The sequence below is a fragment of the Pristiophorus japonicus genome, chromosome 4, assembly GCF_044704955.1.
Source record: "Pristiophorus japonicus isolate sPriJap1 chromosome 4, sPriJap1.hap1, whole genome shotgun sequence".
Taxonomy (NCBI): domain Eukaryota; kingdom Metazoa; phylum Chordata; class Chondrichthyes; family Pristiophoridae; genus Pristiophorus; species Pristiophorus japonicus.
In genome coordinates, this window is record NC_091980.1 from 251,950,408 (window position 1) to 252,094,586 (window position 144,179).

Below are 144,179 nucleotides of genomic sequence, written 5' to 3' on the forward strand. Positions count from 1 at the left end.
CATAACAACATTCCCCTTTTAAAATCTTAACAACAGACTTTTCACGAGTTGATCGTCTCAGTTCAACTTTGGCTCTGAGCGTTCTGAGTCCGTTGAGACTGAGGGCTGAGTAGCCGATCTGATGGGAGTAGTCACGACCACATCAGAGACTGAAGGTTCAGAGTCAGTAATGTCAGCAGAGTCCTCTGATGAGTGAACAATGGTTGGTTGGGCACTGACTGCATCTTCCTCACTCGGTTTCAGTTCATCCGTGTGCCGCAGTTTAACCTGGTCAAGGTGTTTCCTGCATGTTTGCCCATTCTTGAGCATGACAATAAACACTCTGTTACCCTCCTTGGCTGTAACAGTGCCGGTAATTCACTTTGGACCTTGACTATAGTTCAGTACGTAAACTGGATCGTTGACCGAGATGTCACATGACACGGGGCAACACGATCATGACTCCATTGCTGACTTTGATGTCTGTTTTCAACACCATCATTCAAATCAGGATGAACAAGAGAAAGCCTGGTCTTGAGATTTCTCTTCATCAGTAGTTCAGCAGGAGGAACCCCAGTAAGCGTATGAGGTCTTGACCTGTAACTGAACAATATACATGACAACCATCTCTGCTGTGAGCCCTGAGTTACACATTTCATACTTTGTTTGATCGTTTGAATGGCACGCTCTGCTGGACCATTAGAAGAATGGAGCTGATCTCACATGTCAGATGCCATTGAGTTTCATGAACTCCTGGAACTCAAGACTTGTGAAGCAAGATCCGTTGTTGCTCACAACAATGTCAGGCAAACCATGAGTAGCAAACATGATATGAAGGCTCTCAATGGTATCTGTAGACATGCAGGATGACATAATAACACATTCTATCCACTTAGAATATGCATCTACTACAACAAAAAACATCTTTCCTAGGAACGGGCCCGCAAAATCAATGTGGATCCTCAACCATGGTTTGGATGGCCACGACCAAAGACTCAGCGGAGATTCCGCTGGTACTTTACTTAGCTGCAAGTATTGCATTGATGCACGCAAGATTCCAGATCAGAGTCAATTCCTGGCCACCATACATGAGACCTAGCAATGGACTTCATCATGACAATACCAGGATGAGTGCTATGAAGTTCACGTACAAATTTTTCTCGACCTTTCTTAGGCATGATTAAACGATTACCCCACAGTAAACAGTCTGACTGAATGAATGGACAGCTCATCCTTGCGACGGTTGTAAAGTTTGGTCTCCTCACGCATCTCCATAGGTATGGCAGACCAATCACCACTGAGTACATACCGTTTCACAACCGATAAAATATGGTCATGGCTGGTCCAGATCCTAACTTGTTGAGCAGTGACAGGGGTTCCTTCACTCTCAACAGCATCCATTACTAACAGTAGATCTGCAGGTTGAGGCGTCTCCATCTCAGTTATGGGTAAGGGCAGATGACTCAGAGCATCGGCACAATTCTCAGTGCCAGGTCTATGACGAATGACGTAATCATAGGCAGACAACATCAGCGCCCACCTTTGAATGCGGGGCGATGCATTGGTATTAATACCTTTGTTTTCCGCAAACAATGAAATGAGTGGCTTGTGATCCGTTTCGAATTCCAAACGAAGACCAAACACAGACTGGTGCATTTTTTTTTTGCCCCATACACACAGGGCAAAGCTTCTTTCCATCTTCCACACTATTTTGCATTTGTATTGGGTTTCTCCTGTGTTGGTATGGAAGGTAAATTCCCTGGGCTGCTTTCTTCTATAATTGGGAATGGTACTTTTTATTTTGTTTTTCCTTCCTGTTTGAGTGATCCATCTTGGGGAGCAACTTCAGTATATTTTAAACACTTTTAGAAGACTCTGGTTGGTTGTATTATAATTATATTCCAGTCAGGCAACTTGTTTCCTGGGCTTCAATTTACAGTGTAAATCAGGAATGTAATCACCAATTCATTGCCAACGTTAATTAATCTGTTGAGGCTTTGTCTGGGAAGGTAAACCTATCCGAGTGTTACGCCTCCATATTACATTCATGACTTTGTTTAACCTTGAAAATCTGAGGCAAAGCAATACATACAGAGTTATTCAGCACAAAACATGACAGTTCTACTGCTTGCTATCAAGGTAATTATACATTTTGCACAACAATAAAAACTCTTTAAACCCCCTCAAAACAAGGTAAATGTTAAACACTGGTTGTCATTGACAATAAAGCCACTTTTACAGATTATGAGAAAGATTAAAAAATGTAAATGGCCTGTTGCTAAATATTGTGTTTACGTAACACTTAAAAATACACACAGCAATAGTTGCAGAAATAGGTTTCTAAAACTCACTGTTATGAAGCAGAACCAGCTGGGTGAAAATGTATGCAAATCTCAGAACAATAGCAATTCTGGGAAAATTGCCCTATTTTACCGTGGTGCTAATTAATGCAGCTCTAAACCGTTAGCTCAGTCAAGTTCTTCCATTCACTCTTTTAGAACAAAAATCAAAAAGTATTCTTCACATAAAATTCTAAAACTGTGATTGAATAAATTAGATAGAAACTCAACTTGAATTTATTTCCCTCATTTATAATTGTAATTTATACTTTATATGTTGTGTTTATAGAACCTCCTTGTACAGTTATAAGGTGCCTCTCCTGATTTAATATTTTTAATAAATATTGATTAAAATTGATTGTCACCAGTCCAGAGTAGCTTCTGACAAGTCAACTGTGTTGATTGTGTCCACTGGCCATTTCCTAGAACCTGCACAGAAGGAGGCCATTTGCCTCATCATGTCTGTCCTGGCACTTTGCCAGAGCAATCTATTGGCTTTCACTCTCCCCATAGCCCTGTGTCTTCCTCTGCTTCAAATAGTATCCCATCTAAGTTTTATATAGTCGTAGAGGATGTTTTAATGACCAGAACACTAATGTTATATCCACTTGTAAAAGTTTTCTGTGATATTTTCAAAAACCATAGGATGCTAATCCTGCATGTTTAAAATGGCTGTCAGGTGCTTCCTGTTATGTTCCCGACGCATTCACGGCCACCGCCATTTTAATTGCTGGGTTTCCAACGACATCTGGGCTGCCCATCACAAGCAGGCAGAGGTGGAGGGAGGGGGGCTCATAAATATTTTAAAAGTCAGGGTCCGGTGACATCATTTGGACGCTTATGTGATTTTAACTACCTATCACAACAGTTTATGCTCAGTGTCAGATCTGCCAGTGAAATCTGGCGGCAGGCAGGTTTCTAGCCAAACATGGGCGCAGACCTATGCTCTATTGCTTTCATTTTTTGAAAAAACCCCACAACAAGCCAACTATTTATATTGCACCATTAATGTAACAAAAGGTTTCAAGGCACTTTGCAGCTCAGATCCAAGCAGGAAAAGAGATGGGCGAAGGAATGGCCAGTTTAGGTTTTAAGGAGGCTTCTGAAAATGGGTAGAGGTGAAAAGTGGAGGCGCTTAGCCAGAAAAGTCAAATGACTGAAAGCTCTGCCACCAGTAATAGAATTAGCCTGGTTGGCCAAAGTTGGATTAACAGAGGTTGCAAGGACTGGAGGGTGTTTGCAGAGATCTGCTGCAACCATTTGCAAATGAAAATGATGATTTCATAGTTGAGATGCTGAAGAACAGGAAGCCAATCGAAGTTGGCAAGGACAGGGGTGATAGATAATAGATTTGGGCGGTAGAGTTCTGGATGAGTGAAACATACTGTTGGAAAGGGAAAGAGGTGAAAGGAGGAAAGTATAATGAAAAATGTGAGGGAGAGAGAAATATAAAAATGAGGAGAGAGACCACAGTGAGGGAGTAGAGATGAAAGTGAAGGAGGTGAGAAACAAAAACGAAGAGCAGACAAAAGTGAGGAATTGAGCGAGAAACAGGTGAAGGTGGAAACAGCAAAGCAATGAAAGAGAGAAAGTAAAATGAGGGGAAAAGATAAAGAAAGAAAAACAGAAGTGAAAGAAAGACTTGCATTTATAAAGCGCCTTTCACGACCACCAGGCATCCCAAAGCACTTTGCAGCCAATTAAATAATGTTTAAGTGTAGTCACTGTTGTAATGTGGCAGCCAATTTGCACTCAGCAAGCTCCCCCAAACAGTAATGTGATAATGACTAGATAATCTGTTTTTTGTTATGTTGATTGAGGGATAAATATTGGCCAGGACTTCCCTGCTCTTCTTCAATATAGTGCCATGGGATCTTTTATGTCCACCTGAGAGAGAGCAGATGGGGCCTCGGTTTAACATTTCATCTGAGAGACGGCATCTCCAACAGTGCAACACTCCCTCGGTACTGCACTGGAGTGTCAGCTTAGATTTTTGTGCTCAAGTCTCTGGAGTAGGACCTGAACCTACAACCTTCTGACTCAGAGACGAGAGTGCTACCCACTGAGCCACTAAAGCAAAACAGTGAAGGATGAGACAGAAACACGTGAAAGAGGATGGTAAGCGAGAAACAGAAGTGAAGGACAGTGGGAGAGAAACAAATGAAAGGAAGAGGGGAAAAGTGAAGGATGAGATAGCAAAACAAAAATGTAAAGGAGAGAAAGAGAAACACAGAAATGATAAGGAGAGTGGAAAACAGAAGTGGAAGAGGAGAGAAACTTTTTCTTCAGACTCCTTATTCAGAGGTGTAAGAAGCTGAAAGACTTTCAAATAAATGGTCTAGAATGACAATTAGCTGGAGCAGGCAGTAAACATGTGGGTAGGAAATGTGTGTGGGTTGGCATTATTTTGTCGATGGTTGCACCTAGGGGGGAAATCAGACTGAAGGGCTTAAGAAAACAAGCCACCTCGCACAATATTTTGTTCAAATGTGCAACTATTTCTATGTTTTTTTCTTTAAACTTTCTGCCCTTTGGCAATTCCCATGCAGTATTCTGTTTGAGAGGCAGCCTACAACTTTCTTAAATGTGTGATTAGCTGTTCAGAACACTTCAAGGTACTGAACCAAAAAGTTCTGATTATCCCTTGCCCAGAGAAAGTTGCTCATTTCAGCTCAGTACCATACTAGATGGCCCTATGCTGGGAACAAAGCGTCACTATAGAATCTGTATCGCATCACTAAGCACAGGTCACAATGGAATTGTGCTCTGAAATCTTATCCAGTTTAGACTGTAATGTAACTTGATACCAAACATCGAACATTTACAGTGCAGGAAGAGATTAATATATTGCAGATTTTATAGTTTTATAATGGTGGTGACGTCCAGAGTTCAGTTGTCAGCATTTTTATCAATGTTTGTTCTAATTGAGTAAGAAGCTTTTTTGTCATGTGACTTTAAAACAGATCTAGCTGATGAAAATTGTATTTGCAAAACTTGCAGGTCAATTTTAAATGCTTGCATAAAAATAAACGCTGCATTTAAAGTTCAGCATGGAAATGGTGAGGGAGACAGGCAAACATTGACAATATGTGGCCTGCCTTTCCAGGATAGCATGGACCTCTCCTTGCATGCTGAAGCATTATGATTCTCAAAATACATTTGTTATTTTATTTCTGAATTCAAGAGAACCTTGCTTTCTTCACCTCATTGACCTGAAATCTCAGTACCTGGCTCATCATTGTCACTGACATTTTATTACAAATATTTATGAGAAGATATAGTTTGTATTGTTCCCCTTATTTATTAAAATCTCAAAACATGTTTGGTAAAACCTAAGCTAGATATTAAAAATGGTATTTAAATTATAGCAAAACCTATTATGTAGAAGTAGAAATCTAGCACTTTACATTCAGCTGAATGTTATTTGTAGATACCAAGCCTTGAAGGTATTGTTTCCATTACCAAGTTCTTTTAAGTCTTCCTTGCAGTTAGAAACATAGAAACATAGAAAATAGGTGCAGGAGTAGGCCATTCAGCCCTTCGAGCCTGCACCGCCATTCAATGAGTTCATGGCTGAACATGTTAAAAAGTATTAAAGATAGTTTGGATCATTTATGCTGGGACCAAAATGTCTTAAATGCTAAATATAGCATTGTTGAGAATATTGCTTATGCAAACTGCAGGCTGGAGAGAACAAGAAGAAATATCATCAAGCAAACGCTTACTCGACTTTAACCTCCCAGCTGTCCCTGGCATAAAGAGCTACACCACCTCCTCACCTGTCTACTCCATCTTTCCTGAACACTATATATATCCTGTGTGTTGTATTGCTTCAAGTATTCCCCAAAGACTCACTCTCAAGGCTCAGTGCCACATTATAGTTGCCCTGTTGCCATAATGATCTCTAGTTCTGGTATATTATGTCTAATGTTTTACCTTTCATGTTTGTACATTTCATTGTAGATCTTATTGTACAACTGCTCCCTTTCTTGGACCCTAGTGTCTCCCTGTTTCTGTTATCTGGTCCTTGTTTTACTCTGAGTTTGTGTCTCTACCCGACTTGTTCACTAACTTTCACTCTGATCAGTCTAATCCATTTCCCTTCTGCCCATTCCCCCCACCATTCAGTTTTAATGTTTGGCGAAAGCTACCTCAAGAGTTCCTCGCAAGTTATATTGTTCCTGTTTATGCCAGTTCTTCAGGGTTTCCACTAACCTTCGGAAGTTAGTGGGAGATTGGGGAAGCCTTCATGGAAATTCTACACCGTGTTTAGTGGCATACTTGGATAGGTCAGTAGTCACAAAGAAAATCCTAGTGCTACGACACAGGTTACAGAACTTGTACTAACCAACATCCTAGTATTCTGATTGGTACAGCATTGTTACAATGTGCTATGCCACTACCATGCCCCTTTGTTTGATTGATTTTTAAATTGCTAGTAGAATCATAGAATAGTACAGCAAGGGAGGCCATGTGGCCCATCAAGTCTTTAAAAAAATTAATTCACAGGATGTGAACATCGCTGGCAAGGCCAGCATTTATTGCCCATCCCTAATTGCCCTTGAGAAGGTGGTGGTGAACCGCCTTCTTGTATACACTGGAGTGGCTTGCTAGTCCATTTCACATATTGTTACTCCAGACTTGACTATTTCAACGCACTCCTGGCTGGCCTCCCACATTCAAAACTAGGAGTGATCCAAAACTCGGTTACCCGTGTCCTAACTTGCACCAAGTCCCGCTCACCCATCACCCCTGTGCTCGCTGACCTACATTGGCTTCTGGTTAAGTAACACCTCGATTTCAAAATTCTCATCCTTATTTTCAAATCCCTCCATGAACTCGCTCTTCCCTATCTCTGTAATCTTCTTCTGCCCCACAACCCCCCCAAGATGTCTGCACTCCTCTAATTCTGCCCTCTTGAGCATCCCTGATTATAATCGCTCAACCATCGGTGGCTGTGCCTTCTGTTGCCTAAGCCCCAAGCTCTGGAACTCCCTGCCTAAACCTCTCTGCCTTTCTACCTCTCTTTCCTCCTTCAAGATGCTCCTTAAAACATACCTCTTTGACCAAGCTCTTGGTCACCTGTGCTAATTTCTACTTATGCAACTCGGTGTCAAATTTTTAGCACATAATACACCTGTGAAACGCTTTGGGACATTTTACTACATTAACAACGCTATATAAATACAAGTTGTTGTTGTAGTCCACCTCCCCCGCTCTTTCCCCATATCCCTGCATTTCTTTCTCCTTCAGTGTTTATCCAATTCCCTTTTGATGGCTACTATGACTTAGAGGAAACTTATTTTAATTGGTTGTCACCTTGTGGAATAATTTTGCACTCCCCTTAGGTGAGATAAAAAGCATCACAAGTTGCTGGCCATTTGTATAAATGCAAATATTATTTTAATTAACCTCAAGGTGACTTATTCCTCATTTATGCTAGCTGTTAACATACTGAAAAAAAATCTTAGATTAATTTGGAGCATGGATTTCAAAATAGTATGTCATAAAATATCAAAATTATAGTTTTTTATCAACAATGTGTAATTTCAAAGTTACTGAAAAACATCAAGTACTGTAATACTCTTACATTTTCACCTACCTTGATAGTTAGCTAGGATACTAGATTATTGAGGTTCTAGTGAACGTTTGCTTAGAAAAGAATAAAACATTAACCTTGCCAGGCAAGGTGAACTCCTGGCAATGACAATGCTATTGTAAACTAAGAAAAGTAGGCGTGAAAATTTGGTTACTATTTAAGGTAAGGAGGAGTCATGAGGCTACATATAGCAAAATCGAACAAAGGTGATATTAACTTTGCTTGAATTATAAAGTACACACAAGGTGTGTAACACCAAGATATAAAGAGCAAGCTACAAAAATGTTCTGCTCATATGTAAATAATCCAACTTTAATCTTTTTCATCTATAAACTAAGGTAAAAACAAATTACCATTTGGTTTCATAAGTAGCAGTAAACCATAGTTTATTTGAATGATAAAGACTTTTTTCATATTATTTATTTTGGTGATTGTGAACTTCAACAAATAACAGAACATTTGGACAATATCAAAATGTATTTTTTAAATGATCAATAAATTAGTGTAATTATCAATCTGCAACTTCTGGGCATTCAGCTTGGTTTAAAAGTAGAAGCATTATATGGTATTGGCCCTGAAATTGCGGGCACTGGCCTCTGGATAAAATCTGTACTTACCTGGTACAAAGCCCCAAATGAAAACTTGCTTTGAAATGCTGCAGAGTTGTGCACAGCGTAGTGGCCCACGGATCCCACGGAGGCACAGTTGTGCGTAAGTGTCCCAAGGATCACGTGGGGCAGCGCTTGTGTCACTTGTGCAGGATATAACTGACAAGAGTAGACCCCATTCTGCTATAATTTATAAGAAATTCTATATTAATGTCTTATTTTGTCTCATAATACTCCTGTAAAGTGCCTTGGGATGTTTCACTACGTTAAATGTGCTATATAAATACAAGTTGTTGTTATATTTAATTCATAACTTTGTCTCATATTGGAAGACTCCTTTCTGAAAGTGATCTTGCTGTTAGTTGGTTATTGTTCTGAATAAAAGGTCATCCACATTAGGTATATGCGCCTCAAGTTAGATGTTATGATGATCATTAACTTTGTCAACTCTTGAGCATAAAAGTAATACCAAAAGGAAGCTAATTTTATTAGTTCTGACATAGGTGGGTTCATTAAAAAAAACATTTAGGCGGTAATCAATTTAGATACAGAATGTAAGATTTATTTTCTTGGAAGGCTTATGTACCATGGAAACTACTGAAAACAAATGTTATTACAGAGTTCTCTACAGAGTCTGTTACTCTGGAGCAGCCAAAAAGACAAGCAAGATGGGATGAATACACTTTTCTGTAGAAATGATGGCCATAATTGTAAATAAGAAAATTCAGTTTTCCCAATGTATTTTGCCTCTCATCACTCAGACTTTGGATGAATCAGTGATTAGGGAATATGATAGATTTGTGTTCCATGTTGAAAAGAAACCAGAAAACATGTGCATTGGCATTTATGTCATAGTTGCAAATTTACCAAAACATTTATAACTACAAATGATGTACGAGTTGTTTAAGCAAAATATAAATCAATTTAAATTAAGATATATTTAAAGTTTATGATTCATCTAATCAAATCTAAGGAACAGCTATATGAAACCATTCAAGAGTGCTCTAGATTGTTGATCACGGACTCTGTTCCTAGCAAATGTTTCTACATTATGAATTCCTAACTGCATAAAACATTTTGCTGAATATTCTTGGAAAAATAAACCAGGATTTTAAAAAATTTTAAAATAAAATAATGTGTGTTTTAGTTTTTCCTGGATTTTCTAATAAACAGAATCCGCATTTGGTTCCTTGGCTGCTCAGCTGCCAGTGTGGCAACTGTTGCCAGTGTGGCAACTGTGATAAAACTAGACTATGCCACCATCTGTGGATCTATTCACCAAATAGGACTGTCAGCATCTTCTACTTTAAATAACAGAACTTATTTAAAATGGAGAAAAAGAACACATTGTCTACACAGGCCGCTGTGTTTATTCTATAATCTACGCAGAGCTGCTACATACAAGTTTAAATAAACAGTAAAATAGCAATATTCTAAATAAAGTAATTAAGTTCAAAGACACTCTTACAATCTCATCATCATAGGCAGTCCCTCGAAAACGAGGAAGACTTGCTGCCACTCTAAAAGTGAGTTCTCAGGTGACTGTACAGTCCAATACGGGAATTACAGTGTCTGTCACAGGTGGAACAGTGATTGAAGGAAAGGGTGGGTGGGGAGTCTGGTTTGCCGCACGCTCCTTCCGCTGTCTGTGCTTGGTTTCTGCATACTCTCGGTGACGAGACGAGAGGTGCTCAACGTCCTCCCGGATGCTCTTCCTCCACTTAGGGCGGCCTTGGGCCAGGGATTCCCAGGTGCCGGTGGTGATGTTATCAAGGAGGCTTTGAGGGTGTCCTTGCCCCCTCCAGTGTGCTAACGCAGTCCTCGGTCGCCTGAGGAAGAGTGTGTTTGAAGACCAGGCCCTCAAATCTGGCACAAAGCTTATGGTCTACAGGGCAGTAGTGACACCCACCCTCCAGTATGGCTCAGAGACGTGGACGATATACAGTAGACACCTCAAAGTGTTGGAGAAGTACCACCAGCGCTGCCTCCACAATATCCTGCAAATCCACTGGGAGGATAAGATGCACCAACGCTAGTGTTCTCGATCAGGCCAACATCCCCAGCATCGAAGCACTGACCACACTTGATCAGCTCCGTTGGGCGGGCCACATCGTCCGCATGCCTGACATGAGACTCCCAGTGCAAGCGCTCTACTCTTACAATCTAAACAGTCACTAATAACTAAGCTTATAGGAAGAGCCCCAGACCATAACTTGACTGCATAATGCAGGTGGATACTTCAGTGCAGTACTGAGGAAGAACTTCATTGTCAGAGATAACATCCTTCAGATGAGGTTATACTGAGGTCCTTTCTGCCTTCTCAGTTCAAGTGGGTACTGAACACCCAATTGCTCCTTGTTGCCACCTTATCGAGAACGTTTACTTATCCAAGATCCCATTTCTGAGAATAGGAAAGGCTACAATCTTGATTTTATTAGGGAAGCTAAAAATTTCAGAGGTCTTCATAGGTGTTGAGTAACTTTGCGCATGCTTGCAGAGAACAGATGGATAACTTTGCAAGTATCATTGCATTCCTCCTAGTCTGTCATCAATGCTCTGGAGCCTTAGGCCCAGTGAATCTTGTTCTGGAGACATGCTTGATTATCAGCTTTAGATTTGCCAGACATTTGTGCCAGGCATTGAGTGGCTTAACCAGCAATCCTTAAATGGAATGCTGAAGGCCGCTCAAAAAAAAAAGCCCAGCAAATTTTTATTTTTGTGGGCCCAATGAAGCTCTGACGGGGCCCACAAAAAAAAACATGCTGGCCCACTGTCTGTATTAGGTTCATTGCCTGCGGATCTGCCCCAAACTGCTAGCTGGATCAACACATGGAAACATAAAAAATAGGTGCAGGAGTAGGCCATTCGGCCCTTCGAGACTGCACCACTATTCAATAAGATCATGGCTGATCATTCCCTCAGTACCCCTTTCCTGCTTTCTCTCCATATCCCTTAATCCCTTTAGCCATAAGGGCCATATCTAACTCCCTCTTGAATATATCCAATGAACTGGCATCAACAACTCTCTACGGCAGGGAATTCCACAGGTTAACAACTCTCTGAGTGAAGAAGTTTCTCCTCATCTCAGTCCTAAATGGCCTATCCCTTATCCTAAGACTATGTCCCCTGGTTCTGGACTTCACCGACATCGGGAACATTCTTCCCGCATCTAACCTGTCCAGTCCCATCAAAATCTTATACGTTTCTATGAGATCCCCTCTCATCCTTCTAAACTCTAGTGAATAAAGGCCCAGTTGATCCAGTCTCTCCTCATATGACAGTCCAGCCATTCCTGGAATCAGTCTGGTGAACCTTCGCTGCACTCCCTCAATAGCAAGAACGTCCTTCCTCAGATTAGGAGACCAAAACTGAACACAATATTCCAGGTGAGGCCTTGTACAACTGCAGTAAGACCTCCCTGCTCCTATACTCAAATCCCATGGCTATGAAGGTCAACATATCATTTGCTTTCTTCACCGTCTGCTGTACCTGCATGCCAACTTTCAATGACTGATGAACCATGACACCCAGGTCTTGTTGCACCTCCAATTTTCCTAATCTGCCGCCATTTAGATAATATTCTGCCTTCGTGTTTTTGCCCCCAAAATGGATAACCTCACATTTATCCACATTATACTGCATCTGCCATGCATTTGCCCACTCACCTAACCTGTCCAAGTCACCCTGCAGCCTCTTGGCGTCCTCCTCACAGCTCACACCGCCACCCAGTTTAGTGTCATCTGCAAACTTGGAGCTATTACACTCAATTCCTTCATCTAAATCGTTAATGTATATTGTAAAGAGCTGGGGTCCCAGCACTGAGCCCTGCGGCACCCCACTAGTCACTGCCTGCCATTCTGAAAAGGACCCGTTTATCCCGACTCTCAGCTTCCTGTCTGCCAACAGTTCTCTATCCACGTCAGTACATTACCCCCAATAACATGCGCTTTGATTTTGCACATCAATCTCTTGTGTGGGACCTTGTCAAAAGCCTTTTGAAAGTCCAAATACACCACATCCACTGGTTCTCCCTTGTCCACTCTGCTAGTTACATCCTCAAAAAATTCCAGAAGATTCGTCAAGCATGATTTCCCTTTCATAAATCCATGCTGACTTGGACCGATCCTGTCACCGCTTTCCAAATGCGCTGTTATTTCATCTTTAATAATTGATTCCAACATTTTCCCCACTACTGATGCCAGACTAACCAATCTATAATTCCCTGTTTTCTCTCTCCCTCCCTTTATAAAAGTGGTGTTACTTTAGAAACATAGAAACATAGAAAATAGGTGCAGGAGCAGGCCATTCAGCCCTTCTAGCCTGCACCGCCATTCAATGAGTTCATGGCTGAACATGAAACTTCAGTACCCCCTTCCTGCTTTCTCGCCATAACCCTTGATCCCCCGAGTAGTAAGGACTTCATCTAACTCCCTTTTGAATATATTTAGTGAATTGGCCTCAACTACTTTCTGTGGTAGAGAATTCCACAAGTTCACCACTCTCTGGGTGAAGAAGTTTCTCCTCATCTCGGTCCTAAATGGCTTACCCCTTATCCTCAGACTGTGACCCCTGGTTCTGGACTTCCCCAACATTGGGAACATTCTTTCTGCATCTAACCTGTCTAAACCCGTCAGAATTTTAAACGTTTCTATGAGGTCCCCTCTCATTCTTCTGAACTCCAGTGAATACAAGCCCAGTTGATCCAATCTTTCTTGATAGGTCAGTCCCGCCATCCCGGGAATCAGTCTGGTGAACCTTCGCTGCACTCCCTCAATAGCAAGAATGTCCTTCCTCAAGTTAGGAGACCAAAACTGTACACAATACTCCAGGTGTGGCCTCACCAAGGCCCTGTACAACTGTAGCAACACCTCCCTGCCCCTGTATTCAAATCCCCTCGCTATGAAGGCCAACATGCCATTTGCTTTCTTAACCGCCTGCTGTACCTGCATGCTAACCTTCAATGACTGATGTACCATGACACCCAGGTCTCGTTGCACCTTCCCTTTTCCTAATCTGTCACCATTCAGATAATAGTCTGTCTCTCTGTTTTTACCACCAAAGTGGATAACCTCACATTTATCCACATTATACTTCATCTGCCATGCATTTGCCCACTCACCTAACCTATCCAAGTCACTCTGCAGCCTAATAGCATCCTCCTCGCAGCTCACACTGCCACCCAACTTAGTATCATCCGCAAATTTGGAGATACTGCATTTAATCCCCTCGTCTAAATCATTAATGTACAATGTAAACAGCTGGGGCCCCAGCACAGAACCTTGCGGCACTCCACTAGTCACTGCCTGCCATTCTGAAAAGTACCCGTTTACTCCTACTCTTTGCTTCCTGTCTGACAACCAGTTCTCAATCCACGTCAGCACACTACCCCCAATCCCATGTGCTTTAACTTTGCACATTAATCTCTTGTGTGGGACCTTGTCGAAAGCCTTCTGAAAGTCCAAATATACCACATCAACTGGTTCTCCTTTGTCCACTTTACTGGAAACATCCTCAAAAAATTCCAGAAGATTTGTCAAGCATGATTTCCCTTTCACAAATCCATGCTGTCTTGGACCTATCATGTCACCATTTTCCAGATGCACTGCTATGACATCCTTAATAATTGATTCCATCATTTTACCCACTACTGAGGTCAGGCTGACCGGTCTATAATTCCCTGTTTTCTCTCTCCCTCCTTTTTTAAAAAGTGGGGTTACATTGGCTACCCTCCACTCCATAGGAACTGATCCAGAGTCAATGGAATGTTGGAAAATGACTGTCAATGCATCCGCTATTTCCAAGGCCACCTCCTTAAGTACTCTAGGATGCAGTCCATCAGGCCCTGGGGATTTATCGGCCTTCAATCCCATCAATTTCCCCAACACAATTTCCCGACTAATAAAGATTTCCCTCAGTTCCCCCTCCTTACTAGACCCTCTGACCCCTTTTATATCCGGAAGGTTGTTTGTATCCTCCTTAGTGAATACCGAACCAAAGTACTTGTTCAATTGGTCTGCCATTTCTTTGTTCCCCGTTATGACTTCCCCTGATTCTGACTGCAGGGGACCTACGTTTGTCTTCACCAACCTTTTTCTCTTTACATACCTATAGAAACTTTTGCAATCCGCCTTAATGTTCCCTGCAAGCTTCTTCTCGTACTCCATTCTCCCTGCCCTAATCAAACCCTTTGTCCTCCTCTGCTGAGTTCTAAATTTCTCCCAGTCCCCAGGTTCGCTGCTATTTCTGGCCAATTTGTATGCCACTTCCTTGGCTTTAATACTATCCCTGATTTCCCTAGATAGCCACGGTTGAGCCACCTTCCCTTTTTTATTTTTACGCCAGACAGGAATGTACAATTGTTGTAATTCATCCATGCGGTCTCTAAATGTCTGCCATTGCCCATCCACAGTCAACCCCTTAAGTATCATTCGCCAATCTATCCTAGCCAATTCACGCCTCATACCTTCAAAGTTACCCTTCTTTAAGTTCTGGACCATGGTCTCTGAAATTACTGTTTCATTCTCCATCCTAATGCAGAATTCCACCATATTATGGTCACTCTTCCCCAAGGGGCCTCGCACAATGAGATTGCTAATTAATCCTCTCTCATTACACAACACCCAGTCTAAGATGGCCTTCCCCCCTAGTTGGTTCCTCAACATATTGGTCTAGAAAACCATCCCTTATGCACTCCAGGAAATCCTCCTCCACCGTATTGCTTCCAGTTTGGCTAGCCCAATCTATGTGCATATTAAAGTCACCCATTATAACTGCTACACCTTTATTGCATGCACCCCTAATTTCCTGTTTGATGCCCTCCCCAACATCCCTATTACTGTTTGGAGGTCTGTACACAACTCCTACTAACGTTTTTTGCCCCTTGGTGTTCTGCAGCTCTACCCATATAGATTCCACATCATCCAAGCTAATGTCTTTCCTAACTATTGCATTAATCTCCTCTTTAACCAGCAATGCTACCCCACCTCCTTTTCCTTTTATTCTATCCTTCCTGAATGTTGAATACCCCTGAATGTTGAGTTCCCAGCCCTGATCATCCTGGAGCCACGTCTCCGTAATCCCAATCACATCATATTTGTTAACATCTATTTGCACAATTAATTCATCCACCTTATTGCGGATACTCCTTGCATTAAGACACAAAGCCTTCAGGCTTGTTTTATTAACACCCTTTGTCCTTTTAGAATTTTGCTGTACAGTGGCCCTTTTTGTTCTTTGCCTTGGGTTTCTCTGCCCTCCACTTTTCCTCATCTCCTTTCTGTCTTTTGCTTTTGTCTCCTTTTTGTTTCCCTCTGTCTCCCTGCATTGGTTCCCATCCCCCTGCCATATTAGTTTAAATCCTCCCCAACAGCACTAGCAAACACTCCCCCTAGGACATTGGTTCCGGTCCTGCCCAGGTGCAGACTGTCCGGTTTGTACTGGTCCCACCTCCCCCAGAACCGGTCCCAATGCCCCAGGAATTTGAATCCCTCCCTGCTGCACCACTGCTCAAGCCACGTATTCATCTGCGCTATCCTGCGATTCCTACTCTGACTATCACGTGGCACTGGTAGCAATCCCGAGATTACTACTTTTGAGGTCCTACTTTTTAATTTAGCTCCTAGCTCCTTAAATTCGTTTCGTAGGACCTCATCCCTTTTTTTACCGATGTCGTTGGTACCAATGTGCACCACGACAACTGGCTGTTCTCCCTCCCATTTCAGAATGTCCTGCACCCGCTCCGAGACATCCTTGACCCTTGCACCAGGGAGGCAACATACCATCCTGGAGTCTCGGTTGCGGCTGCAGAAACGCCTATCTATTCCCCTCACAAGCTACCCTCCAATCCATAGGAACTGATCCAGAGAGGATAGACTGTTGGAAAATGACCACTAATGCATCCACTATTTCTAGGGCCACTTCCTTAAGTACTCTGGGATGTAGACTATCAGGCCCCGGGGATTTATCGGCCTTCAATCCCATCAATTTCCCGCCTAATAATGATATCCTTCAGTTCCTCCTTCTTACTAGATCCATTGACCCCTAGTACATTCGGAAGGTTATTTGTGTCTTTCTTTGTGAAGACAGAATCGAAGTATTTGTTCAATTGGTCTGCCATTTCTTTGTTCCCCACTATAAATTCACCTGAATCCGACTGCAAGGGACCTACGTTTGTCTTCACTAATCTTTTTCTCTTCACATATTTATAGAAGCTTTTGCAGTCAGTTTTTATGTTCCCTGCAAGCTTCCTCTCGTACTCTATTTCCTCCCTCTTAATTAAATCATTAGTCCTCCTCTGTTGAATTCTAAATTTCTCCCAGTCCTCAGGTTTGTTGCTTTTTTTAGCCAATTTATATGCCTCTTCCTTGGTTTTAACACTATCCTTAATTTCCCTTGTTAGCGACGGTTGAGCCACCTTCCCTGTTTTATTTTTACTCCAGACAGGGATGTACAATTGCTGAAGTTCATCCATATGATCTTTAAATGTTTGCCATTGCTTATCCACCGTCAACCCTTTAAGTGTCCTTTGCCAGTCTACTCTAGCCAATTCACACCTCATACTGTCGAAGTTATCTTTCCTTAAGTTCAGGACCCTAGTTTCTGAATTAACTGTGTCACTCTCCATCTGAATAAAGAATTCAACCATATTATGGTCACTCTTCCCCAAGAGGCCTCGCACAGCAAGATTGCTAATTAGTCCCTTCTCGTTACACATCACCCAGTCTAGGATGGCCAACTCTCTAGTTGGTTTCTCGACATATTTGTCTCAAAAACCATCCCTAATACACTCTAGGAAATCCTCTTACACCGCATTGCTACCAGTTTGGTTAGCCCCATCAATATGTAGAATAAAGTCGCCCATGATAACTGCTATACCTTTATTGCACACATCCCTTATTTCTTGTTTGATGCTGTCCCCAACCTCACTACTACTGTTTGGTGGTCTGTACACAACTCCCACTAGCGTTTTCTGCCCTTTGGTATTCCGTAGCTCCACCCATACCGATTCCACATCATCCAAGCTAATGTCCCTCCTTACTATTGCAATAATTTCCTCTTTAACCAGCAACGCCACCCCACCTCCTTTTCCTCTCTGTCTATCCTTCCTGAATATTGAATACCTCTGGATGTTGAGTTCCCAGCTTTGCTCACCCTGGAGCCATGTCTCCGTGATGCCAATTACATCATATCCATTAACTGCTGTCTGCGCAGTTAATTCATCCACCTTATTCCGAATACTCCTCGCATTGAGGCACAGAGCCTTCAGGCTTGTCTTTTTAACACACTTTGCCCCTTTAGAATTTTGCTGTAATGTGGCTCTTTTTGTTTTTTGTCTTGGGTTTCTCTGCCCTCCACTTTTACTATTCTCCTTTCTATTTTTTGCTCCTGCCTCCATTTTATTTCCCTCTGTCTCCCTGCATAGGTTCCCATCCCCCTGCCATGTTAGTTTAACTCCTCCCCAACAGCACGAGCAAACACTCCCCCTAGGACATTGGTTCCGGTCCTGCCCAGGTGCAGACCGTCTGGTTTGTACTGGTCCCACCTCCCCCAGAACCGGTTCCAATGTCCCAGGAATTTGAATCCCTCCCTTCTGCACCACTCCTCAAGCCACGTATTCATCTGAACTATCCTGCGATTCCTACTCTGACGAGCACGTGGCACTGGTAGCAATCCTGAGATTATTACTTTTGAGGTCCTACTTTTTAATTTAGCTCCTATCACAAGAGCAGGCCAATTTCCTGCTCTTCCCAATAGGTGCCTGCAGCTCTCCAGCAGCATTTAAATGAAGCCCAAAAACAGAATTTGGCTCAGGCCTTAGGCCGATGCAGAGCAGTCACTCCACTGATCTTATGCCTGTTTTGGCAAATCGAATTTCTCGGCAAATATGTCAAACTTCAGGGATTATTTACAACAGCACCTGTTCAGCTAATAAATACTTTGACTGGAATTTCAATCTGTATATCTAGCTGTTTCAAGACTTGCTCCATAATCATGTGGGGAGATAAAATTAATAGTGCAGGGTTCAATTCCTCTCCCTGACTAGATACATTTCTGATCTGGCAGGTGCGTATTCAATACCTCCTTCACAGTATACGACCAGGAACACAAAATTTCTCAACCAGGACAAATGTACCCTCCATGTTGACCTGATGATCAGCCGATGGAAATTAACCAAGAATAACTATCGAGGTGTAGGGCTAGATTTTTTGGTTTTAGCGATTTCACCCGTTTTCGGATGATAATGGCGGCAACATTTTTTTTAATCGCTGGTTTACCGTTACCACCAGAGCTTGCAAATTTTGGCAAACAGTGAAGATTGTTAGTGATAGCTTCGGCGTTGCACAACAGAATTTGTGTGCAGGAGTCAAGATTTGCGACCCCCCCAAAAAAATCGAATCTTCTGTGCATGCGCAAATGTTTTTTCTGCAATTTTTTTTCTGCTCGCGCTTCTGGTCAGCTGGCAGGAACGCCCACACATGTGCAGTATACCCAGGGCTGAATCAGCCATTTTAAAATTTGATTCACGATGGAAGGGGAAGGTAGTAGGCAGAGAGCCAGAAAGTTCAGCAGTGAGGTAAACAAGACACTTGTAAGTGCTGTTGAAAGAAGATGGGCAGAATTGAACAGGAGGGGTGCAAGTATGACCCTCCAAGCAGTTTTTTTGAAAAATTTGGGCCAGCATAGTTGAGGTCGCCTATGTCAACAGCATCCGAAGGACCCACACACAGTGCTGCAAAAGGTTTAATGATCATTGCAGGGTCATTAAAGTAATATTTTTATTGATACACTCCTTCATTATATAAATTATAAATCTGACACACTGTTTGTTCTTGTGCTGTTGGTATAGGTAGGCTTAGTGTTGCACCCTATTTGCCATGAATGATCTTTACACATTATTAAGATTGCTTTCTGAGATCTTAAACAATGTTTCTGCATTTCGATGTGTTCCTCATGAACCACGTGCAACTTCCAGGGCCATTAAACAGAGGACTGTATTAAATGCTCACAGCATGGTATAAGTGCTTTGGTGGATATCTGTGTGCGCCACAAGAGCAGATAGGCCCTATGGTAACCATTCCCATTGTCATCTTTGCAGGCAAAGACGTCCCACAACTGCTGGGAAAGCATGCCTCTGAAAGGCTTCGAGGAGAGACCGGTCTGATCGGTGCCTCAGGGAGGGCAACTGCCCATGGGGATGCTGACCCCCCCCAGTTCGATAGTAAGGGTATATCCTGCACACTCCCTGGGCTGGGTTGGGGCAATGTGATGTTGTGTCTGTGGATTAGGGTTGGGACAATGTGATTATCTCTGGACTACATATAATGGAGTAGCAGCGGTCCTTCAAATGAGCCTGTGCTATGTGACCTTACTCATGTCATCCTGCCCCCTCCCTTGCTGCTAACCACTCGACTGTTGTTTTCTATTTCCAGATGAGGAGTCACATGCGCCAAATCCTTCAATGGAAGCCTCCACCTCCGGCCGTCATGTGGGGGGGCGGGGGGAAGCAAGAGGAGGAACTTGGAGAGGAGCGGATGGAGCAGCCTACACTGGGGCGGGGAGTGGGGGCCGATGCACTCGACACCTCTTATACCACTGGTCAACACGTCGTCCGAGGAAAAAACATTGCAGGGCTTTGAGCCATCCGAGGCCCAGAGTACTAGTGGCGTGCAGCAATGCACTCCCGGGGTTGAATCCCGTATGCTCTCCAGAGGAGGATGAATTGGTAATGCCGGTCTGCTGACAGACTGGCGGATGCACAACTGAACATGGTGGGACTGTCCAGGGAGAGCATCCAGCTCACCCGACAGCTCCTTGAGGTATTGGGTAAGATTCCCGCAAGCACCGCGGCACTATCTGCGACCATGATCTAGTCGGGTTGCAGATTGTCCATCCAAGCCGTGAAACCTGCGAGGCTGTCAATGCCCGCGCACAATTGATGGCCTCCCTCTGTAACACTGCAGTCCCCAGTGCCACACCTAGACCCACATCACTGGTAAGTGGCGACGCTGAGCAAGAAGCTCGTTACTCAGAAGCTGGGCCTTCCATATCCTGAGTTTGTCCAATAGATCCACACATGGCGTCGCCATTGTCTCTCCATCCAATACAGCAGGACTCTCGCCGCCTTGCTGCACGAACTCTTGGTGCCAACTTGGATATGGTCATGACGCGAGGGTGGGAGGGAGGAGGAAAGAGCCGGAGGTAAAAGACATTCAGTGCAAGGGTTGTTGTTTTGCTATTTTATAAATGTTTTAAGTTTAAAAATTCTGTTCAAGTTCAATAAATTTTATTTAAGTTTGAAAATAATTTTTAACAAGTTTACAATGTTTATTCAATTCTTTTATTCACCTTAACCATTCCTGTCTAGTGCCTCATTTGCAGAATAAGAGTGGGAATTGTCAACATGATGGATAGAGAGGCCAGGCAATGGTCAAACGTGTCATTCACTCTTCAAAGCGTTGAATTATGAGCTGCTGACGTAAGGCTTTTGCAGTGCTGAAAGCTCCACATGGCCTCCCCTGTGGTGGTGGCATGGCTTCCTCACCAGGCTCCTCTTCCTCCTCCTCCCCACCCACCCTCTCTCCTGAGGTGGTCCTGCAGTCCCCATTGGCAAATCCTGTTCCGTCATGATGGCCAAGTTATGTAGCATGCAGCACACCACAATGAACTCAGAGATGCGCTATGGGGTGTATTGCAGGCAGCCTCCAGAGTGGTCTAGGCATCGGAAGCGCTGCTTGAGCACTCCAATTGTCTGTTCGACGATGTGGCATGTGGCTACATGGGTCTCATTACAGCGATGCTCGGCTTTTGTCTGAAGGTTCTGGAAGGGGGTCATGAGCCAGGTGGCGAGGCCGTAACCTTTGTCCCCCAGCTTCCAGCTCTGGTCTTGTGGTTGACACTCGAACAGGCATGAGACGATGCTCTCACGCAAGATGAAAGCATCATGGATGCTCCTTGGATATTGGGCATTGACTTCCATGATATGCTGAGTATGGTCGCAGACAATCTGTACATTCATGGAGTGGAATCTCTTGCGGTTTTGGTGAATCTCTGGATTGTGTAAAGGTGCTCGCAGGGCGATGTGCGTAGTCAATGGCACCCTGAACCTTGGGGAAGCCAGAAATTTGTCCAAAACCTACAGCCCTCTCATTCTATGCCTTCTTAATCATTGGGAAGTTTATGAAGTCCATCCTGCATGTGTACAGTGCAGTAGTCACCTGGCGAATGTTGCGATGTATCGCGTGCTGCGAGATGGAACATATGTACCCTGCTGATGCCTGAATGGAGCCGGAGGCATAGAAGGCAAGTGCTGCAGTCACCTTCACCTCAACGGGCAGTGCAGTCAGTCCTGTTGCCACTGGTAGGCTGTACATCTGCCTTTATGAGTTGGCATATCTCTGTGGCCACCTCTTTTCAGAAGCACAGCCTTCTAATGCACTGTGCCTCAGAGAGCTGCAGGTATGAGCGCTGTTCCCTGTAAACTCGTGGGGAGTCCAAGGCCTCCTCCCCATACATCTGCGACCTATTTGATTACGCTCAAAATGCTCAGCATTAAGGCTTCTTGCAGCTCGACGCTGTATAGAAAAAGCAGCCAGAAATAATGGCTGACATAGTACAGCACAAAATGTTGAATGATTGGTTTAGCGCCAAAAAAGTAGTTATTGCAATTCGCCCAGGCGAAAACCTGGTCGCAAAACTGCCGAGAATCTAGTCCGTAGCCTTTTATAATCTCTGGTCTCCTAGGGAAAATTGTTTGGGATCGTGGAAGATTCAGGCAAAGGGAGTAATATTAATTCTGATAATTCTTTATTTAGCAGAGATGAACTTGGTTCTCAAATCCTCAACAGCTGTGTTGATCAATCTGCAGATGTTTTTTCCTTGGCTGGCTCTGCTGTTTTAGATCTGGTAATCAAACATGGTCTGTCCCAAAGACACTAAGTAATGGCTTGATTGGTGGGATAGATTATTAGGCGAGAGTACAGGGTAGTTCTAAGCATCCAGAAAATCATCCAACCAAATAATGTATTTCTTGAAAGGTCATCAAATACTTTGAAAAGTTATTAAATGCTGATATTCCAGCAATGTTTGTCTGCCGTCTCTATTTCCAATCTTTAAAAAAAAAACATGTTGACCTGTTTTCCTCTATGGATCAATGTTTCCTGGTGTCTCAGTTCATGTAAGTCCTTGAAACAAACCCTTAATTTCACACATGACACCAACATGACATCTTTTATTCTTTTAGTGACAGCTGTGGCTCAGTGGGTAGCACTCTCATCTCTGAGTCAGAAGGCTATGGGTTCAAGTCCCACTTCAGAGACTTGAGCACAAAAATCTAGGCTGTCACTCCAGTGCAGTATGCGGGAGTGGTGCGCTGTCGGAGTGCCGTGTTTCCGATGAGACGTTAAACTGAAGCCCAGTCTGCTCTCTCAGGTGGACATAAAAGATCTCATGGCACTATATTGAGGAACAGCAGGAGAGTTATCCTCAGTGTCCTGGCCAATATTTATCCCTCAAGCAACATCACAAAAACAGATTATCTTATCACATTGCTGTTTGCGTGCACAAATTGGCTGCCATGTTTCCTACATTACAACAGTGACTATGCCTCAAAAGTACTTCATTGGATGTAAAGCGCTTTGGGGCGTCCTGAGATTGTGAAAGATGCTATATAAATGCAAGTCTTTCTTTCTCACAACATATTACACGTTTCCTTTCAATACTGCCACAGTAAGAACATAAGAAATTGGAGGTGGTGTAGGCCATACGACCTCTCGAGCCTGCTCCGCTATTTAATACGATCTTGGCTGATCCTATCATGGACTCAGGTCCACTTTCCTGCCCGCTCCCCATGACCCCTTATCGGTTAAGAATATGATACTAAAGGTCAGGTTTCCAGTCGTTTGTCTAAATTGGATTTAGACTTAGTTTTTTCACCTTCAAAATGCTTACACTAAAATTTCAGCACATCAAGTACATCAGCTTCAGGTTAATCCACAATGTTTTATGCTATTTGGATTGTGCTAATCTTAGCATCCATCATCAACATGTGCATCAGCCTTGGCTCAGTGATTGCACTCTCACCTCTCGGAGCCAGAGACTCGAGTACAGGATCTAGACTGGCATTTCAGTGCACCACTGAGGAAGTGTTTGACTGTTGGAGGTGCCATCTTTCAGATGAGACTTTAAACCAAGGCCCTGTCAACTCTCTCAGGTGGATGTAAAAGATCCTATGACACTATGAAGAGAAGAGAGTTGTCAAGGTATCTTGTCCAACTCAATCAACACCTAAAAGCAGATGATCTGCTCATTTAGTTCATTGTTGTTGGTGGGATCTTGCGCACAAATTAGCTGGCACGTTTCCTACATTACAACAGTGCTACGCCGCAAAAGGACTTCATTGGCTTTAGAATTTGGGACATCTTGAATGCAGCAGAGCTGATGGACCAGCTTGTCGCTTTCTAGCCATCTTTTCTATATGTTTCTATGCAAGTTCAGGCTGATGTCAGGAAACAATTCTTCAGAGTGAATTATTACCTGGAAGGTCTTCTGGGTAGGCTAGGAGACAAAAACTAAATTTATTCAAGTACTGATGATTGGTGGAAGGTTGAGCTAAATGGGTCAATTGGCTCTCCTCATCTGGTTCTCGGTGAACTTAAGGCTTTTTGAGCGTCACATTGAAATATGAAATACAATTGGATATTTTCTACAGAAAGACCAGACACAGAACTTTACTCAAATATAGACAAAAGCAATGTGTAACCTTAAATGAATTGTCCAGCTTGTCAATCTCATCTGCCAACACTGACGGTGTGGTCTTTCAACACAAGTGGAAAGTTTGAATGGTTTCACAAAGCTATTTCACTAATGCACATTGTGTATAGGCAAGTACAAACATCACCAAATAAGTCTGCCATCAAAATCACTCTCCAATTGAATTTCACGCTTACGTGCTGATTATACATGTCCCATTACCAGATCGTTCCAGTATTTTCCAAACTTTACTGTAAACAAAAGTCACTTAATATTCTTTTGTATATACATTTATTAGAAAATCAATTGAAATAAAAAAAACTTCTAAAGAAACAAAGGACAGATGAAAGAGGGCCAGTACAACATGCCCACATGGAATTTATAAGTGGTTTAGAGCCCACTGGTTCATTCCATTTACAGCCCATGTACTGATTTTGCATTCAATTCTATGCCGTTTCTCTGACAGAAGGTTATAGTTTTTGTGAAAAGAGAGTAAAATGTTAAGCATTTGCCATCATTCCTGGCATGCATGTACAGAACTAGCTCCATATAAATGCAACTATCTGTGGAATTTGATTCTAGATTACAGCTTTATTTGCAAGAAAAAAAAGATTGTTCAAAATAACATTTCTTAGTGTCTATGAGAGATATTTTGTAGCAAAGGTCAAATATCCAGTATGACCTGCCATCTCTCTTAGAGGTGCACCACTTTTAAACTGGGTGGTTCCCTGTTGTGAATCAGTACAGCTGCTTCCTTTTGATTGGTTCTTCGTGTCAGCTGGTGTGTCCTGGTTATTTTTGTCTCCTGCACCAAGGTCAGGGAGCTGCAGACTCACAGTCCTCACATCATACACACGGAGAAGAATTTCAAATGTATTGATATCCATAAAGCCTTGCTCAGTCATAGCAAGGCAGGTGCGTTGCACTTGTTCAATACAAGGAGAGAAAGAACAGATCCTTCCACCTGCATAAAAAAATAAAAGATTAAAAATAGTTAAAACACAGCACATGTCCCATTTTACTCATTGCAGACAAAATTTACTCACTTTTCCCTATCAACCTTTGTTTTAAAGCTATCACACACACACACACATTTGATTTCTGTTCTTCAGCCTTTTTTCCATTCATTTCTAATTTGTTCTTTTCCTTTATTCCTCAATGTTTCTCTTCCCCATCCCCTTTCAACACTGTATCTTTAAATCATATTGACTGATTGCAATTATTTTATTCAACATGACCATGGTCAGTTGAGATTCTTCCCGTCCACACCCTCCTCCTGTGGTCTGAGGCGACAACCTGATATGATGGGAATGAATTGGAAATGCCTGAGTGCAACAGAAATCAAAGCAGTTTGTAAATTAGATGGTGACCTAGCATCTGGTTTGAACATGTGATTGGATTGAACAGAAATGGTGCAAAAAGGCCAGGAGTGACAATAAAATTAACTCACTATCTCATAGGGTTACATGGCAGACTTCACCATATTAAAAAAAATCCCAGATGTATTGGCATGTTAAAGCCTCCATGGTTGATAATTGTTTTCACAATGTCAGTCTCAAAAAGTGCTTTGGAAAAGGAACACGAGACAACTCCCCCCCCCCCCCCCCCCCCCCCAACACAAACACAGAAATTTGACCAAGAGCAGTTTTACTCATTAGGAACTTCAAGAATGTAGGACACAAATGGAAATTTACACAAAACTGAACGCGGTACTCCAGATGGGGTTGAACCAAGGCTCTGTACAACAGAAGCATCACTTTTATATTCCTACCGCTTTAAGACAAAGGCCAACATTCAATTAGCCTTTTTGATTACTTTTTGTACCTGTGCACATGGACACCCAAATCCATTTGCTTCTCCACAGCTCCTAGTCTCCCCCCACAGTGAAAATATTCAGATTTGTCTTTCAGATAACCTCACACTTCCCCACATTGAACTCCATTTGCCATAGTTTTTCCATGTCCCTTTGTAAATGCCTGCTCCCATGTACATAGCTTTGTGCCTCCTTCAGTGTCATCTGTAAACTTGGATAGACAACTCTCTATTCCTTCATCTAAGTCATTAATGTACATGGTGAAATATTGATTAAAGGTATTGCCAATAATAAATCTTTCCAGCCTACTTGTTGGAGCATTTCTATGTGGTCTGCTTTATCCTCGTTGTTTTTCCTATTTGCTTTACACAGTCCTGTGCAACAATCCAACATGTACCATTGTCACAACAGCATCTCATCTTTCATTTCGGCACTTTACAGCCTTCTGGACTCAACATCGAGTTCAACAATTTCAGACCATAACCTTTGCCCATATTTGTTCCCCTTTCCTCCCTTGTCTTTTTTTTACAAACCACCCCCCTTTTTTTCTCTTTCCCACGCAGCAGGTGATGATTCTGCCATTCACACCCCATCTAGACTTTTGTTTCCTAATTTGTGCCATTACCATCTCAATTTTTGCCCATCACCCCTTTTGGCTCTTAAATCACTCCTGCCTTCCCTATCACAGGCCTTCCCGTTTGTCCTTTCTTCTCCTCCCCCTTTCAGTGCCCCTGCACTTCCATAAGAATCTATTACATCCCGAACTTTTCCAGTTCTGAGGACGGGTCACAGACCCAAAACGTTAACTGTTTCTCTCCACAGATGCTGCCTGACCTGCTGAGATTTCTAGCATTTTCTGTTTTTATTATGTGCTATAGTCAATATGATTAAAAGAACATTATTTTCCCCCCAGGCTGCTAACATTTTATGTGAAATAAATATTCAGTTTAATGTTTCCTACTAAATAAATGTAATTTCTATATATGCTCCAGTTTTACATAAAAACATAAGAAATAGGAACAGGAGTAGGCCATACGGTCCCTCGAGCCTGCTCCGGCATTCAATAAGATCATGGCTGATCAGGTCATGGACTCAGCTCCACTTCCCCACCCGCTCCCCATAACCCCTTATCGATTAAGAAACTGTCTATTTCTGTCTTAAATTTATTCAATGTCCCAGCTTCCACAGCTCTTTGAGGCAGCGATTCCAGAGATTTACAACCCTCAGAAGAAATTTCGCCTCATCTCTGTTTTAAATGGGTGACCCCTTATTCTAAGATCATGCCCTCTAGTTCTAGTCTCCCCCATCAGTGGAAACATCTTCTCTGCATCCACCTTGTCAAGCACCCTCATAATCTTATACGTTTCGATAAGATCACCTCTCATTCTTCTGAATTCCAATGAGTAGAGGTACGACCTACTCAACCTTTCCTCATAAGTCAACCCCTCATCCCCGGAATCAACCAAGTGAACCTTCTCTGAACTGCCTCCAAAGTATATCCTTTCGTAAATATGGAAACCAAAACTGCACGCAGTATTCCAGGTGTGGCCTCACCAATACCTTATATAGCTGTAGCAAGACCTCCCTGATTTTATACTCCAACCCCTTTGCAATAAAGGCCAAGATACAATTTGCCTTCCTGATCACTTGCTGTACCTGCATACTATTCTTTTGCATTCATGCACAAGTACCCTCAGGTCCCATTGTACTACAGCACTTGGCAATCTTTCTCTATTTAAATAATAACTTGCTCTTTGATTTTTTCTGCCAAAGTGCATGACCTCACACTTTCTAACATTATACTCCATCTGCCAAATTTTTGCCCACTCACTTAGCCTGTCTATGTCCTTTTGCAGATTTTGTGTGTCCTCCTCACACATTGCTTTTCCTCCCATCTTTGTTTCATCAGCAAACTTGTCTACGTTACACTCAGTCCCTTCTTCCAAGTTGTTTATATGGATTGTAAATAGTTGGGTTCCCAGCACTGATCCCTGCGGCACCCCACTAGTTACTGGTTGCCAACCCAAGAATGAACCATTTATCCCCGACTCTCTGTTTTCTGTTAGTTAACCAATCCTCTATCCATGCTAATATATTACCCCCAACACCGTGAACTTTTATCTTGTGCATTAACCTTTTATGCAGCACCATGTCAAATGCCTCCTGGAAATCCAAATACACCACATCCACTGGTTCCCCTTTATCAACCCTGTTCCCCTTCATCCTCGAAGAACTCCAGCAAATTGGTCAAACATGACTTCCCCTTCATGTTGACTCTGCCTGACTGAATTTTGCTTTTTCAAATGTTCTGCTACTGCTTCTTTAATAATGGACTCCAACATTTTCCCAACCACAGATGTTAGGCTAACTGGTCTTTAGTTTTCTGCTTTTTGTCTGCCTCCTTTTTTTTAAAAATAGGGGCGTTACATTTGCAGTTTTCCAATCTGCTGGGACCTCCCCAGAATCCAGGGAATTTTGGTAAATAACAACCAATTTTTAAGGCAGCAATAGTTCGTTAAGCAGGAAGAGTGCTAATCCCGCCTATAAGCCTCAAGATTCAATGTCTCTTAATGAACACAGGTTTAAATTTTTGCCTGCATTGGTGCAAAGTCACCCTTTCAAGATGACTGATAGTAGGAGATTACTCTCATTCATCCAAATCAGATCAAGGATTAATGCTAAGGACAGAACAAGAAGCAAATCCTAGTCTTGTGACTCAAATTTCCTTTGGATTGTTTATTCAAAAATAAATTTAATTTTACTAAACGTCAGTACCAGTCAGCAGGCAAATTGCAGCAGAAGGTTAATTAAGCAAAAGTTAAAATATTTATTATATTTGTAACCTTACAGAATTGCTCCAGGTTATTGTTTTAAAACCCATATTTTGGCCAGCCCAATAGAATTCAACAGCAACTGTAGAAAATACCTCCCTGTCGTCAGCTGCAATGCAGTCTTTACTCAAGCAATCACTTTAAATTACATCCAAAAATAGCCAGTATACTTCAGCCCACCGACCCGAATTAAAGAATCTGTTCTGGGAATTCCAAAGGATCTTAGTAATTTATTTTGACACAATTTATCAAGTGTCAGCTATTTACAACTATTGTATAATTCTGTTTGCTTAGATAATAGCAGTCACAATAACTATTCCCTTGTAAAAGCAATTAAGCACCAGATTCAAGTGACTTTTTCACTACCTCTGATTACAAAATATATAGCAAAAGGCAGCCAAATGGCATTCAGTGTAAATTCATACTTTAAATTCAGCCTCCAAAAATCATATCCTTCAAATCTGAAGTAATGCACAATTAAGGACTCTGGCAAACCACCTCCGGGAACTACCTCATCACCATCATAGGCAGTCCCTTGAAACGAGGATAACTTACTTCCACGCCAAAAAAGGAAGAGTTCACAGGTGTTTCAATTAAGGACCTAATATTCCAGATCCTGAACTACATCCTGAAGGGTGGAAGATGCCTGTGCATGGATTTTTTTGACTTGCGGTGGCCGTTGCACACCAGCCACCACATGGGCTTGACAGAGCTAGGTCTTGGTCCGGTGGCAAGGGTTATCCAAGACGACTGGACACCTACCCTCCCTACCAACTTGGACTCATGACCTGGATATTATACCCATTTATAGTTAATGGGTGGAAAACATAGCCCTGCAATCACTAAGTCTCTCTGAATTACTTATCTGGACACGCCATGAAAACCCACCAAATATCTTTCCCACAAATACAAGAAAAATGTCTGTTTGACTCTCCCCACCTCCAAAGAGGGATTCAAGGATGGCTACAATTCAAAGAAAAATAAATCCAACAATTAAAGAAAAAAGATACAAGTGCATTCAAATCAGAACCTGCTCAAACAAATGAGTGTTCAGACTTTCTCTTTCCATTCATTGGTTAATAACCAAAGTGTCCAATGGTGGTTCTTTAAATTTTAGCATTAAGGTTCAAAAGTAAACCGGAGATGAGTTTCAAAATGCAAAATCATCAGCCTTGCTTACAAATGCCTCTATGGTCTTGCTCCAACTTAGCACTGCCAACACCTCCATCCTTACATGCCAACTAATGCACCATCTCTACCCTCTTATCCATAACCCCTTTTTGGCATTCCTTACTTAGCAGCACAGCTTTCAGCCATCTGGGTCCTACCCTCTGGACCACACTCCTTAAAATTAAGAGCCTCTTCAATCTTTTTAACTGTGCTTGATGGACCAACTGGCCTTTTCTCAGTCTATGCTCTTCCTTCCTCATGCACCTCTCTGATTTTCTCTGGCAATTTTCAGCCCTTCTGAAGACATTGGTTCTTTGCTGTGATACAGTTCCATGGGTATCAGTAACCTTCCAGTACCTCTCCCAAGTGGTCATTATTCACATTGGAGTCTTGACAGGCAGATTGTGCTGGCAGGCAATTCAACAATAATGGGCATCACAAGAGCTCTATTTTGCCCTCACCCACTGCCCACACACATGCACTTCCAGTGAGGGTCACTGGCTAGAAATTAGGAGCAAGAATCCTGGGCAATTTCCCTCCCTAACCCAAGGGCAAAGAGCAATTGTAGGAACCTTATCACCATTCCAATCGAGATCATCCAACATATCTGGCTGAGACCAGTACTCCTCTAGCTCAAAGCAACACTATTGAAAATTGATAACTTGGTGATGGCTAGTTACATCACAACAAAAACTTGCATTTATATAGTGCCTTTAATGTAGCAAAATGTCCCAATGTGCCTCAAGAGCATTATCAAAATTTGACACCTAGCCACAGGAGATATCAGGACACTTAGTCAAAGAGGTAGGTTTTAAGGATCATCTTAAAAGGAGAGCAAGATAGAGAGGAGGAGAGGTTTAGGGAGGGAATTTCAAATCTTAGGAGCAAGGCAGCTGAAGGTACAGTCATCAATGGTGGAGTGATTAAAATTGGGGATATGCAAAATGCCAGAATTGGAGCAATGCAGAGATCTTGAAGACTTGTGGGACTGGAAGAGGTTACAGAGGTAGAGAGGGGGGAGGCCATGTAGGGATTTGAAAACTAGGATGAGAGTTTTAAAAGGTGAGGCGTTGCCGGACCAGGAGACAATGTAGGTCAGCAAACACAAGGGTAATGAATGAACAGGACTTGGTGAGAGTTAAGATATGGGCAGCAGAGCTTTGGATGAGCACAACTTTATGGAGGGTGGAAAATGGCAGGCTGACCAGGAGAGCATTGGAATCTCAATAGAAAATGTACATATCTTACTTATTTGGTTTCATCCACCTTGGAAAGCCAATGTTTTAAAGTTTGCAATAGTGGCACACACTTTCATTGCTAGCTTCTCATTTGTTTCCTGTACCTACCTTATGCAAGTCATTTTTTGTGTCAAATAAATATAGCAATTTCTATGTATATAAAACATTGGTTTCTTTACTCTCCCAACAGCCATAAATTGCCTGATGAGAAACCCATCAGCTCAGCCTCAATCATCCAGTTCTCATCGCACGTCAGTTTACACCAATAAAAATGTTTTTCACATTTGATACCAATGATAACTAATCATAAGTGGCATCGCAACACTTTTTCTTAAAAATTAGTTTTTGGTTCAACATTATGCGCATATTTATTCTGATCTGGCAAATTTTACAACTTCACCATCTTTGTATATTTTTGTGTAAAAGGTATTTTTGATGATAAAGCTTATAAATTGACAAGATTATTTCCTGTGACCCAAGAGACCAATCTCAGTATTCCAACACTATTTTGAATTTAGCTCTTCTAAAGAATCACAGTAATTTTTCAGAAATTGAAACAAACTCAGAAAAATAACTAAGCAGAACCTATTTTACAGCTCAAGATAAATAACAGTGAACACTGATCGAAGAATCTGGTTGCGAGTCTAACAGCTGTATCCAGTGCATTCAGCTGCTTCTTAATACCATGTGGAGTGAACTAAATTGGCTGGACACTTGCCGCCATGGGGACCTTGGGAGGAGGCAGAGTAGGATCGCCCACTCGTCACTTTTGGCTGAAGAATTTTTCAAACATTTTTAGCTTTGACTCTTGCACTCATGTACTGGACCCCACGATATTTGAGGATGGATATGTTCATGGAACCACCTTCTCCCATTGGCTACCTGACTATCCACCACTATTTTCAACTGATGTGTTAGGGCAACAGATCTTTGCTCGGATTTGCGGGACTGCTGAACTCTCTCTCTAGCCTGCTGCTTTTGGTGTTTGATATGTAGGTATCCTTGTGTAGTAACTTCACAAAGTTGGTGCCTCATTCTATGTTATGCTAGTACGGCTCCTGGCATACATAAGAACATAAGAAATAGGAACAGGTAGGCCATATGACCCCTTTAGCCTGCTCCGCCATTCACTAAGATCATGGCTGATCTGATCATGGACTCAGCTCCACTTCTCTGCCTGCTCCCCATAACCTCTTATCGATTAAGAAACTGTCTATTTCTGTCTTACATTTATTCAATGTCCCAGCTTCCACAGCTCTCTTAGGCGGCAAATTCCACAGATTCACAACCCTCAGAAGAAATTTCTTCTCATCTCTGTTTAAATGGGCGGCCCCTTAGTCTAAGATCGTACCCTCTAGTTCAAGTCTCCTCCATCAGTGGAAACATCCTCTCTGCATCCACCCTGTCAAGTCCCCTCATAATCTTACATGTCTCAATAAGATCATCTCTCATTCTTCTGAATTCCAATGTGTAGAGGCCCAACCTACTCAACCTTTCGTCATAAGTGAACCCCCTCATCCCTGGAATCAACCTAGTGAACCTTCTCTGAACTGCCTCCAAAGCAAGTATATCCTTTCGTAAATATGGAAACCAAAACTGCACGCAGTATTCCAGATGTGGCCTCACCAATACCTTATATAGCTGTAGTAAGATTTCCCTGCTTTTATACTCCATCCCCTTTGCAATAAAGGCCAAGATACCATTGGCTTCCTGATCACTTGCTGTACTTGCATACTATCCTTTTGTGTTTCATGCCCCCAGGTCCCACTGTACTGTGGCACTTTGGAATCTTTCTCCATTTAAATAATAACTTGCTCTTTGATTTTTTTTCTGCCAAAGTGCATGAACTCACACTTTCCAACATTATACTCCATCTGCCAAATTTTTGCCCACTCACTTAGCCTGTCTATGTCCTTTTGCAGATTTTTTATGTCCTCCTCACTCATTGCATTTCCTCCTATCTTTGTATTGTCAGCAAACTTGGCTACATTACATTCAGTCCCTTCTTCCAAGTCGTTATTATAGATTGTAAATAGTTGGGGTCCCAGCACTGATCCCTGCGGCACCCCACTAGTTACTGGTTGCCAACCCGAGAATGAACCATTTATCCTGACTCTCTGTTAGTTAGCCAATCCTCTCTCCATGCTAATATATTACTCCCAACCCCGTGAACTTTTATCTTGTGCAGTAACCTTTTATGTGGCACCTTGTCAAATGTCTCCTGGAAGTCCAAATACACCACATCCACTGGTTCCCCTTTATCCACCCTGTTCGTTACATCCTCAAAGAACTCCAGAAAATTTGTCAAACATGACTTCCCCTTCATAAATCCATGCTGGCTCTGCCTGACCGAATTTTGCTTTTCCAAATGTCCTGCTACTGCTTCTTTAATAATGGGCACCCAACATTTTCTCAACCACAGATTGTTATGTATTGAATAAAGAGTCTGACCAGATACTGTGAGCTCAAAGTATGGTGTGACCACAGTCCTTTATTACCGGTCTCCAGAGTGCCTCTCCAGCCTGTGAGGCCTCCTAATGTACAGGTGCTCCCAAGGAATTGTGGGATCCCTTGGGACTCCAGGGGATGAGCCCTCTGGTGGTTAAACAAGATATTTACAGGTTTACATATATAACAAACTAAAAGTCAATAGTGTAACTATTTACAATGTGAGTCGATCTGGGGGCTTTCCTTGCCCTTGTTGATCGTCTTGGTACAAATGCTGGTTTTGGTGAGTCATTTGTTGGGCTCTCGCTGGGCTACTGTGCAGCTGGCCTTGCTGGGCTGTCTGGCGTGATGAGTCCTGCTGGGCTGCTGCGGGTGATGCGTTCTGCTTCGTGGTCAACCGCTGGGTCGGTTGCCACTGGTGTTTGTGTGTTGGAGGGTCAAAAAAGGTAGAGTCTATTGTGGTTTGCTCTGGATAGTCCATGAATCTGAATTTGGTTTGGTCCAAGTGTTTACTGTAGGCGAGTCCATTTGAAAGTTTGACCAGAAACACCCTACTCCCCTCTTTGGCCATGACAGTGCCGGGAAGCCACTTGGGATCTTGTCCATAGTTCAATAAAAATACAGGATCATTAATCTCGATTTCGCGTGACACATTTGCGCGATCATGCAGCAGCAAAGACTGGCATTCGTGAGTTTGGTAAGTGGGTGAGTTCGGGCAAGTGGGGGTGGCAGGTGCTGTTTTGTCCTGTTTTCCTACCAGTGCTGACACTAGAACAGCTGATAAGGAGTGCGAGAGTAGGAGACTGAGGCCCAGAGACCAGCCGCAGACAAAGATAGAGGGGTGCGAAATCGAGAGGTGACGTCACAGCCAAGCTGGTAAGTGGTTGGCTGTTCGACTGGTAAGTATAACTCTCTTTTAGACTGACTTTTAGATTGGTTTAATTGGCAGCAAACTACTAAGTAGCTGTTTGGTGTTTAAGTAAATTTTAGTAAGTAAATTAATTTAAGGGTTAAGTCATGGCAGGAGAGCTTGGACCCGTGTCATGCTCCTCCTGTGCTATGTGGGAAGTCAGGGACACTGAAGTCCCTGACTACTATGTGCGGGAAGTGTGTCCAGCTGCAGCTCCTGACAGAACGCATGACGGCACTGGAGCTGCGGATGGACTCACCCTGGAGCAGGCGCGATGCTGAGAAAGTTGTGGATAGCACAGTTAGTGAGTTGGTCATACTGCAGGTAAAGGTTAGGACAGATAGTGAATGGGTGACCAAGAGACGAGGCAAGAGCAGGAAGGTAGTGCAGGAGTCCCCTGCAGTCATCTCCCTCCAAAACAGATATACCGTTTTGGATACTGTTGGGGGAGATGACTTACCAGGGGAAGACACCAGCAGCCAGGTTCATGGTACCATGGATGGCTCTGCTGCACAGAAAGGCGGGAAAAAGAGTGGGAGAGCTATAGTGCTAGGGGACTCTATTGTAAGGGGAATAGATAAGAGTTTCTGCGGCCGCAACCGAGACTCCAGGATGGTATGTTGCCTCCCTGGTGCAAGGGTCAAGGATGACTCGGAGCGGCTGCAGAGCATTCTGGAGAGGGAGGGTGAACAGCCAGTTGTTGTGGTACCTGTAGGTACCAACGATACAAGTAAGAAGCGGGAAGAGGTCCTACAAGCTGAATTTAGGGAGCTAGGAGTTAAATTAAAAAGTAGAACCTCAAAGATAGCAATCTTTGGATTGCTACCAGTGCCACATGCTAATCAGAGTAGAGGGAGCAGGTTAGTAAGAATAAATATGTGGCTTGAGCAGTGGTGCAAGAGGGAGGGATTCAAATTCCTGGGACATTGGAACCAGTTCTGGGGGAAGTGGGACCTGTACAAAAGGGACGGTCTGCACTTGGCAGGACTGGAACTGATGTCCTGGGGGTAACATTTGCTAATGCAGTTCGGGAGTGTTAATTTAAACTAATATGGCAGGGGGATGGGAACCTATGCAGCGAGACAGGGCGAAGTAATATGGAGTCAGAAACAGATGGTAGAAAGGTAAAAAGCAATAGTGGAAGGCCGAGTAAACAAAGGCAAGAAACAAAAAGGGCCACACTACATCATAATTCTAAAAGTACAAAGGGTGTTAAAAAAACAAGCCTGAAGACTTTTGTGTCTTAATGCAAGGAGTATCTGTAATAAGGTGGATGAATTAACTGTGTAAATAGATATGATGTGATTGGGATTACAGAGACGTGGCTCCAGGATGATCAGGGCTGGGAACTCAACATCCAAGGGTATTCAACATTCAGGAAGGATAGAATAAAAGGAAAAGGAGGTGGGGTAGCATTGCTGGTTAAAGAGGAGATTAATGCAATAGTTGGGAAGGACATTAGCTTGGATGATGTGGAATCTATATGGGTAGAGCTGCAGAACACCAAAGGGCAAAAAACATTAGTGGGAGTTGTGTACAGACCTCCAAACAATAGTAGTGATGTTGGGGAGGGCATCAAACAGGAAATTAGGGGTGCATGCAATAAAGGTGCAGCAGTTATCATGGATGACTTTAATATGCACGTAGATTGGGCTAACCAAACTGGAAGCAATACGGTGGAGGAGGATTTCCTGGAGTGCATAAGGAATTACAACATGCTGCGGTGCAGAGGGACCTGGGGGTCCTTGTGCATGAAACTCTTTTAGAGTCTACCTGCAAAAACATAAAACATTAAATCGTGCCACCCGACCTGGGTGACACACCAGACATTTACAAGGCCCAAATTCGTAGCCAATCGTTCCAATTCTTTGTCAAATCACAAACGCCAGAGGTCACCTTGCACACATCAAGGATCACTCTGCGCCAATGCTCTTAGCCAAAAGGCCTAGAGCCACTGCACCGTTCTGGAAGTACTGCAATTCCAGGTTCGTGCCATGGAGGTGGATGGGTCAGGTCCCCCACACACCACCGTGGAGGTGGATGGGTCAAGCCACCCCACCCACAGCCCAAAAAGTTAGTTTGCAGGTGCAGCAGGTAATCAGGAAGGCGAATGGAATGTTGGCCTTCACTGCGAGAGGGATGGAGTACAAAAGCAGGGAGGTCCTGCTGCAACTGTACAGGGTATTGGTGAGGCCGCACCTGGAGTACTGCGTGCAGTTTTGGTCACCTTACTTAAGGAAGGATATACCAGCTTTGGAAGGGGTACAGAGACGATTCACTAGGCTGATTCCGGAGATGAGGGGGTTACCTTATGATGATAGATTGAGTAGACTGGGTCTTTACTTGTTGGAGTTCAGAAGGATGAGGGGTGATCTTATAGAAACATTTAAAATAATGAAAGGGATAGACAAGATAGAGGCAGAGAGGTTGTTTTCACTGGTCGGGGAGACTAGAACTAGGGGGCGCAGCCTCAAAATACGGGGGAGCCAATTTAAAACCGAGTTGAGAAGTAATTTCTTCTCCCAGAGGGTTGTGAATCTGCGGAATTCTCTGCCCAAGGCAGCAGTTGAGGCTAGCTCATTGAATGTATTCAAATCACAGATAGATAGATTTTTAACCAATAAGGGAATTAAGGGTTATGGGGCGCGGGCGGGTAAGTGGAGCTGAGTCCATGGCCAGATCAGCCATGATCTTGTTGAATGGCGGAGCAGGCTCGAGGGGCTAGATGGCCTACTCCTGTTCCTAATTCTTATGTTCTTATGGTTTTCTAGACCAATATGTCGAGGAACCAACTAGGGGGGAGGCCATCTTAGACTGGGTGTTATGTAATGAGAGGGGATTAATTAGCAATCTCGTTGTGCGAGGCCCCTTGGGGAAGAGTGACCATAATATGGTGGAATTCTACATTAGGATGGAGAATGAAACAGTTAATTCAGAGACCATGGTCCAGAACTTAAAGAAGGGTAACTTTGAAGGTATGAGGCGCGAATTGTCTAGGATAGATTGGCGAATGATACTTAAGGGGTTGACAGTGGATGGGCAATGGCAGACATTTAGAGACCGCATGGATGAGCTACAACAATTGTACATCCCTGTCTGACATAAAAATAAAAAAGGGAAGGTGGCTCAACCGTGGCTTTCAAGGGAAATCAGGGATAGTATTAAAGCTAAGGAAGTGGCATACAAATTGGCCAGAAATAGCAGCGAACCCGGGGACTGGGAGAAATTTAGAACTCAGCAGAGGAGAACAAAGGGTTTGATTAGGGCAGGGAAAATAGAGTACGAGAGGAAGCTTGCAGGGAACATTAAAACGGACTGTAAAAGCTTCTATAGATATGTAAAGAGAAAAAGGTTAGTAAAGACAAATGTCGGCCCCCTGCAGTCAGAATCAAGGGAAGTCATAATGGGGAACAAAGAAATGGCAGACCAATTGAACAAGTACTTTGGTTCGGTATTCACTAAGGAGGACACAGACAACCTTCCGGATATAAAAGGGGTTAGAGGGTCTAGTAAGAAGGAGGAACTGAGGGAAATCCTTATTAGTTGGGAAATTGTGTTGGGGAAATTGATGGGATTGAAGGCCGATAAATCCCCAGGGCCTGATGGACTGCATCCCAGAGTACTTAAAGAGGTGGCCTTGGAAACAGCGAATGCATTGACAGTCATTTTCCAACATTCCATAGACTCTGGATCAGTTCCTGTGGAGTGGAGGGTAGCCAATGTAGCCCCACTTTTTAAAAAAGGAGGGAGAGAGAAAACAAGGAATTATAGACCGGTTAGCCTGACATCAGTAGTGGGTAAAAGGATGTCATAGCAGCGCATTTGGAAAGAGGTGACATGATAGGTCCAAGTCAGCATGGATTTGTGAAAGAGAAATCATGCTTGACAAATCTTCTGGAATTTTTTGAGGATGTTTCCAGCAGAGTGGACAAGGGAGAACCAGTTGATGTGGTGTATTTGGACTTTCAGAAGGCTTTCGACAAAGTCCCACACAAGAGATTAATGTGCAAAGTTAAAGCACATGGGGATTGGGGGTAGTGTGCTGACGTGGATTGAGAGGTTGGCAGACAGGAAGCAAAGAGTAGGACTAAATGGGTACTTTTCAGAATGGCAGGCAGTGACTAGTGGGGTACTGCAAGGTTCTGTGCTGGGGCCCCAGCTGTTTACATTAATGATTTAGACGAGGGGATTAAATGTAGTATCTCCAAATTTGCGGATGACACTAAATGGGGTGGCAGTGTGAGCTGTGAGGAGGATGCTGTGAGGCTGCAGAGTGACTTGGATAGGTTAGGTGAGAGGGCAAATGCATGGCTGATGAAGTATAATGTGGATAAATGTGAGGTTATCCACTTTGGTTGTAAAAACTGAGACACAGACTATTATCTGAATGGTGACAGATTAGGAAAAGGGAAGGTGCAACGAGACCTGGGTGTCATGGTACATCAGTCATTGAAGGTTGGCATGCAGGTACAGCAGGCGGTTAAGAAAGCAAATGGCATGTTGGCGTTCATGGAGAGAGGATTTGAGTACAGGGGCAGGGAGGTGTTACTACAGTTGTACAGGGTCTTGGTGAGGCCACACCTGGAGTATTGTGTACAGTTTTGGTCTCCTAACTTGAGGAAGGACATTCTTGCTATTGAGGGAGTGCAGCGAAGGTTCACCAGACTGATTCCCGGGATGGCGGGACTGACCTATCAAGAAAGACTGGATCAACTGGGCTTGTAGTCACTGGAGTTCAGAAGAATGCGAGGGGATCTCATAGAAACGTTTAAAATTCTAAAGCGTTTAGACAGGTTAGATGCAGGAAGAATGTTCCCAATGTTGAGGAAGTCCAGAACCAAGGGTCACAGTCTAAGGATAAGGGGTAAGCCATTTAGGACTGAGATGAGGAGAAACTTCTTCACCCAGAGTGGTGAACTTGTGGAATTCTCTACCACAGAAAGTTGTTGAGGCCAATTCACTAAATACATTCAAGAAGGAGTTAGATGTAGTCCTTATACTAGGGGGATCAAGGGGTATGGCGAGAAAGCAGGAATGGGGTACTGAAGTTGCATGTTCAGCCATGAACTCATTGAATGGCGGTGCAGGCTCGAAGGGCCGAATGGCCTACTCCTGCACCTATTTTCTATGTTATGTATTCTGTTGAAGCCGCCTGCTCTCTACCTGTTCATGTAATTCAGGGTAGACTAACGAGAGCCTTGTCTTAAGTGCCTTTTTCATGAGCAGTTCAGTGGGGGGAACCCCAGTGAGCGAGTGGGGTCTTGTGTGGTAACTAAGCAGGACTCGGGATAGGTGAATCTGCAGTGAGCCTTCAGTTACCTTCTTCAAGCTCTGCTTGATTGTTTGCACTGCTCTCTTTGCCTGACCATTGGACGCTGGTTTAAACGGGGCAGATGTGACATGTTTGATCCCATTACGGGTCATGAACTCTTTGAACTCGGCACTGATGAAGCACGGCCCATTGTCACTCACAAGGACATTAGGCAGGCCGTGCGTGGCAAACATGGCCCACAGGCTTTCAATGGTAGCAGCGGACGTGCTTGCCGACATTATCTCACATTCAATGCATTTGGAGTATGCATCTACAACCACTAGGAACATTTTTCCCAGGAACGGGCCTGCATAGTCGACATGGACCCTAGACCACGGTTTGGAGGGCCAAGGCCATAAACTTAGTGGCACCTCCCTGGGTGCATTGTTTAACTGTGAACATGTTGTGCACGCAGGACTCTAAGTCTGCAACGATACCGGGCCACCACACATGGGATCTGGCTATCGGTTTCATCATTACTGGGTGGGCACTGTGGAGATCATGAATGAAAGTGTCCCTGCCCTTTTTTGGTACCACTACCTGATTACCCCACAGAAGGCAGTCTGCCTGTATAGACATTTCATCTTTGCGCTACTGGTACGGCTTTATTTCTTCCTGCATTTCTAACGGGACATTAGACCAACTCCCGTGGAGCACACAGCTTTTTACTAAGGACAGTAAGGGGTCCTGGCTCGTCCAGGTTCTAAACTGTCGGGCGGTGTCAGGTGATTATTCACTTTCGAATGCTTCCATTACCATAACTAAATCTGCGGGTTGTGAGCGTTTTAACCTGAGCCCCACGCGATTAAGCCGACTAAGAACCTCCTCCAGGTTCTGCAGATGCTCGACAGTGTTCTGACCTGTAACCAAGATGTCTTCCTGGAAGACCACCAACTTTCCATGTAAGCTTTCCATGTTCCTCTGGAATATCGCCGCAGCTGATCGAATCCCAAATGGGCATCTGTTGTAAATAAAGAGACCTTTGTGCGTGTTGATGCAGGTGAGGCCCTTCGATGATTCCTCCAGCTCCTGTGTCATGAAGGCCGAGGTCAAGTCCAGCTTCATAAACGTTTTTCCTCCCACCAGCGTCGCAAATAGGTCGTCTGCTTTTGGTAGTGGGTATTGATCCTGCAGGGAGAAACGATTGATTGTAATCACCACAGATTCTAAGTAACTGACGGTGCCATCTTCCTTGAGGACTGGAACAAATGGACTGGCCTATTCGTTGAATTCGATCAGCGAAATGAAGCCCTCTCGTTGCAGCTGGTCCAGCTCGATTCCCACCCTCTCTCTATCATGTACGGTACTGCTCTCGCCTTGTGATGGATGGGTTGCGCCCCCGGAATCAGGTGGATCTGCACTTTTGCTCCTTGGAACTTCCCGATGCCTGGTTCGAACAGCGAGGGGAACTTGTTTAGGACCTGGGCACATGAAGTGTCATCGACGGACGAGCGCGTCCCAGTTCCAGCGTATCTTCCCCAGCCAGCTCCTGCCAAGCAGCGTGGGGCCATCGCCCGGTACCACCCAGAGTGGTAACTTGTGCACCGTTCCATCGTAGGAGACCTTTACAGTAGTGCTGCCGATTACGGGAATCTGTTCCTTTGTGTACATTCTCAGTTTAGTACGATTGGGAGTCAGGACTGGCCTTGAGGCCTTGCTGCACCACAATTTGTCAAAAGTCTTTTTGCTCATTATGGACTGGCTCACGTCCGTGTCCAGCTCCGTTGACACCAGGAGTCCATTTAATTCAACCTTCAGCATTATCGGGGGACACTTTGTGGTAAATCTGTGTGCCCCACATACCTCTGCCTCCTCGGTCTGAGGCTCTGGTTCATCGTGATCCGCTGTGGATCTGTCCTCCTCTGCAACATGGCGATTTGCAGCTCACCTGCACATACGTTGGAAGTGTCCCATTGTTCCATAGCCCTTGCAAACGTATCCTTTGAAGCAGCATGAATGGAAACGATGATCACCCCTGCAGCGCCAACGTGTTAATGACCTTGCATTCACCGCCCTTGATGGTGTACTCTGAGTCATCTGTGGACGTGCAACTGCAGGCATGTGAGGCCTGGCCTGTACATTACGATTCGAAAACAACAGTACTTTGTTCACAGTACTTGCAGCAGCACTCGTGTGCTGAGAGATTTGTTTAGTATTGTCACTGGTGGCGATGAACGCCTGGGATATCGCTATGGCTTTACTCAAGGTTGGGGTCTCTACAATTAAAAGTTTGCGAGGTATTACTTCATGGCCAATGCCAAGTACAAAGAAGTCCCTGAGCATGTGCTCCAAGTGTCCTTCAAATTTGCAATGTCCTGCAAGGCGTCTTAGCTCGCCGATATAGCTCGCCACTTCCTGGCCTTCAGACCTCTTGTACATGTAGAACCGGTACCTCGCCATCAGAACGCTTTCCTTCGGGTTTAGATGCTCCCGGACCAGTGTGCACAAATCATCATATGACTTGTGTGTGGGTTTCGCTGGAGCAAGCAGATTTTTCATGAGGCCATACGTTGGTGCCCCGCAAACGGAGGAGGAGGATCGCCCTTCGTTTGGCAGCGTTCACTTCTCCTTTCAGCTCGTTGGCCACGAAGTATTGGTCGAGTCGCTCCACGAAGGTTTCCCAATCATCTCCCTCCGAAAATTTCTCCAGGATGCCCACTGTTCTCTGCATCGTTGCGGTGGGGTTCGTCATCTGTATCTCGTCACCAGTTGTTATGTATTGAATAAAGAGTCTGACCAGATACTGAGAGCTCAAAGTACGGTGTGACTGAAGTCCTTTTTACAGATCTCCAGAGTGCCTCTCTAGCCTGTGAGACCTCCTTATGTACAGGTGCTCCCAAGGGATTGTGGGATCTCTTGGGATTCCAGGGGATGAGCACTCTGGTCGTTAAACAAGGTTCTTACAGGTTTACATATATAACACAGATGTTACCTTTCTACACTCTCCACTGAACCAGGGTTAGTCTTCTGGCTTGATAATGATGGAGGAATGTGCATGTGCCAGGCCATGTGGTTACAGACAATTCTGCTGTTGCTAATGGCCTGCAGCATTTCATGGATGCCCAGTTTTGGACTGCTACATCTATCCTTAGTTCATCCCACTTAGCAAGGCAATACTACACGATAGAGGGTGCCCTCACTGTCGAGACGAGACGCTGGCCCGGATTTTGTGGCGCTGATGACCGCTCCGCAAATTCCGTGTTTCTGCATGTGCCGAGCGGGCATAAAAAGCCAGAACTTGTGATCTGTCAAAGTTTGCATTGGCAGATCGTCCGTATGTGCCGCAAAAACACATTCGCTGACACAGAGCTGGGCTATTTGCACAACTACTGCCCAAGAAATGCCCACAAAACCCTTACACCTGGTAAGAGCATAGGCCCTGCTTTTACCAGCACAAGGGTTAAATTAAATTAAAACATACAAAAACATTGAAAATAAATTTTTGTAAATTTTAGTCTGCATTAAAATGTTTAAACTTATTTTTCAATGAATTAAAATTTTATTTTAAATCTTTAATTAAAGAGACTTTTAATTAATTTTGAACATGGGAACATTTTTTATTTCAGTTGTGTTAATTACTTATTTGGGGATTTCTCATAAGCGTATAGGAATCCCCCCTTTCTAATTGGTTGATCTGGCCCACATGATCTCAGGGAGGCTTCCGAACCACCTTCGTCCCTGGGATCCGTGGGCCTTTACACATGTGTACGTCTGCAGGCCCAGGACCCGAAGACTCCGAAGCCCGGGAGCCAGCAGGTACTTTCGTTTTTTTTCCGGTTCTAAGGCGTACTCTGGAAGTACGCCACCAACCATAAGTTTCGGCCCATTGTTTTCATAAAGGACTGTGCAGTGGTCCATTCTACCAATGTTATCATGGACATCGTGAAGGGGCTGGGGAGGAGGGGGATACATCCTGAACTGGAACCGAGTATAAAGAAGGCAACTAAGTTGATCAATGGATTTAGGCATCTGAGATCTGAGGAAAGACTAAAAGGTACTAGGCATGTTTATGTTGGGAAAGAGGCATCTTAGGGGTGATCTTATTAGGGATTAGAGATCTCAGGAATAGGTAAACTGGAATAATGTTTGGCATTAACACAAGCTCTATGACAAGGGGAGACAGATTCTAACAGACAAGTAAAAGTTGAAACTCAGTTAAGATACAATTTTCTTATGCGAAGGATGGTAAAACTATGGAATAGCCTATCCAGGAGTGTGAGAGCAGTATGTCTGCAGGACAGTAAAATCATGAGACAAGCTTGCAAAGTTTACATTCCAGTCAACTCAAACTTAAAATGATTTAAACCAACTCTCCTACTTTTGTTTATGGAAAACGTCTTTGTACCAATTTACCAACATTTAAGGAATCACAGCTGCATGAGAATCCATTTATGTAATAGCATTAGACACAAACAAGCTGCTTGGAACTAGCGAGTTCATATACAGTAATAAGAATATTTACAACAGCCCTGATTATATCAAGAACTGGGGGAGGGGAAGAAGAGGGAGTAAAGGGGGGGGGGGGTGAGTATCAGAAGGAGAAAGAAAGAATCAAAGAAAGACTTGCATTTATATAGCGTCTTTCATGATCTCAGAATGTCCAAAAGCACTTTACAACCACTGAAGTACTTTTGGTGTAGTCACTATTGTAATGCAGGAAATGGGAGGGGGGGGGTGCAAAAGAGAGGGGCAATGCACTAGAGACACAGATAGTCAGACAGAGAGCACAAACGAAAAGCGAGAGCATGTGGAAGAGGGAGAAAAAAATAATCTGGAGCTGGTTTTTAAACCTGACTTCTGATCCATCACTAAGACACCTCCATTTCTGGAGCACTGTTCATTTCTACCAGTAATCTACCCTCTGATCACCTCAACAAATTTCTTAATTGCTCTCCAGAAATTCCTGATATGAAATATTGGTAACTTCAGCTAATCCAGATCTCTGTAACCCAGGCCCTGTCTCACACACTCATTATCCCCATTCGAGCCAAACTCCACTGGACCCCTCATCAGTGAATCAATCACACCACTCCATGCGAGAAATAATCTCCAGCTCCATGGATCAATGTATGTCCTTTGTTCCTCCAATTCTGAATGGCTTGCTGCCTCTTGTTCTGCTTCCTAAAAAAACTTAGGCCTCAACTGTGCCTTTGGTTTCTACCCCAAAATGTCTTCACTTCCTGCTCAGTGTCTGCATCGTCACAGACATAGTCCATGTGACAAGCGCAATGCTAGTTATTAATGCAAAGATTCTTTAGTAAGGTGATCACAGGCGAGCATTAAGCTTCTCAGATCTTTATAACATACACACTTTATAATATTGCCGAGAGAGTGAACAACAGCGAACACAAAACAATGGGAGGAAACAGCATAATATTGTCAATGTGAAGAAACTTAATGGCACCAAATTACCAATAAAAAGCCAATAGAAACCTGTAGAACATCAATACCATACTAAATTTCTGGATCATTTTTGACAGCCACAAGGAACATCGTGGACAAATATATTTTAAGCATTAAATTACTGTGTTAAAACAGCTTACCAATAAGAATAATGGAATTCATGCGAAATATTTATAACTTAGCCATGGTACTAAATATTAAATGCCTGGTTGTCCTGTTGATATGATCAAGACATTTATTTAAAAAGCATGGTACATGTAAAATTGAGGAGAAACGAAAATAGGGAAAGGGGTGAAAGAACACAACTACAACAGGGATTAGATAATAAAACAATTGGCCATTGTATTTTTGAAGTTAGTATCACTGTATTGTAATTGTTAAATAGTAATCATTTTGAAAGATAATCATTCTATCTTTGATTCTCTAACCTTCCATCTTCAGAGCGGTTTTTGCATATCTTACAGCCTCCCAAGGTGATGGTATGTCCAGAAATACAGCATTTGCAACATTGACAACTCCAAAACCTTCCTTACAAACATCTTGGTTTTTCACTGTGACCAAATGATCTATCTTATGATCACAAAACTCCTCTTCAGCTTTCTCTGCTCGTTGTTTATGAAACTCCACGGTGTACAGCCGTCCCGTTGGTGCAATGGTCCGAATGATAGCATGAGAAAGAGAACCACTTCCTGTACCTACAATATAAAGAAAAAGATGGTTTTGTTTTTAATCTAAAAATAGTTTATTTCACGTAATGAAAAATACTTTTCAGGGTGGAATAATGGACACCTTACAGCACGTAGGGGACGAAAGGCAGAGTCAATGGGCATGTCTTGAGGTTTTTGTAGATGGGGAGAGGATTGGCAAGGTGAAGAGGTTCAGGAAGAGAATTCAAGATATGGTAAGGATACAATGGCTTATGGTTCTGCCTTTGTCTATTCCATTTTAATAAAAATATTTGAATGTCAAACCTGCATAGGATGATGAAAATTATACAAAAAATATTTCTCAGTGCACAAGTTGCAGCTGTATCAATAAAAGGAATTTGGGTTGCTTAGTTCAATCATGCTGAGGTGAGCACACTTGTACCACCACCTTCTCAGATCAACTCTGGATGGGCAACAAATGCAGTGGCGACCCTCATCTGTTCGGGTTAAACTCAAAAGAAAACTTCAAGAATAGTATCTCATCTTTTTATGGGCACTCTGGACTGAACAGTGACCCTAATAACTATTTCTTGACAGCAAAGGGTGCTGGTAAGGGGGTTTGTGAACCCAGTGACTGGGATGGGGAGAGAGGCAAGGTTAACATTTTAGGTGTAGATTTCTAGAACAGAGTTTTGACTGGGAAGGGTGAGGGGTACTTTGTGCAATGATATTGGCCTGTCTTTTTCTCCTTGTGAAACTGACATTCACACTGTGCTTCCAACATTTCAGTTTTAATTTTAGACCTGCGACTATAGGCTTTTATGTTTCCCCATCCCACAATTTCTTCCATTCTCTCACCATTTTCCTTGGTCAGGCCTCTCACTGTCTTAGCTATTTATGAGTTAATTCCTATTTTTTTAGATGATCACCAAGATGATCTTTTATTATGTAAATTACGTGCTTTTCATTTAAGCAGGGTGCAGGTCATTGAGCTCATTAACTTCTGCTCATGGTTGGAGTATCTGTTTTCCTTCTGCTCCTCCACCGCCCCCCCCCCCCCCGATTCTACTAAAATGTTTATTTATCTTTCAGTTCTGAAGAAGATTTTACCTGAAATTTTAGTCTTTTTTCTCTAAAGATGCAACCTGCTGGATATTTTCACCCATTTCTCTATTCCTTGAATCTCATGTGGCCATTATTTTTGGGATAAAATTAATTACTTTTAAGTGTGATAATATTCGATAGGCAAACTGGTAAATACCGTAACCATACGGGGGAGGGAGACCTTGTAGCAACAGGATGTGCTGAAATTTGGTAAAAGTGGGCCTTTGCGGCTGCCTGCCGACCTTAGTATATCTGCCAAGTTTACTTTGGAATTGTCACTGGCGGTGTTTCAGAAGCCAGCAGCAGCCTGAGCTCCCCACGAAATACAATTTAAAACAAAATGCAGACTGAACACGGCGGGGTGAGGGGGGGAGGAGAGGGGGCTTTGCTCAAGCTATTAAAGCTGAGACACTAATCATGAAGTAGTAGCAGCAGGTGCAGAATACACTTTTTCCCACTAATGTTACAGCTCTCAGAAATCCCATTTGTGCTCAGTTGTGTCCAGTGGACCTCAAGTTAAGACTCTTTGTTCTCCCTATTGCCAAGAATACAATGTTGATTCGCAGCCTACTATTGAAATGTAAATCAGTGCATGAATGAAGTTCAAGACTATTGCAGATGTTTGAAGTTTCAGCAAAAATAGTCCATTCAGACGCAAATTGGAAATGTACCACAGGAACTGTGCAACTATTCTTGTAGTTAAACTGAGCATTATACTGTCACAAATCCAGATGCATACTTTGATAGTGCATTTGAATAATTATTCATAAACAATCTAATTAGCACTCCAGTGGGTCTGAAGCACTTGTGCAATTTTTACAATTAACTAAAAAACACTTAGTTTGTACAAATATACATAATGTTTCAGCAAAATGCACATCTGTGCAATACAGCAAACTGCTGGCATTCTAGATATGTATAAATTATCATTGATTCCAAATTTACTCCTTGCAGTCATAAATGATCCAGTTATATGCGTTGTTTTTCATATGCACCACGACATAACAGGATTAAGCAAGGCACATCAAAATAAAACTTGCAGTTAAACATTAAGTAGCTCCTACAAATTCAAAATTAAAAAAAAGTCATACTCAACCTCACAAAAATTCAGTTTATATTAATCCATAACAAATTTCAAAATCAACTCTAAATCTCATCCCAATGCTCATCCTTGTTTATATTCATTTACTAAGTCAGCTGCTCCTGAAAGCACCATCTGGGAGCACCACTTGAGCATCGCTCCAGCAGGATCACATGATCAAGCTAAAAAAAACCTCTGACATCATGCCTGCTTGCATATGCTCACATAATCAACCAACCTTAAGCACAAGACTTTTTCTCCCTAATCCTGTTACCAAAGGCCATGAAACAAAAGCAATTCTACAGACAGATACAGTTATACAATTGCCACTTGGAGATTTTAATGGTCTTGCATTTAGACCTGTAAATTCTGTACTGGAATAGACTGTCACTTGATGAAAGGACAAAGCTGAATGCTTTAACTTCATCTCTGCACCTATTCAGAACAATGTGTGGTGAAATTCACCAAGAGCCATGATGATTGAGATATTTTTGAATATCTGCTGTGTGTAGTTTTGAATTTAAAATAGAATCCATTTGCCAATGCCATTAGAATTATTTTTAAATAGTTATTTTCTAATTAAATCTAGTTAGCAAATTAGACCGCCAGATTCTAATGTTTCTTAAATGTTATACACAAATTTAATTTGAGTTACATTGTTGACAAATTAAAAGGTTATTTCTCTTTTGTTCATAATCTATCCTCGTTTATAAAAAACAAGTGAACACAGAACCACCCTCGAGTCAGCTGCTCACAGAACCATGAATGTTGCCTCCTCCAAATTCTCTCCAAGAAAATGCTTTCCCTTCCACTCAGTGTCTCATCCCGATCATCTGGTTGCGATCCTAAACTCAGCATGTGATAAATATTTGATGACTGAACGATCATCCCATGGTTTTAAGAGGAAAGTGGATTAATTGTTAATGACGGTGATAATTATTGCAATGCTTTGGGGGGCGGGGGGGTGGCGGCGGCGGGGAGAAAGAGTGGAGCAGTGGTATTAGTTATGAATTCCTCTAGTAGAGGGTAGGCTTGGACACAATGGACTGAATTGAATGGCCTCCTATTGTGCTATAAACCTCCATGGTTTTAAAGGCATAATGCACTGGCCTACCAACACACTATCTCACTGGTCCACTATATCTTTTCACTGGGGAAGAAGAGGGCGAAAGAAGTGTTTTGTATTTTTGCTTTACTTAAAACGGTTTAAAAATAGATGTCTCCCTGCAACATAAAATATGTAGAACTTCTGCATTTCCAAACAATAAAACCAGAAGTAAACTGTGGTTCATTCTCCAGCAACAGAAGTCAGCTAACAATCTCTCCAACTAGTAACTAGCTGCTTTTAGGCACGTAGAAAACAACTATTTTTAAACTGTTTTAAGTGAAGTAATGAAAGTAAACTAGTCCAACAAACTACAAAAGTATGAGCATTCTTCTGTTATTCCACTTTAATACTGCAAAGGATTCTATTTGCAAAGTGGGGAAAACATCACAGCAATCCAAGTAGATACGAAAATCAAAGATTTATGCATGCATATTCAAAATTAACACGTGGAGTGTAGCTCATCAGCCTTGGACTGCCTGTGTCTTTAATACAAAATTTAAGGAGCTGACAAGTCCCCTGGACCCGAAGGCTTACATCCTAGGATCTTAAGAGTAGCTGCAGAGATAGTGGATGCATTGGTTGTAATCTACCAAAATTCCCTGGATTCTGGGGCAGTCCCAGCGGATTGGAAAACCGCAAATGTAACGCCCCTATCTTAAAAAAGGAGGCAGACAAAAATAAGGAAACTATGGACCAGTTAGCCTCACATCTGTCGTTGGGAAAATGCTGGAGTCCTTTATTAAGGAAGCAGTAGCGGTACATTTGGAAAAGCATAATTCAATCAGAGTCAGCATGGTTTTATAAAAGGGAAATCATGTTTGACAAATTTGCTAGAGTTCTTTGAGGATGTAACGAGCAGGGTGGATAAGGGGGAACCAATGGATGTGCTCTATTTGGATTTCCAGAAGGCATTCGATAAGGTGCAACATAAAAGGTTACTGCACAAGATAAAAGTTCACGGGGTTGGGGGTAATATGGATTGAGGATTGGCGAAGTAACAGAAAACAGAGTCCGGCTGGCAAACAGTGACTAGTGGGGTGCCGCAAGGATCGGTGCTGGGTCCTCAACTATTTACAAACTATATTAATGACTTGGATGAAGGGATCAAGTATAATGAAGTCAAACTTGCTGAAGATACAAAGATGGGTGGGAAAGCAAATTGTGAGGAGGACACAAAAAATCTGCAAAGGGATATAGCCAGGCTAAATGAGTGGGCAAAAATTTGGCAGATGGAGTATAATGTGGGAAAATGTGAGGTTATCCACTTTGGCAGAAAAAATAGAAAAGCAAATTATAATTGAAATGGAGAAAAATTGCAAAGTGCTGCAGTACAGAGGGACCTGGGAGGGTACAGCAAGTAATCAGGAAGGAAAATGGAATGTTGGTCTTTATTGCAAGGGGGATAGAGTATAAAAGCAGAGAAGTCCTGCTACTATTGTACAGAGTATTGGTGAAGCCACACCTAGAGTACTGCGTACAGTTTTGGTCTCCATAAATAAGGAAGGATATACTTGCATTGGGGGCTGTTCAGAGAAGGTTCACTAGGTTGATTCCGGAGATGAGGGGGTTGACTTATGAAGATAGGTTGAGGAGGTTGGGCCTATACACATTGGAGTTCAGAAGAATGAGAGGTGATCTTGTTGAAACATATAAGATAATGATGGGGCTCGATAAGGTAGATGCAGGGAGGATATTTCCACTCATAGGGGAAACTAAAACTAGGGGAAACTAAAACTAGGGGACCATCAGCTCAGAATAAGAGGCCGCCCAATTAAGGCTGAGTTGAGGAGGAATTTCTTCTCTGAGGGTTGTAAATCTATGGAATTCTCTGCCCCAGAGAGCTGTGGCGGCTGGGTCATTGAATATATTTAAGGCAGAGATAAACAGATTTTTGAGTGATAAGGGAATAAAGGGTTCTGGGGAGCGGGCAGGGAGCGTGCATGAATCCCAAAAAGTTAGTTTGCAGGTGCAGCAGGTAATCAGGAAGGCGAATGGAATGTTGGCCTTCATTGCGAGAGGGATGGAGTACAAAAGCAGGGAGGTCCTTCTGCGACTGTATGGGGTATTGGTGAGGCCGCAGCTGGAGTACTGCATGCAGTTTTGGTCACCTTACTTAAGGAAGGAAATACTAGCTTTGGAGGGGGTACAGAGACGATTCACGAGGCTGATTCCGGAGATGAGGGGGTTACCTTATGATGATAGATTGAGTAGACTGGGTCTTTACTCGTTGGAATTCAGAAGGATGAGGGGTGATCTTATAGAAACATTTAAAATAATGAAAGGGATAGACAAGATAGAGGCAGAGAGGTTGTTTCCACTGGTCGGGGAGACTAGAACTAGGGGGCACAGCCTCAAAATACGGGGGAGCCAATTTAAAACCGAGTTGAGAAGGAATTTCTTCTCCCAGAGGGTTGTGAATCTGTGGAATTCTCTGCCCAAGGAAGAGGCTAGCTCATTGAATGTATTCAAGTCACAGATAGATAGATTTTTAACCAATAAGGGAATTAAGGGTTATGGGAAGCGGGCGGGTAAGTGGAGCTGAGTCCACGACCAGATCAGCCATAATCTTAAATGGCGGAGCAGGCTCGAGGGGCTAGATGGCCTACTCCTGTTCCTAATTCTTATGTTCTTATAAGTGGAGCTGAGTCCATGATCAGATCAGCCATGATCTTATTAGATGGTGGAGCAGGCTCGAGGGGCTAGGTGGCCTACTTCTGCTCCATTTCTTATATTCTTATGACAGGAAAATGGTGCAACTGAAAGCACAGCAGGTTACCAGATCTAGCTTTCAAAGTTAAAGAAAAATATTTTTTATTTTTAAAACTGATCTTTGGGTCTTTGAACCAGCTATTTCTAGACAATAGTTAAGGCTCCAAATGCTACCCAATCTGCATTTGACCATTTTATAATTTAGTTTTGGCATCAGGTTGTGTTTATGGGGACACTCCATCGATGTTAAAAGCCGAATCCAGTACAGGTTATTTGGAGTGTGGTTCAAGCTGGTGGACCACCACCACCACCTTCGAGGGGGACTCAGGATGCACAATAAATGCAGCCTTGTCAGCATTGCTCACAACATTGCCATATACTAAAAGCACCAAAGTCAGGAAAACCAGTTTTGAATGTTATATATTTTTCTTATTGAGGATGAATTGCTCACTGTACAAAGCTATCTACCTATGCAATTACTCCAGATGTAGAAAGCTAGATGAGTCTGTCAAACAGACAGAGACCAGTGTCGGCTTCATAGAGCAGATCAGGGAGGCTTTGATCAATATTGATCAGGTCCGTGGGTCAATTTACAACATCACTATAGAACTGCAGGAGCCATGTAAAGTGAAGACAATTACTAACTTGATGTCTGCCATTAATAAAATGGTTATGTAAGTACTGTTGTTGTTTAACAGGTGGTGGAACTTTGCCTATAGGGAAACATTCAGTAGAATATAACAAATAATCCCAATGGTGTTCTGATGAATAGCACTAGTTCAGCACCTAGGGGATGAACAGTACAATCATTAAGCATCAAGCTCTGCAGAAGAGAAACCAAACCCAATTGGGTATAATTGTAAGCAAGCCTGAGACTTGGATAAGCCATGACAGAAGAGAAAACACAAATCCACAACGCACAAATTTAACTGCAAAACTAGAGGGCTGTTCAGTTTTGGTGGATCAGGAATGAAAACCATTACATTTTCATCACCATTCCTAAGCAACGACCACTACATAATTAGGTTCAGTGTAAGAATTAAAAAGGAAAAAGAAAAGTAGAAGAAAAGGTCACTTTACTGGGGGGAAAAAGCAAGACAAGAGCCCATGCCCAGATTAAAATGGAAGGGAAAATTGGCAAACAGACCATTGGTCGACAATGGAATTGATTAAACAGATCAAGCAAGTATCTTCCAGTAGGATAAAAATTGAATGTAAGGGCTGGGATAAAATTTGAAACGTAAACAAAAAAGCAGTTAGCACATATCAGGAAAATAATACAAATGAAAGCCAGGAGACATGTGTGAAAGATACAAATTGGGAGATTAGAGAAGGTAAAGGAAGTCAGCAAAAACAATGAGCAATAAAAGGCTTTCTATATGTACATTAGTTATAAGACAATAGACAAGATAGAGATAATGGGCCCAAGTTTCCGTCCTCTGGAAAAACGACGCATCTCGATAAGGTGCGCCGACTTTCTGGAAGAAAAAGGGCGCCGAAAACTTACCTTGTGATTCTCCGGTCTCCTTGAGACGTCTTCGTGCTTGGCGTGGTGCAGCACAAGGGGTCGGGGGTAGAGCCAGGTCCCGGTGCTGAAAACAGTGCCGGGACCTCTGCAGATGCGCGCTAGAGTGTGCGCGCATGTGTAGTAGCTCCAGGCCACCGAGGCTGCGTGGGAGGGGCCCGACCCTAGCCCTGGCCGAATGGGATCACAGGGCGAAGATCAGGACTTGGACCTCCCTCCCATTCAGTTGCCTCCCCTCCTTTCCGTGCAGCCTTACCCCCGCCGTTGGCAGGGCCCGCCCGGCATCTCGCTGGGGGCATGCCCCGCCTGAAATGTTGGCGGCAGCAGCCCGGCCCGTTCACGCCTCTCCCCCAACCCCCCTCCCGTTCAGCCTCTTCCCCCCCACCCCCACCTTCTTCCCCCCATTCTCTCCCCTCCCTCCCTCCATGTCGTCGGCAGGGCCCGACCTGCATCTCGCTGGGGACGGGCTCCGCCCGAAGTGGCGGCGGCGGCGGTAATCTGGCCTGTTCAGCCTCTCCCTCCCTCCTTTCCCTCCCACCTCCTCTCCCCCCCCTCCCCTCCCCTCCCCCCTACCCTCCCCTCCCCCCTACCCCTCGCTATCAGAAACAGAGACACTGACAGAGACAGACACAGCACGCTGTTGGAGGGCTCCTGGTGCTGCAGGTGAGTAGAAATAATTAATTTATTTATTGATTGATTTTTTATTTTTAAAATTTTTGATTGATTTATCATTTATTATTGATGATGATGGCTCTTTATTTGTAAAAGTGAAGTGTTTAATGTTTGTAAACTTTCCTCCCTCCTCTCCCCCATCCCCTCATCTTTCGTTCCCTACGCCTGATTCATAAGCGTAGGCAAGGTTTTTCTAAGCGTACAAAAATCTACACTTACTCCATTCTAAGTTAGTTTGGAGTAAGTTTTCGCTGCCTAAACTTGCAAAACAGGCGTAAGTGGCTGGACACGTCCCCTCTTGAAAAAAAAAATCGGCTCTAAAATGAAACTATTCTAACTGAGTACAACTGGAGCAAACTAAATGCTGAGAATTGCAATTTCTTAAGATGCTCCATTCTAAACTAGTTGCTCCAAAAAGATAGGTGCAACTCAGGCCGAAACTTGAGCCCATTGGAGGCAAGCTTGGAGTGAAGGAATAAGCAGATTTACAAAATAAGTAGTTTGCCTCAGTTCGAACAGATGAGGGGTATATTGGGATTATATGATCACCAGAAAAGTATACAATAGTAGGCGCTACTATTCAAAGAGAAATAATACAAAAGAAGTCACCGAAACTGAAGGTAAACAAATCACTGGGACCTGATGATTTACATCTGTTGATCCTAAGGGGATGGGAGGGGGGGTGGTAAGAAATAGTGGAGGCTGACTATAATTTTCCCAAATTCTGTGGAAAGACACACTATGCCAAGGCAGTGACAAATTTTCAAAGGAAGGAGAGAGGAGTAAACCAAACAATTGGAGGCCAGTTACTCTTACTTCAGTTCATGGTAAATTACTCCAGTCTAAAATATGGGTTGAAATTACAAAATACTTGGAAAAATAAATTTGAAATGTACTTGACCTAAATGCAGGCAGCCCTGAACAGATCCATTTGTTGAAATGTCAAGTGAGGCAAATGTACTGGAATGACACGTGGCAAATATTTACATGAAATAGTCCTGCAAAGAGATTTTTTTCTAAACTATAGAATTATGGGGCCCAAGTTTGCCCCTTCGGTTAAAACGGCGCACGAAAAACGGCGCCGAAAACTTACCTCGGTATTCTCTCCGCTCCTTGGAACGTCGCAGGCCTTGGCGTGGCGCAGCACAAGCAGTGGGGGGTGGAGCCAGGTCCCGACGCAGAAAACAGTGCCGGGACCTCTACCCATGCTAATGTGTGCGCTCATGTGCAGTAGCTCCTCGCCCCCACAATCTCTGCATGTGCTCTGCAGGCTGTGTGGGAGGGCCCGAAGCATGCCGCCCCTAGCCCTGGCTGAAGGGGCTCCCTCATCAGCAGCCACACCAGTAAAAGGTCTGAGAGAACCAGAACCCCAGCAGGTTGTCAGTGAAACCCTACAGCTGGTTAGTATGCTGATGTTTTCCACAAGGGAATCAGTTTAGAAGAAGTAGATTGGGTTAGGTTAGGTGTCCAATGTCTAAAACAAATGGAAAGCATTGAGACAAATCATGCTGGCAATGTTCACAAGGCCACATAATGGATGAAGTGCACTGCACTTGGTCTATACATTGTGCTGAGTATTTATATGCCATTGGTTAGAATAAAGTAGGAGCCAGCAAAAGAATGCTATTGAAGATACTGAAAGGGACTGTGTAGGAGTAGTTTGGACAAGATTACTTTGTTTTTATTTGTTATTGATTGCTTATTACTTTGGTCTTGGTGTTTTAGGTGTAGGGTTCCTTCTATTTTTTATTTGTTAATTAATTGCTTATTGCTTTGTAAGTCTTGGTGCTAGGTGCAGGCCCTCTCAGCTTCCTTATATTTTTTATTTGTTACTGAATGCTTATTTTTGTGCTTTGTTTAGTGCTTGGTCCTTTAAATGTACTGCTTTGTTTATTGTTTGGTGCTTTAAAATGTACTAATGCTTCTTTAATGTTGTTGTGAAGGTGTTTAGTGCTTTGCCTCCCCTCTCCCCCCCACCCCCCCCCCACCCCCAATCTCTGGCTACCTGCGCTGATTTCTTAACTCACCGCTAGGTTTTTCTGTGCGGCCACATATGCTGGCCTAAGTTAGTTTGGAGTAACTTTTAGCTGTCTAAACTTGCTTAAATGGCCAAAACAGGTGTAAGTGGCTGGTAACGCCCCCTTTTGAAAAAAAAACTAAGCTAAATAAAACATAACTAACTTACTTACACTGGAGCAAATTAAATGGGCAGAATTGCGATTTTTAAGGTACTCCAAAAAAATCTAGTTGTTCCAAAAAAAACGGAGCAACTCCTGGGCAAACTTGGGCCCATGCTCCCTAGAACTAAAACAAATGATAAACCCAATCTTTAACTATTTATCAGACCCTGACCATTTAAAAAAAAACACTAACTTAGTTATCAAAAAATTATTTTATCACCACCCCAATATTACTAGACCAGCCATTTTGAAAAATCAAAACTTCAAAATGCCTGGGATAAATGCTCCAGTGATTCACTCTTAAAAAGGCCCTAGTTAAGTCATGTTTATGCCATACATCACTTGAGTATGTAATACGAATAATATTGTAACATGTTTTAAAGTGCAGTTTTGAAGTCCATGTCATGGTTGCAAATATTTAATGAAAATATAGGCAAGAAGTTAAAAAAGGAAAAAGCACCAAAGAAAAAAGGCAAACCAATTAAGATTTTCAAAATAGGTTTAGATTATCTCCGCGCTACCATTTTGTGTTCTTCACTAACCAGAGTATTTAGTCCTGGAAATAATATTTGTAACATAATTGAATTAAGAATTAAAACATTTACAAGAAAATGGCTAACTATCTATACAATAGCATTTTCTAGGTTTGAAATACCTATTAAAATATTTTCTGTCTCGAGGCCCTAAGAAGCTTCAATCTGCTGTTTGTGAGCATTCCCAGAGCCATCACTTCCAGCTGGAGACTTGTCAAATTGCAGCCTTCAGCACTCAGCAACCACCTGAGCCTACAACTTACAGGATTTAAAAAATTAAAAACAAAGATCGAGAGCAAAACTAACCATTTACAGTGTACCAGGACATCTGCTTGCGTGCTTCACCTCCCTCCTGCATTCCCATGTATTGATGGAAAATTACTGCAAACGAACACTATCGGAGAAACCATTTTTAGGAGGATGTGAAAGTAACCAGAATTTGTTCTTTATTGTGTAAGATATCAAAAACAGGGTGATGCATGAATTCAACTTTTTCTGAAATAACAAAGCCAAAATGGTGTATACTCGGTGATATCCCATAATAGTCAGAGAGCCTGCAGAAAACAAGCGCAGGCAGCGGAAGGAGCACGCGGCAAACCACCCACCCTTTCCTCTAATGATGGTCACAGATGGGACAGACAGAGACTGTAATTCCCGTATTGGACTGTTCAGTCACCTGAGAACTCACTTTTGGAGTGGAAGCAAGTTTTCCTCGATTTCGAGGGACTGCCTATGATGATGATGAACAGATACAGCACAGGAAAAAAAACGGAGTGGGAAGGGCTTGGATGGGAACAAATTAGGATTAGGTCTTTTTAGTTCGCAATGCATTCTAAATGATTGCAGTAGCTGCATTTCTTCTTTTATGCTTACTCATCTCAGAATTAAAAAACAATCAGGAATCATATAAACAATAGCAGGTCCTGGAAGGACTGTACCATGAGTTAGAACCTCCTTTCAAACTTCAATAAAAATGTCAAATTTAAATAAATTTATTTAAGCAGAATAATTGCAGAACATTGGGTAAAGAAAGATGTTTTCTGAAGTGTTCTTGACCTTCACTATAAAAACCTAAGCAGATGAACAGAAAAGATAAAGAGCTGCTGACCCATATTACATCCAACGATTTACATTTTTATATACCTGTGGTATTTACTTATCTACTTGCAGCAGCTAAGAAAAACACTTTTATTTTCCAGGAGCTAATCATAAACATTTATTACATCGTCTTAGAAGAGATTTCTTACAAATTTCTTAAATTCTTTCAGTTGCTATGTGCACCCTCTTTCATTTCCACACCCCTTGCAATCTCTGACAAAAACTCTGCTAGTGTAATATAATGTTTTCTTTAAAACAATAACTACTTACATTTATATAGCATCTTTAATGTAGTAAAACGTCCCAAGACGCTTCACAGGAGTGTTATCAAAACAAAATTTGAAACCAGACCATAAGGAGATATTAGGGCAGATGATCAAAAGCTTAAAGGAAGAAAGAGGTAGAGGGGTGGAGCGGTTTAGGGCAGAGATTAAAATCAGGAGGGAGCGAAGATAGCTGATTTACTGGCAAAGTCCAAAGGATTAAAGCCGGGAGAGAATGGAAGGAGGTTGCCAAGGTGAGTCCGCAGCAGGTGCGTAGGGTGGGGAGAGAATAGGATGGAGCAATTGGGGTTGCTACTCGCTAGAAAGCAACGATGAGTGTCTCAGTGGGCCTTTTGAAGGATGCCAAGGGAGGCACAGAAGGAAGCGAACAAAAAGATACATCATTGTAAATATATAAAAGGTATCTATCCTTATAGTTTTAAGCCCAAAACACAAGAGCTCCTTCCCAGGTGGCAAAGTAAATTGGAGAATCAATACAAGTCACAAGTTTTCAGTGCTAATTCGACACAGGCGAATTAACAATGTAAGCCTTTAGGTGGGAGGGGATACTTATTGGAGACCAAGTCTCAATGTCAACCTCCAAGCGGAACTGCAGAGAGAAAGGGAGGCACGAAAATAAGAAGCAATAAAATATATCAGAACAGCATTGCTGGACCCTGGATCTTTCAATTAAAGATCATTTGTGTTACAGCAAGAAAAAAAAAAGCACCTTAAATATAAGTCTCCCAATCCCATTGTATCCAGAGCATCTCCAGCAATAGCTTCTCTTCTCGCCTTGCACTGTTACCTCCAGAGTCCCCCAAGGAGTTATCCTTGGCCCCTCCTCTTTCTTGTGTACATGCTGCCCTTTGGCCACATCATCCACAGACATGGGGTCAGCTTCAACATGTATGCTGAGGATACCCAGTTCTATCACTCCACCAACCCCCCTCAACAATTCCACTTTTTCGGTGTAGTCAGACTGCTTGACCAATATCCAGCCATGGATGAGCTGCAATTTCCTCCAGTTTAAGCAATCACTTTCAGCTTCCCCAGGTTGGCACTTAATTTTTTTTTTAGGTACGCCTGGTGCTGCTCCTGGCATGCTCTTCTGCACTCATGAAACAGGGTTGGTCTCCTGACTTGATGGTAATGGTAGCGTGAAGAATATGACAGGCCAGGAGGTTACAGATTGTGGTGGAATACAATTCTGCTGATGCTGATGGCCCACAGTGCCTCATAGATGCTCAGTTTTGAGCTGGTAGACCTGTCCTGAATCTATCCCATTTAGCATGGTGGTAGTGCCTCACAACACGATAGAGGGTGTCCTCAGTATGAAGACGGGATTCGTCTCCACAAGGACTGTGCTGTGGTCACTGCTACCAATGCTGTCATGGACAGATGCATCTGCGACAGGTAGATTGGTGAGGCCGAGGTCGATTGGTGAAGATGAGGTCAAGTAGGTTTTTCTATCGTGTTGGTTCTCTCACCACCTGCTGCAGGTCAGTTTGGAAGTTATGTCCTTTAGAACTCAGCCAGCTTGGACAGTAGTGGTGCTACCGAGCCACTCTTAGTCATGGACAATGAAGTCCCCCACCCAGAGTACATTCTGTGCCCTTGCTATCCTCAGTGCTTCTTCCAAGTGATGTTCAACATGAAGGAGTACTTATTCATCAGCTGAAGGAGGGCGGCAGGTTGTAATTAGCAGGACGTTTCCTTGCCCATGCTTGATCTGAAGCCATGAGACTTCATGGAGTTCGGAATCAGTGTTGAGGACTCCCAGGGCCACTCCATCCTGACTGTATACCACTGTGCCGCCACCTCTGGTGGGTCTGTCCTGCCGGTGGGACAGGACATACCCAGATATGGTGATGGAGGAGTCTGGGACATTGGCTGAAAGTATGATTTTGTGAGTATGACTATGTCAGGCTGTTGCTTGACTAGTCTGTGGGTCACCTCTCACAATTTTGGCACAAGTCACCAGATGTTAGTGAGGAGGACTGGGCTGGGTATGCCATTGACGTGTCCGAGGCCGGTGCCAAGGTCAATCCTGGGTGGTCCGTCGGGTTTTTATTCTCATTATTGTTTTTCTTGGTGGTTTTGTTACAACTGAGTAGCCATTTCAGACGGAAGTTAAGAGTCAACCACATTGTTGTGGGTCTGGAGTCACATATAGACTAAACCAGGTAAGGATGGCAGATTTAATTCCCTAAAAGGACATTAGTGAATCAGAAGGGTTTTTATGACAATCCAATAGTTTCATGGTCATCATTATTGATCCTTGCTTTTAATTCCAGATTTATTTAATTAACAGAGATAAACTCAACGGTTAACTGACATGCAGAGAAGTTCCCTTTTATATTTAAAAGTTCCCATCAAACAAGTCGATTTCCCCAAATTTTACTAGGTTATATGGGGTAGAGTAAAAACTGACCGGGTTGAAACATTGTAGGTGCAAATTTCTAGGTTTTATGATTGCGGCTCGAGTGGAGCATAAACGCTGGCATGGACTGGTTTGGACGAATGACCTGTTTCTGTGCCATATATCCTATGTAATCCTACGTAAAACAATATTACTATAAAAATGTATTTTTACATATTTGATGAAATGTATTAATGCAAGATGCAGTATGTTCCAAAGGTACAAGGGAGCAAAGTACAATTTGGCCTTGCTTTAAGGTCATATATCAGACAATATTAATATCACAACAGGCGCTTTTACCTCATGAAATTTTAATGCATATGTAGATTATAACTGCCAGGAAAGATTAGAAACAGGAGAAAAACATTACATTAAGGCCAATGTACATCACACCATATCACAAATCTTGATTTTATTCTAGTATCAATCAGGGAGACCGAATATCATTAACTAACATTCCTGCGGTGCTGCAGAGTCTCAGCGGTTTGATATTTTTTATCTCGCCATGTTCACTGAATAGCACACAAAGCTTTATCTCAATATATATACATATCAGAGTAGCCACTTACATTTTTACTATCACATAGGTAACTAAAAACCTTTACCACATTTGGATATTTGGCACCGATTACAATGACTGTAGATTTACTTTTACCCTTTGTAAAGGAGCATCGTTGCAGCCAATCTGACTGTAGCAAATACTAGTTTTAAATGGGAATCTAGTATTTGCATTTGGCTAAGGTACTAATAGATTGTTACATGCATATAAAGATGGATTGACTACTGAATTTTCAAATCAGAGGAATTCTGATGTGTTATTAAATAAATGCAGCTTTAATATTTTATAAACTCGAGAAACCGTTTAAAAAAATTGTATGTGTAAATATGATTGCAGTAAAAATAAAACAAGTCTAGTAGATATGGCTATCCATCCAGCCTGGTTATCAATTTTCAATGAGATGAATGAACACAGTTGCTCTAGAAAAGTCATTGCATCTCTTTGTTCGTCAGAGCACAACAGTCACATGGGCTTCCTTCTGCAGTAGTTGTGCAGCACTCGAGTGTTCGGTTTCATGCTGCATTCATTATTTTTTAAAGAACTAGTCTACCTACTGAAAATTCTGACCATTACACCTAATATCTGACTCTCAATGCAACTCGATGTTTATTTTAAAGCTCTTTTTGTCACGGTACCAGGTATCTGGGAGCACAAACCGATTATTGTTGGTTGAAGTAAAACTTCCTGTACATTCTTGTCCTATATACGTCCAGGAGAAATGGTTCAACTCCCATTTTTGGTACCTATGATTCCTTTCTTTCGAATTCAACTCTGAACTATTCAGTGGAATTCTATCCAAGCCACTGCAGGCAGGTTACACCATGATCATATTTCCCAAATTTTGATTAAGTGTGTCAATGTGCAGCAGGATACATGATCATCAGGATTTGAGAACAGATTAGATTTAAAAAAAGCATAAAATCTATTATTGTACTTCTGGTGATGGTACAAGATCTTTTTATAAGCACTGGATATTGTAGATATTATATTCTTTTTATAAGCACTGGATATTCTGTTATCTCTTTGGAGAGCTACATTACTTTAAACAAGTCACTGAGGAATGTGTGAAAAAAATTATTTCTTTAAGGGATTAATGTTCATATTTACTTTTGTACAGTATTAATACACTATTCACATCTGATTTACTATTTTCCTTGGTGTTTTGCCTTTTTTGAGCTTCTACCCCTGAATAAATAAAATGCAACAGAAAATTTATTGCAGAGTTCATTCTGATTGGGTTGAATTTTGCTGTGAGTGGTGAATGAACGGTACCAGCCATTCATTCAATTTGCATTTACCCATAGACTTTCCACAGGCTTTTGCACGGCAAGTTGCTGTCAGCCAAACATCGCAGCACCCTCTACAGGGGATCTGGGACCATTGCGTGAACAGGGCAAGCAACTACATCTCCTTAACCAATCAGATCGAAGAATAGTTAATGAGCAGTGCAGAGTCTGAAACTGGAAGTACAAGTTAGAATAATGAATTCAATGTCAAATCCAGTACAGAAAGTGAAATAGAGAGAAAGAAAGATTAATTGAGAGAGAGATAAAAGTGTCAAAGAAAAAGTTAAAAGATTTTTTTTTGAATCTCGAACAACAATTAAAAGCTGAAGGAATGAGACTCCACACTTGCAAAATTTTCAGTGCCAGAGAGGATGTTTGGCAGTAATTATGACTTATCACGCCATTAAAAAAGGTACTTACACTTTTTGTAGTGAGTTTAGTTCGTATATATGACATCAGTACAGGAACTTCACGCCGTTCAATACATTTGAATGGGGAGCTGGGCGGCAATATGTTGTTTTCGCGCAGATTGTATATTGCAAGTACAGGATAAAGGCAATTTGAACACACTGGTGATTAAAGAGTCTCTTATTTTCATGCGTATTTACCTGCAAGGGTTGTGGCTATTTATCTCCTACTGCCATTTCCATAATTGCTTCACATGTACCTTAAACAATATTTTTCCACTTGGTTCCACTGTTGTAGAAGTTAGTTTTACTATTCTTTCTGTGCCACCCAAAACAACAACCAGACAACTTATTCCAGACCTTCAACAATACTGCTCAAATTCAAGCCGCTCTTGAAAGATTGCTAGTTGACATTTCCTTCAATGTTCTTTTCAGTTTTGCAGTGAATTGTCCATCTCCACTTCAGATCACCATGAAACTCGAAACTCAGGAAGAGTTCTCAATTATCCATCTCAATGGTGCTCAGCACCTCAGGCTGTCTCAAAATTAATGACATATTTCCACACGAATCATTCAACTAGGCTAGACAAGCATGAGGGAGAATGGAATAGAAGATTATGCTGTTAGATTTAGATGAGGAAAGACGGGAAGAGGCTCAAGTGGAGCATAAAGGCTGGCATGGACTGGTTGGGCCGAATGGCCTGTTTGTGTCGTATTTCCTATGTAATCCTATGTAATATTTAAACCAGATCCTCAATAAAGCAAAGCATAATATTTCCCTGCCCCCCCCCCCCATTGTCAATCTCTCCATATCAACATTTCTAAAGTAGCAGCCAAAAACCTCTGATGACAGCCTCCATTAATGTTAACATTTAAAGTTAACAAGCAAACCGAATACTCTGATGCAATGTAAGATGTGTTACAGATTCCACAAGACAAGGTCCAATAAAACACTTGCATTTATATAGCTCCTTGTTTTATCAAAACATCTCAAAGCATTTCACATAACGAATTACTTTTGGAGGGCAGTAACTATTCTGTAGACAAATAGAACAACTGTTCTGCAACAGGAAAATCCCACAGTATAAATCACCACTTAAATGAGGTTTTAAAAAATATATACAGGAAGAGCGTCTGAAACCTGGAAACCTCAGGACCGAGGCCATTCCGGATTTCGAGTATTTCCGGATTTCGGAACCTCTTTCCGACGTCCCAAATCCGGAAACACCTGGGCCGAGCTAAGCAGGGTGGGGGGGTTCGGCGGCGGAGTGGAGAGTTGGAACCAGGGGGTCGGCGGAGTGGAAGGTTGGTGGCAGAGGGTCGGCGGCCAGGAAAAACCTGCGTTGAAGACCTGCAAAAAAGGCAAGTTAAAGTTTTTATTTTTTAATTCTTTTTCAGTGATTTAGTAGGTAAGGGTTTTGTGAATTTTTATTTTTTGGAATTTTTGAGCAGTAATCTTTTTTAAAAAATGCCTACATTTCGGAATACTTTACGATGACCCTGCCACGGATCAGCCAGGTGTCCGGATTCCAGAACATTCTGAATTTCGGAACTCTGGATTTGACGCTCAACCTGTAAATGGTAATGGTTTGAGAGAGAAATATTCCCCACAATGCTGGGAGAATTCTTTGCTCTTCTTTGACTAATGCCATGGGATTTTAAATATCCACCTGACCATGTAGAAGTGAACTCTAACATTTCAGCCCAAGGTGCAGAGTCTGATGTATAATAATATAATTACATCTCCAAAGCCAGTGAATGTGCTATACAAGATGCAGAAATAATACAGGTTGAACCTCCCTTATCCGGAACCCTCGGGACCTGGCCTGTTCTGGATAAAGGACGAGTGGTGGTCACGTTCAATTGGATGGTACAGATACTGAGCAAGGAGATATCGGGGCTGACTGGCTTGGGGCTGGGAGTGCGGCAGAGATATCATGGTGTGGGGGGGGGGGGGCGGTGGAGGGGAGGGGGAAGTGGATTGCGGGGTCAGGCCAGCGATTGCAGGAATCAGCAGCGAGGAAGGACATCAATTTATTCAAGTTGGAGTTCTGCGCATGCGCCACATGGTGGCCAAGAATGGTTCTGGACGAGGGGTGATTCCGGATAAGGGAGGTCTGGATAAGTGAGGTTCAACCTGTACCTTGTTATTCAAGATTTTTCATATTCCTAAACACCAAGAATTACTCACGTTCTACCATTATATGCCTAGAAGATCAGAAAAACTGTTTCTTCAACAATTGTGGAGATGGTCATGCTTGAAAATTAAATACAGCAGTTGAGCAAGTAAATTGGGGCACCTCATCATCCAGAGAAAATCGGTCATGATTTGAAGAATTTGAATATTTATTCTTTGCTACAAATTAGTCAAGCTCCAGTACAAGTAACAATCTGAGTGCTTAGATTCCATGTTATTCAAATAACCTACCTGACTCACAGACAACCGATCCTGGCTTCAACTCTAACATCATAATGATCATAGAGATATCAGTGGAATAGAGGATCTGGGTCCGGTGAGGAAGAGTCACAGTCCAGAGTTCTGGAGTTGGGTGAAGTATATACACCCAACCTCCTTTGCTGCATGTAATCTTTGACCCATACTTTTTCCCAATTAGGTCTGCTGAATGCTTGATAGCCCCATATTTCGTCTGTGTTGCACCACCTTGCTGAACTTTTATCGCAAACATTGAGTCATGGCCTAGGAAGACGATGGCGGTGTCACCATTCTGAATAACATCTCCATACTCCACAAAACTCATTTCTCAGAATAGAATGCAATGATTGTGACAATCTAGGGAAGAACAACAAAGTAGAATATCAGATTTACATTTTTACATCATCACTTTAAGTTCAGCATTTATTCTTACTACTCCACCATAGCAAGACAGATATAAATCTGCATCTAAAGTTTTTGAATGGATCCAGTAGAATGGGCACCCTTTACAACAACATAGTTCACTTTTCCGATAGCTTAATTGATAAATGCAATACTCATTGTGACCATATACTCTAGGAATGTCCACTGGTTGATTCTTGATCTGTACTGTACCTCATTCAAGGCAACAAGGGAGGCTTTATAACTGGCCTTACCATTAGAAGGCTGGGCGGGGCGGATGAGGAAAACAGGTGGAAAGGGGAGTTTGGTGTTCTCCAAGTGCTTTGGTCAACATTTTCCCCTCAACTAATATCACCCAAAAATGTGTTTTTAATTATCTAGGTCATTCATCTCATTGCTGTGTGTAGGAATGGAGTAGGCAGGAGGATCAGGCAAATATTAAAGATGAGTAAAAGCAGGTCAAAAAACAAAAGCTAAGAAGAACATACATATGAACAATGACAAGCAGGTAAAGACCTTCTGGTCCATCAAGCCTGTCCCACACAATTACGATACCTCGTGTATCATAATATATACACTCCACCCTACCAAAACCATCTGATCTCCTGGGAGAGACAAAAAAACAAATAAAAACCCGTCAATTTGGGGAAAAGAATCTGGGAAATTCCTCTCCGACCCATCTATGCGATCGAAACTAGTCCAGGAGATCCCTCTGGCCTGCAATTCCCTGCAGTAGAAACATAGAAACATAGAAAATAGGTGCAGGAGCAGGCCATTCAGCCCTTCTAGCCTGCACCGCCATTCAATGAGTTCATGGCTGAACATTCAACTTCAGTACCCACTTCCTGCTTTCACGCCATACCCCTTGATCCCCCGAGTAGTAAGGACTTCATCTAACTCCCTTTTGAATATATTTAGTGAATTGGCCTCAACTAATTTCACAGGTTCACCACTCTCTGGGTGAAGAAGTTTCTCCTTATCTCGGTCCTAAATGGCTTACCCCTTATCCTTAGACTGTGACCCCTGGTTCTGGACTTCCCCAACATTGGGAACATTCTTCCTGCATCCAACCTGTCCAAACCCGTCAGAATTTTAAACGCTTCTATGAGGTCCCCTCTCACTCTTCTGAACTCCAGTGAATACAAGCCCAGTTGATCCAGTCTTTCTTGATAGGTCAGTCCCACCATCCCGGGAATCAGTCTGGTGAATCTTCGCTGCACTCCCTCAATAGCAAGAATGTCCTTCCTCAAGTTAGGAGACCAAACTGTACACAATACTCCAGGTGTGGCCTCACCAAGGCCCTGTAAAACTGTAGCAACACCTCCCTGCCCCTGTACTCAAATCCCCTCGCTATGAAGGCCAACATGCCATTTGCTTTCTTAACCGCCTGCTGTACCTGCATGCCAACCTTCAATGACTGATGTACCATGACACCCAGGTCTCGTTGCACCTTCCCTTTTCCTAATCTGTCACCATTCAGATAATAGTCTGTCTCTCTGTTTTTACCACCAAAGTGGATAACCTCACATTTATCCACATTATACTTCATCTGCCACGCATTTGCCCACTCACCTAACCTATCCAAGTCACTCTGTAGCCTCATAGCATCCTCCTCGCAGCTCACACTGCCACCCAACTTAGTGTCATCCGCAAATTTGGAGATACTACATTTAATCCCCTCGTCTAAATCATTAATGTACAATGTAAACAGCTGGAGCCCCAGCACAGAACCCTGCGGTACCCCACTAGTCACTGCCTGCCATTCCGAAAAGTACCCATTTACTCCTACTCTTTGCTTCCTGTCTGACAACCAGTTCTCAATCCACGTCAGCACACTACCCCCAATCCCATGTACTTTAACGTTGCACATTAATCTCCTGTGTGGGACCTTGTCGAAAGCCTTCTGAAAGTCCAAATATACCACATCAACTGGTACTCCTTTGTCCACTTTATTGGAAACATCCTCAAAAAATTCCAGAAGATTTGTCAAGCATGATCTCCCTTTCACAAATCCATGCTGACTTGGACCTATCATGTCACCATTTTCCAAATGCGCTGCTATGACATCCTTAATAATTGATTCCATCATTTTACCCACTACTGAGGTCAGGCTGACCGGTCTATAATTCCCTGCTTTCTCTCTCCCTCCTTTTTTAAAAAGTGGGGTTACATTGGCTACCCTCCACTCGATAGGAACTGATCCAGAGTCAATGGAATGTTGGAAAATGACTGTCAATGCATCCGCTATTTCCAAGGCCACCTCCTTAAGTACTCTGGGATGCAGTCCATCAGGCCCTGGGGATTTATCGGCCTTCAATCCCATCAATTTCCCCAACACAATTTCCCGACTAATAAAGATTTCCCTCAGTTCCTCCTCCTTAATAGACCCTCTGACCACTTTTATATCCGGAAGGTTGTTTGTGTCCTCCTTAGTGAATACTGAACCAAAGTACTTGTTCAATTGGTCTGCCATTTCTTTGTTCCCCGTTATGACTTCCCCTGATTCTGACTGCAGGGGACCTACGTTTGTCTTTACTAACCTTTTTCTCTTTACATACCTATAGAAACTTTTGCAATCCGCCTTAATGTTCCCTGCAAGCTTCTTCTCGTACTCCATTTTCCCTGCCCTAATCAAACCCTTTGTCCTCCTCTGCTGAGTTCTAAATTTCTCCCAGTCCCCAGGTTCGCTGCTATTTCTGGCCAATTTGTATGCCATTTCCTTGGCTTTAATACTATCCCTGATTTCCCTAGATAGCCACGGTTGAGCCACCTTCCCTTTTTTATTTTTACGCCAGACAGGAATGTACAATTGTTGTAATTCATCCATGCGGTCTCTAAATGTCTGCCATTGCCCATCCACAGTCAACCCCTTAAGTATCATTAGCCAATCTATCTTAGCCAATTCATGCCTCATACCTTCAAAGTTACCCTTCTTTAAGTTCTGGACCATGGTCTCTGAATTAACTGTTTCATTCTCCATCCTAATGCAGAATTCCACCATATTATGGTCACTCTTCCCCAAGGGGCCTCGCACAATGAGATTGCTAATTAATCCTCTCTCATTACACAACACCCAGTCTAAGATGGCCTCCCCCCTAGTTGGTTCCTCGACATATTGGTCTAGAAAACCATCCCTTATGCATTCCAGGAAATCCTCCTCCACCGTATTGCTTCCAGTTTGGCTAGCCCAATCTATGTGCATATTAAAGTCACCCATTATAACTGCTGCACCTTTATTGCATGCACTCCTAATTTCCTGTTTGATGCCCTCCCCAACATCACTACTACTGTTTGGAGGTCTGTACACAACTCCCACTAACGATTTTTGCCCTTTAGTGTTCTGCAGCTCTACCCATATAGATTCCACATCATCCAAGCTAATGTCTTTCCTAACTATTGCATTAATCTCCTCTTTAACCAGCAATGCTACCCCACCTCCTTTTCCTTTTATTCTATCCTTCCTGAATGTTGAATACCCCTGGATGTTGAGTTCCCAGCCCTGATCATCCTGGAGCCACGTCTCCGTAATCCCAATCACATCATATTTGTTAACATCTATTTGCACAGTTAATTCATCCACCTTATTGCGGATACTCCTTGCATTAAGACACAAAGCCTTCAGGCTTGCTTTTTTAACACCCTTTGTCCTTTTAGAATTTTGCTGTACAGTGGCCCTTTTTGTTCTTTTCCTTGGGTTTATAGTACATACTTTCTGTAAGAGGTGATGTCCGCCCCAGCCAGAAACAGGTTCAGCTCTCGCCTGAAGGAATTTAGTGAATCAGCATCCACCGCTTGAGACGACAGCCTGCTCCAGAGGCCCACTATTCTCTGGGAAAAGACATCTAACCAAGATCTGGCTTTCTACAACATAAATTTGTGACCCCTCAATGACAACTATGAACATCTGAAGCAACATTTTTTAGTTTTTCCAAATGCATTCGCAATAAACAGAGAGTGAAAGAAAGTATTGATCCATTTAACGATGATATTAGGAAGCTGGTATCCAGGGACAAAGAAAGGGATTTATTAAATAGTCTACTGCATATCTATCTTTATCAGAAAGAGGAAGGAAAGTTTACCATGTCAGATTTTCAGGAACAGCAGAGGAAAATCTACACAAATAAGAGCGTAACTACATAGGTTAGGTGCTCTAAGCCTAACCTCCCCCCTCCCAGTTGATTATCCCGCCAATACGGGATGTCAAGGCTCACACATGAATACTGGTCATTTGGGTTTGATACCAAATGGTGCTAAGCACCCATGGAACCAGCAATTAGCCAACACTTCCCAGAGAGGAGCAAAAGAGAAACGTTGGCAAGAAAAAAAGTAATTGGATGCTTAGTTTTTCTAAATGCTTTTTAAAAAGTTGCACATCAATGATTAACAGATGAAGTAGAGTGGAAGTTCTAGATTTAAAATTGGCTTTAAAACAGGAAACAGATAGCCATTTGTGGGAACTTTCAGACTGGAGAGAGGTCAGTATTTGGATCTTTGTTATTTTTAAATATACTGACTTGAACAAGGAAATGATAAACTAACAAAATCTTTCAGTTTGCAAAAGAGACACTACAAACAGATTCTGAAGGATTTGGATTTTTTTTAGGTGTCAGATAATTCAATGTGAATAATTGTTAAAAAATTAGAATGGAAGCACAGAACCAAAAACAAATGGAGCATGAATCTAGGGATTGTAATGGTCTGATACTTTATTTCACTCAGTTCATTACAAATACATTTGGAAAAACTATTTATCCTTGCTCGAGTTGTTCAGAGTGGAAATCTGGAGTGTTTACCTGCAGTTAAAAAAGACAAATGAGGGACTGGCTGCATCAGCGGAGACGGAATAGAATTCTGAAGATGATGCTGTTTAAGCCATTGATCAGATTCCATTTGGAGTACTGGTCACCTTATAATTGAAAGATACCAAGAGGGTAGAGGGGAGCATCAAAAGTGTTTTTTCTCAAAAAAAAGAACAACTTTGAAGTGATTAGTTAAGTGTTCAAGATAATGAAGGTATTGATTGAGGAAACTGTTCACTATGGTGAAAGGTTTAAATACAGTGCGACATCAATTAAAATTAAGTTAAGAACAAGGAAAGTTAGTAGAACTTTTTCACCCAAGGGGTGATACAGTTTCAGAGCAAGTTACCATGCAAGATTAGAGGTTTTCCAAACTGGGGTGGGGTAATGTCTGTCCATCTGGGCCCCACACTGTGTGCAGTGTCTGAAAATGTTGTATTCTTTATTATTTTCTCTTTTCTGGTGTTTGTTGGTTTACTAGCGCATTATTTCTGCTGTTAAATAAGTTTTTCTGCAATGATAGTACTGTTTTCTTATGCTTTATCTTTTGGAAATTAGGAAGGGGATGTCTCCTGGGATTGCATCAATAATTGCAGCGGAATCTTCCACACAGTAAAGTTTGAAAAGCAGTGGGTAAGGCCATTGAAACACAGTATACATGGGGAAAGAAACAACTGATTGTGTTTTTGGATGGAGAAGGGATTGGGTAGGTCATTGGTAGGTTTCCATGAAAAAGGGACAGACCTTTTTGGGTCCCAGAAAATTAATGATTCTTATGATGAAAACAGCTCAATAGCTGGAACTGTTGAATAAAGAATAGGCAGCATCAGCTTAGTAGATGGATGGAATCCTATATCTATTATCTGGGACTCAGACAGCTTAAGGATGAAGGCAAATGGACAATAGCTGCAACAATGTGTTGACAGCATCAGGTCAAGCTACAGAATTTTAATTCACAATTTTAATGCTATTCTCCAGCATCTTTGACACCCAGCACTGATCAGACACTAATGAGAAAAGACTATTTGAAAAGGAGTTAAAAACAGGAGGTAAAGAAAATTAATTAAATCCGTTTGTAATATATACAATGGTTTTAGATGAACGCTCAGCTGGGATGCAAGTTTCAGAAAATAAATGTGAGCAAATATATAAATTAAATAATCCAAAGACTAAAGTGGATAACTAACTGCATAACTAAACAGCATACAAGCACTGTGTACGTCATAAAAATACACGTTGGGGACTTAACTTTAGAATTTGCATACAAAATATTCTTGCTTTTGTTTTCCCAATCTTGCTGTGTAACAGCTGATTTAATATTTTCCTCCATCAAATATTGATGCGTTCTCTTAAATCCCTTCTCCAACACCAAATAAATGGTGCTGAAGACACAGTAATGAGCAAAGTTAGCATGCAGTAGGTCCATGCTTCAACAAGAGCAAAGGAGATAGATAAATGACTCGGTTGGTAGCAAAGTTGGCAAGCAGGCGGTGAAGGCGGCAAATGGCATGTTGGCCTTCATAGCTAGAGGATTTGAGTATAGGAGCAGGGAGGTCTTACTGCAGTTGTACAGGGCCTTGGTGAGGCCACACCTGGAATATTGTGTTCAGTTTTTGTCTCCTAATCTGAGGAAGGACGTTCTTGCTATTGAGGGAGTGCAGCGAAAGTTCACCAGACTGATTCCCGGGATGGCAGGACTGACATATGAGGAGAGACTGAATCGATTGGACTTGTATTCACTGGAGTTTAGAAGAATGAGAGGGGAACTCATAGAAACATATAAAATTCTGACGGGATTGGACAGGTTAGAGGCAGGACGAATGTTCCCGTTGCTGGGAAGTCCAGAACCAGGGGTCACAGTCTTAAGGATAAGGGGTAAGCCATTTAGGACCGAGATGAGGAAAAATTTCTTCACTCAGAGTTGTTAATCTATGGAATTCCCTACCGCAGAAAGTTGTTGAGGCCAGTTCGATAGATATATTCAAAAGGGAGTTAGATATGGCCCTTACGGCTAAACATAGAAAATAGGTGCAGGAGTAGGCCATTCGGCCCTTTGAGCCTGCACCACCATTCAATAAGATCAAGGCTGATCATTCACCTCACTACCCCTTTCCTGCTTTCTCTCCATACCCCTTGATCTCTTTAGCCGTAAGGGCCATATCTAACTCCCCCTTGAATATATCCAATGAACTGGCATCAACTCTCTGCGGTAGGGAATTCCACAGGTTCACAACTCTGAGTGAAGAAGTTTCTCTTCATCTCAGTCCTAAATGGCTTACCCCTTATCCTTAGACCATGTCCCCTGGTTCTGGACTTCCCCAACATCGGGAACGCTCTTCCGGCATCTAACCTGTCCAGTCCTGTCAGAATTTTATATGTTTCTATGAGATCCCCTCTCATCCTTCTAAACTCCAGTGAATACAGGCCCAGTTGATCCAGTCTCTCCTCATATGTCAGTCCTGCCATCCCAGGAATCAGTCTGGTGAATCTTCGCTGCACTTCCTCAATAGCAAGAACGTCCTTCCTCAGATTAGGAGACCAAAACTGAAGACAATATTCCAGGTGAGGCCTCACTAAGGCCCTGTACAACTGCAGTAAGAGCTCCCTGCTCCAATACTCAAATCCCCTAGCTATGAAGGCCAACATACCATTTGCCTTCTTCACCGCCTGCTGTACCTGCATGCGAACTTTCAATGACTGATGTACCATGACACCCAGGTCTCGCTGCACCTCCCCTTTTCCTAATCTGCCGCCATTCTGCCTTCAAAGGGATCAAGGGGTGTGGAGAGAAAGCAGGAAAGGGGTACTGAGGTTGAATGATCAGCCATGATCTTATTGAATGGTGGTGCAGGCTCGAAGGGCCAAATGGCCTACTCCTGCACCTAATTTCTATATTTCTAGGTTTCTATTCTCACTCGAGTCAAAAAAGAACGAACTTGCATTCATATAGTGCTTTTTATGACCTCAAGACATTCCAAAATACTCCATAGCCAAAGTAATTTTGAAGTGCAGTGTTGTAACATAAGCAAAGTCTACATTTGCACATAGCAAGGTCCAATAAACAGCAGTAAGATAAATGATCAGATATTTTTTTTTAAATAAGTGGTGTTGGTTGAGAGATAAATGTTAGAAGAACTCTCCTTCGTCAAATAATGCCGCGGGATCTCTTGTATCCACCTCAGCAGGCGGGCAGGAACTTGATTTAATGTCTCATCTTAAAGACGACACCTCCAACAAGTACTCCTTCAGTACTGTACTGAAGTGTCAGCCTATATTATGTGCTCAAGTCTTTGGAATGGACTTGGGCCCATGACCTTCTGACTCAGAGGTGAGAGTGCTACCACTGAGACCTAGGCTGTGTGCTCAGGAACCATTCCATAACTTGCGCACATAATCTAGGCTGACATTCTACTGCGGCATTAAGGGAATACTGCATTGTCGGAGGTATTGTATCAGATTAGTTAAACTGAGGCCCCATCTGCCACCTTAGATGGATGAAAAAGATCCCATGGCATTATTCACAAAGTGCAGGAAATTCCCCCAGTGTGCTGACCAACATTCCTCCCTCAACTAAAACCAACAAAAATAATAATTTATTTAATTTATTGGATCTTGCTTTGTGTAATTTGCCGACACGTTTGCCTCCATAACAGTGACTACACTTCAAAAGTTATTCACTGGATGTGAAGTGCTATCGACATGATAAGGTGCTGCATAAATGCAACTTCTACTTTTCTTTTCCTTCTAATGTGTCAAAAAAGTGACAGATCACAAATCCATTTAAACCAGTGGTTAACAAAGTGGGTTCCAGTGACCTTTTGGGAGACTGCAAATGGTTGAGTGGTTCACAAGCTTTCCGGTGCTAAGATGACCAACAACTACTTCTAGTAATAGCAATAATAAGCCAGGTAAGACTCAAGCTAGGAGTATTCAGCAATGATTGGTAGCTTCAGGAGCAGAAGCATGACAGAGCAAAGGAGCCAGTAAGTGTGTGAGATGTCCATGCTGTAATTTCGCAGCCCACTCATTATTGTCACATTGACTTATGCTTGAAATGACCAAAGAGTCAGGGAGCCAAGTTTAGTGCACTCAGCATATAGTTCATGCAGGCAGACAACTAGTTGTGACTCTGTCCTACATTTTGAACATATTCTAAATGTTGCTTAATGAACATAACATAAGTGACCTCACAAAACCTGCACACCCTCATGCAGCCCCCCTCTCCTAACCCTCCCCCCTCCCAAAACAAGAACCCGAGCTTGAAAATCCATTTCTATAATTACTGCACACATTCAGAGGTCAGGCCTGGCATCGGAAACATAAAAAGGATCTATATTAATTTTTTTTTTTTTAAATGAGAGCCAAAATATATAATTTAATCTACATGTCTATCCGGAGGTCTGGAAAAACACTTTTGAACTTCCATAATTACTCAACACAGCCACTGCCCTAAATCTAGTCCAGTCAAAGTGCCAATCTGCCAATACTGCAGAAATTCTAAATATTAAGAGTACAGATACCAGCAGATACACTGAATTATGCAGCTCAATATAATTACTGGAGATATCGGGTAACCTTGACCTAGTTAAGGTTGTTGATAATTAACCTGCTGCTCTCTCCTTGCTGTGGTGCGGCTACAGAGATGCTCGGCACCTCCAGTGCTTTGCCCACGTCAGTCTTAAAATCAGATATCAGCAGGCAGGGAGATGAAAGAGAAGAATCACTACAACATCGACATACCCATTCTTCCAGTAAGAGGTCACTGGATAGCAATCACAAGTGATTACCAATTTCCACTCACTAATCCAGAGCGCAATGAAACAAACTGTAACACACCTTGTCCTCTACGGAGATCAAATAACTCAGTACAGATTAGGGACTGAATTTGTGACCTTCCTAATCTATAGGACTCAGCTACTTAATGTTTAAACTAGCTCAGCCATCAGGAAAGCTTGATGAACATTTTAATGGCAGATAATTCATTCTGAGAACCCTCAGCACATCGATTGGACTTCTCTTTAGTTAGATGAGATCAGTGGATCTTTCAGAGGGAATTTAAATAATCAGACATTTATTCTCCACTGAAATCATCCCAGGCACATCCAATGGGCAATAGCTATGTGGATAGCCATGTGGTCAAAAAGAAAATCTGGAAAAACTCCACATTGCAGGCGGAAGTTGGTGTCCTATTTTTCAGACAGGCACCCATTTTGCTCAAAGATAAATGTCATTATTCTACATACATTTATCGTAATGTACACACATTTATCATAATGTACACTCTTGCTACAATGGTGGCTGCTGTAGTGAACATGTTAACAATGAACTTTCTACTTCATTTTGTGCTGGAATAGGAAACAAGAGCTGATTGAAGTATTTTAATCAGCTTGAGAAGCTCTATTCCAGCATTAGACGCACTGAAACATTCATTAAGACCATTAGTAGATAGACTCTGATGTAACTGACGAATTATGGCAGTTGTGCTTGTCTCTGGAATGAAAGGTTTTCCATGCATATGTACTATCTCAACCAATAGGATTTCCAGGACTAAATATCAGTGTCCCACACTGCATTGCAAGGCTAAATGGAGCATGAGAAATAGCTGGGTTCTATGGTCCAGTGAGCTTATTACCAAGAAAGACAGAACTTTAATTGAAAAGCTTACAATGAAGACAGGATGCCGAGCCATGGTAGCGGTTCTCTGGAGTTATTCTTAGGTGGTACAGAAATAGTCAAGCACATCTTCAGACAAGATTTCTTTTCCAAACATTGGCTTTGAAAATTTCCCTAAACAACAACTGTGTTATATTACAGTACACTTTAAACAATTATCCTTGATAAATTATAAATAGCCTCTGCTCTAGTTTCCCAGATTGTTCATCTAAATTCAACATATTGCCACCTCATCTAAACCGTTATTCATCCAATTATCAAGGCTAGATATCAAAGCTGAAGTGGCATTCATGTATGCATCATCATCATAGACAGTCCTTCGGAATCAAGGAAGACTTGCTTCCACTCTTAGCATGAGTTCTTAGGGTGGCTGTACAGTCCAATACGAGAACCACAGTCTCTGTCACAGGTGGGACAGATAGTCATTGAGGGAAAGGGTGGGCAGGGAGCCTGGTTTGCCGCATGCTCCTTCCGCTGCATGCGCTTGATTTCTGCATGCTCTCGGCGATGATACTCAAGGAGCTCAGCGCCCTCCCGAATGCACTTCCTCCACTTAAAGCTGTCTATGGCCAAGGACTCCTAGGTGTCAGTGGGGATGTCGCACTTTATCAGGGAGGCTTTGAGGTTGTCCTTGTAACGTTTCCTCTGCCCACCTTTGGCTCATTTGCCGTGGTCGAGTTCCGAGTAGAGCGCTTGCTTTGGAAGTCTCGTGTCTGGCATGCAAACTATGTGGCCTGCCCAGCGGAGCTGATCAAGTGTGGTCAGTGCTTCAATGCTGGGGATGTTGGCCTGGACGAGGACGCTAATGTTTGTGCGTCTGTCCTCCCAGGGGATTTGCTGGATCTTGTGGAGACATCGCTGGTGGTATTTCTCCAACGATTTGACTCATGTATGCAGCACCTATAGAAACAGCAGGTTTTTTGATATGCTATGCAGAATACTAACAGAGGTTATATTAAACAGTGTTTGGCTTACATATGTTGAAGTATAGATTTTGGCAGAATGCTGACCCTATCATATTATACAATGCCTACCTTCCGCTAAAGCTCAGCATTGTTGATTCAATTGGATTTTTTTGAACACCTGCTCAAGGTAAGGAAGAAACAAGTCCAAGTCATATTCTAAAGTCGCCTTATCAAATACTCCTTAAAATTACAAACTCAACCAGTACACACACACACAAAGCAGCTAATGACAAGCTGGTAAATAAACTACCACACATAAAGCCAACTGATTCAAACTGATTTCATGTAGATTGTACAAAGAAGGCCTTTTCACCTATTTGATCTCATCTTCCAGAATATTAACCCTACCATCCAGCATTTTTTTAAAAAAATAGGTTGTGTTTTGCCCTAAATACTGTAATTGCAGATTCTGAAAAATTATTTTTAAAGCAATAATGAACTTGGAAGGCAATGTCAAGAGGCATGCATAACTGCAAAGGGGTATCTGGTATTAATGCAGAATAAGTATATTGCAATTAATTTCTTAGTCCACTTAACTAGTTGCGTGAGATACATTTCGGAAAGAAGAACACTTGCTGCTTGCGACGATACACTGTTGAAACTGTTGTGTGTTTAACTGAATTGGCACCTGATAACTACAATAACTAAGGTTATACTCTGTGTGATGCTACCTATTTTTAAACACTAAATCCTCAGTGTTTTTACTGTCGGGAACAGTCCCATAAGGTTTTGTGCCAGAAAGGAAATAATCGTGTTTGGATCAATATTCGACACACATATTATACACCGTAATGTTTGCATGTTGGAGGAATTTCTTTGGAAGCTAGATCTGTAGTGCTACTCTCTTTCACTGGGAAGGTAATCAGAAATACCTTCATTATTAGATGCACAACTTGCAGCGATTACAAGGAGACATTCCTTACATCAGTTCAACAATTCAATTTCACATGCAACTCAGTTTCAAAATGAATCCATATTCTGATCAATGTTATGAAGCTACATTTCTACTGTGCCATGTTAGAAGACCAGACACAAATTACCACTCACTTTTACCAACAGCCCCACCTTTAATACAGCTGTGTGTGCCAATCGCACTAATTATCTATTATCTCTTTCACCTTGACAAACTTTAACACTCCATGGGCTAACTTTGCGACCGGGTTTTTGCCAATATTTCACCGTATTTGGCGAAAAAATGGTTGACGGGAATTTCGGGCACCTTTTTTGCAGCGGCGTTTTCCACGTTCCGCTGGGGAGAGGAGCGCCGCCGTGCAAGACCCGAAATAGTGTTTTCGCCCAAAATTTTGCTCTCTCTGCACCCAGAACACCGACAGGGAAAAACCTGTCGTGCCAGCAGCGTAAGTATGAAGTCCTGCAAAAAAGGTAAGCTAACATTTTTATTTTTTTACTCTTTTTCAGCAATTTGATAGATAAGTGTCTTGTAAATGTTGTGAGAATTTTTTTTTGTTTTTCCCAATTTTTGGGGGAAGGGGGTTGTTTCTCCCTCCTCCCAAGGTCTCGGACTAAAGTTGCCGAAAGTTGCGGTTTGCGCCGCAAATATCCGTCCTACCAATGGTAGCGAAGCGAAAACGGTAATTTTGGCAGAAAAATACCTTTTCCGAATTTCTAACCCCTAGATTCTCCTCTGACTTAGCCAAGTCACATAAATCTTTTTAAGAATAATTGTATTTATTTCAAGTGCTACAAAATAAGCAAGTTCCTAGTCCTCATTGCTTAATCTTCATTTAATAACTAACTGCTGATGGCATACACCAATTAGAGAGTAATCCAATTTGTGATCGGTAACCGGTTTGTCCACTAAAACTCTAATTTTAAATCCCTGAAACTCATGAAACAATTGGTTATCTACCCTCAATCAATATTCTCAACATTTAATGTATCTATACAACATCAATTATCAATTGAAGTTCAATTCTAATCTCAACACTGGGAACTGTCAGAGGCTGGATAGTCTGCGGTGAGTGGCTCACCTCATGATTTCCCAAAGCCTCTCCACCACCGACAAAGCACAAGTAAGAAATATGATGCAATACTCTCCACCTGCCTGAATTGTTGCAGCTCAACACTATCCAGGACAATACAGTCTGCTTGATCAGCACCCCATCCACTAGCTTAAACATCCACTTCCTCCACTATCAGCATACCATAGTTGCAGTGTGTATTATCTACAGGATGCACTACACACAACTCACCAAGGCCTGCTCAGCAGCATCTTCCAAATCTGTGACCTCCACCACCTAGAAGGGCAGCAGGTGCATGGGAACACCATCAAGTTACACACCATCCTGACTTAGACATATATCATCGTTACTTCATTATCGCTGGGTCAAAATCCAGGAACTTCCTACCCAACAGCATTGAGAGCATCTTCACCACACAGAATGCAGCAGTTCAAGAAGGTGGCCCACCTCCATCTTATCAAGCAACTAGGGATGGGCAATAAATGCTGGCCTTGCCAGTGATGCCTACATCCCGAGAATTATTTTTGTAGAAATCTCATCCCGAGTTACATATGGCATCCTAGACCCCAGATAAAGGCATCAAATTGTAAACATTTTGTTAAAGTTAGAGTGGCAAAGTATCCGATTTTAAAATGATTGGGTGTAATACAGCTTATATTGATGAAAGAGGTAGTACCAGAACCAATTTTTTTCTGTTTTCATGTGAATCTTAAAAAGTACTCAATGATGCAAGTTAGCATAATACCCCTCTTAACTTTGTGTAATCCTCCAACTCACATCAAGTGTGTAAATGAGGTTAGAGTACAATGAAGAGACATTTACTGTAGAACAGCTCATTACATTGAGAAACATCTTACTGTGGAATGCAAGCCTTTGTCACATGCCATTAGAATTTTTTGAGTCTACATAACATCCTCAGGTGCATAGCATATGGAGGAATCAACATATACATCTGGGAAGTCGCATTAAACGAAGAGTGAGCAGGGCACTTGATGAAAGTGTAGATTTAAACTTCAAAAGTGGCTACAAATGGAACTTAGTTGAGGAAGAGGGACAGAAGCAACAGCCATGGTCTAACAGAGAATGCCAAGAGCTGGAAGTCAGTGACATGCTTAATTCTAAAGTTAGATTTAGCCACGTGGTTACAAAAAGGAAAGATTCAAGGCATGTGAGCAAATAAATAGCATAGCTAAAAAGCTAAAACTAAATAAAAACAATACAGAGAACACATACAGGAGAAGTGATCTCAAATCAGAAAATTTGAAACAAGTAGAGCAAGGATTAGACTGCAGAGCTGATAAAGGGTGTGGAGATTTAGCAACAAGCACCAGGAATGCACTTTCAACTTCAAATTCAGCATGAGAAGAGCGATGCTTTTCACTGATTTATAGACAGCTAAGCAAAGACTCTGATTAAGTTTTGATATTTGTAATGTTAAACATACTGCAGCTATAGCCATCTAAAACTTTGAAGTATATGATGGTTATTAAGGTTTTAAAATTTCAGCACTATCATGAGATCAAAAGATCTCAGTTTCCAACATGTGTGCATAATTGTACAGAATAATTGTTGTGAAGACATTGTCCCTGGTAGGCAGCAGCCAAAACACTATGCTGCCATAAACTCATGAAAAGTTTATTTTCTCTTTTAAATCTCTTGTAAAATGACCTACAGTTGGGAACTGAGTGGTAAACCTCCTTGATTGTACTGACCCATTCAACTCTGGCATCTACTCCAATCCAAGTTGAATGGACAAATATTTCCACACTCTGTTTGGCTGTAAGGTTCTTAGGTGAACTGAGCTTAAGCAGTCTCATTCCAATTTCTCTTGACAAAACTGCCTTAATTTGCCAAAGAAAACAATTCTCTTACTCAAAGGAGGGCTAGTGTGGCCAATGGAAAAACTCACACTGCTACAGCAGGGAATAGTGAGGTTGTGGTTAAGGCACCAAAGTAAAAGGAACATTAAGAACATAAGAAATAGGAGCAGGAGTAGGCCACCTGGCCCCTCGAGCCTGCTCTGCCATTCAATAAGATCATGGCTGATCTGATCATGTACTAAGCTCCACTTCCCTGCCCGCTCTCCATAACCCTTTATTCTCTTATTGCTTAAAAATCTATCTCCACCTTAAATATATTCAATGGCCCAGCCTCCACAGCTCTCTGAGGTAGAGAATTCCATAGATTTATAACCTTCAGAGAAGAAATTCCTCCTCGTCTCAGTTTTAAATGGGCGGCTCCTTATTCTGAGACTATGTCTCCTCGTTCTAGTTTCCCCTATGAGTGGAAATATCTTTTCTGCATCCACCTTGTCAAGCCCCCTCATTATCTTATATGTTTCAATAAGATCACCTCTCATTCTTCTGAACTCCAATGTGTATAGGCTCAACCTATCTTCTAAGTCAATCCTCTCATCTCCTGAATCAATCCAGTGAACCTTCTCTGAACAGCCTCCAATGTTCTGCTTTTGGCCATGTTATATCTGACTTAGGACTTCTTGACACCAAACCAAAAAGAGAATTACATTCTATAACCCTTTCTTTGAACAGCACATAAATTTACAACAATATTAAGTGGGAACATTTTTGAATGCAGCTTACCAATAATCTCTAAATTGGTGATGTCTGGTTCGAATGTAGTTAAAAAGAAATACACTTGCATTTATATAGTGCCTTTAATGACCTCATGACATCCCAAAGTGCTTTACAGCCATTAAAGTACTTTAAAAGTGTAGTCACTGTGGCAATGTAGGAAACACAGCAGCTAATTTGCACACAGCAAGGTCCCACAAACAACAATATGACAGTGACCAGATAATTTATTTTAGTGATGTTGATCGAGGGATAAATATTGGCCAGGATACTGGGGTAACTCCTCTGTTCTTCTTCAAAATAGTGCCATGGGATCTTTTAAGTCCATCCGAGAGGCAGACCGGGCCTCGGTTTAACATCTCATCTGAAAGACGGCATCTCTGAGAGTGCAGCACTGCACTGGAGCGACAGCCTAGATTTTTGTGCTTAAATCTCTGGGGTGGAACTTGAACCCACATCCTTCTGACTCAGAAGCGCGGGTTCTACCCACAGTGCATTAAATGTTAATAACATGGAATCCCTGGCCAAAGAGCGCCCTAAGTGGAGGAAGAGCATCCGGGAGGGCGCTGAGCACCTCGAGTCTCGTCGCCAAGAGCATGCAGAAATCAAGCGCAGACAGCTGAAAGAGTGTGCAGCAAACCAGGCTTCCCACCCACCCCTTCCTTCAACAACTGTCTGTCCCACCTGTGACAGACTGTAATTCCCGTATTGGACTGTTCAGTCACCCGGGAACTCACTTTGAGTGGAAGCAAGTCTTCCTCGATTTCGAGGACTGCCTAAGATGATGATTCAAGAAAAGGCTCTGTACACTTCTCTAACTTCCCTTGCAATTTATTTTTAAAAGATCGTATTGAATCCAAATATAGTGCCTCAGAAACAAATCAAAACAGGGGCAAACTTAGTGTAGGCAACTCCACTGGCTTTAACCAGGTCCTCCTACACACAAACACCTCCAACATTGAGGCCGGACGATCTGTAACCTAACGAATGCCTCGATAACGCTATACGGTTTCAGTAACGGTCTCCAAAAGCCATTTCTAACGCACATGACAATAGCAATCAGAGACTCACCGGCTGCGGCCCTCACACATGGACAACCAGCCTCGGCCGCGCGCTGGTGACGTCACCCCACCTGTCGTTGGACGGCGCGCGATGGTGACGTCACGCCCTCCCTCCTCCGAGCCGCGCGGACTCTTTGATTGACAGATCCTGGCGTGAATGGGATTAAATTTACCAGCCAATGGGAGCTCGGCCCAGATGCGCTATATAATCCAATGGGTACGCGCGGACACTAATCAGGGTAGCGCGGAGATCAGGCTGAGGTGGGAAGCGCAGGCTGAGAATTGCATTTCTTTCTTATTTCCCAGTTCATCCAGGTAAGATTACTTTGAAAATAAAACATAACGGCAAATATTGTAATTGCTTTATTTATTTTGGAGGGAATTTATATTTCAAAGCTTATATTTAAATTAATGTTGGGTGAAAAGTCCAGCAAAAAAAACGAATGCAAATTAATTAAATGTTTATGGTTTTACTTTATATTAAAATATGTGAAGATGAAATAAGATTTTAAAACCAAAGATTCAGCTACGGTTGCGCGTTTAGTTTAATGCAGAAATATGCATCATTCCCGACCTAGAAGAAGAATCCATCTGGATGCATGTAGCTGTGCGAGAATTCTCCTGAGTATTGACTGATTGGTAAAGCGACTTATGCATTCTAATACAGTATTGCAGGAAAAGGGAGAGGAAAATTCCTAATGCCAATTCTCTGGTTCCGTCAATCGAATCCTTTTTTTTAATCTTTAAAACAACATTCAGATGTAATTTTGTGCATTTTAAACAAATACTCCTCCAGCAACCTATTTGTACTGAACGGCTCCAAATTGATATTTGTGCTCATCCATTGAGAGAAAGCACCTTGTGGTGGCTCTAATGTGAAATCTGGACCTTGTATCTGCTGTACTTGGATTGTCCTTCATAAATTGTGCATGGAATACAACGCGAAAGGGTCACGAAGGACGGCGAATTTACGTAATCGTAAGGCTGTTTAAGAATCCAAAGAGGTCTTCAGCAACACGGAAGAATTATAAAGTTATTCAGGATTATCATTAATCGATAATGTTTTCCTTCCAGATGTGGGAAAGGACAATATCGAGAATCAATTTATTATAATACATTGTTTTTAGTCACGAGTATTTCGGCAACCATTATCTAGAAATGTAAGGGGATTAAAGTGTCTGAAAGCTGCAAGAGGCTTTACCATAATCACCCAGAAGTTTATTTAGACCATTCGCTTCAAGCATTTTTGTAATTTTCGAATAACTCCGTAGTTCCCAGAGTCACCCTGAAAACTCGCATTCTTGCTGAATGGCATGTTTTTTTTAAATTTGCAAATGGGGCCCCTTTACATTCTTAAAATAAAATATATACGATGCTTTCTCCACAACCTGGATTAAAGCTACTTACTCCAAGTCTCGTCACGGGGAGCCCTGTTAATTCCGATTTATTAAAAACTCTTGTTTGTGTTGCAGTAAAACGGTTACCATGCCATTCAGCAACAGTCACAACCTTCTGAAGATGAAATATTCTCCTGAAGAAGAATTTCCGGATTTGAGCCAACATAACAACCACATGGCTAAAATCCTGAGCCTGGACCTGTATAGCAGGCTGAGAGATAAACAGACCCCCAGCGGATTTACCCTTGACGATGCCATTCAGACTGGGATTGACAACCCAGGTAAAATCGCACTTTGATGAGCCATCTGCTTTCCTCAGTACAGAAGTATTGCTTTCCAAAGGTCCCCAATAGTAAGACGTCAATTGGAAAATGTAAACTAACCCACCCCCGACACTTGGTTATCAAGTGCTTATAGCCCTGCCTATCTACAACCAATTGCATAATGAATGGGTTCATTAATTTAAAACGGATGCACTACGGAAAATCTTTTATAAATCGCAGGTATTCGTTTCAGCCTCCTGGATTACATTACACCTGTGTAGCCAATGACCTTCTGTACAGGGGATAGTAGGTGGTATATGTGATAAGATTCATCTCATTTATGTTTGATTTAATTCAATGTAGTTGTGACCCCCGCACCACGAAATGGCCACGCTAAAGATAAAGAGGCTGTCAGCGGAAGAGGAGTTCCCCGATCTGAGCAAACACAATAACCATATGGCGAAAGTGCTCACTCTGGATCTCTACAAGAAACTCCAAGACGAATCAACCCCCAGTGGCTTCACCTTGGATGATGTGATTCAGACTGGGATTGATAATCCCGGTAAAACGCTTAAATTGGCCAGGAATAGTCTAAAGTCTCCTCGTTTGTCTCACGATTTACTGATCTTACAATGCAGTGTGATAAATGTGTTCGTACGATTTGCGTCTGCCATACATTCCCGTACGACCATCACCACGAAATAAAACTAGTTTCTTTTAACCGCATGACCATTTTTGTACCAACATTAACTTTGAATATTTCTTTCATTTTAAGTGAATATTTCCGAAGATCTCATGGTATTACTGTAATGCTAAAGTTGTTTCCACCCCCCTCCCCCCCCCCCAAAAAAAAAACGTTAAAGACTGAATATTCCTCGTGAAGCAAAACAACTATGACCCCTTCAGCATTCCTTCCCTTCTCTTTAAAATGAATACTGCTTGCTGCTCCTTGCAGTGATCAGCGGATTTAATCTTTAATCGGCTGGAAATCTCTCCGGTTAAGGAAACGCTATATATGCATTTATTTCTCCTTTTTTCTCTATAGGGCACCCATTTATTATGACAGTAGGTTGTGTCGCTGGTGATGAAGAATCCTATGAGGTTTTCAAGGACCTCTTTGATCCAATAATTCGGGACCGTCATGGTGGTTACAAACCTACTGACCAGCACAAAACTGACCTTCACCATGAGAATCTCAAGGTCAGAGAATGGGGGATCAGTTCCTGCTAAATATGAAATGCAATAGAATATATAACTTGCCTTTTGAAGAGTAAATTACATGTGAAACTGTGACTATGCACATTGAATGGAAAGTACAGAAACACCCAGTAACACAATTTTTGTGGTACTTCTGCTGTGCTGATTTCAGCCAGGGTGCTTATTATCACTTAATAATGTTCTGTTATAAAATGGGATCAGCAGATATATATATATTTTTTGAATAGCCTCAAGATTTGATGTATTGAGTTTCCATTCATGGGAGACATTTTTATAGCTTCCCAATGATGAGACTGGCAAAATTTCCATTTGGCCTATTTGCATAAACCTTGTTTGTAGTTTAATAAATACAAAAAGTGATCACTGTGTAAAATAAGACACATCCTTCAATGCATTATAGGCAATTATCAAATTAGATAGGCAAACTACTGTGGATGCTGAAAATCTGAAATAAAAACAGAAAATGCTGGAAATACTCAGGCCAGGCAGCATCTGCGGAGAGAGAGAAACCGTTAACATTTCAGATCGATAAAGATCATCGATCTGAACTATTAACTCTGTTTCTCTCTCCAGATGCTGCCTGACCTGCTGAGTATTTCTAGCATTTTCTGTTAAAAGGATTGGTCTTGTGCACAATTATTTTAAAAGCCCTTTTACTGCCTCTCCCCAATGTTTTACATAGAACTTAAAACTTGAACCACATTGCTGGATTTATATCTTCACTTTTCAGCTTTTTATTCAGCTGAAAGGGTAAGCAGAGGACTTGCTTCAAGCTGTCTGGTGTCACTATTGCACCAACTGCCTCTGTCACCAACCACTGAAAAGCACATCTGATTACCTGAAGCAATTTGGCTTGCATTTGTTGACCTGTAGCTGTGGAGACATAGTTATTGGCACCTTTGTCCAGTGGTACAGCTGGAAACTGGAACTTGCTGTGTGCAAGTGAGTTTGCATTCTGCCATTCAGCAGTACTACTGTTTCTGGGAATACTTGAGCTCATTCTTGTGTGTTTTTTTTTTGGCCAACTTTAATGCTGGCTGTGAGATCACATCAATGCTGCAATTGCCTGTATACTGTTGCCTAATAAGGTTGTGAAAGAACAAGCCAAGTGGGGGAAATTTTCCTGTCTGGTCTAAAATTTATAATTAAAATGTTCCAGACAATTGGATGCCATCTGATGTCAAAGCATATTTGCATAAAGCTGTCCTGTTAACATGGCAAAGTGTTTTTTAAAAAAAAAAAAACAACCTGAATGTATATATTTGTCTTTAGGGTGGTGACGATCTAGATTCCAACTATGTACTGAGTAGTCGAGTCCGCACTGGACGCAGTATATGTGGCTTTTGCCTTCCCCCACATTGCAGTCGAGGGGAGCGTCGTGCCATTGAGAAACTTTCAGAGGAAGGTAAAATCAAATGAGCATGATGTGTTTTATCCCTTAATTGTATTTTTAAAATCTAATCTGAATAATTAATCAGACTTTTGAAAAACCAGTATTTAAAAAAAAAAAACACTTTTTCTCCAAATATTCAGATACAATCTTCTGGAAAAACTAACAGAGCATTCAGAAGAGTTATCACACACATTGCAGTTCTGTAATTTAACCACTTCCTTTTTAATTGGTCAGCATTTTCATCTAATGCTCACTTCCCCCTCCCCCAGTGTCCTTCAATTGCTCTTCATTTCTCTGCTCTGAAGAAGGCATTATCCTTTCCTTTTGTGTAGAATAGGGTCCATTTCCCCTTTACAAGCTGATTAATGGCTATTTTTCTTCTTGCACTACCCCACACACACACACACACACACTGCTATTTCTGAACAAAAAACTAAAACTCCCACTAGTTGAATCAAGTTAGAACATAAGACGGGGCTTGCCTGAAACAAAAACTGGAATCATTATATTTCTTGTATACTTCCTTAAACAAAATTTATTTAAGGGCAGCTTCTAACTAATCTAATGTTTCAGTTAACTGTAAACGCTACATCCAGTTATCTGTGAAAAGTGTAACCCACATACTCTAACCATTTATGGAAATGAATGTCTGTACTGAGTTTGTGACCTCTTGCTAAACTCTGGTGTTTGAAACACATCTGCTAGCTGTTCCAATTTTGCTGTATCCAGAATCAATGTATGTGCACATGTTAATAGTGGTATGCCTTATTTTTTTAATACCGAAGGAGGAAGAGTACATTCCTGTTTTTTTTGTACAGAAACCACTTTGAGTGTGACTAACTAACTGAAATGTTTCCCCTTCTTGCATTGCTTGAAAACCTTAAGATTTGGACTCTCTCCAGATAATGTTTCCACCTGTCCAGCAAAAGAGCCAAAAACCTAAAGGTCTTGCACTCTGTGTAAACTGAAGTGCAACATCTCTGGTAATGTAGCATGAATAGGGTGAACAATACATCCATCATACTGCTGATCAACTCACTAAGTAATAATCTCTGGATTGCTGACACACAATTCTGATGGACCATATATTTCAGGTTATAAACTATATGAAAGGGGCTTTATTAAACAAAATGACTTGAGAAAACACTTTCATTAGATTATAATACTTCACATTCTCCATGTCTTTCAAAATGAAAGTGAAGACTATTAGCAGTTTTCTGCAGTCCTTTAAACAACTTGCATTCTTGATGATATAATTTTACACTATCAAACTTACAAAAAACCTCATTTAGCCTCTGCCTGAGGATAGTACAATAAAAAAAATAGAATGGTGGGGAGGGGGGAGGAGTGAGTGAGAAGGAAGAAAGAGACATATGCCTCACTTTTCTTTTTTCCTTACCCAGAAGAGGCACTATTTGACTACAGACCAAAGTTGTGTTTCCAGCTGTTCCAGTTAGGAGGGGTAGAGAGTATGTCAATGAGTGATCAGAGTCCTTCCAATACTGGGCAGCCAGACATGGATTTCATCAGAAAACACATTCTATCATAAAATGTTAATAGTATTAACAGTTGAGATATCTTGTGGCAGTAACCAATTTAAATTAGTTACAATAACTCCATTTAAAAAAAATAAATAAATAAATAAATAAATAAAACACTAACTTCATTAAGATTGTGCTGGAAGTGCTGATGATTTAGGCTGGGATTCTGGAGATGGCCTGTTGGTGTGGGGCCTACACCTACCCCAAACTTGGCCGTTGGCATAAGGGAGTTTTTGGGCAAAGGCGGGGACTTCTTGCATTGAGTTCCCATTTTTCTGATCATCCGAGGGACCAGCAAGCCTCAAACTGTCTGTGAATGCCAGACATGACTACCTAGATGGTAGAAATGCAACCCACCTGGGATCATGGCTTGGACAATTAAAGAGGAAGTACAATTTTTCTCTCAAAATTATTTAAAAGCTGCCCCTTACAAGGGATCACTGCACCTAAAGGTTGTTTCTGGGAGAGAGGACCTGCCACCCAAACCATGCTGGTCACTCTTCTGTTGGTATTCCTGGATTTTTCAGTAGATAGGCAGCCTAGATGTACCCATTGTGATGTGGACAGTTGACATTTCTGAGAATGAAGGGACCTTCCACTGACCTTGTAAACTTTGGCAGGGTCAACAGCAGTAGTTCTGGATGAGTGCATCTCACCACTTGTACTGGGACATGCCTACACTCCAGATTTGTGGCGTCATAGTCTCTTGTGATTTAAAACCAGACCAATCTCTGATTTTAAAACAAACCAATCCTCACAATCTCTGAAGATTCACCTAGTTTTGTCCAAGCACCAACTTTCAAAGTGTGCATTACTCAGCTGCATACTGATCTCGTAGTGATGCTCAGTGTTTGTTTTTACACAGCCGCAAATGTTTCTTGATTTTTATTTATTTATTCATTCATGGGATGTGGGTGTCGCTGGCCAGCATTTATTGCCCATTCCTAATTGCTCTTGGGAAGGTGGTGGTGAGCTGCTGTTCTTTGTAGCGTTTTGGTACAACTGAGTGGCTTGCTAGACCATTTCAGAGTGCAGTTAAGAGTCAACCACATAGTCTGGAGTCACACATAGGCCAGACCTGGTAAGGACTGCAGATTTCCTTCCCTAAAGGATGTTGGCAAACAAATTGGGTTTTTAATGACAATCTGGTTTATTTGACTTTATTTGTACCCCTGCAAATATTAAATTAGCAATTTCTGAAATTTTAGTCTTTTGTCCAATCTGTAATTACTTTCTTGCTGTGAGCGGTTTTGACTTCTACAAAAGTAATAAAACCAAACTGTTAAATCTAGAGGTGATTCCATTCATAGGGTTTTAGAAATGTTTTTCATAAAGACTAAATTACATATTTTTTTAATTCACTAGCCTTGAAAAGTCTGGATGGTGAATTTACTGGAAAATACTATGCCCTGAAGAACATGACTGACCAGGAGCAGCAGAATCTAATTGATGACCACTTTCTGTTTGACAAGCCTGTGTCTCCACTGCTGTTGGCCTCTGGGATGGGGCGTGACTGGCCCGATGGCAGAGGCATCTGGTCAGTTCTTGGAGGGGGAAGGAGAGATGAAGAAAAGCAAATTTATTTGCAGCAATTTCAATTTTTCAATTCGGATTACTCTTGTTCTTTGCATGTTGGGGTGATGTGCTTGGGTGCAGCTAATAATTATACAGAAATTGTCTGACTTTAGCTATTTAAGAAGAAATTAGTCAAGAACACTATTGGATCAATAGGCAGCTAATAGCTTTTCTATTTGGAGTAGGTGGAAGCGTTCAGCTGCCAGAAAAACTAAAATGGAAGGGTTCGCTGTTGGGATTTCATATAACTAGTATTAACTGTCTATTTTCAATTAGTTTGTATGTCCATGCACTTTGGCAATTTTCCTGCACTGTTAGCTTTGCTTATGTAGAAGATAAGGGGTCCTTTATTGTCCCTTTCCGAAAGGCCCGTTGAGCACTTTTCGCCCAGGAGCAGTTGGTGGAAGCGACCTGCCCAGAATTGCCCCCAGGATGGCGGAGATGAAAATCCCTTTGCGGCACGCCCCTGCCTTTTTGCCCCAGGTGGCAGCGCACGGCGATTACATCATTGCCATATGCGCCAACCCCTCTTTGCCCTGTGGGGGAAATTGTTCAATGGGAGTGAGGTTGGCACATGGCAATGCCACCAGCTGGGGTGCCCCGACCGCCCTTAAAGTGGAGGTACCTCCACCACGTCTGTCGGCTGACTTTACAGACGGCACGACAATGGTGGCTGCTGGTTGTGCCGGCAATAGGCACCCCTCTTGGGTGGCGGGCCGCTAGCCTGGCCAAAACCCTCCCTGGAGACCCAGTGGATGCCACGGAAGTGGCTGCAGAGATCGTAGCGGCCTTCCCCTTTTTAAGAGCAGGGGAGGTACATTGTGGCGCTGCAGGTCCACGCCGCTCTGAGTAACCTCTCCGCACTTCCACCCCCACTTTCTTCCTGTGGAGGCACAGAGCACCTCCAATATCGCCCCGACAATTTTTCTCCGTTAAAGACCTGAATTCTGGGTCAGTAATCTCCTCTTCCTGCCAGACGATTTAAAATTATGCACCCCAAACCGGGCACGGGACAATTTCACCCCCAAGCTTTCTAAACATGTAATCTGTTTCCTCTCCATAGTGTAAATGTATGGTTTAACTTATTTTCCCAGTTTGGGCGAAGGTTGTCAGGTCTTGAGCCCTAATGCTAGTATCTAATTTCTTGTCAACAAATGCTTTCTGGTGAATTGGGGTAGACAACAAGGGTGAGCTTCAGTCTTTTTCCAAACCTGAACTGAGGTATCTGGTTTCCTTCCTCCACCCCCCACCTGTGTTGGCAAACCCCATCTGTTGATCAAAACACTACAATTGAGCAATACTAATATGTGATGCCCATTTTTATATAAACATTTCCTATTTTTTTTAATATATAGCTGCCTCCATGAAGGTATGACTTTCTTTGTATTTTGTTAAACTTTTGAACCCTCTGCTCAAAAGCTCAAACTATTTAGTTGAGAACATACACTGGTGGTGACTTTTAGTAACCAATTGAACATCTTACTTTTACAAAATCCTGTGAGTGAGTGTTCCAAATTAAATCTGTTTTCTAGGCACAATGACAATAAGTCTTTTCTAGTTTGGGTAAATGAAGAAGATCATCTGCGTGTCATCTCAATGCAGAAAGGTGGAAACATGAAGGAAGTCTTCACCCGTTTCTGTACTGGACTAACAAAGGTACAAATGAGCACTATTGAGTTGGTAAAAGTCGAAAGCTAATGTGCATTTTTTTGAACAATTTTTTTTTGAACTTCTAGATTGAAAATGTCTTCAAAAACAATGGTCGCGCATTTATGTGGAATGAGCATCTTGGTTACGTCCTGACATGCCCATCTAACCTGGGAACAGGTCTCCGTGCTGGTGTCCATGTGAAACTTCCCAATCTCAGCAAACATGATAAATTTGGTGATGTTCTGAAACGACTGCGGCTGCAGAAGCGTGGGACAGGTAGGTCAGAGCATCTAGAAAGTAAATAAAATATATTGTTACAAAATCCTGAGCAGAATCCATTACGTTGTAACAGTGTTGGTCTACCACCTGAAATAATTATCACTTGCAACCCTCCCTCCCAATAGTAGCTTCCTTCTGCAATAGACTTTGGGCAAGAAATTTGAGAAACATAGAAACATAGAAAATAGGTAAGTGCCAGAAACTGGCACGAAATGAGCAGCACAAAATCAGTCCTCTGGCCTCATCTGCACAACCAGTAAGCTGCAGATGCTAATCACATCCGAATATGCTTTGCCGGTTAGGAAATTCGGCTAGCTCGTACATCAACCCAGCCCACAAGTAGCTCCTGAAGTGTGGGGGGAGGTAAGAGGTGGGGATGGGCCTGGGCTGGAAGCAACCCACAATATTTTTGTGGAGCCAAGAAGAGCAATCCTGCTCCTCCTGGCTCTACCGAAATAAAACTGTCAATTTACTTTTTGTTAGTGGCCTTCTGCAGTCCCTTTAGGACTACTAGTTAGGTCACTGAAGACCTGGATTAAATGGGTGGAGCTTGTGTAGTGCAAGCACTGCCCAGTGTTTAACAAAACTGACTTTAGGACCCCAATTTGCATTTTGAAGATGCCTAACTCCTGTTTCAAGCAGGTACCCTGGATGCTGGGAAGTTATGTTTCAAATCTGGCAACCAACACATTCTCTGGGAGATCTGGCACAAGGGACAACCTGAAATTAATTTTCCTCCCACCACCACAGTAATCTTTCTAAGAACAAGCATGCGAGTTCCAATTCTCCCCATTTTTATTCCAATCCTGGTGAAAGCTCCATTTTAGTGGCAGGTCAATTCTCAAAATGCCTCTTATGAATTGCCTTTTAATCCATCTAATTTTAATAACCAGATTTGACGATTAAGGTTATTTTTGGCTTTTAAGCATAACTTGAGCAAATGCATTTTGTGATATGAATCCACAGTTTCTCTTTGAAGCTCCCATCAAACCATAGAAGTTTACAGCACTTGCAACACATTGTACACAAACATAACTGCTGAAATTTGTTGACAAAAAAATTGGTGGTGTTGGCAAACTGTGAGGGAGCCTATAAAATGTTTCAGTCATTGGGTCTATTCCAGCTTTTTGCTAGAACAATCTTAAAATTAATCCCACTGCTGCCTTCTCTCCCCATAGTCCTATCTCTTTATCCAATTTCCTCTTCAATATAATTGTCTGTCTTAACTATTCCCTGTGGCAAACCATTCCAGGCTTCAACAACTCTGTACAAAGAATTTCTCTCAACCTCCCATTTTCTCTTTACAATCCATGACCTTTTCAAATTGAGAATTCATTTCACTGACTCTACCAGATTTTACCTTATCAAAACCCTTCATGATTTTAAACAGCTCTTAAATCTCCTCTTAGTCTTTTCTCTGTCTCAGTGGAACTAATCCCAGTATCTCAAATCTCTCCATGACTATAGTTTCTCACTCTTGGTATCATCCTGGTGAATCTACACTGTTTGGCTTTAATGCCCTTTTATATAATCGGGCACTGAAAAAAAAAAAAACTGCAGATGGTACTGTAACTATAGCTTAACCATTGCCATATACAAATTTATCATGTTTGATTTATTTTATTTAGGAAATCCAAAATGCTGTTGGCCTCTTGTAAGTGTAGGTAGATAAAAATCACGAGGAATAATGTATTTGAGCCCAAGGTCTATCTGATCATGCACATTATTTAGCATATTTCCTTTTGAGTGTATACTCCCATTCTTTGTTTTCATCTCAAAATGTATTCCTTCACACTACTCCACATTAAATTGCATCTCCCACCTGTCTGTCCATTCTAATGACTTGTCATGAAACATTTTATTGGCTCCCTCAGTTTGCCAATTTTTTTGTCAACAAATTTCAGCAGTTATGTTTGTGTACAATGTGTTGCAAGTGCTAATCCCTGTAACAACCATGTTCCAATCCAAGTAACATCCATTAACCCTAACCTTAGTTTCTTGTTCAACCAACTTTCTATCTGTTACTCTTGTACCATATGTCTGAATTTTTGTAAGAAGCTTCCTGTGACACCTTAAAATGCCATTTGTGTAATCCATATCCTTTAAGCTACATCTTTATGCTTTATCTATACAATTAACTTTGTTTTATAAATTTAAGGTTTAAAAAAAATACAATTTGCCCTTATTAAATCATGCTAGCTATCTTTGATCTCCAATTAGGGATTGAGTATGTTCACAACCGATTCTGCAACATTTATTTGTTGGGTACAGGTGTGAAACTGGAAAATTACTTTCAAAGATTCATTTTTTTTTTGTTGCATATGCTTTTTAACACATGTATGGAAAATTATACATGTACACAGTGGGCAATCAGGTAAATTGAGCTTTGATCTGGATGGTCACAAATATAGCTCCTCAGCCTGAAGTCTGAATGGTGCATGTTTCTGGCTGAGCTGGGTATAACACATGCTATATCTCTAAGAATTTGGATCATTCCCTAAATGGGTGATTTTTGAGGAGACTCCACCTTGTGTAAGGAGCCTGGTTAAGGTAACAGTGCAGGTCCCAGGATTAACCATCCACTGGTGGAGCCCTATTGCAGAGCCTTTCAACATGACTCTTATAAATCCAGATCAGATTACTATTTTCCCTGTCGTGCTGGTGTCTATGGCATGTGCCTAGCTTGCTGGACTCTCTGGGGAAAATGCAAACAATTGAACTGCTACAAACCTAAAATGCTCTTGTGTATGTTGACCATACATAAAAGAATGGCAGCTCATGTATCTGATAGGGTGGACAGGAGTTCTGAAATAAGCCAGTTTGTGATTTCAAACCACTAATAGGAAGTGCTTGTAAATGACCTGGAAGCAACCTTGCTTTCTGTATCCATATCTGAGCACCATCTCTATTTGGTTGCTTGTCATTCTTTGAAAGAGACCAGTTACCTACTAGGCCATATTTGGATTCTGTTGAATAAATCTAAACCAGTGTTTGGATTATCAATTTAGATTTGGCATTGTTCCCCATTTAGATCTAGCCTACTATAAATTTGAGTTGCTGTTTTTATTTTTACAATTTAAACACTGCCCCAAGTTTAAAACATGATGCACTCCAGACTACATTAGGACATTTTGAAGCACTGAAGTAAAAGTTCATAGCATGCAGAAAGGAAATTAGAAAACTATGTATTGAGTTTTGTAAAAATCTGATTTACCAGATAGCTTTGAACTTTAAAAAAAAATTAACTATTGTAGATGAGCAATTAAAAAGTGCTGCTGGAAACCACTACCTTTTTTTAAAAGGAACTTGGTATGATTTTAAACCAAGTATTGCTGCTTGGTATCCAATTTTTTTTATTAGATATTCTATCTGTCTTGGAATGTTTGTTTAAATATATAACTGACTTTTAAATTTTCTTGAAGGAAGGGAAAACTAAGTGCATTTTTTTAAGACCGTTAGATTTTAGCATTTCTTTATAAATCTGATAACTTTCTGTATAGAAGTCATTTTTGTATTTGATCCAAGAGTCTTCTGTAGCTAATGTTTATGTTGTTTTCTCATTGCTAGGTGGTGTCGACACTGCTGCAGTTGGTGGTGTTTTTGATATTTCCAATGCTGACCGTCTGGGCTTCTCTGAAGTTGAATTGGTTCAAATGGTGGTCGATGGTGTGAAGCTGCTAGTTGAAATGGAGAAACACCTTGAAAAGGGCCAGGCCATTGATGGTCTTATCCCAACTCAGAAGTAAAGTCACTTTATTGCACAACTTCTAACCTATTCACTGGATATATTGTATAATATTATGAAAACCTCAAGATGCCAGTCTGGATTGGGAAAAGTGTCGTCGTGTTTAGCAAATCTTCCATAAATGTAGTATCTTGAAGTTATAATCATTGCATTGTTGTTGCTGATGGATTAAAAAAACATGAATAAATATACTTTGGTCCCTACAAATGAGTGCACTGTAATTTTCTTCAACTTGGTTAATGTTTCTTTGGGGTTTAGTCAGCTGTTGTAGCTTGCATTTAATGCTTTGGTGGTTTCAGCATCTCTCTCTCTCTCTCTCTCAATTGCTTCCTGCCTAAATTTTTATACTGGGTCTATGCATTAATATCCAAATTAACCTTTTGCACTTAAACTATTCCTCTAATGGAAGTAATTTGTAATGGTGGCAAACTATCTTCTGCTTTAATACATAGAACTTACAGTAAACAGGCCATTGGGCACAACTGGTCTATACCAGTGTTTATGTTCCACATAAACCTCCCACCCTTCTTCTTTTTGCCATATCACCGTAACCTTCTGTTCCTTTTTCCCTTGTTTATCTAGCTTCCCCTTAAATGCATCTATGCTATTCGCCTCAACAACTCCTTGTGGTTGAACGTTCCACTCCTGGGTAAAGACATTTCTCCTGAATTCCTTATTGGACTCTAATGATTATATTTATAACCTAGTTTTGGATTCACCCATAAGTGGAAACACTATCCTATATTTTAAAGACTTCTAGCTCACTCCTCTGCCTTCTCTTTTCTAAAGTAGAGCCCCAGACTTTGTTGACTAAGTGGTTATTATGACTCATTAAGGTAAACTGACACATCCTGTGATAATTGCAAAAAGCCATTAAATTGTTGCAGTTCTGAACCAACTAATCCTCTTGCATGACACTTTTGATACTTAAAGACCACTGGAAGTATGGTGGTTTCTGAAGGTGGACTAATGGTTATAAACATAGTATGGTAATTCATATCTGGACACTAAAAAAATAGACTAATGACAGATTAACTTTTTTGTGCTCTCTTCTTCCTTTCCCATCCCCCACTATTCCTTAACTCATTTCAAGACCATTGGTTAGGCCTTTGTCAACACCACTTTCGTTTTGTGGATTAACGTTTTTTTTAAACATTCTTGCTCTGATCCATCCCCTTTCTATGTATAGACTGGGTGCATTCTAGCAGTCCAATATGTATGCCTTGAATAAACTCTCCTGAGAAACAATTAAAATTTCTACTGGTCTCGTGACTTTGTAAATATAGTGAATTCCCTAATTACTATTTCGAATTAAATTGTAAACCAGTTCCTTTTTTAGAATAAAATTATAATTTTCGAAATGGTGAACCCAAGAAATCTTGCTGCTACTGATGACATCACTAACCGGAACCTGAGAACTTGCACCTCCATTAAGGTTTTCAGAAATCTGGATACTTTTACAGTTTCCAACATCAACAGCATTGTACTGGGTAAATTCGAAGCCTCTTGCAAACTTTCAACTCCTTACAATTCCTCTAAACTCATCATTTTATGTTTAGCTGCACTTGGCAGTAATGGGCTTTAATTCACTACCTTTTGACAATGTGGTATTAAGTAACTACTTTTCATTTTCTGTCTGTTGGATATGGCATGATGAACACACAAATAGAAATCTGTGGGCTCTTTTTTAAATGTGATTCAATTTATGTAACTATACCATGTGTGGAATATGCTTTATTAATTGAAACAAAATTAAAACCCCTAGAATTTTAGACTATTGTGAATTTGAATTGGGAAAAGCAAAAATTTGAAACTTGGCAAATGGACAAATACTTCTGCTCACATTAATCCTCCTGAATGCCTAACACCTTGTGTGGCTCCTGTCCGAAAGTGGCTATAAATGATTTTCCAGACTTGTCTTGCAAGAAATGTGCAAGTAAAACTGGAAAAAGTTCAGAAATTTAACCATAATTTCAACTATCTCTTGTATTTTTGTGCACATAAATGCTACTGTAGTCTTTACAAATAACATGCTAAATAAACACCCTTCATTATGGTTAAGATTATTATCCCGTAGGCCTTTATCTAGCTCCTCTTCCTGTTCATTCAATGACCAAGAGTTCCTCTGTCAGCAGTGTTGTTTGGTAAGTTGCTGCTACATACAAAGGGCAGACTTGCATGATTGTGGTGGTTTTGTTGTGTGTATCAAGCATTTGCCTCCGTGACGATCATAATGGGGATCGGGTGGGAAAGTGGAGCTGATGTAGAAGTTCAGCCATGATATTGAATAATGGAATGGGCTCTAGGGGCCTTATGGCCTACTCCTGCTCCTATTTCTTATGTACTCTGAGGTATTGTGGGTATAGGCCAGCAGCTCACTGCTGTATAGCATCAAACACCTAACCCAGAAGTGCTAGTGAAAATAAAATTCATAATTGTTTTGTTTCTATGGCAACATTATTTTTATATGCTGAGGAGGATCTGTGAGATTTAGCTCTTCAGTGAAAGCCATTTAAGCATATTGCCAAATACTGAATTGTAGATAGATTTGGAAACTATAGAGGTAACACATTGTGATTGCCTTCAGAATGAATTGGGAGTCTGTTGTTTACAAAGTCCATCTGGAGTAAGTTCACTGATTTTATAATTAAGCTGTCTGTGTTGAAACATTAATTTTGATTTTATTTTATGGAATCCAAGTTCCTTGTTGGCTAATGTGCAGACATTATCCACACAGTGTAGCCAATTCACATATCGAAAGTATATTCTGTTCCCAAACACACAAGACTAATAAAATAAAACTAATTTAAAACATGGGACCTTTTATATATATTTTTTTTTTTAAGGAGCTGCAGGTCATCCTCCCCATGAGTTGTGGTCAATATCAAGAACTTTAGTCTGGCTACAGATGTTCACATGGCCCATGGTTAGATCCATTTCTTAAACTGGGAGAGTTGGGTTTGTTCCAATTTACAAACTTTAAAGAACGCCTGTGAACATACAAACACCACTTCAACAGAACTTGAGTTTGTGAAGCCAGGGACAGCTAGCCATACTTTGCAGGTGGAACAAGGTTAGGAACATAGGAATTTCTAGACGAGAAAAGACCAAGGTCCATCTAGTTCACCACCTACCTTCCTGGTAGTCACATGATTCAACAATAATTGAGTTGTTGACTAATCATGACAATCCATCTCTATAAATTAGTCTACAACAGACAGAAATGAAGTGAGGAAAACCCTCCGATTGAAAGCTTTGGGAACTTGTCCAAAGTTACCTGTTCCTCCCAAGCATGCTATTTTGAGAAATCTATCTAATACGGCAATGAATCAATAACTGGTTGTATTTTTCAGTTTCTCACTTTTCCCACAGAAAATTTGACTCTAAAGTACATCCAAAACCTTCCAGAAATCAAACAAGGGCCTGCAACATTATCTAAAAGTAAGTTGAAAATATTTACTTTTATTACTGTGATAGGTTTGACATTGTTAGCAAAATAGATGATGTAAAAATGCAGAATATATATTAAATTAGCTGCTCATTTTCAAGTTTGAAGAATGCATATTTGATTACATTGATGACAAACTTTATTTTAAAAATATCTTGCAACATTGCCTCTGAATATTTTTCTGGAGCAAGTTCATATAATTTGCTAACATAAACTAGGATGTATTTTTAGAAAACTTAACTTTGTTTTAGGAGGCAGTGCAATATTCAGTTAACTATATTCAATCTTTACCATCTATTTTTCTAATTCTTTAGGGCATATTGGCAAGCTTAAATTTGTTAGCTTAATATCTCCGGTTATTGAAATTGAGACACATTTTGAAAGGTGTCATGTATGTATGCTTGAGGTTGCTAGCCACCAGGTGGTGCCACTGTCTGAGGTCATTGGGCTGTACGCACGTGTGTGCGGCCCAGATATAAAAGGCAAGCCATCATGTAATGTAATCACTTTGGGTCAGAATAAAGCAGAGCTGGGTTCGTACCTGTTAGTTTACAGTATTCAATATCAAGTTATTACATACATAACAAAAGGTATGTTAGAGAAGGAGAAACAGTCACTTTGGATAGGTTACAATAAAGATTATCTGTGAATTAGATTAGAGCAGTAGTTTTTCTTCTGGGCAAAGTGAAATAGGGAACTTTTTCCTAGACAAGCTTGCCTAAAATCATCTTCCTAGCTTTATCTAGCATAGTCTATGTACTGTTCAGACAAAGTAGAATATAGTTTTATTTTGGTCTTGCTATGATGAGGGAGACTGTTAGCAGTTGAGGAGATGTAGGAATCGAAAGATGATGCAAAGCTTGGATGTTATAAAAATAGATTCTTGCAGTATTTTTATACAAGATCAAAATCTTTAAGTTGCACTATTTTTTGGTACAGCTCTTTATTAACTATGATGTAAGCCCATTTTCGAAAGCATTGAGGGATGTAAGGAAGAAATTTTATACAAAATTAATTGGGTTGCATTCAACATAGCTTTGTTAAACTTAGTTATTTTAATAAACATCATTTCAAATTTAGTTCTGTTGCTTGAATACTTACATTAAAAAGTTAACATGAGCAGCTGTTATCAATTTATCCTAACATTATTTTATTTCATTAAATTAGTGTTTCAATTATGAAACTATTAGAATTTAAGTATGCAAGTGCAAACCCTTTCCTTTTGAAACTTTGGTTTGCATGGTCTCCCCAGGTATTGCACCAATTCTGGCCAATGGGACAGGCTGGCCAACATTTGGCTCCCCATCCTTTGGCACTGCCAGCCCAAGCCAGCCACTAGGAAGTACATAAGAGTTGGTTGGTGTTGAATGCCTCTCTACCCACTCTTGCCCCACCTTGTGTAGGGAATCTTAGAAGTTTACAATACAGACAGAGGCCATTAGGCCCATTGTACCTGCACTGGGTCTCCTAAAAATCTATCCATTTAGTCTAATTTCCCTGCCCTTTCCCAATACCCTTTTTATAGAAAGTGCTTGCCTCTAGAACAATTCAGCTGAGATTGGGAAATCTGCAACATGGGAGATCAAGGGCACCAATCTGTATCCCACTATTTATAGTTTAGCATGTATTGGTACATCTGCTGTATTATACTACCTGGCTATTTATAAGCTATCAGTTAAGAAAAAGATGAGCTATATTAAAGCAAAAAGTACTCTAGAAATTATTATTCTTGTATTTTACAGATTCCGTCCAAAATTGATTCTAAAATTAAATTTCTAATTACTTCTACTGGAAATATATTCTCTTTTTAACATATTTGGAAAATTAAAACACTTCTGTGGATTTACAAAGAATCTTTTAGACGTAGATTGCAATGATCACAGAACTGAACTGAAGATGTGAATTTGTAAGATGGAGAACTATTGGTGTCACTGGGAATTGGAACAGTTATGATATATCTACCTCTTGGAGGTTTGCTGGTCAAACCTTCCGACAGTTGAACCCCCCCCACCTGTTCAATCTCTGTGTACTAGTCTGTACTCCATGCACTTTGAGCCATTATAGATCTGGGGGTGGAATTTTAACCAAGGTGGTGGCAGACATTTGCAGCCTCCTAGAAGATGACCTGGTGACAATGCATTACCAGTGGTTGTGAAAGTGACCACCGCCCTCAACTGTTTTGCTTCCAAATCCTTCCAGGGTGCTACTGGAAAAATACCCAGGATCTCTGTTGACTGCACATAAATGCATAAGTCAGGTCACTGATGGATTGTTTGCCAGGGCCAGCAATTATGTCAACTTCACCTGTGATGACGTCAGTCAAGATAAGCAGGCGCTCAGGCTTGTGTCTCTGACTGGCTTCCCATAGGTGCACGGTGTCATCGACTGCACACGCGTGGCAATCCGCACACTGATCAACCAGGAGTAATCGTAAACTGCAAGCGGTTCCATTCTATCAATGTTCAGCTGGTGTGTAATCTCAAGGTTTATTCAGATGTGCGGCAGAATCCCAGGGAGCTGCCATGATACTGTCATCCTGCGGCTGACCAAGCTCCCCAACCTCTTTGGACCTGCAAGCAGACTTAAAGGGTGGCTACTAAGACAAAGGATATCCCCTTCAAACTTACCTGATGACACCTGTGAGAAACCCAACCAATGAAGCCTAAAAGCAGTACAACAAAAGCCGTACAACAAAAGCCATATATCAACCAGCTTTGTCATTTGAGCAAGCAATCTGCATGCTCCAGATGTGCTTCAGTGCCTGGACAGATCTGGAGGAGCACTTCAGTATCGCCAGCCAAGGTCTTCAGAATGATCTCCAACACCTATGTGTAGAGGACTCGGAGGCTGCAAGGAGATTTGGATAGGTTAAGCGAATGGGCTAAGGTTTGGCAGATGGAATACAATGTCGGAAAGTGTGAGGTCATCCACCTTGGGGGGGAAAAAAAAACAGTAAAAGGGAATATTATTTGAATGGGGAGAAGTTACAACATGCTGTGGTGCAGAGGGACCTGGGGGTCCTTGTGCATGAATCCCAAAAGGTTAGTTTGCAGGTGCAGCAGGTAATCAGGAAGGCAAATGGAATGTTGGCCTTCATTGCAAAAGGGATGGAGTACAAAAGCAGGGAGGTGTTGCTGCAACTGTATAAGGTATTGGTAAGGCCGCACCTGGAGTACTGCGTGCAGTTTTGGTCACCTTACTTAAGGAAGGATATACCAGCTTTGGAAGGGGTACAGAGACGATTCACTAGGCTGATTCGAGAAATGAGGGGGTTACCTTATGATGATAGATTGAGTAGACTGGGTCTTTACTCCTTGGAGTTCAGAAGGATGAGGGGTGATCTTATAGAAACATTTAAAATCATGAAAGGGATAGACAAGATTGAGGCAGAGGTTGTTTCCATTGGTGGGGGAGACTAGAACTAGGGGGCACAACCTCAAAGTACGGAGGAGCCAATTTAAAACCGAGTTGAGAGAATTTCTTCTCCCAGAGGGTTGTGAATCTGTGGAATTCACTGCCCAAGGAAGCAGTTGAGGCTGGCTCATTGAATGTTTTCAAGTCAAAGATAGATAGATTTTTAAGCAATAAGGGAATTAAGGGTTACGGGGAGAGGGCGAGTAAGTGGAGCTGAGTCCACGACCAGATCAGCCATGATCTTATTGAATGGCGGAGCAGGCTCGAGGGGCTAGATGGCCTACTCCTGTTCCTAATTCTTATGTTCTTATATTCTTGTGAAACAACAAAGCTTTACTCTTCCTTTTCCTACCACTCATGTGGTCAACCCCTGTGGTTTCAGCAGAGGTAGAGGGAAGGCTGCTCAGATCCCTGCTCTGAGATGACGACCTCCTGGGTGTTGGAGACTCTGAGAACCCTGCCAAAAACTGCCCCACCTGGACCTGTGCAGAGGCAGACTCTGTCATCGGGAGAGGAGGCAGCATGTGGAAGTGCTTTGAGTGGAGTTTCCACTTCCATGTTCCCTTTTGCCATCATCCCTCTCATGGACCAGCTGCACTTCACTCCTGCCACTCTGCTGGTGAGCGGCTTGGTACAGATTAGTGATGCAGTGCAAGGCTAGGGTGTCTGTCATCCTATTTAAGGCCTCAGACACGACATCCAGAGTCTGCATGGCCAGGGTTAAGGCCTACATGAACTCATTTGTTTGCCACGATTGATGTTCAATGGAGTTGTCAATCCACAGAAAAAGATATCCTCACAATGCCATGCGACAGCAACCCACTGATGCTTGAGCTGGACTCCTCCATTGTCTCCAATCGTGGACAGTGTGTGTGGTAGGCCTACCAGTACATTGCAAATTTTCTACTGCCTTTTTATCGATGGCTCCGGGGTACAGCAACTGTATCCAGCTTAGTAAACTTGGAGAGGGCTGCATCCTCTGATGTGGATTTTCCACTGCTGTACCTGTCACCACTGCCTGCTCGTGTTCACTTGTGAACTGAGTCACCAGTTGAAATCCCTACTATCTAACTAGACTCACCGAAGTGTAACTGTGTGTTGGTGCATGGTAAGCATGAGTCCTGTGATGGTGCACCCTCAGAATGAATCGGCTCCTCTGAGAATTCATTGTCTGGGAGGTCCACTGACTGCTGCTGCATACATGAAGTCCCTGGAGGAGATAAAAGATATGAATTAGTACTGGCAAGGTAGGGATATTGCAACTTATCATTTATGAAGATGATACTATTTCACTTGCTGCTGAAATTAGGTTAACATGTTGTATGACATGTGGGCTGCTGATATTGAATTCTGTCACCAGATAGCTGGGTGGTCCCAATCTCTCCAACTCCTATGGTCAGGGATGCTGAAATGCCACTGAGGGTAACTATCGGGGATAGGCATTAAATTGCATAAGGATCATTGAGCGTGGCACTGGTGGATGGATAGATGGGGATTTGAGAATTCATATAAAAAGAACAATGGGTGCGCTTGCAAGGTAATTGGGTGTGAAGAGTTATGTAATGGACTAGGCTTGACAAGGCAGAGTGGGGGGAGGGGTTGATGTGCACAGCAGGATGTAGGTGAATGTGCAACTGTACTCTCCTTTCCTGACCTGGTAGGTCATTAAAGCACTTCCTGCATTGAATCCAGGAAGGTGGCTCAATGCTCCTACTGCTGACCTCCTCAGCCATCTCCAGCCATGCCACCTTAATGATGCATCACAACAAGTGATGCATCATTAAATCAAGGTGTAGCCCTTGACTGTCCTGAATCCATGATGAAACTTCTTTTCGTTCAAACTCCTAACCCCTCCTCCAAATGCCATCTTTGGATTGGCCCTTTAAATACTCTAGTTGAGATTACGTCATGCAGGTCTGCACCAAACCCAGAAGTAATATAATTAGGTGGCTGCATTAAACAGACAGGCACGCTGAAAGTTCTTCCTGGTTTGCCACCCATTTCGCAACCTTGCACCCACCCCCCCAGCTCTGAACGCGCCTCCGAGTTATCGGGGCCCAGATCTCCCTGAAGTAACTTTTTGTTCATATTTCTAATAAAGCAACATTTGTTGTGTTTTGATATATTCTGTGATTCATTAGTTTAAAATTGATTGTGTGTGTGTGAAACTTTGTGTTCAGATCATTTCATTTTTATATTTAGTTTGATGGCCTATGCATTTTTGTACTGCTAAAATGTAACTTTATTTTTCATACCCAGTTTTACAATCAATCAAGTGTGAAACAGACATTGCAGTTTAAGAAAATACCCAACACTGAAAAGTGCATGTATTGTTCTGTTCTGTATTTGTATTTACTAATTAAAATTATTTTATTATAGTCTAGACTAGTTTGGATCATTTCAAATTTCCCATAAATAATAGGTAACTATATTAAGCAGAATAAAATGTTATCAAGGAAGAAATTTTACCACAAGGTGTGATCCAAAATGCTTCATTAATTGAAATATCATGGAGTCCATGTTATTGCAACAACATGCCAAGATAGTGAAATTGATGAATTTCTTGTTGCAGGCTGTGAATGCTCTTAAACCTTCTGCACGAGAGATTATATTTCATATGGTTTAATAGAGATGATCTCTAGGTGCAATTCACCTTCATTTCTGCTAATACGTGACACTACTTCTGATAATGTAACATAACAGCACCATTTAACTATATTAAGCAATGGTCAATGCAACTTCTACCATGCTGATGCATCATTGCTGTCACTTTGAGTCCCAGGAGGAAAAACAATTTAAACCGATTAATGATGGAGTTTAGAGACACAATCACATCCATTTATGAATTCACTTGTAAATTGGAATTCAATTTGATATAAAATTTTCCAATGAGCAACAAGAATGTGACTGTATTATGCCATGGAGTACATATCATATCCGATAGCATGGTTCACGCTTTTTTTTAAGCTTTCCAATGATTTATAATATATGTAAGATACGCATGGCCCCGATTTTAACTCTGGGTGGGTAGATGACTTAACCCGCAGCTGCAGAAATCAGGCCCAAGCTATTTTAATTCTTGGGCCTGATTGATATGTTGCAGGTCCACTTCCCGCCAGTTTTGGGTGGGAAGTCTGGAGGAAATGAGGCTGCCCCCCCAACATAATGTATATAGCGAGATCAGGTACCAGGAGTGTTGGGGGTCTTGTATTCAGGAGGGTGGAGGTGAGGGAGGAGTCTGGGGTAGCAGAAACCTAAGCTTTCCTTGTGGAGCCTGGAGGAGCACTCTTACTCCTCTTGGCCACATAACTGAAAGAAAAGCACTTGCCTTTTAAGTGATCTTCTGGGGCTGATCCTCTTCTGTCTTGAGTTGGTCTGGGGGGACCAAACATACATGTGTAAAGGAGGAGCCTGCTGGCTTTGATCAGGCCACCTTCTCAGGAGAGCAGGTTAAAATCACGGACAGTGGAATCCTGGGGACTCCAGAATGGGCAAGTTACTTAGAGATTTTTAATTGCCTACCCAACAGTTTCTGCAGGGGTGGTAGGGCTAAATTGTCCCTCCCCCAATTATGTTTGTAATAGTGGAGGGAGATGTGTTCTGCATAATTACTGTCGTCATGGTAGTGCAGGAAGGAAGTGTCGTGTATGTTATACTGGGCTTGCAGTAACTCTGACTGTTTACACATCTATTTTAATTAGTTTGAGGTTCATAATTGGGGTTTAGCTAATGCAACAGATGTTATCAAGTGTCAAGGGACTAGAGCTATGGTTTTAAATTCTGTGCATTAGCTGGTATTTCACTGGAGCATTCAAGTAGGGATTGATGGAAAACTAAACACTTTTCAGTTGAAAGTATAAAATTATTTTGTTCCCACCGAGTCACAATGATAAACTTTAATTAACCAGAAATTTACAATGGATTACCTCAACTGAAGGGGTTTAAAAAGTATTGAAATGTTCCATATATGATTTAATAAATTGTTATAAAAGATTGCTTGTATATAAAGACAATGGATATGCTGCATATTTTTATGAAAAACATCAGTCACAATGTTAGTAATTCATAGTTCCCTTGTAATTCATTGTCCATTGTCGTCGGTCCCTGCCACAAACCCTGTTCCCCAGCTACCGACTCCATCCCTCTCCCTGCAACTGTTTGAGGCTGTTCGGACCTTTGTCACATTTGACCCCAATATGAGCTTCCGACCACGTATCCGTGCTATCACGAAGACCGCCAATTTCCACCTCTAATATCACTCCGCCCCTGTCTCAGCTCATCTGCTGAAACCCTCATCCATGTCTTTGTTACATCTAGACTTGACTATTGCAATGGACTCCTGGCCAGACCCCCACGTTCTACCCTCTGTAAAATTGAGATAATCCAAAACTCTGCTGCTCATTTCCTAGCTCGCACCAAGTTCCATTCACCCATCACCCCTGTGCTTGCTGACCTACATTGGCTCCTGGTTAAGCAACACAATTTTATTTTCTCATCCTTGTTTTCAAATTCGCTCCACAGCCATGCCATTACAAATCTCTAATCTCCTCCAGTTCTACAATCCTCTAAGATATCTGAGCTCTTCCAATTCTGGCCTCTTGAGCATCCCTGATTTTAATCGCTCCACCACCAGTGGCCATGCCTTCAACTGCCAAGGCCCTAAACTTTGGAATTCCCTCTCTAAACCTCTCTCTCCTCTTTTTTACGACACCCCTTAAAACTTACCTTTTCTGCCCTCATAACTCTGTGGCTCAGTGTCAAATTTTTTTTGATAACACACCTGTGAAGCGCATTGGGATGTTTTACTGCATTAAAGGCATTATTGTTAATGCATACATCTTACTGTGCTAATTAAAGCTTTAGACTGTCAAAATTTTATCTAAATTTACAAAGTTATTTTACTGAAGAGGTAAATGAAGATTGAATTACATGATTGCATTTCTTAAAGAATTTATTAAGCTCTTGGCCAGGGAATCATGCATTGAGAAATATAAATAACTTGTGTTAAATATCTGGCTACAATCACCTGGAGATTTCCCTCCATTCAGTCTGTTTAAAAGTTCTTCCAGTGATCTCATACAACAATTTGCAACTTTTATATAACATATTTAACAATCAGAAACATTCCAAGGTATCTCTCAGAACTATAATCAAAAATATGGACACTAGCTAAAGATGAAGGTATTAGAATGGATGACCAAAAGCTTGGTCAACGAGACATGTTTAGGGAGAGAATTGCAGAGCATGTGGCCTAGTGATCTGATGGACAGCTGCCGATGAAGGAATCTGAGGAATGGAAAGTTTCAGGGGAGAAGACTTTTGGGGCTGGAGGAGGTCATAGAGATAGGGAGGGACAATGCCATGAAGGAATATAAACATGAGGATAAGAATTTAAAATTTTGAGGCATTGGACTGGGAACCAATGTAGGTCAAAGAGATCATGGGTGAGCAGGATAGAATATGGTAGCAGAGTTTGGAATAAGATGGAGGATCCAGGAAAGGCATTGGATTAGTCGAGGCTGGAGGTAGATTATGTTACTAAGTTGTTACGTGCAGAATCTAGAAGTGAGACCATTGCTCATGATATCTTTGTGTTGTTAGGTACTTGCTATCTTTCTTGAATGAACATTATCTCATTCTGTAGGGCTTTGCAAAAACTAGTTTCATTTCTCTTTAATTTGGTGGTGGTGGTGTCTATAATGGTGCTGACTTTGCAAATATTAAAGAAAAACTGTACAATGTTATTTGAATTTCTCCTTATGTGGCTCGGTGTCAAATATTTTGTGTCTCATACTCCTGTGCAGTGCCTTGGGATGTTTCACTATGTTAAAGGCACTTTATAAATACAAGTTGTTGGTGAAATTCAGACAAGATTAGATTAAATAACTAGCTTGATTGATTTGATGTGCAGTGCATGCAGTGAATCCTAATTAATCCTATCGTAATAGCTACCATCTCTTGGACTGTCTCAAAGAAATACATAATTAAAGGTAGTTTTGTAAAGCAATGCATCAGTCTTGCAAACAATGTTCTGTGTTGTTGGTCAAAATGTTTTTTTGCAGGAAATTAACTATCCTGTAGATGATATTTAGATTATTTATAGGAAAGTACACATAGAGCAGTGTAGTTTATAATACTGCCAGAAGTTATGTTAAATGTAGATAAAACACTAGTTTGGCCCGAGCTGGAATATTGTGTCCAATTTTGGGCACTACACCTTAGGAAGGACTTGAAGGCTTTGGAGAGGGTACAGAAGAGATTTACTAGAATGGTTCCAGGGATTAGGGATGACAGTTTAAGGTGATTGGCAAAAGAACCAGAGGCAATGTGAGAAAAAACTTCTTCATGCAACCATTGGTTAGGATTTGGAATGCACTGCCTGATAGGGTGGTGGAAACAGATTCAATAGTTGCCTTCAAAAGGGAATTGGATAAATACTTGAAGGAGAAAAATTGCAGAGATATGAGGAAAGAGTGGGGGAGTGGGATAAACTAGATTGTTCTTCGAAAGAGGCGGTGCAGACTCAATGGCCTCCTTCTGTGCTGTACTATTCTATGATTCTATAAGAACTTAAAAAGCATGAAGGTAAATAAATGGCAACTTTCTATGGTATGTAAATAGGATTAAGTAAATTATAAGATAAGCAAAAGCAAGTAAACAAAGTAAAGAGCGAAACCAGGAAAGATATTGGGCCCGAACTTGGTGGAAGCTAAGTTCCGACCAAGTGCCACCCAAAGGGCCGCCGAGGTACCTGACGGTACTTTGGGTGGGAGTCTTGTTTTTAAAAAAAAAAGTCCTTGAAAGATCACCCGGCGGCAAAAAAAGGACTTGCACCGTTAATCTGGGCAGCAGTGGGTTCCGAATCTCGGCAGCAACTGCAATCCTTGCCAAGTGCCGCTGAGGATTGAGTCGGACCCAGGGAGGGGGGGGGGAAGCACATAAAAATAAAAATTTACACAAACAGCCCCCCCCGCCCCATGGAAACCTTCAGGGGACACCATCCACCTAAATCGCTGAAATAAATAAAAGTTGTTCACTAACCTTTGTTGCATTTGGGGCTAGACCTGCCCCCACGCAACGGTCCTTCCCCCTCCTGCTGCCGACTCCTGCCTAGAAAAATCTGCCAGCTTGGCTGGCAGGAGGACACTTGCGCACTAGCGGGCAGTTCCCAGTGGTTGTCCCCGCCTGCCGGCGGGAGGCCTAGTGGAAACTGGCACCGAGGGGAGATCACTAAAAAACTCGGCGGTGGCAGGGCCACCAAGTTCGGGCCCATTGAATGCAAAATTGCTGAGCGCAACAAAACTTCTAAAATATATATGCAAGAAATGCATTGGTCCACTTAAAATTGACAGTAGGAGTCTGGAATCTAGTTCAAGTATTTACTTAGGAAGAGGAAGGTAAATGGCCTAAATCAGATACCTGATTTTTAGGGATAGAAACATAGAAACAAAAATTTACAGTGCAGGAGGAGGCCCTTGGTCAGCAGCCCTAAAGGTTACATATAAACCTATGAACAATGACAGAAAGGCAAAGAGCACCCAGCCCAACCAAAGCGCCTCACACAACTGACACCCCTTATACTGAAAACATCTACACCACCCCAACCGGAGCCATGAGATCTCCTGGGAGAAGCAAAAACCAGATTAAAAACCCAGGCCAATTTAGGAAGAAAAAAATCTGGGAAAATTCCTCTCCAACCCATCCAGGCGATCGAAACTAGTCCAGGAGATCACCCTGGCCGTATTCTATTCCCTGCAGTACTTGCCATTATATCTGCGCCATCCAACAAAAGGTCATCCAGTCTAATCCCAATTACCAGCTCTAGGTCTGTAACCCTGCAGGTTACTGCACTTTAAGTGCCCATCCAATCATCTCTCAAGTGGTGAGGGTTTCTGCATCCACCACTCTTCTAGGCAGCGAGTTCCAGATCCCCACAACCCTCTGCGTAAAGAAGCCCCCCTCAAATCCCCTCAACCTTCCACCATCCACCTTAAAACTATGCCCTCTCGTAAATAGACTCCTCCACCAATGGAAATAGACCCTTACTATCCACTACTTTGTACACCTCAATGAGGTCTCCTCTCAACCTCCTCTGTTCCAATGAGAAGTGGTGAAAAAATTGAGGGCCACAGTGATCTTGAGGGCCACTAGCAGCACCATTATCGCCCTGCTCTGAAGCTGAAAGTCTGGTTCCAGGAGGTGGCAGATTTCTGTTTGGGGATCTATAATACATGCCCAGCAGTGTGATCACCCCTTTTTTATTATTTTTCACTTCTACCCATATGTCCTCAGTTGTTGATCACTCTAACATATCATCCCTCCTCACCTCTAATAGTTTCTTTAATCAGTACCGTGACACCCCACCCCCCTTTTTACCCCCTCTCTATCTTGTCTAAAAATCCTGTAGCCAGGAATATTGATCTGCCAAACCTGCCCCTCTTTCAGCTATGTTCCTGTAATGGCTATGTCATTCTCCCAAGTGTCTGTCTGTGCTCTTAGCTCATCCGCCTTATTCACTATACTCCTTGCATTAAAGTATATACAATTCAGCACAAGAAGACCTCCTTGCTTACTACACACTAAGCCCTGTTTCTTCTGTCTTACAGATTTGCTTTCTAGATTCTTGCTATCCAACTTCTGCTTTACTTCCTTCCCTTTTGAATTTGTTCTCAGGTTCCCATCCCCCAGTCAAGCTAGTTTAAACTCTCCCCAACAGCACTAGCAAATCTCCCTGCGAGGATATTGGTCCCGGCGCTGTTAAGGTGCAACCTGTCCGGTTTGTATAGGTCCCATCTCCCCCAGAAGTGGTCCCAATTCCTCAAGAATTTAAAGCCTTCCCTCCTACACCAATTTTCCAGCCACGTGTTCATCCTCTCAATCCTATTCTTGTACTCATTAACACGTGGCACTAGTAGTAAGCCGGAGATTACTACCTTTTGAGGTCCTACCCATTAATTTTCTTCCTAGCTCCCTAGATTCTTTCTGTAGGATCTTATTCCTCATTTTACCTATGTTGTTGGTCCTGATATGGACCACAACTGTAAAGTCCTTGCTCTACAGCATGAAACCAGACGAGGCACCTTCTGGGGACAAGGTCACTCCGTGACCTGAACTCTTTATTCACAGGACTCCAAAGACAGTGACCCTGCATGGGACCTCCCTTTTTATACCTGAATGATCAGGTAAGGAGTGTCTCCACAAGTTCACCCCTTGTGGTCAAGGTGTGCATCTAGGTTGAGTGTATACAGTAATATAGTGGTGTTACATTGTGGTTACATACATGACATCACCTCCCCCACAAAGTCTTATTAGAATCATAGGTTTAGTCTTTCAGGTGGTCTACGCTCCCTCGTTGAGCGCCGCAGTTGGGGCTCTGGTTTTTGGACACTGTCGTGAGTGTCTGTCACCTGTGGTGATTCCGGGCTGACCGCAGGGACTGTGCATTCTTCTGATTGCTCTTGTTGCTCGTTCACTGGCGGTGTGGTGAGCTCCATCTCATGGTCTTCTTCAGGTACCTCCGTGTCGATGCTGAACCTTTTTATTTTTACTTGGTCCAGATGCTTACGGCATATTTGACCATTGTTGAGTTTTACCACGATGACCCTATTTCCCCTCTTTGTCAATTACAGTGCCCTCAAGCCATTTGGGCCCCATGGTGTGATTGAGGATGAATACAGGATCATTTATTTCTATACATCTCCCCCTCGCATTACGGTCATGGTACTTATTTTGTGACTTGCGCTTGCCCTCAACTATGTCGGTCAGGACTGGGTGAATGAGGGACAACCGAGTTTTGAGTGTCCATTTCATTAGTAGCTCTGCGGGCAGGACCCCCGTGAGAGAGTGCGGTCGGGATCTATAGGCCAGCAGGAGGCGCGATAGGCGGCATTGTAGGGAGGGTCCTTGAATCCTGAGCATACCTTGCTTGATTATTTGGACCGCACGTTCCGCCTGGCCATTGGAGGCTGGCTTGAACGGTGCAGTCCTGACGTGGTTGATACCATTGCCCGACATAAACTCTCGGAATTCGTAGCTTGTGAAACATAGGCCATTATCACTAACCAGTATGTCCGGCAAGCCATTGGTTGCAAAGATCGCACGTAGGCTTTCCACGGTGGTGGCTGACATGCATGAATTCAGAATGATGCACTCGATCCATTTCGAGTACGCATCTACCACAATAAGGAACATGTTACCCATGAACGGGCCCGTGTAGTCAACATGAATGCGTGACCATGGCCTGGTGGGCCAGGGCCACGGGCTGAGCAGGGCCTCCCTGGGGGCATTACCCAGCTGCGCATACGTCATGCATCTGTGAATACCGTGTTCCAGGTCTGAATCAATTCCAGGCCACCAAATGTGTGACCGGGCAATGGCCTTCATCAGCACAATGCCTAGGTGCTCACTGTGGAGTTCCCTGATGAAGGCCTCCCTGTCCTTCTGGGGCATAACTACCCGGCTGCCCCATAGTAGGCAGTCGGCTTGGATGGAGAGCTCATCCATCCGTCTGGAACGGTCTGACCTCAGGGCATGTTCAGTGTGGGCGTCCAATTCCCAGTCAGGACACATTTCTTAATCAGAGATAGGAGGGGATCTCTCCAGATTTTGATCTGGCGGGCTGTGATGGGGGAGTCTGCTCTGTCAAAGGCATCGACAGCCATCCTATCCTCATCGCCAATGTAAAGTCCTTACTCTACAGCATGAAACCACACGAGGCACCTTCTGGGGACAAGGTCACGCTGTGACCTGAACTCTTTATTCACAGGACTCCAAAGACAGTGACCCTGCATGGCACCTCTCTTTTTTATACCTGAGTGATCAGGTAAGGAGTGTCTCCCACAGGTTCCCCCCTTGTGGTCAAGGTGTGCATTTAGGTTGAGTGTATACAGTAATACAGTGATGTTACATTGTGGTTACATACAGGACAACAACCTCTCGCTGTTTACCCTCCCCCCCCCCCCCAGAATGCCCTGCGTCCGTTGTGTGATATCCTTGACCCTGGCACCAGGGAGGCACAAAACCATTCGGGAGTCACTTCTTCGGCCGCAGAAACGCCTGTCTGTTCCCCTGACTATAGAATCCCCTATGGCTAGGGCTTTTTTGTTCTTCGTCCCTCCCCCCCCCAGTGCAGCAGAGCCACCTGTGGTGCCTTGGAATTGGCTCTGACTGATGGACTCACGGGGGCCGGGGGGGGGGCCTCCTGCACTACCTGCCTAGCACACTTACTATGTCTGGTGGTCACCCACTTCCCCTCCACCTGCACGCTTTTAAGCTGCGGGGTGGCCACCTCCTGAAATGTGCTATCCACTTAATTCTCAGCCTTGCGGATGCATCTTATTGACTCCACCCGCTGCTCCAACTCCAAAATGCGGAGCTCGAGCAGTTGAAGCCAGAGACACCTCCTGCACACATGGTTGTATAGGCTGCGTGAAGCGTCCAGGACTTCCCACATGCCACAGGATGTGCACTCCATAGGACTGAGCCGCACTGCCATTTATCTAGTTTAAAATCTACTTAAAAAGTGAGAGAGAAAAGAGAGCTACTCACCAACTCACCTCACCGACCTCTGTGGGCTCCCGACCTCCGAAATCCTGACCTACTTGAAAAGAAATAAAGAAAAGAGAGCTACTTACCAACTCACTTCACTGGCCTCTGAACTCCCGACTCACTGACATCCGGGCCTACCGACTCTGGGACCTCCGAACTCCCGACCTCTCGAACACAGAGGATAACTGGGGAGGAACTACACTGTGCAAATAATAAAGGATATGCATTAAAAAGGTTAGATCCTTTTAAGATTACAATGTACCTGCTCCAGACAACTTGCACTAATATGTTTAAAAGTATATGGGGACTAAAATTAGTGAGGCTTTAAGTGCCATTTTTGTAACTTCCCTAAATTCAGTGTAAGGAAAGGATTATTCAGATTAACTTGAAGTCTGCATGCAAAATACTGCCATTGAGTTTTCTTTATATTGTAGTAATGTTAGCCTTTGTTTGTTAAGCAGGGAAGTAAGATTCAATTTGAAAGTAGTATGAGAATAAAGAGTGAAGATCAGGCCCTCAAAACTGCCACCAAGCTCATGGTCTACAGGGCTGTAGTAATACTCACCCTCCTGTATGGCTCAGAGACATGGACCATGTACAGTAGACACCTCACGTCGCTGGTGAACTACCACCAATGATGCCTCCGCAAGATCCTACAAATCCACTGGGAGGATAGACGCACCAGCATTGAAGCATTGTGTCATTGATCCTACATTATTATATATAACTGTATCCCAACATGCTATACATGACTGTAATAAGATATGACCTGTAACCACCAGCATACATTACCACTAGGGGTGCACTTGCAAGAGACAGGTATATAAGCACAGGTCTCAGGCAAGTGCAGCATTCCAGAGCTGTGAAATAAAAGGTGCAGGTCCAGAGTGACCTTGACTTCACTACATGCCTCGTGTGAATCTGTACTGAGGGGACAGGACTTTACAGTGGCGACGGGTTAGGGGATTACAGAATCCATAGAATGGCGAACAACAGATCAGATGAAAAGTACAATGCGGGAGACAATTGGGAGGACTTTATAGAAAGGCTCCAGCAAAGCTTTGTAACCAAAGACTGGTTAGGCGACAATACAGCAGACAAGAGAAGAGCCCATCTCTTGACCAGCTGTGGCTCGAAAACATACACTTTAATGAAGGATCTGTTGGCACCTGAGAAACCAGCAAGCAAGTCGTATGAAGAATTGAGCACACTGGTAAGAGACCACCTGAAGCCAGCGAGCAGCCTACACATGGCCAGACACAGGTTCTACAACTACAGATGCTGTGTGGGCCAGGGCATACCTGACTTCGTGGTGAAACTTTGGAGGTTGGCTAGTTTATGTGAGTTCTCCAATGAACTGAGGAGAGAAATGCTGAGAGACTTTTTCATTGAGGAATAGGCTGCGCAGGCATATTCCGAAAGCTCATAGAGACCAAGAACCTGACCTTGGAGGCAGCAGCACTGGTTGCACAGACATTCTTGGTATGGGAAGAAGAAACGAGGTTGATTTACAATGCAGATACGACAACTAACGAAATAATGGAACAAGGAGTTCACAGCATTAGAAAAGCTGCTACCCCCACACACAGGCAAAACCGGGAGAACAGGCTTTCGTCAGCACGCAGTGGCAACAGAAGCCATCAAGGGCCACAGGAATGGCTGTTCACACCTCATCAACCCACAATGCGAGCAACCAACCACAAACTGAGAAGCTCAAGAGAGATCAGCCAGACGCAGTTCATTGCAAGCCGTCTGTGCTGGAGGTGTGGGGGTGGGCACCCGTCAAGGGAATGTCGATTTCAGCAGGCTGTTTGCAGGATCTGTGAATATACAGGGCATTTGGCCCGCATGTGCAAAAAAATGGCAGCTCGTCTGGTATACGAATCGGATGGGTCGGAAAGCGGTCCAGAAGACGGTGGGGACAGTACCCGGGACACCGATGTACAGCCGGTCAACACGATCAATGGCCGCTGCTCCTACGACAGGACGCCTCCTATAATGATGAGGGTCCTATTCAACGGGATATCTGTCAACATGGGGCTGGATACAGGAGCGAGTCAATCTCTCATGGGCGCTCAACAATTTGAACAACTGTGGCCGCATAAAAGAGACAGAGCAAAACTCACAAGGGTCGACACCAAACTAAGGACCTATACCAAAGAAATCGCACCAGTCCTCGGCAGCGCCATGCTCTCTTTCACACACAAAGGGACAGTGAACCGACTTCCCCTGTGGATTGTCCCGGGAGACCCCCCAGCACTGCTGGGGAGAAGCTGGCTGGCAAAACTAAACTGGAAATGGGATGATGTCCATGCCATGTCATTAGAGGAACAGACCTCCTGCTCAACAGTTATAAAGCGATTTGAACATCTCTTTCAGCCAGGTGTGGGCACTTTCAAAGGGGCCAAAGTCAAAATCTACATCACACAGGATGCTAGACCGGTCCATCACAAGGCCAGAGCTGTACCCTATGTGATGATTGAACACGAACTAGACAGACTTCTGCGGGAAGGCATTATATCATCTGTGGAATTTATCGACTGGGCAAGTCCCATCGTCCCAGTCATGAAGCCTGATGGATCCGTACGAATCTGTGGGGACTACAATAAACAGAGTCTCCCTACAGGACCAGTACCCGCTGCCCAGAGCAGAGAACTTATTTGCCACATTGACTGGAGGTAAACTTTTCTCAAAATTAGACCTCACATCTGCGTATATGACGCAAGAATTGACCGAGGAATCCAAGCTACTCACCACCATCAACACACATCGAGGCCTTTTCATGTACAATCAATGCCCATTCGGCATCAGGTCGGCAGCTGCCATATTCCAGCGCAACATGGAGAGTCTGCTCAAGTCCATCCTGGGGACAGTTGTATTTCAAGACGACATACTTATTACGGGCAGGGACACCGACTCCCATCTCCGTAATTTGGAGGAAGTACTAAAGCGGTTGGATCGGGTAGGCCTACGAGTCAAGAAATCCAAGTGCCTGTTTCTCGCACCCGATTTTGAATTTTTGGGCAGAAGGATTGCCGCTGATGGAATCCGCCCAACAGAGTCCAAAACAGAAGCAATTCGCCTGGCATCCAGGCCCCGGAATGTCTCAGAACTGCGTGCCTTTCTCTGGCTACTCAATTACTTTGGGAACTTTATGCAGAACTTAAGCACGCTGCTGGAGCCTCTCCACGTGCTATTCAGGAAGGGGTGCGATTGGTTTTGGGGGGACGCCCAGGAACGCGCCTTCAATAAGGCACACAACCTTCTGTGTTCCAACAGTGATTTGACTTTCTTTGACCCAGGTAAAAAGCTAGTTCTCACATGCGATGCGTCAGCGTATGGAGTCGGGTGCGTTTTGCAACATGTCAATAGTGCGGGCAAATTACAACCCATAGCTTATGCCTCCAGGTCACTTTCGCGGGTGGAGCGCGGGTACGGAATGGTAGAGGAGGCGGCGCTTGCATGCGTGTACGGTGTCAAAAAGATACACCAATACCTTTTCGGGGCCAAGTTCGCATTAGAAACTGACCACAAGCCCCTCACGTCCCTCCTATCCGAGAGCAAGGCAATAAACGCCAACGCCTCAGCGCGAATTCAACGGTGAGCACTCATGCTGGCGTCCCACGACTATACCATAAGGCACAGACCAGGCACAGACAACTGTGCCAACACGATCAGCAGGCTACCCCTGGCGACCACGGAAGGGTCTGACGAACAGGACTGAGAGATAGTCATGGCAATCAATGCCTTTGAGTCCACAGGTTCGCCCATGACGGCTCGCCAAATCAGAGCCAGGACGGCCAGCGACCTCACGTTATCCTTAGTAAAAAGATGTGTCCTAACTGGTGACTGGGCAGAGGCTCGCGATGCCTGCCCCGAGGAATTAAACCCCTGTCACAGGCGCATGCATGAGCTATCACTACAAGCAGACTGCCTGATGTGGGGCAGCCAAGTCGTCATGCCTCTGTGAGGCAGAGAGGCATTTGTCCGGGAGCTCCACCGCGAGCACCCGGGGATCGTTCTCATGAAGGCCATAGCCAGATCCCACATCTGGTGGCTTGGTATTGACGCGGACTTGAAGCTTTGCGTCTGAAGGTGCACCATTTGTGCCCAACTCAGCAATGCCCCAGGGAGGCTCCACTGAGCCCCTGGACTACCAAACCATGGTTGCGGGTGCACGTAGACTATGTGGGCCCATTCATGGGCAAAATGTTCCTCGTAGTTGTAGATGCATTTTCAAAGTGGATCGAATGCACCATTTTAAACTCGAGCACAACCTCCACCACTGTGGAGAGCCTCGCAACCATGTTTTTCAACGCACGGAATCCCTGACATGTTAGTCAGTGACAATGGTCAGTGCTTCACCAGCGCAGAATTCCAAGACTTTATAATTGACCACGGCATAAATCACGTCAAGACGGCACCGTTCAAGCCGGCCTCCAATGGCCAGGCGGAGAGAGCAGTGCAAATCATTAAACGAGGCATGCTTAAAATCCAAGGTCCCACGCTGCAGGGTCGCCTGTCGCGACTGCTGTTGGCATACAGATCTCGTCCGCACTCACTGACTGGGATCCCCCTGCGCAACTGTTGATGAAAAGGACTTTAAAAACAAGGCTCTCATTAATCCTCCCAGACATGCACAAAATCGTTGAGGCAAAGCGTCGTAAGCTGACTGAGTACCATGACAGAAATTTGAGGGGGAGATGGAATGAGATAGGGGACAAAGTGTTTGTACTAAACTATGGCAGGGGTCCCAAATGGCTTGCAGGGACAGTAACGGGCAAGGAAGGAAACAGGCTACTCGTAGAACAAATGGACAATGGCAAAACCTGCCGGAGGCATGTAGACCAAGTCAAAAGCAGATTTACCAACAGCACTGCGGAACCAGAGGCAGACTACAATGTGGAACTCGCACCACACCTGGTGGACAGACAGAGGGAACAACCTGAGGAAAGGGCAATCCCAACAGACAGCCCAGGCGAGACACTAGCAACCACACCCAAAGAAAAACAGACACCAAGGCAAACAACTGAACCACAACTCAGATGCTCCACGCGAGAGCGTAGACCACCTGAGAGACTGAACTTATAAAGACAATAAGACTTGGGGGAGGGTGATGTCATGTATCCTACATTATTATATATAACTGTATCCCAACATGCTATACATGACTGTAATAAGATATGACCTGTAACCACCAGCATACATTACCACCGGGGGTGCACTTGCAAGAGACCGGTATATAAGCACAGGTCTCAGGCAAGTGCAGCATTCCAGAGCTGGAAAATAAAGGTGCAGGTCCAGAGTGACCTTGACTTCACTACATGCCTCGTGTGAATCTGTACTGAGGGGACAGGACTTTACACATTGACCACACTTGATCAGCTCCGTTGGGCAGGCCGCATAGTCCGCATGCCAGACACGAGACTCCCAAAGCAAGCGCTCTGCTCGGAACTCCTTCATGGCAAACGAGCCAAAGATGGGCAGCGGAAACATTACAACGAGATCCTCAAAGCCTCCTTGATAAAGTACAACATCCCCACTGACACCTGGGAGTCCCTGGCCAAAGAACTCCCTAAGTGGAGGAAGTGCATCCGGGAAGGCGCTGTGGTTCTTGTATTGTACTGTTCAGCCACCTAAGCACTCATTTTAAGAGTGGAAGCAAGTCTTCCTCAATTCCGAGGGACTGCCTATGATGATGATGATGGTGATGATGAGTATGAGAGCAAAAATTCAAAAGAGGGTGTATGTGTTGAGTGGAACGTAGCACAACGTAATGATCATTAAAACATTCCATGGGTTATAGTGGAATAGTCAGCACAGTCATAGGTATAGTTTAAAAAAAAAAAGGAAATTAGGGTTAATGGATTGTAATAGCAGAAGAATGGAGTTTTAATTAAAGCAGGGATTTTTTTTTGCTGTTTAAGGCATTGGCATGATCCATCAGACAATTCTGGTCACCTTCTCATAGGAAGAATATTATTACTGTTGTGATGAGCACTGAAAATGATTTAATCTATTGGCAATTTATGAAGAAAAGTCAAGGAAGTTAGGCTTACTGTCTGGAAGAGAGACTTTAAAGTGACTGAGCTGAAGTTTTCAAGATTATAAAAGGATTTGACAAACTAATTCAGACAAATTGTTCATTTTGATGAATTGTTCAAATATCCAAGAATACAGATTAGTAAGTTCGGAGTGAAAATTCAGGTGGTCCTTTTTAAAGATCAAATTTTTATAAAATAAGCAGTACAAATTGTTTTAAAAGACCTGTTTCTCAAAAGGGAAGGGAAGGGATTGGAGGATTGGATGTTGAGAAGGGTAGAAGAGTTTTACCTATTTTAAAAAAAGCTAGTGCTTTTTAACCTGCTCTTCCAGTTCCTAAAAAAAAAAAATCTTGTTTTTGTGAGAGAACCATTCTAAATGGATGATAAGAAGCTGATGAATCTGAAAAGAACATCATAGTAGTAAAACAAACTGTTCCAGGCGCCGTAACCATCCTCAAATACAAGAGAAATGAATTTCAAACAAATGCATCAGTTGTTTGCACGATAGTATTCCACAACATAATTTCAGATCTTATATCTTCTAAATTGCTAAATATTTAGCTGTTCTTCACAAGTGTCCTTGCACAGGAAAGGACATCGGGGGGCTGAAATCCAGCCTGCCAATGAGGCCTGTTACCGCCGAAAAGCGGTGGTCACACAACAGTGTTGAATGGCTGCCGATTTTTTTTTTATCGAATGGCCCCTACTCACGAAATTCACCTGGTGATTTTTTTGGCGTTCCCATTTCCGCTCCGCTGCTGCCGAACCCTCTTAAGTGCATCATCAAAGCGCACACCGCCGATATCCTGCCCCAAAGTAAAATTTACCTGGAAAAATCTCAGCCTGCCATTCAGTGGCACCGACAGTTTTTTCTGTCGGTACATTGCAAAATGACAGTGCGGCCACCATTAAAGGGGAGGGTGCACTGCCACTGCCGCCATCTTATTATTTTTTTTCAGTCGACTGCCAGGTCGGCTTAACGATTACACCCCGGGGTTTGGCCGGGCTGTCAACTCTTTGGTGCCAGGCCGCTGACCCAGCCAAAACCCTCCCTGGTGGCCCAGGGGACCTAACTAAATTAATCGCAGAGCTTGCAGTGGCCCTCCCCTTTAAGTGAAGGGGAGAAACGTGGTGACGCGCCAGTGTGATGATGTCATCTGACAACGGCGGACACTGTGCCCGCCCCCACTTCTGCTCCCAGTTTGATGGACACTCTGCTCCTGTCCCCCACTTCCGCCCCCATTATGACCGACTTCCGCCCCGTTGGAAAAAAAAGACAGAGCTGAATTTCGCGCAAGAGGCCACCGCATCCATTGCGGCGGTGAAAATACGGTAAATGCGCCCCGTTTCTGGCGGGGGTGAATTTAGGCCCTCAGAACTGAAGAACCTTTCTACACAAATGTCTGGACATAATCTAAACCCATGTCCCTGAGCTGAAAGGGTCATGTGCCAATGCACAATATCACCCAATATCTTTCATTTTTATTTTGCTATTTCAATATCTAATTCCACCTTAAAATCATTGCTGGAAGATATTAAACATATTAAATAAACTACCATGTTGTGAGACCCAGACTTCAATGATATTAAACATTTTTTTTTTAAAAGCCCTTTGGCAATGTTTTAATTAGATGGAAATACAACATTCATCTTGGGTTTCCCGGCATCAAATGTTTAAATGGACACTAAATTGAACAGTCACAGACATAAAGTAGGGATGTATGGCAAACTCATTGCCAGGGACGGTTAGAGCTCAGGTACAGACCCAGTATTCCTCGCCCCAAATCAGCTGAAAGAATCCAAAAATACAACACTACTGGCACTATAATTTAAATTTTCTTTAACAACTATGGCCCAAAAATTGGGGCCTCTCATGGTATGTACGATGTGCACACGCACCTGAAGAGGCCTCGCAAATGCCTGTTCTCAGCGCGCGATGAGCATACGCCGAGAACTAGCTTGTGTGATCAATGTCTTTTGACAGATTGCACGCGTCCCCGGAAGAAGGACATTTGCGGGTAGCGATTTGGGCTATTTGCCCAGCGAATGTCCTTCAAACTCTTAGGCTATATACCTGCTTTTACCTGGCGTAAAAGTTTTACAACATAGAAAAATTAAATGTTACTACTTATTTTTATATTATAAACCCTGTCTATGAAGGTAAGTTTTTTTTTCAACACTATTAAAACATTTCTTTTTAATTCAAAACATTTTTTTTTCCTTTTAAAACATTTACTTTAATGCAATTTCTATTAATTTAAAAAAAGTTGTTTTAAAAAAATTTATGTTTGTGTTTTATTTGATTTCAGGGGTTGTCTCATTGATAGTAATGGGAGCTCGGAGCTCCCATGACTGAATGAGAATACTACATTGTGATTGGTGGTCCAGGCCCATGTGATTCCAGGATACGCATACGATCCTGGAAGACATGTTCCTGTATGCTGGACTGCAAAATTAGGCCTTGGAGCGCAATCCTATGTTCTTCCAGAACCACCAGGCATTTTCGTTAAAAAATTTTCAATTGGAGGCGTTCGCCCGCAGGAAGCCTCCGACCACAATTTCCCCCCTATGTTTGTTAAACTGTAACTGTTATGTATGTTAACTGGGTTTTACCTGCCACCAGAGGGCGCGACTGTCGGGGTCCTAATGGTCACTGGCAGACATGTGCAACCTGTGTATATAATGTTGGCAGCCATGTTGAATCCTCATTTTGAGAATCAATTATAAACTGGAGTAAGGTTATGCCTGAACTAGCTCACCGTACTTAGCCTCGTGGAGTTATTCGATACGTAACAGTAACACAAGATATTTTTAAAATCCAGCTTGTGATATGCAGTATCTAGATCACAATTTTCATAAAACAGTTGATTTTGGAGGGTGTTGCAACATTTTTGTAAGGTTTGTGATATGTTGTTATTACTCTGTTATGAAACTAAGAAAATGGCAGGAATCAACGAGGCTGTAGTCTGCGCTGTCATTACACATTCGCAAATGTTCTGACTGTGATTTCTGAATATGTTAATATGATTGAGTTTGTTACAATTACAGTGATGACAAGTATTTGTGCCCACTTCAAGGAAAGTGCTTCTTTACTACTTCAACTAAAAGCTAGAAAAGTTAGACATAGTTAGAAAGAGGAATGAGGTCCTGCAGGGAGATTTATGGAGCTAGGAAGGAGATTAAAAAGCAGGACCTCAAAGGTAGTAATCTCCAGATTACTCCCGGTGCCACACGCGAGAAGATATAGAAATAGGAGGATAGAGCAGATGAATGGTGCAGGAGGGAGGTCTTCAGATTCCTGGGACATTGGACCGGTTCTGGCCAGCGGGTTACACCTCAACAAGGCCGGAGGTTTACTAGTTCTGTTGGGGAGGTTTAAACTAATTTGGCAAGGGGGTGGGCACCAGGATGTAACATTAGAAAGGGGAAATAAAGTGCTCAAAGGATTGGGAGAGGCAGAGAGCACTAAAGTAAGAAATAGTAAGGTATTGGGTGGGGTCAAACTAAGAAAGAACACAGGATGGTCTAAGATGGGATTACAGTGTATGTAATATGAAGCATAGTAAACAAGGAAAGTGAGCTGCAGGCACAAGTAGCCACATGGGCATATGATGATGTGGCAATCACTGAGACCTGGCTCAAAAAAGGGCAGGATTGGGTATTAAATATTCCTGGTTATAAGGTGTTCAAGAAAGATAGGGAAGGAAAGATAGGAGGTGTGGCTGTACTGGTTAAGGAAAATGTTAGTGCAGGAGAGGGAGGATGTCCTGGAGGGATCAAGGACAGAATCTATATGGTTAGAGTTAAGAAATAATAGAGGTGCCATTACACTACTAGATATATTCTATAGACCACCAAATAGCAGGAAAGATATGGAGCAGCAAATTTTCAGAAAAATTTCAGAGAGGTGCAAGAACTATAGAGTAGTAATTATGGGGAACTTCAACTATTCTAGTAGAGACTGGGATCGTTATAATGTTAAGGGCAGAGAAGAGGAAGACTTTCTGAAGTGTTTTCAGGAGAACTTTCTTGAGCAATATGTTTCCGGCCCAAAGAGGGAGGAGGCATTGCTGGATCTGGTTCTGGGGAATGAGGTAGGTCAAATGGAACAAGTGTCAGTAGGTGAACATTTAGGGAACAGTGATCATAGTATCATAAGGTTTAGATTAGCTATGGAAAAGGACAGGGAGCAATCTAGAGTCAAAATGTTTAACGGGGGAAGGACAATTTCAGTGGGATGAGAACGGATCTGGCCCGGGTAAAGCAAAGTCAGCATGGTTTTATGAAAAGGAAATCAGTTTGACAAATTTGCTGGAGTTCCTTGATCATGTAACAAGCAGGGTGGATAAGGGGGAACCAGTGGATGTGGTGTATTTGGATTTCCAGAAGGCATTCGATAAGGTGCACAAGATAAAAGTTCACTGTGTTGGGGGTAATATATTAGCATGGATAGAGGATTAGCTAACTAACAGAAAACTGAGAATAAATGGGTCATTTTCCGATTGGCAAACAGTGACTAGTGGGATACCGCAGGGATCGGTACTGGGTCTTCAACTATTTACAATCTATATTAATGACTTGGATGAAGGGACCGAGTGTAATGTAGCCAAGTTTGTTATGTATGTAAACCTGTAATTATCATGTCTAACCACCAGCAGACTTATCCCCTGGAGTCCCAAGGGATCCCACAATCCCTTGGGAGCACCTGTATATAAGGAGGCGTCACAGGCTGGAGAGGCACTCTGAGATCTGTAATAAAGGACTACGGTCACACTTACTTTGAGCTTGTAGTATCTAGTCTGACTTCTTATCCAAGACATAACAACTAGCGATGAGATACAGATGACGAACCTCAACGCAACAATGCAGAGAACTGTGGGCATCCTGGAGAAATTTTCGGAGGGAGGTGATTGGGAAACCTTTGTGAAGCGACTTGACCAATACTTCTTGGCCAACGAGCCAGAAGGAGAAGCGAACACTGCCAAACGAAGGGCGATCCTCCTCACCGTTTGCGGAGCACCAACGTATGGTCTCATGAAAAACCTGCTCGCTCCAGAAAAACCCACAGACAAGTCTACGATGGGTTATGCACACTGGTCCGGGAGCATCTAAACCCGAAGGAAAGCGTTCTGATGGCGAGGTATCGGTTCTACATGTACAGGAGGTCTGAAGGCCAGGAAGTGGCAAGCTACGTCGCCGAGCTAAGGCGCCTTGCAGGACATTGCGAATTTGAAGGACACTTGGAGCATATGCTCAGGGAGTTTTGTACTTGGCACTGGCCATGAAGTCATACTTCGCAATCTTTTGACTGTAGAGACCCCAACCTTGAGTACAGCCATAGCGATAGCCTAGCGTTTATCTCCACCAGTGACAATACCAAACAAATTTCCCAGCACATTAGTGCTGCTGCAAGTACTGTGAACAAAGTAATGTAGTTTTCGAATTTAAATATATATGGCAGAACTTACACGCCTATAGTTGCACATCCACAGATGACTCCAAGTCCGCCATCAAGGGTGGTGAATACAAGGCAATTAACACCTTGTTGGCGCTGCGGGGGTAATCATCGATTCCATTCATGCCGCTTCAAAGGATACGGTTGCAAGGGCTGTGGAACAATGGGACATCTCCAATGTATGTGCAGGTGAGCTGCAAGCCCTGCTAATCCTGCAAACCACCATGCTGCAGAGGAGGACAGATCCACGGTGGATCATGACGAACCAGAGCCTCAGACCGAGGAGGCAGAGGTATTTGGGGTGCACACATTTACCACAGAGTGTCCCCCGATAATGCTGAAGGTTGAATTAAATGGACTCCCGGTGTCCATGGAGCTGGACACGAGCGCAAGCCAGTCCACAATGAGTAAAAAGACTTTTGATAAGTTGTGGTGCTTCAAGGCCTGTTCTGACTCCCATTCATACCAAACTTAGAACGTACACAAAGGAACTGATTCCCGTAATTGGCAGTGCTACCGTAAAGTTCTCCTACGATGGAGCAGTGCACGATTTACCACTCTGGGTGGTACTGGGTGATGGCCACATGCTATTCAGCAGGAGCTGGCTGGGGAGATACGCTGGAACTGGGATAACATCCGAGCGCTTTCTTGTGCCCAGGTCTTAAGCAAGTTCCCCTCGCTGTTCGAGCCAGGCATCGGAAAGTTCCAAGGAGCAAAAGTGCAGATCCATTTGATTCCGGGGGCGCGACCCATCCATCACAAGGCGAGAGCGGTACCTTACATGATGAGAGAGAGAGAGAGAGAGAGAGAGAGAGAGGGTGGAAATCGAGCCGGACAGGCTGCAACGAGAGGGCATCATTTCGAATTCAATGAGCTGGCCAGTCCGTTTGTTCCAGTCTTCAAGGGAGACGGCACTGTCAGGATCCGTGGTGATTAAAAAGTAACTATCATTTCTCACTGCAGGATCAATACCCGCTACCAAAGGCAGACGACTTATTTGCGATGCTGGCGGGAGGGAAAACGTTCACGAAGCTGGACTTTACCTTGGCCTACATGACGCAGGAGCTGGAGGAATCTTCGAAAGGCCTCACCTGCGTCAACATGCACAAAGGTTTTTTCGTTTACGACAGATACCCATTTGGGATTCGATCGGCCGCGGCGATATTCCAGAGGAACATGGAAAGCTTGCTGAAGTCGGTCCCGCGCACATTGGTCTTCCAGGATGACATCTTGGTTACAGGTCGGGACACCGTTGAGCACCTGCAGAACCTGGAGGAGATTCTTAGTCGGCTTAATCATGTGGGGCTTGAAGTGCGTTTTCCTTGCACCTGAAGTGGAGTTCCTGGGGAGAAGAATCAAGGCGGATGGCATCAGGCCCACCGATTCGAAGATAGAGGCAATCAAAAATGCACCAAGACCACAGAACGTGACGGAGCTGCGATCATTTCTAGGACTCCTGAACTATTTTGGTAACCTCTTACGGGGTCTTGGCACATTGCTAGAATCCCTGCACTCTTTACTGCATAAAGGAGATGAATGGGTATGGGGTAAAAGTCAAGAAAATGCCTTTGAGAAAGCTAGGAAGCTGTTATGTTCAAACAAATTGCTTGTGTTGTGCGATCCATGTAAACGTTTGGTACTAGCATGTGATGCGTCGTCGTACGGGGTCGGGTGTGTATTGCAACAAACTAATGAATTTGGGAAATTGTAACCAGTTGCTTATGCATCCAGAAGTCTGTCTAAGGCCAAGAGGGCCTACAGTATAATCGAAAAAGAAGCGTTAGCTTGTGTTTATGGGGTAAAGAAAATGCATCAATATCTGTTCGGGCCCAAATTTGAAATGGAAACCGACCATAAGCCGCTTATATCCCTCTTTTCTGAAAATAAGGGGATGAATACGAATGCATCAGCCCGCATCCAGAGATGGACGCTCACATTGTCCGCATACAACTACGCCATCCGCCACAGGCGAGGCACAGAAAACTGTGCCGATGCTCTCAGTAGGCTACCATTGCCCACCGGGGTGGAGATGGCACAGCATGCAGATTTAGTTATGGTAATTCGAGAGTGAGCAATCACCTGTTGCTGCCCAATAGATTAGAACCTGGACGAGCCAGGACCCCTTACTGTCCTTAGTAAAAAAAAAAAACTGTGTGCTCCACGGGGAGTTGGTCTAGTGTCCCGTTAGAGATGCAGGAAAAAATAAAGCCGTACCAGCGGCGCAAAGACGAAATGTCTATACAGGCAGACTGCCTCCTATGGGGTAATCGGGTGGTTATGCCAAAAAAGAGCAGGGACACTTTCATCAGTGATCTCCACAGTACCCACCCAGGCATTGTAATGATGAAAGCGATAGCCAGATCCCACGTGTGGTGGCCCAGTATCGATGCAAACTTAGAGTCCTGTGTGCAGAAATGTAATACATGTTCCCATTAAACAATGCACCCAGGGAGCGCCACTAAGTATATGGTCTTGGCCTTCCAAACCGTGGTCTAGGGTTCATGTTGACTATGCAGGTCCATTCTTGGGGAAAAATGTTTTTAGTGGTTGTTGTACTCCAAGTGGATTGAATGTGTAATAATGTCAGCAAGCACGTCCGCTGCCACCACTGAAAGCCTACGGGCCATGTTTGCCACGCACAGCCTGCCTGATGTCCTTGTAAATGACTGGGCCGTGCTTTACCAGTGCCGAATTCAAGGAATTCATGACCCGCAATGTGGTCAAACATGTCATGTCTACCCCGTTTAAGCCAGCGTCCAATGGTCAGGAAAAACGAGCTGTTCATATAATCAAGCAGAGCTTGAAAAGGGTAACTGAAGGCTCACTGCAGATTTGCTTATCCCGAGTCCTGCTTAGTTACCGCACAAGAACCCACTCGCTCACCGGGATCCCTCCCGCTGAACTGCTCATGAAAAGGGCACTTAAGACAAGGCTCTCGTTAGTCCATCCTGATCTACACAAACAGGTAGAGAGCAGGCGGCTTCAACAGAATACATATCATGATCGTGTAAATGTGTCACGCGAAATTGAAGTAAATGATCCTGTATTTGTGTTGAACTATGGACAAGGTCCCAAGGGGATTGCTGGCACTGTTTTGGCCAAAGAGGGGAGTAGGGTGTTTGTGGTCAAACTCGCAAATGGATTCACCTGCAGAAAACACTTGGACCAATCCAAACTCAGATTTACAGACTATCCAGACTACCTTTTTCGACCCTCCAACACACACACACAAGTGGCAACCGACACAGCGGTTGACCACAAAGCAGAACCCATCACCCGCAGCAGCCCAGCAAGACTCACCACCCCCAGCAGTCCAGCAATGCCAGCTGTGCAGCAGCCCAGCGAAGGCCCAACAAACTACTCCCCAACACCAGCATTTGCACCAAGACGATCAACCAGGGAAAGGAAAGCCCCAGATCAACTCACATTGTAAATAGTTACACTATTGACTTTGGTGTGGGGGGGGGGTAGGGGGAGAGAGAAAGAGTTATGTATGTAAACCTGTAATTACCATGTCTACCCACCAGAGGGCTTATCCCCTGGAGTCCCAAGGGATCCCACAATCCTTTGGGAGCACCTGTATATAAGGAGGCCTCAAGGGCTGGAGAGGCACTCGGAGATCTATAATAAAGGACTACGGTCACACTTACTTTGAGCTTGCAGTATCTAGTCTGACTTCTTTTCCAAGAAATAACAAAGTTTGCTGATGATACAAAGATGGGTGGGAAAGCAAATTGTGAGCAGGACACAAAATAAACTGCAAAGGGGTATAGACAGGCTAAGTGAGTGGGCAAAAATTTGGCAGATGGAGTATAATGTGGGAAAATGTGAGGTTATCCACTTTGGCAGAAAAAATAGAAAAGTAAATTATAATTTAAATGGAGAAAAATTGCAACGTGCTGCAGTACAGAGGGACCTGGGGGCCCTTGTACATGAAACACAAAAAGTTAGGATGCAGGTACAACAAGTGATCAGGAAGGCAAATGGAATGTTGGCCTTTATTGCAAGGGGGATGGAGTATAAAAGCAGAGAAGTCCTGCTACAACTGTTTAGGGTATTGGCGAGACCACACCTAGAGTACTGTGTACAGTTTTGGTCTCCGTATTTAAGGAAGGATATAATTGCATTGGAGGCTGTTCAGAGAAGGTTCACTAGGTTGATTCCAGAAATGAGGGGGTTGACTTATGAAGATAGGTTGAGTAGGTTGGGCCTATACACATTGGAGTTCAAAAGAATGAGGTGTGATCTTATTGAAACATATATGATAATGAGGGGCCTCAACAAGGTGGATGCAGAGTGGATGTTTCCACTCATAGGGGAAACTAAAACTAGGGGACATAGTCTCAGAATAAGGGGCCGCCCACTTAAGACTGAAATGAGAAGGAATTTCTTCTCAGGAAGTTGTAAATCAATGGAATTCTCTGCCCCAGAGAGCTGTGAAGGCTGGGTCATTGAATATATTTAAGGCGGGGATAGACAGATTTTTGAGCGATAAGGGAGTAAAAGGTTATGGGGAGCGGGCAGGGTCCTATTCAATGGCAGAGCAGGCTAGAGGGGCCAGGTGGCCTACTCCTGCTCCTATTTCTTATGTTCTTTTGTAAACTGGAATCAAAGATTGGCAGGCAAAACTGTAATGGAACAATGGGCTACCTTTAAAGTGGAACTAGTTCAGGTACAGTTGAGGTATATTTCCACTAGGGGGAAAGGCAGGGCTCCCTGGATGTCGAAACAGAGAATATGATGATGCAGAAAAAGAGTGTGTATGACAGATGTCAAGTTACAAATACATCCGAGAATAAGGCTATATATAGAAAGGTCAGAGGAGAAGAGACAAAGAAAATAAGAGGAGCAAAGAGAGGATATGAGAATAGAATGGCAGCCAACATAAACAGTATTCCAAAAGTCTTTTATAGACATATAAAGGGTTGTAAGAGGCGGGGTGGGGTTGATTTGTGACCAAAATGGAGATCTATGCATTGCAGCAGAGGGTATGGCTGAGGAACTAAATCAGTATGTTTCATCTGTCTCCACTAAGGAAGAGAATGCTGCCATAGACATAATGAAGGACGAAGTAGTGGTGACACTTGACAGGATAAAAATTGATAAAGAAGCGGTATTAGAAAGGTTGGCTGTTCTTAAAGTAGATAAAATGCCAGGAGTGGATGGGATGCATCCTGGGATGCTGAAGGATTTGAGAGTGGAAATACTGGCCATAATATTCCAATTCTCTATAGATACAGGGGTGGTGCCAGACGACTGGAGAATTGCAAATGTTACACCATTGTTCAAAAAAGGGTGCAAAGATAAACCCAGCTACTGTAGACCAGTCAGTTTAACCTCGGTAGTGGGAAAGCTTTGAGAAAGTGATCAGAGACAAAATTAACAGTCACTTGGATAGGTGTGGATTAATTAAGGAAAGCCAGCACAGATTTGTTAAAGGCAAATCATTAGTCAACTTGATCGTTTTTTTGATGAGGTAACAGAGGGTTGAAATGGGAAATGCAGTTGATGTGGTGTACATGGACTCCCAAAAGACGTTTGACAAAGTGCTACATAATAGGCTTGCTAGTATAATTGATGCCCATGGAATAAAAGGGACAGTGGCAGCATGGATAAGAAATTGGCTAAGTGACAGGAAACAGAGAGTAGTGGTGAATGGTTACTTTTCGGACTGGTGTTCCCCAAGGGTTGGTACTAGGCCTACTGCTTTTCTGGATATACATTAATGACTTGGATGAGGGTGTACAAAATTTACAGATGACACAAAACTTTGAAGTATAGTCAACAGTGAGGATAGTGATAGACTTCAAGATGACATAGACAGGCTGGTATAATGGGCGGATATGTGGCAGATGAATATAATACACAGAAAAATATAAAGTGATACATTTTGGTAGAAAGAATGAGGAGAGGAAATATAAACTACAGGCTACAATTGTAAAGGGGGTGCATGAACAGAGAAACCTAGGAGTATATGTGCACAAATCAATGAAGGTGGCAGGGCAGGTTGAGAAAGCGGTTAAAAAAGCTTATGGGATGCTGCGCTTCATAAATAGAGTACAAAAGTGTGGAAATTATGATTAACTGTATAAAACATTGGTTCGGCCTCACCTGGAGTATTGTCTCTAATTCTGGGCACCGCACTTTAGGAAGTATGTAAAGACCTTAGAGAGAGTGCAAAAAAGCTTTTTAGGAATGATTCCAGGGATGAGGTGTTACACTCATAATAAACGGTCAGACCGAGTACTGTGTGTAATGAGCAAGTATGACCTTAGCTCCTTTATTATAGTTCCAGAGTGCAGGTACCTCGTGGGTGGCCTGCTTACATACTGTGCTCCCAAGGGATGCTGGGATCCCTTGGGACTCCAACAGGTAGGCCCTTTGGTGGACAGGTATGATGCAGGCTACAAGGGCTTAAATACATAACATCACTCCCCCATGAAGTCAACAATACACTTCTTTACAAGGTGAGACAATCTGGGGCTTTGCGCTCCCTTGTCGATCATCTCGGTACAAATGCTGGTGTGGTTGGGTTGGTCAGTTCTTCACTGGGCTGTTGGGCAGCTGGCCTTGCCGGGCTGCTGGGGATGATGAATTCTGTTTCGTGGTCAACAGTGATGTCAATTGCCACTTGTGTGTATGTTGGAAGGTCAAAGTTGGCAGTGTCCTCTTCAGGTTGTACGTAGCTGTTGGTGAACCGCAGTTTAACTTGGTCCAAGTGTTTTCTGTGTGTTTGTCCATTGGTCAGTTTGACCTGAAATACCCTACTCTTTGGCTGTGACCGTGCCGGTGAGCCATTTGGGACTATGTCCATAATTGAGCACAAATACAGGAGCATTGATTTCAATATCTCATGACAAGTTTGCGCGGTCCTGGTACACATTTTGTTGATGCTGCTTGTCCTCCATGTGATCATATAGATCAGGGTGGACCAGAGAGAGCCTTGTTTTAAGCGCCCTTTTCATGAGCAGCTCAGCTGGGGGAATCCCGGTGAGTAAGTGGGGTCTGGTGTGGTAGCTGAGCAGTACTCGGAACAACCAGGTCTGCAGGGATCCTTCCGACACACGTTTCAAGCTTTGCTTGATGGTCTGAACTGCCATTCTGCCTGGCCATTGGATGCGGGCTTGAATGGTGCAGATGTGATATGTTTGATCCCGTTCCGGGTCATGAATTCTTTGAATTCAGCACTGATGAAGAACGGCCCATTGTCGCTGACTAGGACATCATGCAGGCCGTGCGTAGCAAACATAGCTCGGTGGCCTTGGATATGCTTACAATCATTATTACACATTCAATCCACTTTGAGTAAGCATCCACGACAACCAAAAATATTTTTCCTAGGAATGGGCCTGCATAGTCTACATGGAACCACGGTTTGGATGGCCAGGACCACAAACTTAGCGGTGCATTGCTCAACTGAGAGCAAGTGTTGCACTGGCGCATGCATGATTCTAAATCTGAGTCGATGCCAGGCCACCACATGTGGAATCTGGCTATGGCTTTCATCATCACGATGCCTGGGTGGATGCTGTGCAGTTCGCAAATGAATGTGTCTGCCTTTTTTGGGCAAGACTACGCGATTGCCCCACAAAAGCCTGTAGGGACAGCTCATCTTTGCGTCTGTGGAATGGCTTAATCGCTTTCTGCATCTCCACGGGGACAATAAAGGATCCTGGCTGGTCCAGGTCCTGATCTGGCGGGTAGTAACAGGGGATTTCTTGCTCTCAAATGCCTCCATGACCATGAGCAAGTCCGCTGGCTGTGCCATTTCCACCCCGGTGGTGGGCAATGGTAGCCGACTGAGCGCATCTGCGCAGTTCTCTGTGCCCGGTCTGTGACGGATTACATAGTTGTATGTCGACAGTGTGAGCGCCCATCTTTGGATGCGGGCAGAGGCATTGGTATTAATCCCTTTGCTCGCCGAGAATAGTGATATGAGTGGCTTGTGGTCAGTTTCAAGCTCGAACTCGAGGCAAAATAAGTACTGGTGAATTTTTTTTACCCCGTAAACATACGCCAGAGCCTCTTTTTCAACCATACTGTAGGCCCTTTCGGCCTTGGACAAACTCCTGGATGCAAAGTTCCCGATTCATTAGCCTGTTGTAACACACACCCGACCCCATATGACGATGCATCGCAAGCTAACACCAATCGTTTGCATAGGTTAGGACAAGCAGTTTGTTAGAACACAAATTTCTGGCTTTCTTAAAGGCAGCCTCTTGTGAATTACCCCATACCCAGTCATCTCCCTCGCATGTAGGGGTTCTAATAGGGTGCTTAACCCAGGTAGGAAATTACCGAAGTAGTTAAGGAGTCTCAAAAATAACCGCAGTTCCGTCACGTTCTTGATGGCATCCGTCTTGGCGTCGGTGGGTCTGATGCCATCTGCTGCGATTCTCCTTCTTAAGAATTCGACGTCCTGTGCCAGGAAAACACACTTCGAGCGTTTCAACCTGAGCCCCACACGATCCAACCGACGAAGAACCTCCTCCAGATTCTTCAAATGCTCCATGGTGTCCCGACCCGTAACCAATATGTCATCCTGGAAGACCACTGTGCAAGGGACTGACTTTAGCAGGTTCTCCATGTTCCACTGGAAGATCGCTTCGGCCGACCGAATCCCGAACGGGCACCGGTGGTAGATAAACAGACCTTTGTGCGTGTTGATGCAGGTGAGGCCTTTCGAAGACTCCTCCAGCTCCTGCGTCATGTAGGCCGAGGTCAGGTCCAGCTTGGTGAACGTCTTCTCTCCAGCCGGGGTCACGAATAGGTCATCTGTCTTGGGTAGCAGGTACTGGTCCTGCAGCGAAAAATGGTTAATCGTTACTTTATAACCCCCGCAAATTCTAACCGTACCGTCCTCCTTGAGTACCGGGACACTCGGACTGGCTCAGTCATTGAATTCCACTGGCACGATGATGCCTTCACGTTGCAGCCTGTCCAGCTCAATTTCCACTTTTTCACGTATCATGTACGGTACAGCCTGAGCCTTGTGGTGGATGGGTCGCGTACCGGGAATCAAATGGATCTTCACTTTCGCCCCCAAGAACATAAGAACATAAGAATTAGGAACAGGAGTAGGCCATCTAGCCCCTCGAGCCTGCTCCGTCCTTCAAAAAGACCATGGCTGATCTGGCCGTGGACTCAGCTCCACTTACCCGCCTGCTCCTCATAACCCTTAATTCCCTTATTGGTTCAAAATCTATCTATCTGTGATTTGAATACATTCAATGAGCTAGCCTCAACTGTTTCCTTGGGCAGAGAATTCCACAGATTCACAACCCTCTGGGAGAAGAAATTCCTTCTCAACTCGGTTTTAAATTGGCTCCCTCGTATTTTGAGGCTGTGCCCCCTAGTTCTAGTCTCCCCGACCAGTGGAAACAACCTCTCTGCCTCTACCTTGTCTATCCCTTTTATTATTTTAAATGTTTCTAAGATGACCCCTCATCCTTCTGAACTCCAACGAGTCAAGACCCAGTCTACTCAATCTATCATCATAAGGTAACCCTCTCATCTCCGGAATCAGCCTAGTGAATCGTCTCTGTACCCCCTCCAAAGCTAGTATATCCTTCCTTAAATAAGGTGACCAAAACTGCATGCAGTACTCCAGGTGCAGCCTCACCAATACCCCATTGCTTTTGTACTCCATCCCTCTCGCAATGAAGGCAAACATTCCATTTGCCTTCCTGATTACCTGCTGCACCTGCAAACTAACTTTTTGGGATTCATGCACAAGGACCCCCAGGTCCCTCTGCACCGCAGCATGCTGTAATTTCTCCCCATTCAAATAATATTCCCCTTTACTGTTTATTTTTTTCAAGGTGGATGACTTCACATTTTCCGACATTGTATTCCATCTGCCAAACCTTAGCCCATTCGCTTTACCTATCTAAATCTCTTTGCAGCCTCTCTGTGTCCTCTACACAACCCGCTTTCCCACTAATCTTAGTGTCATCTGCAAATTTTGTTACACTACACTGTGTCCCCTCTTTCAGGTCATCTATGTATATTGTAAACAGTTGTGGTCCCAGCACCGATCCCTGTGGCACACCACTAACCACCGATTTCCAACCTGAAAAGGACCCATTTATCCCGACTCTCTGCTTTCTGTTAGCCAGCCAATTCTCGATCCATGCTAATACATTTCCTCTGACTCTGTGTACCTTTATCTTCTGCAGTAACCTTTTGTGTGGCACCTTATCGAATGCCTGGCTCAAATAACGAAGGGAATTTGCTTAGAACCTGGGTACATGCAGTGTCGTTGACGGACGAGAGCGCTCGGATATCGTCCCAGTTCCAGCGGATTTTCCCCAGCCAGCTTCTGCCAAACAACGGAGGGCCATCCCCTGGCAAAATCCACAGTGGGAGTTCGTGTACTGCTCCATCATAAGAGACTTTGACCTCTGCACTGCCAAATACAGGGATTAGTTCCTTGGTGTAAGTCCTTAGTTTGGTGTGAATGGGGCTGAGCTTGGGCCTGTGTGCCTTCTTTCCCCACAGCCTGTCGAAGGCCTTTTTACTCATTATGGACTGACTTGCCCCTGTGTCCAGTTCCATAGACACTGGAATACCGTTAGTTCAACTTTCAACATTATTGGTGGGAATTTCGTTGTGAACGTGTGTACCCCATACACCTCTGCCTCCTCCGTACGAGTTTTCAATTCCATCTGATCCACTGTGGATCAATCTTCCTCTGCAACGTGATGGTTTACAGGGTTGACAGCTCGCCTGCACATTCGTTGGAGGTGTCCCCTTTTCTGCAGCCATTGCATGCATAGTGCTTAAAGCGGCATTGATGGGACCAATGATCACCTCCGCAGTTAACAGATGATGGCGGACCCTGGGTCAATTGAGGTCGGGCCACAGCAGCCGGCATATACGTTCTGCCTTGTACATTTCTGCTCAAAACCTACTTTACTTTATGCACAGTACTGGCCGAAACTTCTTTGTTCTGCGAAATCTGCTTGGTGTTGTCGCTGGTGGACATAAATGCCTGGGCTATCGTTATGGCTTTACTCAGATTCGGAGTTTCTGCAGTCAACACTTTGCGAAGGATTGTCTCATGTCCGATGCCCAGTACAAAAAAGTCTCTGGGCATTTGTTCTAGGAATCCGTCAAACTCACAATGTCCTTCAAGGCGCCTTAGTTCGGCGATGTAGCTCGCCACTTCCTGGCCCTCCAATCATTGACACGTGTAGAACCGATATTTCGTCACCAAAACGCTTTCCTTGGGATTTAGGTGCTCCCGGGCCAGCGTTCACAGTTCTTCGTAGAATTTCTCAGTTGGTTTAGCCAGGTCCAGGAGATTCTTCATGAGGCCATAGGTTGTTGCCCCACAGACAGTTAGGAGGATCGCCCTTTGTTTGGTCGCATTCTCGTCCCCTTCCAGCTCGTTGGCCATGAAGTATTGGTCGAGTCTCTCCTCGAAGGCTTCCCAATCTTCCCCCTCTGAGAACATCTCCAGAATGCCGACTGTTCTTTGCATTTTCGCACGGTTGTTTGTTACTTCGTCGCCAATTGTTACACTCATAATAAATGGTCAGACCAAGAACTGTGTGTCATGAGCAAGTGTGACCTTAGCTCCTTTTATTATAGTTCCAGAGTGCAGGTACCTCGTGGGTGGCCTTCTTATATACTGTGCTCCCAAGGGATGCTGGGGTCTCTTGGGACTCCAGCAGGTCGGCCCTCTGGTGGACAGGTGTGATGCAGGTTACAAGGGGTTAAATACATAACATGAGGGACTTCAGTTACATGGATAGATTGGAGAAGCTGGGGTTGTTCTCCTGAGAGCACAGAAGATTGAGAGGAGATTTGATAGAGGTTCAAAATTATGAGGGGCCTGGACAGAGCAGAAGGGTCGAGAACCAGAGGACACAGATTTAAGGTGATTGGTTCTTCTGCCAAAGGTGACATAAGAAAAAACTTTTTTGCGCAGCGAGTGGTTAGAATCTGGAATGCACTGCCTGAAAGGGTGGTGGAGGCAGACTCGATCACTGTTTTCAAAAGGGGATTGGATAAGCACCTGAAAGAAAAAAAATTGCCGGGCTATGGTGAAAGGGCAGGGGAGTGGGACGAGCAGAGGTGCTCTTACAGAGAGCCTCTACGGGCCTTCTTCCGTGCTGTAACCATTCTATGATTCTATGAAAAGCATAAACTATTATACAAATATAACCAGTTTGCTTAACGTTTCTTTGTCAAGTGTCCGAGTTTAGAAATAATGAAAAATAAAAAAAAGTCATTATTGCCTATTTAAATCCTTTAGTATGGGAATTAATTACTTTGAAAAACTCAACTGAAATTAAGCTCATTCTGTATTGTTATTCAAGCTTGGCCTGTTGCTACGGGAACAGAGGCTGACAGGCAACACTGGGGTTTCTTGGTCATTATTCTAAAAACTGGGAGCTGCCTCTTGTCTGGCTCCAAATGCGATTTTAGATAACCAGCACAGTGTAAACTGCATTCCATTATATTAGTCATATAAATAATCCATCACAAACCCAGTTTGGCAAAAGTTTGTAATGTGCAGAATTTACAATTTGCTTCAAATTTAAAGGGGCATTGCCTTTATGAAAAAAAATATTGACTAACTTTGATAATAGAGTAGCAGGGGGTTGGGGTGTGGCAGAACAAAGCAGTGAACTGTTTTTTTATCAACTGATGCGATAATACCTTTCAACATGATTTATATTATTATGTCACGTGTTTGTAAACAGATCAGATAAGGTTTGCCAAGCACTTTTGTCATGGATTTTTCATGGCTCTTTAATGAAAAATAGCTTTCAACGAATTCTGCATTTTCAATGCCACCTTCATTTAGTTACTTCTCAAAAAAGTGATTTCGTTCATTTCAATGTCCTGGGTGCTCGGAATTCCCCCACAGGGGAAACACACCATAATACTGTTGATCAAATCATTTATTTATAGCTTTTCATCTAATTTTCTCATGATTTTCTCCCTGTAATTCTCCTATCCTGAAGGCAATGACTAATGTTGGACATAGTTTTGGCAGACAGCGATAGCCTACCTGGACCTCAAACAAGTAAGTATTACCTCACATTAGAATCTGGTAGGTATCATTGAGCTCTTTTTCAATGGCGATCATCAGAACTGAGCCCAATTCCTTCAGTGTTCACGCATCATGTAGGGCTCACTGGATAGCAATCGGTAGTGGGAGCCTTGTCTGATTTTATTTTGTTCCACTGTGCTGAAGCGAATGTAGCACCTGACCACTGCCCTAGCTGAGATTATGTAGATCAGCACAGCCCAGGTTTCCTGTTCTGTATGGTTTAATGGCACAATACGCAGTTCATGTACCCACTGAGGTTTCAGTGAAAATGGTGTGTGAGTCTTCATATACAATAAGATTTAGGGGAGAGAAATTTGGCTGCTTTGCGTTTCCAGTTAGCGCCTGAGGGGGGCAGTAACTGGGCATTAATAGGTTACCGACCGGGCATGGTGAATTCATCGATGCCCACAAACTTCCCTGGTGGTTTTGTGTTGGTGCTAACACTTACCACCTCGCTCTCTTGCACCCTGTAGATCGTGACGTCATCTGGTGCGCAGCGCCCTGTTACCGCCCTGGATGCGATATTCGCTCCTGCCCCCTGCAGCATCGCCGGGCGTCAACAATTGCAGCTGCATGAGGCATTGTCATCTCGTCTGGCCGCTTGGGGAGCGATATTTAAAGGCAGTGGTGGTCAGGTAGGGCAAACTTTATTCTTCGCACCAGTCTGGTGCCTGCTGATTGCTCAGTGATTCCTCAGCCCTCCACTCTCTTAGAGTGCTTGGGGTGTAATGGAAGTCGCACAGGTCCCGTGGCCTCACAGAAATAATAATAAGAATGTTGCAACCCAGCATTGGCCCTTTCCTTTAAGCGAGGGATGGAGCCTCTGATTCCAGCAGCATTGCACTGAACATTCTTCAGCGCTCTGCCACACCCGCCCCTCTCTCACACTTTCACACTCTAAGGGCCCAAGTTTCCACATGATTTGCGCCTGATTTTTAGGAGCAACTGGTGGAGAACGGACTATCTTAGAAATCGCAATTCTCCACATTTTTTTTTCTGCAGTTCTAGTCAGGTAGAACAGTTCCACTTTGGAACAGAATTTTTTCTTCAAAAGGGGGCGTGTCCGGCCACTGACGCCTGATTTGAAAGTTTCCACAGTGAAAACGTACTCCAAACTAACTTAGAATGGAGCAAGTGAAAATTTTTGTAGAACTGAGAAAACCTGTTCTACACATTAAAAAATCAGGCGCAGGTTACAAATTAGGCGTCCAGAACGAGGTGGGGGGGAGGGAGGGGGAGGGAAGGGAAGTCATTAAATTCTATAATAAATCCTTATTTATACTTATACAAATAAATCCAACCGGAATAAACATTTCTAAGCAAAGAAAAAATTAAATAAACCATCTTCCTACCTCTGTGAAAGTGCTTCAGGCAGGCCTTTCGGGACCGAAGGCTGAACGGGCCGGCCCGAGACTTCGGGCAGGGCCCGTCCCCAGCACCAGATTTACAGGTACATGGCGTTGGGTCGGGTCGGGGAGAGAGAGGGGGGGGGGAGGGAGGGAGAGAGAGGGGAGAGGGAGGGAGAGAGGGGGAGAGAGGGGGAGAGGGAGAGAGGGGGGGAGGGAGGGAGAGGGAGAGAGGGGGGGAGGGAGGGAGAGGGAGAGAGGGGGGAGGGAGGGAGAGAGAGGGGGGAGGGAGAGAGAGAGAGAGAGGGGGGGGAGGGAGGGAGAGAAAGAGAGGGGGGGGAGGGAGGGAGAGAGGGGGGGGAGGGAGGGAGAGAGGGGGGGGAGGGAGGGAGAGAGAGGGGGAGGGAGGGAGGGAGAGAGAGGGGGGAGAGGGAGAGAGAGGGGGGGAGAGAGGGAGAGAGAGGGGGGGAGGGAGGGAGGGAGAGAGAGGGTGGGAGGGAGGGAGAGAGAGGGTGGGAGGGAGGGAGGGAGAGAGAGAGAGGGTGGGAGGGAGGGAGAGAGAGGGAGGGGGAGGTCAGGTCGGATCCAGTCCGGGGGGGGGAGGTGGGAAGTGGGAGTCGAGTCGGGTTGGGAGGAAGCAGGAGCTGGGCATGGGAGGAGCCTTATTCACGCAGCCCCAGTGAGGCCATTCGGCCAGGGCTAGGGGCTGCGTGCTTTGGGCCCCTCCCACACAGTTTCGGGCGCCTGGAGCTACTGCACTTGCGTGCCCACTGTAGTGCACATGTGCAGAGGTCCCGGCACTATTTTCAGCGCAGGGACCTGGCTCCGCCCCCCCCACAGCTCGTGCTGCACTGCGCCGAGGGCCAGAGAACACCGAGGAGGAGAAGAGGTGGAGGGAGGTGGAGAATACCGAGGATTATTTTAGGCGCACTTTGTGGCGCGAAAAACGGGCGTCCCGGTCGGGACTGCGCCGTTCTAGGCGCGTGTGGAAACTTGGGCCCTATAAGTGGTAGTGCTTGATTTAATGCTCCACTTCCCTCTTGGAGTGCTAAAGCTGAAGTTCTGGGGATGAAAAAAGGATTATCACCTGGCGATACCTTTCTCACTTTTCAAAAGTTATTGCTCCAAAAGGGACGCAATGGGATTTCTAGCCCTAGGTGTTTGATGACAGATAAATAACATCTTAATATTTAGTAGATTTTGGTGCACACTGAATTTTATATAGTCACAAATTACAAAATAAATCTGTAGATATGCGCAAATACTTGATTTGAACTCTCAACAGAGTAGATTTCACATACATTTAGTTATTTGAGAGCCCACTAAACAATAATGATCCATTAGATTAATCTTTAACCACGTGTACAGGTTAGCTCTTGCCTTCTATTATCTGTGACCAAACACTGGCAAAACTGTTGCTAGGAAACATAAATAGATGCAAATCAAGAACGAGATTTAATTTCACAAAGGCTCCCCTTTGTGCTTGATCGCTCCTTTCACCTCCAGCTCTTTGGGAGACCAGCTTTAAGGTCAAGTCAATGCCACTCAAATTCTAATAGATTACTCTATATTACATCTTTTCATTGTAGCATTTCATTAATTTAAAATAGTAGAGGTTTGCAAATTAAATTATTTAATAAAATGTCATTTTGAGGCGCATTCATGTTTCCGTAAAGCACTGGGATAGGATTGTTCAGAAAGTTTCAATGGACAAGAAAATGGGAAACTCGAAACTAGCAACATGTCCTACTTTAAATTCAATAGATAGCAATTCAATAGACCAACCAGTCTGAACTGGTTCTTTTCTGATCCTAACTGGAATTTCAACAGGGAGATCAGAACTAATAGCAGACCAATTATACACACTGTACTAAATTAAGAAATGTTCTAAAATCCAAACTTCAAGTTTTTTTTTTACAGAAATGTCATAGTTATCTTTAAAGTTTACACATAGGAAAATATCCAGTTTTTGTAGAAACAAACACATTCAGAGGGTTTAATAGAAATAAAAATCGAGAGAGATGTAAAACAGGCTGTCAATTTGCCTGCACTTGTTTTACACTATCGCACAAAGTCAAAATTACCCCCAATGAATCTGAGAGAATATCTAGAGAAGACCTGAAATTTGTAATGATTCAAATAAGCAGACAGAAGAAAATTGGGCAGTCAGTTCGCCGTGCTGGCTAGTGTGGCAATGTGGCACAAAAGCCTTAATTGCACAGGTAGCATAAAATCTCTCCATAGTGACTTTCACATAGTATTAGGCGGGAAATTGTGTCAGGGAAATTGATGGGATTGAAGTCCGATAAATCCCGGGGCCTGATAGTCTGCATCCCAAAGTACTTGAGGAAGTGGCCCTAGAAATAGTGGATGCATTGGTGATCATTTTCCAACAGTCTATCGACTCGGGATCAGTTCCTATGGACTGGAAGGTAGCTAATGTAACACCACTTTTTAAAAAGGGAGGGAGAGAGAAAGCAGGTAATTATAAACTGGTTAGCCTGACATCAGTGGTGGGGAAAATGTTGGAATCAATTATTAAGGATGAACTAGCAGCGCATTTGGAAAGCAGTGACAGGATCGGTCCAAGTCAGCATGGATTTATGAAGGGGAAATCATGCTTGACAAATTTTCTGGAATTTTTTGAGGATGTAACGAGTAGAGTGGACAAGGGAGAACCAGTGGATGTGGTGTATTTGGACTTTCAAAAGGCTTTTGACAAGGTCCCACACAAGAGATTGGTGTGCAAAATCAAAGCACATGGTATTGGGGGTAATATACTGACGTGGATAGAGAACTGGTTGGCAGACAGGAAGCTGAGAGTCGGGATAAATGGGTCCTTTTCAGAATGGCAGGCAGTGACTAGTGGAGATCCGCAGGGCTCAGTGCTGGGACCCCAGCTCTTTACAATATACATCAATGATTTGGATTAAGTAATTGAGTGTAATATCTCCAAGTTTGCAGATGACACTAAACTGGGTGGCGGAGTGAGCTGTGAGGGGGACGCTAAAAGGCTGCAGGGTGGCTTGGATAGGTTAGGTGAGTGGGCAAATGCATGGCAGATGCAGTATAATGTGGATAAATGTTAGATTATCCACTTTTGGGGAAAAAACACGAAGACAGATTATCTGAATGGTGGCAGATTAGGAAAAGGGGAGGTGCAACGAGACCTGGGTGTCATGGTTCATCAGTCATTGAAAGTTGGCATACAGGTACAGCAGGCGGTGAAGAAGGCAAATGATATGTTGGTCTTCATAGCTAGGGGATTTGAGTACAGGGGCAGGGAGGTCTTGCTGCAGTTGTACAGGGCCTTGGTGAGGCCTCACCTGGAATATTGTGTTCAATTTTGGTCTCCTAATCTGAGGAAGGACATTCTTGCTATTGAGGGAGTGCAGCGAAGGTTCGCCAGACTGATTCCCGGGATGGCGAGACTGACATATGAGGAGAGACTGGATCAACTGGGCCTTTATACATTGGAGTTTAGAAGGATGAGAGGGGATCTCATAGAAACATACAAGATTCTGATGGGACGGGACAGGTTAGATGCGGGTAGATTGATCCCGATGTTGGGGAAGTCTAGAATCAGGGGACACAGTCTTAGGATAAGGCCATTTAGGACTGAGATGGGGAGAAACTTCTTCACTCAGAGTTGTTAACCTGTGGAATTCCCTGCCACAGAGAGTTGTTGATGCCAGTTCATTGGATATATTCAAGAGGGAGTTAGATTATGGCCCTTATGGCTAAAGGGATCAAGAGGTGTGGAGAGAAAGCAGGAAAAGGGTACTGAGGGAATGATCAGCCATAATCTTATCGAATGGTGGTGCAGGCTCGAAAGGCCGAATGGCCGACTCTTGCACCTATTTTCTATGTTTCTATGTTACGCCCCAAGGCACTTACAGGG

The 144,179-nt window shown here is 43.0% G+C and overlaps 2 protein-coding genes across 3 annotated transcripts; one reads left to right on the forward strand and one right to left on the reverse strand.

The window, feature by feature from the left end:
* Positions 1-24,546: 24,546 nt before the first annotated feature.
* On the reverse strand, positions 24,547-82,977 carry trmt61a (tRNA methyltransferase 61A). The gene is made up of 4 exons (XM_070877518.1): positions 82,908-82,977; positions 65,419-65,781; positions 45,825-46,091; positions 24,547-25,236 (listed from the first exon to the last, which is right to left on the reverse strand). Exons 2-4 carry the CDS (start codon positions 65,747-65,749, stop codon positions 24,911-24,913), a joined length of 924 nt encoding a protein of 307 aa, XP_070733619.1. The 5' UTR covers positions 65,750-65,781; positions 82,908-82,977; the 3' UTR covers positions 24,547-24,910.
* A 153-nt stretch (positions 82,978-83,130) lies between these two features.
* Positions 83,131-96,165, forward strand: ckba (creatine kinase, brain a). Of its 2 annotated transcripts, none has more exons than XM_070879318.1 (8): positions 83,131-83,212; positions 84,921-85,119; positions 85,603-85,757; positions 87,048-87,180; positions 90,075-90,246; positions 91,817-91,940; positions 92,021-92,210; positions 95,781-96,165. In XM_070879318.1, the coding sequence occupies exons 2-8, from the start codon at positions 84,942-84,944 to the stop codon at positions 95,957-95,959; spliced, it is 1,131 nt and encodes a 376-aa protein (XP_070735419.1). In that variant the 5' UTR covers positions 83,131-83,212; positions 84,921-84,941; the 3' UTR covers positions 95,960-96,165. The 2 variants fall into 2 exon arrangements, with proteins under 2 accessions (XP_070735419.1, XP_070735418.1); XM_070879317.1 differs by lacking the exon at positions 84,921-85,119 and adding an exon at positions 84,370-84,575 and having other exon boundaries at positions 83,146-83,212.
* Positions 96,166-144,179: the final 48,014 nt, after the last annotated feature.

What these genes read in the sequence shown, in the direction of transcription:
- trmt61a (XM_070877518.1), bottom strand. Translation starts at nt 65,749, where the DNA reads ATGAGTTTTGTGGAGTATGGAGATGTTATTCAGAATGGTGACACCGCC. An exon ending in ATCGGTTGTCTGTGAGTCAG is followed by an intron (nt 46,092 to 65,418) that starts GTAGGTTATTTG and finishes TTTATATTGTAG; the next exon opens with GTACAGGAAGTGGTTCTCTT. An exon ending in AACCGCTCTGAAGATGGAAG is followed by an intron (nt 25,237 to 45,824) that starts GTTAGAGAATCA and finishes TTTTTTATGCAG; the next exon opens with GTGGAAGGATCTGTTCTTTC.
- ckba (XM_070879317.1), top strand. Translation starts at nt 84,383, where the DNA reads ATGCCATTCAGCAACAGTCACAACCTTCTGAAGATGAAATATTCTCCT. An exon ending in GACTGGGATTGACAACCCAG is followed by an intron (nt 84,576 to 85,602) that starts GTAAAATCGCAC and finishes TTTTCTCTATAG; the next exon opens with GGCACCCATTTATTATGACA. An exon ending in TGAGAAACTTTCAGAGGAAG is followed by an intron (nt 87,181 to 90,074) that starts GTAAAATCAAAT and finishes TTAATTCACTAG; the next exon opens with CCTTGAAAAGTCTGGATGGT.